At 47.3% G+C, this 139,375-nt stretch overlaps 4 protein-coding genes across 4 annotated transcripts in view; 3 read left to right on the top strand and 1 right to left on the bottom strand.

Annotated features, from left to right (window-relative positions):
- The window catches only part of DHX9 (DExH-box helicase 9), a 27,985-nt gene extending 4,373 nt beyond the window's left edge, over positions 1-23,612 (top strand). Inside the window, exons 6-27 of the mRNA XM_068416842.1 lie at positions 2,868-2,914; positions 3,579-3,712; positions 4,332-4,421; positions 4,653-4,814; positions 6,178-6,255; positions 6,582-6,773; positions 7,280-7,421; positions 7,942-8,024; positions 9,293-9,449; positions 9,822-9,922; positions 10,770-10,983; positions 11,179-11,273; positions 11,441-11,514; positions 12,147-12,299; positions 13,987-14,147; positions 16,096-16,207; positions 17,063-17,224; positions 17,377-17,504; positions 18,663-18,892; positions 21,133-21,248; positions 22,123-22,323; positions 23,175-23,612. Coding sequence (XP_068272943.1) covers positions 2,868-2,914; positions 3,579-3,712; positions 4,332-4,421; positions 4,653-4,814; positions 6,178-6,255; positions 6,582-6,773; positions 7,280-7,421; positions 7,942-8,024; positions 9,293-9,449; positions 9,822-9,922; positions 10,770-10,983; positions 11,179-11,273; positions 11,441-11,514; positions 12,147-12,299; positions 13,987-14,147; positions 16,096-16,207; positions 17,063-17,224; positions 17,377-17,504; positions 18,663-18,892; positions 21,133-21,248; positions 22,123-22,323; positions 23,175-23,415 — 3,073 coding nt within the window. The 3' untranslated portion in view covers positions 23,416-23,612. The remainder of the gene's footprint in view (positions 1-2,867; positions 2,915-3,578; positions 3,713-4,331; positions 4,422-4,652; positions 4,815-6,177; positions 6,256-6,581; positions 6,774-7,279; positions 7,422-7,941; positions 8,025-9,292; positions 9,450-9,821; positions 9,923-10,769; positions 10,984-11,178; positions 11,274-11,440; positions 11,515-12,146; positions 12,300-13,986; positions 14,148-16,095; positions 16,208-17,062; positions 17,225-17,376; positions 17,505-18,662; positions 18,893-21,132; positions 21,249-22,122; positions 22,324-23,174) is intronic.
- Positions 23,613-24,447: 835 nt separating this feature from the next.
- SHCBP1L (SHC binding and spindle associated 1 like) lies at positions 24,448-36,053 on the bottom strand. Its single transcript, XM_068416742.1, is given in 9 exon segments — positions 24,448-24,555; positions 26,282-26,404; positions 27,192-27,207; positions 27,209-27,273; positions 28,318-28,449; positions 31,199-31,244; positions 31,246-31,367; positions 34,545-34,664; positions 35,940-36,053. Coding segments are annotated over 9 exon segments (846 nt in total).
- Positions 36,054-46,855: 10,802 nt separating this feature from the next.
- On the top strand, positions 46,856-116,209 carry LAMC1 (laminin subunit gamma 1). The gene is made up of 28 exons (XM_068417100.1): positions 46,856-47,283; positions 90,021-90,325; positions 92,191-92,321; positions 93,758-93,924; positions 95,086-95,274; positions 97,246-97,363; positions 97,464-97,562; positions 97,667-97,803; positions 98,670-98,792; positions 98,880-99,069; positions 99,332-99,444; positions 100,918-101,139; positions 101,231-101,419; positions 102,821-103,066; positions 103,377-103,530; positions 103,972-104,114; positions 105,154-105,332; positions 105,490-105,646; positions 107,983-108,188; positions 108,618-108,697; positions 109,090-109,227; positions 109,423-109,567; positions 110,148-110,297; positions 110,709-110,823; positions 111,704-111,903; positions 112,133-112,291; positions 112,817-112,916; positions 113,230-116,209. Exons 1-28 carry the CDS (start codon positions 46,881-46,883, stop codon positions 113,484-113,486), a joined length of 4,815 nt encoding a protein of 1,604 aa, XP_068273201.1. The 5' UTR covers positions 46,856-46,880; the 3' UTR covers positions 113,487-116,209.
- A 4,462-nt stretch (positions 116,210-120,671) lies between these two features.
- On the top strand, positions 120,672-137,908 carry LAMC2 (laminin subunit gamma 2). Its single transcript, XM_068417101.1, has 23 exons — positions 120,672-120,759; positions 124,933-125,121; positions 126,814-126,943; positions 128,106-128,204; positions 128,403-128,539; positions 129,344-129,466; positions 129,595-129,784; positions 130,107-130,219; positions 130,524-130,742; positions 131,361-131,540; positions 131,642-131,875; positions 132,104-132,240; positions 132,952-133,105; positions 133,209-133,414; positions 133,692-133,771; positions 134,440-134,577; positions 135,178-135,322; positions 135,569-135,718; positions 136,075-136,189; positions 136,277-136,476; positions 137,099-137,257; positions 137,346-137,445; positions 137,658-137,908. The coding sequence occupies exons 1-23, from the start codon at positions 120,678-120,680 to the stop codon at positions 137,906-137,908; spliced, it is 3,531 nt and encodes a 1,176-aa protein (XP_068273202.1). The 5' UTR covers positions 120,672-120,677.
- Positions 137,909-139,375: the final 1,467 nt, after the last annotated feature.

The raw sequence follows: 139,375 nt of genomic DNA, 5'->3' as shown, positions 1-139,375 counted from the left end.
CGAGGTGTCCATTTGAGTGGAAATAGTGCTCAGTTGCTTGTGGTAATCGTATAACTGTAGTTGCCTTTGTACTTTTTGAGTACGTCTTAAATATGGTTACACTTGCTTATGTAGAGATGTGCTTTAAGGACATTTTATTCATATTTTTATTATAATTAACTTTTTTTGGCAGTGGAATTTTTTACTGGAAAAATCAGTTTGGCAGAATCTTCCTGAAAGAGTTTTGAGGGTCTTAAATTTCAGCTGAAAACAGCTGGGTACTACTGTTTTTTGACTTTTTGCCCGTTCCATCAGAAAATTCACATGTGCTTCTCCCAAATGAACATAATGCATAACAGATTGTGCATCAAGAATTGATGGGTTTGATTTTTTTACCCCTGTTTGGAATAGTCTTTACAAATCATCAAAACTTCAAGACATTGTATTATTTCTTGTGAAATATAATTATGTTTTGTGTCAGAAACAACGGCGTGCTGCTGCTGCTGGATTCTTGTTGTTGGGTCTTGGGGGTTTTTTTGCATTATGTAAATTTGTTTTGTATGAGTTATTTTTTTTAGAAAGACAAGTGAATTTTCTTATGACAGTCTTCCATGAGAGTCTCACTTGCAGGACTTCTGGTATTCTTACAAGCATTTAAAACATCTAAAATATGTGTATTGGTGTCAGAAAGTTCTAAATTCTCATTTAAAACTTGTCTTCAAGTCACTTCATCTCCATTTATGTTTTCAAGCAAGGACATTTCTTTCCCTTAAATGAGTACCATAAAACATTGGTTTGTACAGTCGTAGGAATTTTAAATATGCTTGTTGCAGATGTGGTTCTTGAGCACAGCTTTCAGATTATTTGTGCAGCTCATTTTGTTACACCTTCTGCAGATAAAAGCATTAAACTCGAGTTATTTAAATGCATAAAACCTTGAGCAGAATGAGGTGGCCACAGATGACAGTATGTTTCTCAGCCCACTTACTGTTCTTCCGAAGAGCATTTCAGAGTTTTGTGTCTACTACATCCAGGAAAGCTTGTGTGAGTCGTCCTGGGTGGAGTGGCAGAAGGGGGAACTAACTATCTGCTGCAACGGATAGGCATGAAACAATCCTAATGTCTTCTAGTGTTTATTGGGAGAGGGCAGACTATTGGGTTTAATCCTTTTGGTATGTGTAACAGGAGAGAAGTAGTGTCAGATGTTTTTGGAGTTTTGAGGACAGTAATATAGGTTGTTTTTTGTTTTTTTTTAAGAAATACCAGTTGCCACATCTTACCAATCTGATTTTTTTAAAGTAAGAGTCTTTATAACAGAAATGTCAGCCTTGCTCTCAGAGGATTATAATGGAGAAATGTATTTTTGTTGTCAATTAATCATAGGCACATGGTGTAAGAACTTAGTAATAGCTGGACAATTTTGATTTGGAAACTTTGTTTTAATTCCGACAGGAGGGTATAAATTGTAAATATAAACATGGCTCTCCTCATACGCCAAGTACGAACTAAATACTGAGGGATGGGATGTGGCTTTTCTCTCTTGGGCTTCCACCGGTAGCGTGGGGTGCCTTTGCCTCCTCGTGTTCCTGCTGAAGACGGTAGCAGCGAGCGACACCAAAGATCTGTGCGCGTTCACACACGGGCTGCCGAGGCTGTGCTAAACAATCACGTGGGATCCTGCTGGGAACTGATGTCTGGTGTTGCTGTTCTCCCCTTAGGTGGAGGAGAATGAGATTGAATGCTGACTATAGGCCTGGCTGAGAAACATACTGTCATCGGTGCCTTAGTTGGCTGTTGTGTCCCTGAAAGCCAGTGGCCTTTGACCCATGAAGCCACTGTGCCTGAAGGTCAGTTCACTGGTAGTACAGGAAGGAGTTCTAACGTGAAATTTAAATCCCTCACTTAACCTTTTTGTTTGTTTGTTTGTTTGTTTACAGCAAGAAACAGAGGACACAGGTGCAAGGCTCTGCCTGCAGCTGTGGAAGTACCAAGGCATAGTTTTCAAAGAGGATCTCAGTCTGATAAAGCCCAGTCATACAGCTTGAATCACATTTGCCCGTTTAAATCCTGTCTTACAAGAATTTGGCTTTCATTTTTAATCTGTGCAAATACATGCTTAGGTTTGTGATTCTTAAAAACGTGGATCTTGGTTTCCATCATCCTCTGTTGACGTATGGCTTTCTCATTTTTTTAAGCCTAAATTAATATACCAGCTGACCTTTAAATGAATTGGTTACGTGCCTACTAGGCAAACTGTTACATTTGCTGTGCAGAGTTCCTTTTGACTGTGTGCTGCTCGCAGAGTATGGCAGTAAGGGCTTCATGAATGTTCAGGTGTTCTGTCTCCTTCTGTGCAGATATGTTTAATGGTCTTTGACAAAATGACCTGCTTTAGTTTTGTCTGTGCTCTGAGCTGGCCAAATGTGTGGCAAAAACCAGGGCAGCTGTATTAAGTGTTGCATCTGAGTTAATAAACCCAGGTTACTAGTGGGTTACACGAGTATAATGTGGGATACAGTTAATGGTACCACGGGATGCATGTTACCGTTACATTAACATGCTCTCCACTTTGTAATTGTTGCCTTAAACTTAGACAGCTCAGAGCATAATTCCTAATAGTGTGGGTTTAAATTTCAATGCTGAACGGTGGCATTTGCAGGACTCTTCTAAACAATTCTACTGGTTCTATTGATGGTGAATCGTTACCTACTAACTCGGGGTTAAAGGGACTAAAAGCAGTAGTATGTTACCTTGGCCATTGGTGAGTTGAGAGTCTCTGACTGAGAACACAGAGATCTTTGCCTAGAAAAATTGGAAAGAGTGGCTATTCCTGCAGTGGCAGTGTCAGCTATTGGTAATCGTACCTTTGTGTTTTCTTTCTCTCACAGGAGCTTTATTGCAGAAATGAACATTTATGTGAAGCAGCTGGGCAGAAGTAAGTGCCCTTGTTTATTTTTTACCATAGCAAGAGATGGGTGTTGGTACAGAGGAACAGGTCGTACTCGTGGGTACAGGCTTTTATAGTTATGGACTGGAGCCACTTCCAGAGGTGAAGGATCATGTTTGTTTCCTGACACGAAATCTTTGTTCTGTGCGATGTGCTTGTTGTGTTCTATTGCTTGTCCATTACGTGCTTCCACTAATCTTTTTTTCTCAGCACGAAGAAACACTTGTGAGATACGGTAGGTTCTGTTTGTCTTAATTACTTGTTCTTACATCTATGAGAAATGCAGGCGTCTAATGTTCCCAGGCAATGGGTGTGCTGTCCATACCATACCCATTTATGTAGAGCTTGGTGTGAAATTTGTACGATGTTGCTGGGTGGTATGGGGTGATCATACTTCCTTAGACACTGAATGCAGAAAAAACTTCCCAGGAGTTCCCCAGGAAGTCAGTAAGTAATTACACAGCCAGTGTAAGGCAGCTGGTGAAGGGCCCTGGTGGAATTTTATGTTGGAACTCTGGATTTATCAAGATTTGAAGCTCTTTCCCTGAAATCTGGCCCGTGTGAACAATCACAAAGCCCATTTCTGAGAAGCATCTTCTGTGGAAGCTGTTTGACATCAGCTACTACAGCTCTGAACTTTGTGTTGCTGCAGGAATTTTCGGTCGTGAGCACGGATCCAACAAAAAGCTGGCAGCACAGTCCTGTGCCCTTTCCTTGGTCAGACAGCTCTACCATCTGGGTGTCATAGAACCTTATTCTGGACAGACAAAGAAAAAAGGAGAATCGGTGAGTTTGGTAGAAGGGTCAGAAATTGTTGCTTTCATTTTAATAACACATAAGCACTCTCTTATGAAGATAAGTGAGTTAAGAGTTTGCTTTCGATATTTAACAACTTACGAGTTAATAATAATTTTGATTCTTTAGACCAGCAACTGTTTCTGGTCTGGCCAGTGATTTGGATCAGAAATAGAACTTTGTGTGTGTGTGAATGGAGCAGTAAACTAGTTTTACAGCCTATTAAATGAAATAGGATTTGTAACAAATGCTTTTTTCGGTATAAATTTTCTAGAAGCTTAAAGATTTATGTTTATGCTACCAGAGTTCTCAGCTGTTTTGTTTCATTCTCTGGCACGTTAGCATTTTTTGGTGTTTGGTTACAGATTTGGGAATGCTTTCCTCTGAAATTAAACTCAGATATTTAAAAATATTTAAAAATATTCTAGAGATTCTTGTTGGATGAAAAGTCGGCGAAATGTTTCAAGACTGAATTTTGAACTGATGGTCCTCTTTGGCCTGGTGTCACTAGGATCTGTTTGATGGTTCACTGTATGCTCTGGTGGCCTGCAGTTCTGGCTGCCGTTGTCTTTTTGTGTATATCAACATGTAGTTTTTAAACATTTAATAGGTGGAACCTTATGAGGTGTTGCTGTCTTCTGAGCTAGAAAATCGGCTGCAAAACACTGTACGGGAACTGTCTCTGGAGATTGTGCCTTTGGTGAGTGTGTGGTTCAGATCCTCCAGTATTTACAGAATCACAGAATCAATGAGGTTGGAAGAGCCCTCTGGGATCATCGAGTCCAACCATTGCCCTGACACCACCATGGCAACTAGACCGTGGCACTAGGTGCCATGTCCAGTCTTTTCTTAAACACATCAACATTTGACACCAGGCCTGCTTGTTTAATACTTTTATCTTTCTTTGCTCACTTTGCTTTTGAATTTATAGCCTGAAGATCCCAGTAATCCCGTTCTGATTAATGTGGGAAAGTTGGCCCATTTTGAACCATCGCAGAGACAAAGTCATGTGGGAGTTGTTCCATGGTCACCACCTCATTCCAACTGGAACCCTTGGACCGGCTGCAATATTGATGAGGGTCCTCTGGCAAATGTAAGATAGCTTAAATAATTGATTTGTTGTTTGTTTTCCCCATGCTTCCAGAACTTTTAAATGCTTTTCCCCCCCAGGATTTAAAGTATGAGCTATTCCAAAGGAGAAAACAGTCCACTGATAAAATTTCCTCCTTTCTTGACCCTCCTTGAAGGGAGTCTTTACATTGGTAGGAGTTCTTTGTATTTCCTGCATGTTTTATTAGGTTCTTGAGCAGCAGTGTCTTGGATGTTCCAAGTCTTTGCTTTGTTTCACTTTTTGCCTGCTCTTGTGCAGCCCATACAAAGTAGTAATTGAAATTACAAGGTAAGCACAAGGGCATGTCATTTATGATTCGCTAGCCTCTCTCTCCCATACTTCCATTCTAGGACCTTCTTTTCTGGGAGGAGAAACTGCTCCAAGCCCGTGTCAGTACACAATCCTCCTGCTTGCTTTTTTTGTCATTTCTAGTCCCATTCACCACAGAACAAATCAAAAGCAGCAACGTGACATCATAAAATGAGGAGGAAGGGGAGAAATACTGGGTTGCCAAGTTCAGAGGCATAATTTGGCTGCTGATATAACCTGGTCAGAAAAGACTCTCAGGGCAGGAACTTTAGTTTCCTACAACGGGGAACCAGAATACTTATGACTAAAATAATAATTTAATATTACTTTCGACTGCAATTTGTTTCCATAAATTACATTAATTTAACATTGATCATTATATATTGATTTAAAAAATGTGGAACTGATGTAAATTTGAGTGTTGCTGCTTAAAACACGTAATATATTTGCGGACATTGCAAATTGAGCTGGCTTCAAATCTCATTGGGATTTCTATGTGCTAGTCGTGGTGCAGCTGACTTGTTTTCACTAAAACCAATTAGCCCTTTGGGAACAAATCTGAATTTCTTTAGAATTCTTTCTTAGTTGAAATACAAGAGTTGCCTGATAAATTTCCCTCTTTGCTTACTTTTCCCTTTCCAGCTACTGTTCTGTGGGTGGTTATGTGCTTCCATGATGTCATTCTGTACATTAAAAACTCCTGTCTGAATGAAGATCTGAGTATCTCGTTGGCTTACTGCTGCACAGAGTGTGTTTCTCAAGCAGTTGAAGTGTTTAAATTTAAACAATCATTCTTTTTCAGTATGTTGGATCTTTCTGAGGAACTTCTTTGAGGATGGCCGTTCAGTTTTAACACACTGGAATGAATGAAATAGAATAGCTCACAGGCATAACTGATTGCAGGGAGTTACATAGGAAGCGATCCTTCACTGATATTTGGAATCATGATGTTGGTGTGACTGATTTTTATATTGAAGTTATGATGTAGATAAGCAGAGGGGTCAAAAAGCCTCCAAACAACATCTTGTCTTTGCAGCTCACTCCAGAGCAAATAAGCATGGATTTGCACAGTGATTTCATGTACCGTCTGGAGCAGGATCCAGAATTACAAAGGGTAAGTGCGCTTCCTGTAGCATGGCGTGCTCGTGCTAGGCGTCCTCTTTTCCAAAAGAGGTTGAACGTACCATATACAAAGTGTGTAAGACTGGATTTCAGTAGTAATATGCCCCAAGTTTTCAGAAGTGCTGGGTGTTACACTGGGGTGGATGTGGGGATGTGTTGCGCTGTGTAAGGAAATAATACAAACTATGATTTGTTCTTAGGCAGTTTTTCCTTTGTGTGAGCAAAACCTGTGTAGAAGAGTGAGATAAAGTATGGATGTGGAGCAGAATAGGTTGATTTTTGGAGATTGTTGGAAATGTGCTGGTTTTTTTATTCCAGATCCAGCAAGAGAGAGAGGCCTTACCTGTGAAGAATTTTGAAAGTGAAATTCTGGATGCAATCCACCACAATCCTGTTGTTGTAATCCGTGGCGCCACGGGTTGCGGCAAAACCACGCAAGTTCCGCAGTACATCCTGGATGAGTACATCAAGAGCAACAGAGCTGCAGAGTGCAACATAGTAGTGACACAGGTGAGGAATATGTTACAAAGGCAACCACTGAAGTTTTGTGATTGGTGCTGGAAATGACCCGTTAGGATGTGGTGAGAAATCTGATCATTGTTACAGGACATCGTTCACAAAAGTATCTCCTCAGTATTACGGGTAGGAGAAGCCTCAGCATCATGTACATATTCATTTGGAGTGTTATTCTTTCATGTATCTACAGTTGGGATAATCTGCCTTGTTCCTTGCCCAGGTGAAAACTTTTTGGCAGACTGAGAGGAAACGACTTGGCGAATGCCAGCTGGTAGTGCCTGTATGACCTTATATCCCTCCTCTGTAACTTTATGTGCAGAACTGACCATTTCAGAAGAAAAAAGACTGCTGTTATAAATATTACTGGTTAATGACTACTCTCTAAAGAAATCTCAGGACAGGACACTTATAGCTTTTATAATTTACTTCCTTGTTGTCAGTGGTGTTCTGATAAACTTAAACTTCATCATTAAGTCAGAAAAAACTTTTTCATCCCTCAGCCTCGGAGGATTAGTGCTGTTTCTGTAGCAGAGCGTGTGTCATACGAGAGGGGAGAAGAACCTGGGCAAAGCTGTGGATACAGCGTGCGGTTTGAATCTGTGCTTCCTCGGCCGCATGGCAGTGTGATGTTCTGCACTGTAGGTCTGTATTGTTTTATTTATGTTTGGAGCTTATTAATTACGGGTCTGAATTCTTTGAGTTAGCAGCAAAAGCAGAAACGTGGTTACGTTAAAATTTTTAGAAAATCTGTTTAAAAAGATTAACAACTTCTTTTTGATAGAATAAGTTTGCTGACATACTGTTGTGCAGAGAAAGATTAAGATTGTTGTTCAGAAATATGATAATACAGGCCTGATACCACATGGAAATAATCTCCTGAAGAGATAAAATTGCCATATATTGATATTCCTTAGAAGACAGAAGGGGAAGCAGTATTGGGTGGGAAAGAAGAAAGAGTTTTTCTGGTAGTGATACTTTATACCCTCCCCATCACTTGTACACATGAAAGCATGGCAGCTAGAGGTGGGGCTGTAAAAGGTGCTGGACAACCTGCACACTCCCTGATTTTTAAACCAGTGTAACTGCTCTTGATGAAGTGAAGTGGGAGGGAGAAGGCTGAGCTGTTACCTACATGAACATTTAACTACTGTGTCTGTTTAAGGTGTTCTTCTGAGAAAGGTGGAGGCTGGGATCCGTGGCATTAGTCATGTTATTGTTGATGAGATCCATGAGAGAGACATTAATGTGAGTTGGCTGGTGATGACGATCCTATTTCTCTCTGTGCTTCCGTTCTGTTTAACTTTTGCATCTGTTCTTGTGTCATAGTAAACATGTGAAAGGACACTGCATTTAACTAATTGCCATACATATGACAAGATTTTTAGAAATTCTTCTCTTAATTACTCCTTACCTGAAGAAAAGAGCAAGGACTTGTGCTTGCTTGCTGCCCTATCTCTTTGGCCTCTTAAGGATCTCCTTCTATGTCCTGGTCTTCTCTGGAAAGCACAACACCGTGGTACAAGCACTTCTTGTCCAAATGTGGGAGCATGTTGAATGTCATTTTTATTTTGGAGTGCTTTTACTCCTGACAATGTATTACTCCAACGGAACAGTGGTATTTACAGAAGCTGCCATCTTGACAGTGACGCATTTCAATTTGGTTTTGACACAAAGGAAAATGCAACAAGTCAACAATAGAATTGGAGGAGGGATTGTGTGTAATTTAAGAAAAGGGAAACATTTTCTGTCCCCTTGATTCTTCCATATAGTTTTCAGCTTTGCCACAACAAGAGTGAGAGAAATCACTAAGTTCTGACATGATGTTTAAGCTTATTTCCACAGAATTTGGTGTCCCTGCCTCTATCAGGGGGGTTGGAACTAGATGATCTTTAAGGTCCCTTCCAACCCAAACCATTCTATGATTCTATGACTCATTTAGATGGAATTGCAGATTTTTCTTATCTCTTCATCTATTAAGTTTCTATTAATGATGTAAAGTACAAGTTTTCAAATTTTGAATGAGGTTGGAATTTTATCTGTTGAACTAAGGGCCCACCTAACTGCATGGCCAAACTAAATAAATGTCACGTTTAAATAGAACTATAAAACTTCACATCCAACCACACTGAGTCATTCTTATTTATTTTATGAACTGTGGCTACTTTGTGTGTAAAGCAAGTTTAAAAAGACCTGAGGTTGTAGTGTATTGTTAGGAAGGAAGCAAACTATTTTTGAATGCTTTTCTTTAGTTTGTTTCATTCTGATAAAAGAATAACTCCTCTTTGCACTGGAAATCCTAAAATTCACTTATTCCAGGAACTGCAGTGTTTGCAAAATAAAGCACTGGCAACTGTTTCTGGTTATAGACTGCTGTGATAATTTTTACTTCTCTTGCCCAGCAAAGCTCCTGCTCCATAAATGTATGTGTCTGTGTAATTCTGTCTGGTCTCTTGGGAAGATGTTCCTTCTTACGGGTAGGAAACTAATGATGTTCTTATTCTCTTTGTGCGCAGACGGACTTTCTCTTGGTGGTGCTGAGAGATGTCGTTCAGGCATATCCTGAAATCAGGGTTATCCTCATGTCTGCCACCATCGACACTAGTATGTTTTGTGAATACTTCTTCAACTGTCCTATCGTTGAGGTCTTTGGGAGAACCTACCCTGTCCAAGGTAAATCATTGGCTGAACTTGCAGCAGCTGCTTTAGTTTTTATCAGTCATACACTTTAGGATTGTGGGTACGGCAAGATAGCCATTTCTTTTGGATTGTCGTGTCTTACAGATGTGGCTGACCCAGTATTTAAAAAAAAAAGTAAAAAATTAATGTGGAAGTATGTTGAATAACGGGATAATCACTGGAATAGTGTGGGAATAACTCTCATAGTCTAGCTGACAGCCAAGGAGTTTTCTCCAATCTTGGCTTCATGCTCTGAAACATCACGATTATATCAGGAGAATCTCGAGAGATGACACAAGAGTTGTGTTCCCTTTCACAGGCTTCTAGTGGTCAGTCTTGATAACCAGTGCTTGTCTGTCCTTGCAGATTATTTTCTGGAAGATTGCATTCAAATGACTCAGTTCATTCCTCCACCAAAGGAAAAGAAGAAGAAAGAGAAGGATGAAGAAAGTGGTGAAGATGATGATGTATGTTTGACTTTTTTAATACAAAAAGTTAAACAGGTGTCAGTTAGGGCTCTACCTCAAGCGTAATTCATTCGGCATTGTTGAACTTAAACATTTTTAGCAGCTTTCATATTTTTAATATCCAAGATTGCTGTTAACTTCAGAAATAGAATAGAATTTTCTCATTGCATTTGTAAACTGAAGAATTTATTTTTTTTTTTGTTGAAGCTAAAATTCTCATGTTTTGTCAGCCTACTTCTCTTTAAAGATAGAAATTAAATGCTTTTAAAAGTGAAAGCATTGGTGACCTTGGAAGAAGAAACAGGTACAGAAATACGAGCTTGGTGATACCTTGTCAGGGTGAAAATTTAGATTCTGTCCCTTCTTCTCTTGCAGTTGATATTGTTAGTACTTACATACGTTCTCAAGAAACTATCGCTTTCATGATACAGCTTTTAATTTGTAGGTCTGGAACTACTGTTTAGGTGAGTTATTTGAAATTTTAAGAAATGATTAGTTTTTCTTGAGGGAAGCATTTTCTTCTGCTTCTCTTGACGTTATCCCCAGTCATCTGAATGGAAGTTAAATGAGTTCGATAGCTTCCTGCTGCGGATTTATATTGAGTTATAACTCAATGCAGTGAAATTATAATCCCGTGCTTGTGTTAGAAAGCTGAGGAAGCAGGACTTAAACTGCTTATTGCGAGTCATTCTGTGAGCTGTGCCTGAGATGCCTTTCCCTATCCACACGTCTTGTTTGCTATTTGCCTGGCCAGCCAGTTCTCAACAGGTTGAGTAAATTAATTAATTTATATTATTTCTTTTGTGGTTTGTTTTTTTTGTTTGGTTTGGTTTTTTTTTTTTTGTAGGCCAATTGCAACCTTATTTGCAGCGATGAATATGGCCCAGAAACAAAGCATTCCATGGCTCAGCTGAATGAGAGAGAAACTTCTTTTGAACTCATTGAGGCCTTGCTAATTTATATCAAGACCCTGAACGTCCCGGGAGCTGTACTTATTTTCTTGCCTGGCTGGAACTTGATATATACAATGCAGAAACATCTAGAAATGAGTCCACGCTTTGGTACGAGCAACTGTGTTCTATTATATTTCATCTCCTTTTTCGAAGGAAACTACTGACTGTGTAAAGAGGAGGGTTAGTTGAGTGGGAGCGGGATTGATTCGTCGTGAGAATGAGTGGGTAGAAATGATTATGTTGTGCAAAGAAAAAATGAGACTTATATAAATAGTTACTGACCTTCTTGTGTTCACGTTGCAGGAGGCCGCCAGTATAGAATTTTACCTCTACATTCGCAAATCCCTTTGGAGGAGCAACGACGGGTGTTTGATCCTGTGCCTCCCGGGGTAACCAAAGTACGAGCGCCTTCTCTTGGTGGAGCGTAACGCGCTCCGTTCTGGTGTGCTTTTGTGGAATGTAGTGCTGACTTTTTTTTTATCAAGTTTATGTAGTTTATCTGGCAGTCCGTCCTTAACTTTTTCAAACCAAATATATTTCAATATGCGTTTCCTGTTTTTTCTAGGTTATTCTATCTACCAGCATCGCTGAGACTAGCGTTACCATCAATGATGTGGTCTATGTTATAGACTCCTGCAAGTGAGTTCATGAAATAGCTTTTTGTTTTGTAAATCCTATTCTTTGGGGTGTAAAAAAGGGTTTTCTGAACACACAGAACTGCCTTGTGTTCCCGTAGTCCCAGAGCTGAATGGGAGGACTCTCACTCGAGACACATTTGTGTTGTCTTTAACCGTTCAGCGCCGTTACGAACCCCACTGGCATTTCATGGGCTGGTTTCGGGCGCTGTTCATGGGAGGTGTCGCTGGGTCTCCACGCGTGTTTGACATAACGTCGTCTGCCAAATGAATATTACAAACCCTCAGTGTATAGCTGAGGGAATAGAGGAAGATTGTTGTAGTCTGTTACAGAGCCTGTCTTGCTCTGCGTTCTCTCTGAGCAAATTACACGTGGGGAGCTCATTAATTGCGTGGGTATTTTAAGCTTTTGAGACAATTGTGGAATCTTCATTCAGTTTATAGAGTATGATTTATAAAGAGTATGATACTTCAGCTTCCAGATGGATGCCTAACTAGCCAAAGCTTAGCTAGTCAAACAGCGGTGGTTTGCTTCTTAAAAGCAGTGTGGCTGCAAGGAATGAAGTTAAAACTTCAGGCAGGATTTAAGATGAAGAATATCTGACCTTAAATTGTTTTTTTTTTTTTCTATAACAGACAAAAAGTGAAGCTGTTCACTGCTCATAATAACATGACAAACTACGCCACAGTCTGGGCATCAAAAACTAATTTGGAGCAGCGGAAAGGAAGAGCCGGACGTGTGCGTGCTGGATTTTGTTTCCATTTGTGCAGCAGAGCTCGCTTTGAAAGGTGAGGCTGTGCTCTTTAGAAATAAAAATCACCTCAGGGACTTCTCCCAGAGCTGTTGTATGCTACTTCTGATCAAACTGGGGAAATAATTTCAGAAAGCACGGAGAGGAGATGCATGAAGGTGGTTCACACTGGGATTCTTGGAGATCTCAGTTCTTTTGCTTGATAAAAAGTACATGTGTTTATATGCCTTCACCCATTGTATGGGGTGGATAAATAGTTTGTGATTTTATTATTAAGAACTTCACTGCAACCTACGGAACCTCTCAGGAGAAAAATAATACTGCTTGGGAATTGAGGCAAGGCAGAAAAGAGCTCTGGAATGAGGATAAGGCTCTAGTCTGCCTTCAAACGTTGCGGGCCCCTGGCACCTTCACAGAACAGGCAGTTTTGTCATGCAAGTGGGTAAAAAGCAACGAAGACAGATGTTACTTTTCCCTCCATCCCCATTCCGTGGCCAGGGAGCCCCTTCATGCTGCTGAACTGCTGCTCTAGCACCTTCCCTGCTGCTGAAACCTTTGACCTCTTCTGGCTGCCAAGCTGTTTCTCGGTTACTAGCGCCACGGAAATGTTTTTGCTGGTTGCAGAAATCTACACAGCTGCTACACTCAGTGTTTGATCTCTCTCATGAAAGTTTCAGTGCCCCTTTCTCAGATAGCAATTGAAGCATAGCTGGGTTTTGATGTTCAGCTTTTTGTAACCTCTGACAGCATCAGTTGATGAAAAACTTTCCTTAAATGACTCAAATTTATTTAGATCTGCTGTCTAGTACAGTGGAGTGATTGTAATTAAGAATTTTTGACAGTGAACTGATTTTAGGCTACTGAAGTAATCATGGGACTTCATGACTCTTAAGTTTACCTTCCTTCAAAAATATAAAACCAAAATATGCTAGCTCCGTGGTGCCTAGGAAGGACAGAGTGTTTGTGGAGTTGTGCAGAGAATCTTTTGAGACCTACCATCTAAATCTGCTACCAGCTGAACCCGGAGATCTGTTCAAGGTGTTTTGAAACCTTTCCTAGCTGTCTCTTGCTCAGTGCAGTCATTCCTAGGAGTTCATATTTCAACCAGCAAGCTAAAGGATCACTAATGATACCGTGCTAAAGACTTAAAAGCTCTATCTGTTTCCATCAGGTCTTTTTCCTACCAGAAAAACACCTTTGGAAAGCATCCAGCAAAAATACTTCCTTTTCTTAGTGATCAAAGCAGAAATGCACAGGAGGGGTTGGGCAGTTGATAGAAGGACATGTAGAGAAGTGTAAAGGCAGGCTGAAAGCAGGTTGTCTGTCTCAGGAGTGGAAGTCTTTCTTTAGCAATGTGGGAGATGATTGTAAGGGGTAAGTGTGGGGCGAGGCACAGCCGTGCTGCGAATCGGGGCGCTTCAGCCATGCAGACTCTCTACGTGGTCAGCTTATGCTAGAAACCAGAGTGGGTGGTGGTGCTGTGAGGGCTACACCCTCTGCACATTTCCATTGTACATTTACCCTGAGATGAGAGTTGAGGAGAACGGAAGATAAATACTGGTAGAAGAGCCTAAGCCACAGGAGCACACTGAGAGCTGGTGGGTTGGCTGGGAGGCAACGTTTGCTTTGGAGGGCGGTAGTTAATGCTGATGGAACGACCGATGATGGTGATGAAAGTGAATGTTCAGAAAAACGTGGGCTTTTTTGTTCCCTTCTCATTCCAGACTTCAGACTCATATGACACCGGAAATGTTTCGAACGCCACTTCATGAAATTGCTTTGAGCATCAAACTGCTGCGGCTGGGAGGAATCGGTCAGTTTTTGGCCAAAGCAATAGAACCACCACCTTTGGATGCGGTGATTGAGGCAGAACGCACACTGAGAGGTATTGTCATTTGTCCATGAGATCGTATGTTAACGAAGCCGACTCCAAGTGATTTCCCACGTGTACTGATCACTTTTGAACCGCTTTAACATCTCGCTGGTTGGATTGTTTGGGTAGTCGCATGCTGTCTGAACCAGCAAGGTGTTTCCTGCGTGCATCGTGTGGGTGGCAGTATCTTCTTGCAGCTGAAGAAACAGTTGAATTCCCAAGTGGAGTGTGATTCTTTTAAGAAACTTGAGCCTTCAAACTTAAGGCTTGTTTTGTTATTTCACCAGTAATTTATGCTAGCTTCCAGCTTCCTCTTTTCCAGCTGTGGCACCGCTCTGTATGACATAGACTCAGTCCAGCGCCTGAGGCATTTACAAAACGACTGTAAAACTACTCAAAAAGAGGGGTTAGCAGTTTCTTCTATAATTACTGCTTTCTACAGTGTGCTGACCCAAGATCTCAGTATTGTGTCAAGTAATTAAATCTCCAGGTTATGAATATGCAGGCATCAGTATCCTCCTAAAACAGGAGAAACTGAGGTGGGGGTTAAGCCGTCTCCCCAGCTTCTTCAAGGAACTAGCTAGAATATGAGTAAAATGAAGCGGGGAGGAATCCTAAATTTATGCTCTGGATTTAAAGCAGTGATCTCCAGCCTCAGCATGCTTTGCAAATGTCACTAAATAAGCACTTGTTAAAATTTCTAAGAACTGAAATACCTATTTGGTTGTTGATTTTATGAACAAATTGTGTGACAAGACTCCATTGCTTGTATGCAGAAAGGAGACCAGCATGAAGAACATAGCTAGGGATAGCTGTTCAAGTTTAATGACTTCCTGATCTAAAAATTGTTAGTGCTTTTCCTACACTGCAGATAAGAAATGCAAAGCCAGGGGAAAAGGCAAATGTTTCCAACTTTCACACCAAACAGACGTTTCTGCAGGTGCCTCGGTTTCCTGGATGACCTTTTTCAGAGCGTGCACACTACTAGGATGTTTTTAGGACAGTGAGACATGCTGCTCTTCAAAATATTCTTTAGGCTTTTGAGTTCAATAAATACCAAGAAAAATGCATTTGGTAGTGGCTAAGGAGTCCTTTATTTGTCGCTTTGCCATTTAATTGCTGAGGCTACAAAGCTTTTTTTGTTTTAAATGTAAAGCTTTTCGTTATGCTGAAGTTTCCCCAAGTAGGCCGTGAATAGAGCACGTGAACTATAAGTTTGCGTTCTTCGTTTATATCTTAAAAGGGTTTTTAAAGATCACATTTGTATTGTTTTTCTTTGTTATGCAAACTGAAAAATTTGAGTGTTATGAAGCAGAGTTTAATAGTTATGGCGAAATGGATAGAAAGATAAGGAGACTCACAGGACCCTTCAATCTGTACAGCAAACAGATGCTTGTTTGACTCTGTTATTGACAGTGGTTTGATTGATAGGTTTGAGGATGAGCTCAGGTGATAATTTTCAGGTAATGGAAGGAGAGGAAAGTAGGCAAAGCCTCGTGGAAAAGAGAGTTTGTGGCATTCTCTTTTTGATGAACAGAGGGTGCTGTGATTTGGTAATTGCGACAAAGACTCTGCAGTCAGCTGGGGTAGGGCTGCTTTGATTTCCGTGAGGCAGAAATTAGGTTAGATTAGTTAGATCAAATATAGGGGCTTGAAAAAAGTTTAATAGTGTGATAGTGGTTTGTATAGAAGCACGCTAAAAAGAAATGGAAAAATATGTATGTGAATTAAATAGTAATTCTTTTTAATTGTGGAGGAGGTAGTAAAGCATCTGTAAAGCTGAAGTAAAATTTGTTTATTTGACCTCAGGCCAGTTTTGAAAATCTGGTTGGCAATATCATAAACAACATTAAATATAGGTGGGGTTCTATTTAAACAGGATTATTAAAATTCTGAATTTCTTATCTAAGGATTTCTGGGATTAGCTGACTGTCTTTGATAATAAGAGATCTTGTTTCAGAGCTGGATGCCCTCGATTCCAATGATGAGTTGACACCTCTTGGAAGAATCCTAGCCAAACTTCCCATTGAACCTCGCCTTGGCAAGATGATGATAATGGGCTGTATTTTTCAGTAAGTCTGGTAGTCTCAGTGGTCTTTTGCTTGTCTCTCTGAGTTCCTGAGCCTCTAGACATGTGCTCTACAAAAGAAAAAACATCTAGGTGAGCAATAAATACTACAACTGGGGATAAGAAACGGAATATTCATGAGAGCAGAGGGTAAATAACTTAGTGTAGGGAATAAAGTAATCATGAAATTCAGAGTTAACTGCAAGGGACCAGTAGAGGCTAAACAGAATCATAGAATCACAGACTGGTTTGGGTTGGAAGGGACTTTAAAGACCGTCTAGTTCCAACCCCCTGCCACGGGCAGGGACACCTTCCACTAGACCAGGTTGCTCCAAGCCCCATCCAACCTGGCCTTGAACACTGCCAGGGAGGGGGCAGCCACAGCTTCTCTGGGCAACCTGGGCCAGGGTCTCACCAGCCTCACAGTAAATAGTTATGAATTAAGAGTGGGACTTTAAATATTTAAGTATAGAGGTGGGGAGATGTGAAATCTGACACGTAGATAAGAAGAAAAATGAATCCACATGTTTTGCTTTAGCAGAAGTAAAGATCTGTTCTTGGTAAATGTGATGGCTGTAGGGTCCTTTTCACCAGAGGATGGTGGTGTACAGATGGGGGGCAGGGGAGGGAACATAGACAAAGGGCTCGTCAACACTTGCTGTTGTGAAAGTACTGGAATTGGAGCTAATTTAACATCCACTGCCAGGGAAGTGTTTCTGTGAAGAGCTCTGGTAGATAAGGACTGAATTCCTCAGGTCTCCAGCGGAGGAGTTTTGACTAGCATCAACAGCCTGTAGCAGCTGCTGGCAGCAATCCTGTGAATAAACCCCATCCTGAGCCCTTTTGTGGTTTCTTTCAGTGTGGGAGACGCCGTTTGTACCATCTCTGCGGCCACCTGTTTCCCCGAACCTTTCATCAGTGAAGGCAAACGCCTGGGTTACGTCCATAGGAATTTTGCTGGGACCAGGTTTTCAGACCATGTTGCATTGCTCTCCGTCTTTCAAGCCTGGGATGACGCGAGGTATGTTGTCTGAGCACAAAATCTGATGAGAAGTTACAGGTAACACGGTTTTGTGACCAGACTAGATATGCCAATGGATGCTACGACAGCTTAGACTGTCGTGCTTTTCCTTCTCTTGAACAGACTTCTAATTCACTCTGTTTGTTTTGTAGAATGGGTGGTGAAGAAGCAGAAAAACGATTTTGTGAACACAAAAGGCTCAGCATGGCTACTCTTAGAATGACTTGGGAAGCAAAAGTCCAGCTGAAAGATATACTTACTAATTCTGGCTTCCCTGAAGGTGATTCTGCTTGGACATAGTAATTGAATGATTGTCTTTTTCATTCTGAGATGAGAAATAAATAAGATAATCTATGATGAACGCACAAGGAGAGTGGCCTATAGTGGGTTTGCCATAAAGCTATTCTGCTTTTACAGCTGCGTTTGGGTGAAATTTTAGAGCTGTCTCATTCTCTCATCGTTGTCTAAACTGGAGAATTTCATAGAATCATAGAGTGGTTTGGGTTGGAAGGGACCTTAAAGGTCATCTAGTGATCATCAATGTGATGGCTGTGGTGCAACGTAGCGGGACTTTGGAGGCTGAGGTTAGGGCTGCAGGATTAAAAATCTATTAAACAATTGTCCTTAGAGAATTACCTCCCTGATTGTCTTTCTCCTTCACTTGTTGCCTCTCCAAAATGTGCTGTGCTGTGCTTTCCCCCTCCTTTTCATCAGCGTTAGAGGGGGAGTCTTTGTGACCTAACCAGTGTGGTGTGTGCCCTGCGATGGTCTGGGTTTGTGCCACGGGATGGATGTGGTAGTGTGGCATATTATTCAATTTTCTAAGGAAAAAAAAAATCTTAAAGCTGCCCAGGTTCTGAATTTGCCTGATGTTCCTGAGGAGCTTGCTCAGTAAAATGGAAGGGCTGGCTGGATTTAGCAGATGTTCATCGCCCCCTCCTTTTTTTTAAAAAAATTCCTTTAATTTTTATCTCCTCATGTTGCTAGGATCATGGCTGCATTTATCCTTAACTTTATTTCTGGGCAAGATGACCTGAAAACAAGCCACCAGAGACTCTGGGGAGGTTTGTAACAAATAAACTAATGAAAACATCCATTCTGACCTCCCCCAAAAGATCCGTGTCCAGAACAAATGATAGGAAACACACTGTGGTACAGCACATTCTGGGCAAACCCCTCTCTCCTTGTTTTTGAAGAGCTTGGGAGAGAAAAATCTCTCTTTGTAGTAGTATTTGTCAGCTTTTTATGCTCTCCACGAATAAATTGAAAATTGAATGTAGAGCTGCAATGCTTTGAGTGCAGAGATCATTTAAGAACAGATGCATATCTACCAGTTGATTGAATCAGAAAATGCATTGAGCCAGGATCCTAAACAGCTCTGCTGTGCTGTCCTACGTGGCCTGTGGATGCGAGCCAGTCTTCTCTTCTCTGTCAACAGAGTGTTTGATGACTCAACCCTTTAACAACACCGGACCAGATAATAACCTGGATGTTGTAGTCTCCCTGCTTGCTTTTGGGGTCTACCCCAATGTCTGCTACCACAAGGAGAAGAGGAAAATCCTTACCGCTGAGGGGCACAATGCACTCATCCACAAGTCATCTGTCAACTGCCCTTTCAGCAGCCAGGACATCAAGTATCCATCACCTTTTTTCGTTTTTGGAGAGAAGGTAAAGAGTTTGAATTTGTTCTTGTTTACGTGCCACCAAGTTGTCTAAGAGGCTCTTTTTGGTAAAGAAGCCATAAGAAAAAAGACACACTGGGTAGTGTTTAGCTTGGTTGGGTTGGGTTGGTTGGTTTGTTTCTCCAGAAAGTGAACCTTACGTGGTCCTGGTGTCACCCAGCTTTACAGTAACTTTCAATCAACCAATTTCAGCAGAAGTAGAGGTCTTAGCTGCATAGACAGTTCCTGTGAGGCTTGTGAAAGCAGCCAGGCCATAGGGAAAGATCTAAATTCTCTTCTTTAAGAACTTGCTTTAGGAACTCTTCCATACTAATTAGGCACTAGAGAATTTCTGCCCTTATCGCTTCTGTTACTTACGAATCCAGAGAGAAAACAGGAACACGTAATGTGGCAGCGGGGTGCTCCCTTTCTGGCCTGTAGGTAGTTTGTCGTCTCCTGAGGACAAGTCCCATTTCCCAAGCATCTCATACAAACCCTGCAGTGCCTTCCCCAGGGTCCCCATGACCTTTTCCTCCACCCCGTTAATTTGATGTACTCTGCACATACTGTACACGTACACGTAAACCCCTGGGTGCCCTCCTGTGCTCTGGTGATGGCAACCATGAATGCAGGCGCTCCTGCTCACCCTTCTCTCAAGGAGCAGATGAAGGCAACGCCTTTGTGTAGGATGTGGCCAGGAGACAGTCCTCGGGCTGCCAGCCTGCTCATGCCACGTGTGCGCGGTCACTCCAGCGCAGCGATGGGGAGGCCCTGGTGCTCTCTGCTGCCTGGTGTTGCAACCAGCTGTGCACAGCCCCGGAGTTCCTTCTGCCTGGGAAGTGCTGTGAAGGTGGTTTGGAGAATACACCTTGAGTTAGCAAGGCCTTTTGCTGGAAGGAGAGCCTCTCAAGAGCTCCTAGCTGGAGGAGTTTCTTTTTTGAAACCTTGTGTACGCTGGTTAGTTCAGAATTAGGGTTTATTTATGCTGATTTTTATATCCTCGGTCCTTTTTGCTGACATGCAGCTTACTTCAGTGATGGTAGATAAACCACTTCACTGGTAGTAAATGGAAGTTTGACTCCTTCAGGCACTGGCTGGGGACTCGTCCTGGTGCTCTGGATTTCCACATACGTAGTTCAGAGCTGCGGTGAGGCTTCGCCGCTTCTTCACCCTTTCTGACAGGATCCCAAGTGGGTCAGACCTCTGATCTGCTTCAGCCATCTTCTCTGTAAAGTGAGCTCCCCTAAAAACACCAGAAGACTTGTGAAGTCAAAAAGCAATGCTTTATTAAATCAAAATACACATGGGAAACTAAGAGTGACTAAGGCTTAAGAGTGGCTAAGACAGCACCTGGGTGAGGCTGGGGTGAAGGAAGGATTTCTCTCTCCCTACCCGTTATTTACCTGCTAAAAGAAGGTTTCTCTCGGGTCTGGTGGTCTGTTTCCTGCTGCACTTGGCAGCCTCTCCCTCACCCGCAAGTTCCATGCTCCTTGCACGGCCTGTTTTTCTGCCACAATTTCTACTCTGGAAATTTCTCTCTTTTGAATATGTGTGGTAGCTTCCAGGCAGGAGCAAATCTTCTCCCTGTGGACAAACAAGTACAACATCACGTTCCTGTGTGAAAGAAAGGAGGGAGAGAGGCAGCTGTCGGGCGGGAGGCTGACATCCTAAGTACCACTCTTTAGTTCCTCTTTAAAACGAAGGGCAGTAGCTGTGCAGTCAGTGCTGTTATCTCTGGCTTGGGTTTGTCCAAGTGCTCACTTAAAGTACAAGCTTTAGGGCTTGTTTCTATGAAATGACAAAGCGGGCAGGTTGCACGGACGTGTAGCGACTTCCAAATTCGTGTGTGTAGGACCCTACTAAAGAAGCAAGCTGAGCTTTCATCCCGGCCCCAGCGATGCCAAAGGTGGGCAGATAATTCAGCTACGCCTTGGTCATTTTTGGGTTGACAAAGCATGAGGTGGCTCCTGCAAAATCTGAGCTACAGAATTGCAGACGTGCAGCCATGGGAGAATGAATACTTTTAAACACCAGGTAGTTTGTGGTGGTTTTTTACACCAGCCAGTGCTGAATCCCTGTAAACACCCATTCAATTCTGTATGTGTGTGTGCTCTTGGAATTTCCTAACACTACACCTAGATTTTTTTGAGGTGTTTTCTTTTACAAAAGTCTCTGGTTTCAGTGCATGGAGGACTATGTAGGCATCTGTTTTCCATTTCAAGACTCATATTCCTCTTCTACCTGCAGATCCGAACCCGAGCCATCTCTGCCAAAGCGATGACCTTGGTGAGCCCGCTCCAGCTGCTTCTCTTTGCCTCCAAGAAAGTCCTGTCAGATGGAGAGCTCATTCTGGTAGATGACTGGTACGGATCTCCTTGGCGCTCATCACGTTGGGGTCTGTGAAAGAACACGGGCTGAGGGGGAGCGGCTGCTCACGCAGACAGAAGTCTCTAGAACAGGAGCCCTAGAGCGAGCCGTGCACTGCTGCGGGTTAATTGTGAGGGCATTGCCTTTGTTTCCCCTGAGGAAGGGAGGGGTTTATGTTGGCAGCGCTGTTTGGTGCAGATTACCTGCTTAAATTGAAAACGTGACACCAGGCAGTTTCCATCAAACCTGCTGCCTTTTTCCCCTTCAACTGGAACGTCAACAAGAGGGACTGTGTATTTTGGAGCTCCTCTTCAGACAGAGGCTGAGGAAACCTTGTTTTTGAGTCTTGGAAACACAGCATGAGGAGAGAAATGGTCACCTCTGGCAGCACACGTTTTATGGCCATGCCCAAATACCATCTGGATGTCTTCCCCCCACCCCTCCCCACCCTGGTCAGTAAAATGGAGGTGAAGAATTGCTTAAGCGTAATTCAGTCATATTTTTGAGGGTGGGCTGGAGCTTTCAAAATCTTGAGGAACCTCATGTTTTTAGTTTACTTTATATTTTTGTATCTTTCTGTTTTGATGCCAGGGGTTACGTATTGGTGTTATCTGAGTATATTAAATCTCAAGAGTAAATTTAAACAGAAGGGTGGTTATGTTTTAACAATGTCAAGTTTTAGGGATCTTTCAAATTTGCCTCCTGAATTTCACACCCCTTCATTGACAAACTAGAATTTCAAAGATAAGAATATAGATTTCTGGTTCAGTGTGTGCAGCACTCAATGAAAAACCACTCCACAGAACATCTTCCATAACAGGTTCTCTGCTAGAAGCTGTAATACATCCCATGTGATTCCTTCTGCTCTAGGATCAAGCTGAAGATGCCCCACAACGCGGCTGCCTGCATCACTGCTCTGCGTGCTGCCATGGAGGCTCTTGTTGTAGAAGTGACTAAAGATCCTGAGATCATTCAGCAGCTGGACCCAGCCCACGAGCGGATGCTGAATGTGATCCGTCAGATCTCCAGGCCGTCGGCCGCGGGCATCAGCCTCGTGGCCACCAGCGCCAGGTGAGTTTGGCTCCCTTGGCTTGTGCGCTCGGAGCTCTGAGGCGAGGAGCGCTCAGCACCTCTGCCCCCAAGGACACCGAGAGCCCGAACAGGGCAGGTCAGAGCCGTCAGCTCCACTGCTCCCTCCCTGCGTGGTGGCTAAAATCAGAGCTGAAGTCTCCAGGAGAGTCTTGTCCCGTGTGGTCGGGAGCTTCAGGCTTTTACTCCAGTCAATAATCTGAGCGTATGCAAAATTGTCACGTTCAGAGTCTGACGTAGACAGATCGCTGCCTGTTTCCACAGGAAGGACAAGCGGCTCTCGGGAATAAAAGCTGTCATTGCCTCTTCCAAAACACAATGAATTGTAAAGAAAAGATAATCCAGATTTTATTTTGGGCAAACCTAGTCATTTCTGTCTCTGGAAATAAATATTTGGCTGTGCTTGCGCCCCTCTGCTGTGCCTGAAGCAAAGAAAAATGAAAACACCTGTGAGCTGTTAGTAATTTAAGGGTCAAAACAAAGAACAGCTTAGATGGGCACTTCTTTGTGTTTTGCGAGGAGCAAAATAAAGATCGCTGTGCTCACATAACCAAGAACAGGGCTCCCCATGCATTCCTGAGAGCTGGAGGAGCGAGTCTGAGGGGAAAACTTCTATCCCAGGTGTCGACCTGGCTGAGATTTAGAGGAGGCGCTGCTTAGGGTGGCACATCAGGCCGTTCCTGACGTTGCAAAAGGGGAACTGTAATTCAAACATCATATTCTGTTAACAGAAAACAGAGACATCTTAACTGGGTACCTTGGCAATTGCTGTAGTATTTTAAAAAATGGAATCTGTAAGATTGCATCAAGTATCTAATGTTTCTCTTTGCCAGGCTCGGCGATGGTCCTCGCCCCCCCAAAATGCCTCGCTACGACAACGGGGGTGGCCTCAGAGGCTGGGGTTACCCGCGTGGCTCAGGCTACAGAGGTAGAGGGTTCGGTGGCTACGGCTACGCCGGCAGGCGCCCGGGAGGGAGAGGCTACCAAGGTAGCCCGGGGAGAGGCTATCGAGGAGGAGGGTATGGAGGGGGGTACAGAGGAGGCTGTGGGGATGCGGGGAGGGGCGGGTGGTAGGTAGGGGAGGGCAGGGGAGTCTTTCCACTCTGACAAAAGCACGTTTCTCTCCCGAATCCCTTTCTCGCTGTTACCAGTCTGTTGGCCACTGCAGTTCCTTAGTACAAGTACTGCTCTGTAATATATCATGCCCTTAGGGAATTTACTGCAAGTTGTATGATTTTGTTCTTAATAAAGAGTTTGATTTTGAAGACTTATACGCTATACGTTTAATTTTGGATTTGGATTTAGATTTTGAAGCCGCCTGTTGTTAGTTTTGGCTGTAGGAGGCAGAAGGCATCCTGAGGGAACCTTTTCAGTGTCTAAAACCATTCTCTACCAAACAAATTTCAAATCACAGACCTTGGGCTCAGTGGGGATTTTTCTTTGTCTACTAAACCTGTGCAAATAGGCCTTTCTGCGGTGGTTCTCTGTCTACCCAGGCAGCGCTTGGCTCCTTTGCAGCCAGCCACTGGCCTGCTCCATGCGGTGTTTCACCTCCCGGCACGGCAGCTGATGAGCTCTTTTGCTGATCCAGATAACGCGGGGACATGGAGTAACTTTTTCAAGACTGGTGTGACGCTGCTTGTCTCTGCAGAACCTGAAGCAGTCTCAGAAGCGTGGACTGTGCCCTCTGAGGCAGCGTTTACATCGTACTCTAAAATAGTCACGCCTCCTTCTTCCAAATACATGTGAAAGAGCGATTCTTTAATGAAATTCATTGAAATTGCAGCCTGTGGATTCCAGACATTCAAAGCTCAGCTGCTACCTGGTGCTGGCAGAAGCCTGTGGACACAGAGGGGACGAAAAGCCCTCTGGCGAGGCGTGGTCTCCTCCGCACCTCTCAGACTAGTGCCTGGGAAGTGACCTGGAGCAGGGAAGGTGATGCGGGTACCCGCAGGTACAGTTTACTCTCCAGGCTGTTCTCCAGTCAGGCCGTGTTGTGCAGGAACACCTGTGTGAACAGGACGAGGGAAGCGCTCCACTTGACAATAAATGTGTGCGTATGAATGGTTTGGGGGGGGTTTTTTGGCCAAAACTCCCTTACCTCTCCTACAGCGTGGCCACAAAACTGGCGGTGCTGGCCTGGCGCGGCAGCAGGCAGGGACGGCCTCTCGCACACGCGTTGTACGGCAGGGCCTCGGCGGCACGGGGGGATGTCTGTGGGCACAGCTCAGTATGAAACCTGCTACGTTACCAAGCCGGGGGAGATCAACCTCCACAGTAATCCACCTGGAACGCTTATTTGGAACTCACCATTCAGAGATGTTGGTGTCTGAGTGAAGGTTAAAGCAAGTCCAACATTTTTTGTCATTCTAATGAAGAGTTCTTGAAAACTAGGTAAGGGTGAAGCGCTGTTTCTTTAATCAAACCTGCTAAAAGCCAAATGCCACGTGAAGCTGAGATACCCAGCTATGAATTACAGAGCTCTCTCGTATCATCAAGTCTATCAGTATCCATCTCCAAACTTAAATCTGGGATTAATCTGGAGTGTGTAACTTCTTCTGATGCAGTAAACTCCACAGTCCTTTCTGCTGATTGATTCCTTTCTGTAGCATGTTCTGTAGATTGAAGAATGGTCACTCCCTGACCCCGTTGCTGAAATGCTGAATGTGAGCCAGCAGTGTGCCCAGGTGGCCAAGAAGGCCACCAGCATCCTGGCTTGTATCAGCACTAGTGTGGCCAGCAGGACTAGGGCAGGGATCGTCTCTCTGGACTTGGCACAGATGAGGCTGCATCTTGAATCCTGTGTTCAGTTTTGAGCCCCTCACTACAAGAAAGACACTGAGGTGCTGGAGCGAGTCCAGAGAAGGGCAACGGAGGTGGTGAAGGGTCTGGAGCACAAGTGTGATGAGGAGCGGCTGAGGGACCTGGGGGTGTTTAGGCTGGAGAAAAGGAGGCTGAGGGGAGACCTTCTCGCTCTCTACAACTGCCTGAAAGAAGGGTGTAGTGAGGTGGGGTCGGTCTCTTCTCCCAGGTGACAAATGACAGGACGAGAGGAAACGGCCTCAAGTTGTGCCAGGGGAGGTTTAGATTGGAGATCAAGGACAATTTCTTCACCAAAAGGGTTGTCAAGCACTGGCACAGGCTGCCCAGGGCAGTGGTGGAGTCCCCATCCCTGGAGGGATTTAAAAGCCGTGTAGATGTGGTGCTGAGGGACATGGGTTAGTGGTGGCCTTGGCAGTGCTGGGTTAACGGCTGGAGTCTATCTTAAGGGTCCTTTCCAACCAAAACAGTTCTATGATTCTATTTTTCATCTCCAGTTTGAACAGCCTGTTAGGGACTCAGGAGGGACAGGCACTGAGCGCTGTGCTGTAGCGTTAGCCACCTTCCCTTCCCACAGCTGTATTTATTGCATCCAGACAAAACTCGCTTTCCTTGGCCTGCCCCTCAAACACTGCCTTGTCCCAGTTGTGTTACTAACACGAAGATGGAAACACGAAGCAGATGTCCAATGGTTTTAAAGAGAACTATACTTAGTAATTTCAGTATCAAGCCTACAAGTCTTAAGTATGATCTAATATCTGCTAGAGCTTTCTAATTTCCTCTCTAGCTGTTTGTGGTCTTCAAAGAAGTCAGCATTTAACCAGGAGGCAGGAGGGGTGGGTGCAAGGTCATAATTACCATTAGCTTTTCCCTGCTTCATATGTGGTAAGTTTTAGGACATGGAGTAGGATACCAGGGATTATCAGGTGTATGTCCAATATTCTATGATATTAGCTAAAAATGCTTTTACTGGGGGCACTCTGATGTTAAATCCTAGCTAAAGAAATGCCCTTTTTAAAGTGAAGTTGATGTTTCTCAGGTCAATTTACAAAAATGATTCTAATTTTTAAATGTAAAGCTATTATTTATTACCACTGGAAAAAGACCAAAAAAATGTTACCTTACCATGAATGCCACCCAGGCCGTGATGTCAGGTCTCACTGGTTCTGGTACGATTGCAGTGATGAATTTTGTTCCTCTCTAAGATGGCTGTGCTTCTTGGGTACAGCTCAACACCAGTGCCCTGGTCATTAACAAAAAGCTTAAATGTCACTTCATGTTGCTTGTAAGAATGGCTAAAAAAAATAATGGGTGCTTAAGGGTGCAGCCAGGTGTAGTAACGTACAAAATGGTGTAGGACACACACCTACGTCAGGAGTTGGATACCCTGAGGACTGCTCAGGTGGCGGGTTGTGGCATGGGAAGGGTTGTCAAGCACTGGCACAGGCTGCCCAGGGCAGGGGTGGAGTCCCCGTCCCTGGAGGGATTTAAAAGCCGTGTAGATGTGGTGCTGAGGGACATGGGTTAGTGGTGGCCTTGGCAGTGCTGGGTTAGCGGTTGGACTCGATGATCTTAAAGGTCCTTCCCAACCCAAATGATTCTGTGATTCTCTGGACTATTTAGCATCTACAAATCGCAGCTGAGTTGGTTTTACCTCTGTGCCCGGTGTTTTGCATGTTAAGGCGTGTTGAGCATGAAAATACTGCTTCATGATATTCAGCCTGGTTTTTAATATCTAATCCCTCAGGACCAGTTAAGTGGGAAAGCAATAATCCTTGCCTACACTTCCCGTGCCAGAACTGAATGGCGCAGTCTAAACAAGGATTGACGTGCTAATGAGGAGCTTAAACCGCCCGGGTACAGAAAACTGAAAAGTAACCTGAAATGACACGACCGTTTTCACAGTAAAACCTGAGTTTACTGTGTCAGGAAACTGATCTGTGCTTTGTTTCAAAAAGCCAGCTTGTGAGAGCGCTCACACCTCTTGTACAACTAATTTAATTATCTGCAATTCGAGAAGAGCGAACTACCTGAGCTCCAGTAACCACCGTCTGTGATGGTCGGAGAAGCCCCAGCGAGCGCAGACGCAGCCACGACGCCGTTGCCTGTTCTCTGCGGTACCGACCTCAGGTGCGTTAGTTTTGTGTCTCGGGCTTTTGATACCACAACAGGGCTGGGAAACAATCCTGGTTTCTTCTGGTTTTATGGTTGCAAGTGGAAAAGGAGATGAGTAGGAGCAACATTGACAATAGCGTCAAAACCATAATGTGAAGGAGAACACTGGTAGCACGTCACGTAACGTACTCCAGGGTTAGAATTAAAAAATGTCTGTAGCTGTAGGGAGGTTTCCATCAACGGAGAGAAATTCAACAGAACTACTCTACGATCTTTACTTGGAGAAAGTTTAAAGGAAAGAGAAGTGGTCAGTTGTGGCATCAACGTTAATGGTATCCCACCGATCTCAAGACCACCATCTCATGGAGGATGAGTCCTTCTCGTGTAAGGAAATCTTTTCCCTTAAGCAGTTTATAGGAAGAGTCTATGGAGTTATTCAGAAATATTTGTTCTTGAGCTGTAGAAGAAGTGCTAAAAGTGTGCCCCTACTGTATTTGTTCCTAAGAAAACTGACCGAATTAGCATCGCAATTAGCTAAATGATCTCTTTTCCTGCCCCCAAATCAGAAATGGGGTGAGGAATGCCAGCCAGAGGAAAGCTAACGTCACAGGTAGAACTTTATCGAGGTGGGTGGCTTAGCATGCCAGATGCCTTACCTGGCTCTGAGAAAGAGATGCCATGCGAGTTCAAAAACAGCAAAAAAAAGATGGAGATGAACGCTTCTAATCAGAAGCTTTAGAGGTGCTATTACAGCTTAACTTTATGCTGCTTTAAAATATGTATATTTTTAATATAAATATATTTTATGAAACTGATTTTTCACTGAATTCCTGCTGTACAGCATTCCAGTTGCACAGTATTTTTTTCCCTAGGTAGGAACTAACAAATTATACTCTGCTGTGCTTTATTTTCACACTGAAATTTTTCAATCCCATTAAAAGCTCTGGGAAACATACTTTTCCCTATCATTTGCTGAGAACCATTAATCAGGACTGCTTTTGAGCTCCAGTTCGTAAAGACAGAGGTAAACTATCAGAGAACACAACAGGAAGATCCAATAATAATGTCTTCAGTTAACAGGGATAAATTTACAGCCTCGTATTCTCCTGGGAAAACAACCGCATGGTTTCCACTCTACCGAATTTCTAAAGCCACGTTCAAGTTATCACGTTGCTGAAATTGAGCAGCCATAGAAAAATCTTTCACCTGTACAGGAAAGAGTGAGCACCTCTTCCTAGATTTGAGCAAACTCAAAAAAATTCAAATTTAAGAGCAATTTAAACATCTTTTGCCCTGCTCTGTTTCCTGCAGTCAGTTGCTTTTGCAAAGAGCTTTTTAGGTGCCAAGACTGTGTGTTGGAATTCCATGTTTTCCTCCCACGCTGGTGTCTGCAAAGAGACATTCAGAAAGACTGTACTAGAAAATACATGATGAATTGCATTTTTTTTCCCTAGCTACTATTTTCATGCACATCTAAGCCCCTGACCTACAGTCAGTGTCTGGTGTGTAATTCCCCACTGTTCCTCTTACCTTCTGCTAAAGGGATTAGTTGCTCAACGTAGCCAACTTTGGTTTTGTTGGAGGGAAGGGGAGTCAGAGTTGTCTCCACTGCATCAGTGCTCTTTCCAAGGAAAGACATGGCAAGGAAAAGAAAATTCTCAGCAAGCAGAAAGAATAATAAAATGTTTGGTAACGTAGCTCTGTGCCATCTGCCACTATTAGTGTAATCTTGGTCCCAAATTCTCCTTGGGAATTTCTCCAAACCTAAGGATGAAGAACAAGAAGTTGAAGGTCCAGTCGTGCCTATGTAAAATGATACGTAGTAGGTGGTACCCAGAAGTTTAGGAAGGCTCCCAAGGAAGAAGAAAAGATACCTCAAGTGGCTGGGGTTTTTTGGATGATGTTATTCGTTGTAAAGCATCTTAAAAGGTAATTCCTCTTTCAGCTGACTGCCCTATGGATAATTCCAGTGCAACAACCACTGCAGTTGGTTGCTCCTTTTGTGCTCAGCTGCTCAGACCACCTACTTTCTACATCTAAATCCTCACAATAAACTTCAGCTTCGTGAAATGTCAAGGCTCTGGGCTTTGGCTCATGTTTGAAAACAAGCGCTGAAGTCTAAACATGGCCTTTAGCGTAGCTGCCTTTGTAACGTTTGTTTGACAAACTAGCACAGATAGGGCCAAAACTGCTTTGGTGGAGTTTAAGTGTCATAGAACTTCAATCACCATTTCATGGTGGATTTATTGTAGTTTCAATGAGTTTTAATTCTATGCTTTCATACGTAGGAACTCTGCTTCATTCCAGGCACTGATAAGGGGCATTCCTGAAGATGTTTTCTACATCTGTTTTCTACTTGGCCTCCACTTTTCACCCCTTCGCTGCGCAGGCCTGAGCAATGCTGTGATTTGGTGGCGAGAAAGAATGTGAGGATTTAGGATGATCCAAACTCTGCACGGTGGGAACTGTATAAGCGTGGCCTGCCGGATGCTCTCAGAGCAGAAAACTTCTGTGAGGAACTCCCAGTGATGTCATGTTTTCCAAGGCACCATTATATAAACTTTAATTTTTTAAAAAATCGAGTGACTCAGAAATCTGGCACTGTCTGAAGTACGAGCTTGATATGAGCATCTGTAGTGGGAGGAAGGGTAGACTTCGACGTTAGGAATTCTTCTAATCCAACTGAAGGTGAATTTAAGGAACCGAGGTGGAAGAAAGAATCCATAGATACCAGGTGCTGATCGGAGCTCAAAAGTCTTAGAATAACCAAAGACCATGGATATAAGAGTTAGAATTAAAACACAGTGCGTTATCTAATACAGGGATACAGTGTGATAAAAAGCAAAAAAATCTTTATTCTTTGTTATACTGTGCCAGCTACCACATAGACATTTTGTCCAATCTACCTCGGCCCCACTACCCCTCTTAAAATATAAAATATTTCTGGTTGTGAGTACTTCTGGTACATAATCACTCAAGTCATAATTAAGGAATTGATACGCTCATTTAATTAGTTTTCATACTCAACCAACATACTTTCACTTGAAGACTATTAAGAGATCACGCTGGAAATGTTAAATATACATAGTATTAGATTGAATGTAAATATTTATTTATAGTAAAATGGATTAAATGAGGATGGTAATAAATCAGTTGTGTCTTCAGTGGGTACCACGCAAGCCCTGCATTAAACAAACCAGACCATTAAAAAATGCAGCTCTCTTATGGACCCCAGAACTGGTGAAACATGGTTTGCTATGGGACTGACTTTAAAGTATGCAAGTTCACGGTGTGCAGTTGTCTGCCTACATGCACTATTCAAACTCCTCGACAATTACCTGTGCAGCTCAGCCCTTGAGCTAGCTTTACCAAGGCTGATGTGAGTTTTGGAGGAAAGTGATGGGCAATCTCGGGAGCTGCTGCCTTAGGAGGAGGCTCAAAAGTAGTGTGTGGTCATGCCTGATTCGTGCAGTGTGTTAGGGCAGCTGCACAGGCACCTGTTTTTAGTTTCTAAATGCTTTTCAAATCTTAAACTCATTTAATGTCGCCTATGTAGAGTGAATCTCCACATGCTCTCAAGATGCAGTGTAGTCCTGCAGCTGCTAAGCCCTTAGCACAGCCCAGTCCTTCACCAAACCCTAACCAAGGCAGGACTGCTCGAGGTTTACGCTTTACCCATTTAGTAGCCCTACAGCAAAGGGCAACATCAGGTGGTGTATTTTTTTGTCATAATGCCATTGCAAGTGTTACAAGCAACAGGAACAAAACATACAGATTTTCTAATTTACAACCACGGCACTTGTTAGCAAACAGTAAATTTTGAAAGGCAACGAGCATCAAACGTACCTTGGAATAGTTCTTTTTTTTTTTTCTTTTCTTTCTATTTTCAGGCACCTAATGACCCAGAAGGGTGACCGGAGACGTAGGCCCTCCATATCTTCAGCAGTTCAGCTAGCCTTACCAGTTCACTTTTTCCAGTGTTCATCAGCTTCTCCAGCTGCCGCTTCTTCTTTAACATTACTTTGATAATGAATCCATTCCAAACACAAGATTTTATACGTTTCCAGATGTTTTTTTAAAAGGGTGACCCGCTGCAGCATGAATAGTTCCTCAACCAGAGCTGCCTATTCCTCACAACTCTCACCACCATCCCAGCCCCTCCAAATGATGTCGCTGAAGAATGTCAAGAATATCTTCATGTTACGGTATGTAAGTGGATACAGCAGCAATAGAGAGCAGGAAAAGTTGTCTTTTTTTTTTTTTTTTTAAACTGACATGGAAAAGCTTGCAAATAATTTTCCTCATATGGAAAGACTGCAAAAATATAATTAGATGAGGTAAAATTCTGGCATATCTATCATTTATGGGAGGTAAGGGGAAGGGTGGGAAGCATTCCTGGACAAGAAAACTCATCTGTGATTCTGCAGAATATAATCAGTAGCATACAAAATAAGCAAAACTTTCTTAAAGATGAGAATTTGAGATCAGCAGCATTCCTGGATGTTTCAAGGCATCTCCCGAATACATCCCTGCAGAGAGATAAGGCAGAAGGAAATGAGAACGTATAAACACACTGCAAAGACAACTGTGGAAGCAGAAGGAAAGGGCTACGGAACTCCTAATACGAAAACTAATCACAACAGTGGAAGCAGCTTGATTCTGTTCTTAGGAGAAGCCAAATTAGAAGATTTCTAGTACATCCCTGACTGTGAAAAAACGTTAAGACTTTTAGATATTTATAATGTCTTGGAATGTCCCCATGCTTATAAACAAACAAAGCCAAAAAGCCCTGGACCTTGCACAGATTTATGCAGAAAAGGCAGAATGTGGATTTTAAGACAAAGATTTTCAAGTGTTATAGGCCTTGAGACCCATCTCATTTGAATGACCAGTCTCAAAGTAGAACAAACCCAAAGTAATCAACTAAGTTCTGCTCATTCTCTAGTTTGTAACCTGAATCTCGAAGAGCCGGGAGAGAGCGATGAACCCTTTGCTCACTTGGACACCACACACACATCCAAACTACTTGGATCAGCTGGGACAACAGATGAGCAGTAGCACTGGTGTTTACTGTGTGACCTTTTCCAGCTGCCATAAAGTGGTTCCTCCTCCTCCCTTAGGGCTAACGCAGACATTTAGTTTGGCCAGCGGAGCTGGCAGGCTGCTCGCAGGACTAGCCAGAGACTCAGCAATGCTTCTGGAACGGAGTTTGGCTTCGCTTGTTGTTTGGCCAAGGCAGCAGTCTGCCACAAAAGAAGAGAAAGAGAAGAGTCGTTAAAAAAAATCCCACCTTTGTCTGTAGAGGCCTGTTGTCCTGGTGCACTCAAGCAGGAGAGATGCACTTGTATTAGCCCAACAGAAACCAGGCGGCTTTGCTATGCTGGTAAAGAAGATGACAAGCAAGGGTGATGAAATAACAGATGGGTTAAGCCACACCGACCAAAAAGAACAGACCAAATAGACACTGGTGGGTCAGCATCTGCATCCTGCACCAATACTCCCCACAGTGGAGAGAAAAGGTGCCTGTCGAAGAGCTCATTAAGGAACTTCCAGCTTTTTCAGCCCAGGAGAGGCACTGGAGAGGCCGCCAGCCTTGGGGGCATCCTTGATGCAGCAGGTATCACAGAAGTTTGCTTCCAAAGAGCTTTTCTTGTTTTTCATAGAAGCGCCTGCGTTCACGTGATTACAGTGGTGATGGATCACAAAGCAGCAATAGGAGGATGTGGATGTCAGGTAGAGTCGAAGGTGCAACACACACTGATCTTGGTTTTATGTAAATTAAGATAAATCATGCAGAAAGATGTTCCGCTGCATGTGCTAATGACTGCTAAAAAAAGGATCACCATCGTCATCAGACCGTGGGAGAATCAGAGCTAGGCTCTAGCTTTAATAGCAGTTTGTTCCCAATATTCTCAGCAAAGAGCCCGTGGAACAGCAATAACCATCTCACTGACATTAAACACATTAACTGGGCTGAAAGAGGCAACCTTGTGTTGGATGTAAAGCAAGAAGTTACTGCATTTGTTCGGAAGCAGATCCTGCGTGCTCACTCTTGGCAGTAACACGATAATCTTTTAACATCCTGAAGATGATTTACACATATGGTACTTTTAATACTATTAAGAAAGACTTCAACAGATAGGAAACTCACTGGGCAAATGAAGGTGGGCGTTCTCTGCTGGGAACCACACATTTGCTAGGTTCCTCTAATCGCACGCTCACATGGCCCGCACCTACTCTGCTGTTAAGGGTCTTTGCAATTTTTGAAGTAGGCTATAATATATAAAGGGAGAAAAAAATAAGACAAACCATTAAGAGAAAAGTCTGCTTACAAATTGCAGATTTCATAATCTTTATTCTAAGGGTGAAGCACCAAAAATGAAGCAAAACAAATCAACAGCTAAATGTGAAAGCATTTTCATGTTTGCAGACTCTCGAGAGCTTCGGATTAAGATTTCTTTATCTTCCCTCTCTCAGGACAAAGTCCAAGACTAAATTTTTCAAAACTCAGAAAGAGTTTTGTCTTTTAGTGTTCCAAATTCCATTTACTCGACAAAGTTTTAAAACAATTTAGTCTTAAATTTTTTCTAAAGAAAATTCTCTGGGATTCAAACTAATTGATTGCTTTAGAAGAGTCACTTTAAATTTATCACTGGGATCAAAGACAATGTTGCAAGAACTTAATCTCCCCAAGTGGTTCTCAATCACAAGAGGCATCAGGAGCCAGACCAACATTGCCTACTTGACATTTTTGACCAAAAAGATGTTTTAAAATGTCCTATCAGCTCTCGAGATAAATTGCTATAACCTTAAAAAGACTGAGGACAGTAAAGCAACAAGGACCAACACCTCTGGAAGGAACAAGAATAAGGTGGGAGGAGGACATGCAGCTTGAGCGAGGAGACCAAGTACCAGAGATTTCTGCAGAGCCAAGGATGGGGCAACTAGAAGCCGTTAAACATTTCTACGTGAGGTCAGCTCAGCCAGATGAGCTTCCCAGCAACGTGACGTGGATTTACTCAACACACATTTTCAGTCTTACTGCATTTTAGATTCAAGTTTTCGATGTGATTCCCCATACTGTTACCGAAACAAAGTAAGCTTTAAAATATTTCTGCTATGGATACAGCTCCTCAGTTAATGTTGTATCATCTGTGAATGGCAAAATAGTGCAAAAAGCTGAACGCCTCACAACTTCCAAAGCCTGGGCAATTCAAATCCAGCGTCACCCTGTCCCGCTCCAGGCCAGGCTTCCAGCAACGTCACGCAAAGCTCCAGAACGTTATCAGTTCTCTTGGTATGTTTTCAAAATGACAGGAAAATCCTTCAGCAAAAGATATGGAGGCTTTGAGCTGACCCGATGAACTCTGAGGTGGTTTGCAAGTAACCTGACTTAGACAAAAGGCTACGTATGTCAGTACCTCCTCACATCAGCATCCTCGTACACAAAGAACTAGAGAGACGGACGTAGCTGTACGATCTTGTCATTCAACTCACAAAGCTACTTAAATAAATGGTCTAGAACATTAAACTAAAACCCAGTATTTGTCAGAACAGCAGCTTATCTTCCCGTAATTCTTTCCAGGCAGAATATTTTTGAGTCTACGTGCAACATACATTAAACTAATGGCTACAGCAGGTAGCTATAGTAACCGACATCTACAAGCGAGCAACAAAAGCGTATTTAAGCTGTCCCAAATGCTGGTTTCTGAATGCACATTTTCAAGGATGGTTCCTTTCCTCATTGCCTGTGACTCATCTATTCAAAGTTGTCTAAACAATGCAAGTAGCTTATTTAGTTTTCTACACTATAGAACTCATTTTGAGTTGCTTCCAGCTTCGATGGAGCCTTCGTTTTCAGGCTGAAACTTTCCAGGTCCAGCCTTGGTAAAGGTGACCTTCAAACTCAGTGGAGACTCTCCAAAAGAGACCAGAGGAGGAAGAGTTACTGTACACTTAAATACAGACTCAGGTCTGGCTTGTTTTGTTCCAAGTAAATGCTCTTTGGCAGGAAAGCAAGTTTAGTAAAACCAGAGCTGCAGAGCTGACGATGTAGAAAGCGATCTCTGAGGAGGACTTAAAAAACCACTGTAAATAAGTAAGTGAACAAAAAGATGTGAACACATGGTGGCTAGAAATACATGTGTCTATAAAAAAATTTATATTATTTCTGCCTATGCTGATGGAAAGATTATTTCTAAAATGCACCCAGTTCTCACATCCAGCATTTTTACAGTGTTAAAAATTTGGAGAGAGTTCAAAGTGATCACAAAGTACCCAAGGCCAAAAATAGGTCTAACGAAAAGACTTCAGCCTAGTTAGCTTGTTCGAGAGAAGGCTGGGAACTTAGTCTTGAGCTGAAACTGTTTACATAACAGAAATCTTAAAAGAGAACATTAGTTGTCTTTCTAAGAAAAAAAAATCTCTCATCACAACACACTGTGCTTAGTAATGCTCATTTTACCCCATGGGAAGATAATTTCCTTCACTGAAAGAGACCCTTGGTGAAATTCCGTTATATTTAATACACTGTATAGGTCATTAGCCTACTGATTTTAACATGAGTTTTCACGGATAGTCAGGATACGTGTCATCATGGATAGCACCGAGGATACACGAGACAGAGAGCTAGCCAGAGAAGTTATCTCAACAAGTATTCCAACAGAAGGTATAATTAAATCTTCTGAACTGATGATGAAACGCTCTGGTTTAGTCTTGCAGATCCCAAGCCAGTTGTTTTCTTTCATCCTCAGTTTTTCCAAAAGATATTTGTCCATCGCATTGCTGGCACCCTCTGCCTACAGACTCTCTATCTTCTGCTGCTCTGCTGTTGTATTAACCAGGTGGTATCTATCTCGCTATTTTAAGATGTGTACAAAGGTGGGTTCTGCCTCTTGACGGCTCTGGGACTGCACATACCTAACAAGGGTGCTTGTTCCATGCCATCCCTGTAATCTTTCTTCAAACTAGCCATTTCCTGGAGAATTCCAACTCCACGAGCTCCAGGAGATGTGAAAAATGCAGGAAGTTATGGCGTACAGCTACAGAAACCATAACACACTTGGAAGAGTCTTGATGGCACTATACAGCACGATAGTTTGAAAAAGCATTACAGTTCAGGCTGTGTTCCGTTCACAACAGACAACTAGCTATCTGTCCTTGCTGTGAAGACTGGAAATCTTTCTGTCCGGTTCCAGACAGCACAAGGGTAGTGAGCATGGCACCGTCTTCAACACAGCTCATCTGTCAGCTCATCTCTTCTTTCCTTTTCTAAGTTGCTGTATTGTACAACACATACTGAGTGTTCATTACTCAAGGTTTTCAGCTGAACAGTATCAGCTGTTATCAGTACAGTTCATCAAGTTTCTTCTTTCTGTTACAACCCTATTAAAATTGTTTTCTCATGTCTCAGGATAAACCTGTATGTGTCTTATCTACCAAAGAACATTGAATTTGTCTGTTGTTGATCACACAAATCAATTTATAGAGAACTAGCATTGACAAGTCCCTAAAAGCCCCAAATATAGAGCAAAAAAAAATTTAATGGCATGTTAATGACCTAACAATGAGTATGAAATGTTTTTTCCAGTGCCCTTCCTGCCATGGAGGACATCATCCTTACCGAGAGCAACAGCAGGCACCTCTTGCTTTGTGCCACCAGGTCTGCTCCTCACTCCTTCCCATTTTAGCTCCCCTGAAGCAGGAATCCAAGAGAAGCCTGAAAGATTATCTCAAGTAATTCACAGTAGGATGAACAATTGCTTCATTGAGCTAACTCCTGTTTATACTCTGGAACCTGCGTAAATTGGCAATCCTGACCGCAGGATGTGAGGAGAATAACACACTGGGAGAACATCTGCCATCCCCGCTGCGACCTGGAAGGAAACTTGACCGCGAGTACTTGGGTTCGGTATGAGAAAAATGCTAACTGTCCGTTGTACGCTTCAGGGGACTGATGAAGTTATGTGTCATCTGTTTGTGCAGCGTTGTTCATTCTTTTTTTCTCCATTTGGAAAGCCAGATGTTGCTCAACTGAGACCTGGCCACGTGGCTTCCAGTGACTGAATAGTTATTGCCTCGTCCCGTGAGACGGAATTCGTTAAAACCGTGGGCACCTGTACTTGTCCACAGTTGAGCTGGAGATGAGGTGAATACACGAAAAAGCTTTCAAGCCTGACTTCTTCTACAGGTTATCAAACCAGGAAAGTCTCCTGCAGCCTGGCTGCTTTGGGACTTGCAGCCTCAGATCCAGGCAGGGCAAGAAATGGCTGGAAGACATAAACACAAGGTGAGGAAAAAAAAAAAGGAAAACAACTTTAAATATACCCAGGGACAAGTCTTAGTTTTAAATACAGGAGTGAACCAACCTGTATAAAATTTTAGATTCTATTTTAGAGCTTTGGGAGCTGCACCGAAGCAAAGATGAAAATGGTATGCTAGGTATGTATTGCTACATGAAGATGTTTATGTTCTGGAGCCTTTTTGTTTTCTTAACCTTTGAAGTTAAACAGTTCAGGTGGCAAAAAGTCGGTTGTCACAAGTTGGTGGCTGATGGGGAGGAGTGAAACGTGTTTTGAGAATGACTCAAGCCAAAAAGTGGACCAACAAAAACTATGTTCTAGGTTAAAAAAACACTGGGCAACCATAATGAGGCGCTATTTTAAAGAGCATTCTGTGATTTAAGATCGTATGAGAAATACCTTTTGAGAAGCATGTATCTAAATCTCTAATGTCAATTTAATGCTAATTAAAATACAAGAGCCTTTCACTGACAGGTATCTGAATCTTTGTGAGAAAACAGGAGCAGGAGGGATTGACATGACCATCCTGGAAAGATGTCGCCTATCCTCTGTACCCTCTCCTGGGGCTGACTGTAAGTTAATCCCATCGCAAACAATTACAATTCAGCGTTCAATAAATCAACACGCTAAATCTTGATTTTAACTTCTTCATATGATTTTAAAAATAACACGCTTATAGCTGGAGGTAAATTAACGTATCAAAAATGAATTATCAGATAAATGTTGTGGTTGATCTACTACTCGGATAAATGCTTTTAATGTAACTAAATTCTCTGATGTAATAATTTTCCTGAGCTCCAAAATGGAAGAAATGAGTAACAGTTGAAGAGACTCTAGATTTCCTATTCTTTAAAGACCTGGCACATAAAAGAACAGGATACAGGTGTTAGAATTCCCCATCCCTTCGCAGTCACTGCATTTTTCTGAACACTTAACTTTGTCTTTCTGATACTTCCATGAACTGAGCGGCAGGGATGAAAATGTGGGTAGTATGTTGAGGTTCCCAGCAAGTAAAATGCAGCTTACAGGTAGGAAAACTACGTTTTTTCTCGCCTACTGAGTTCTTATTTTAATACATTTTCAAATCTCCTCCTTAGGTAGCTTGCTACTGGTACTTCAAAAAGTGAAAGAAAGAGACATTTAGCAGGAAATAGACTATTTATAAGGCATTTTAGACATTTTTCCATTGTTTATGGTAGCCACTGTTGAGTTTAAAAATGTCGTTTCCTTCCCTAACAATCTTAATTTTTTGCTCTGCTTTGATAATCCATAAGTAGCAGTTCGAGTGTTTACATAGCTTTTTGCATGCTTCAAACTAGAAGGATAAACTCTCTTATTATTCAAAAAAATATGGACACAGAAGGAAAGGGGAATTCAGTTGCTCCCAATGAATGAGGTTCCAACACTCTGCCTCATGGATCAGGATTAATTCCTAGTCCCTGCAAAATTAGGGTATCTTCCAGTCCTGTGATACCTACAGACGACAAAACAACCAGAGAAAGGTCTTGCACTTCTACATTCTTTCCAGTTCCCCTTCTGATTGCAAGATGGTAAGGCTTAATGCTCCCAAGAAACTGTAACTTGCCTTCTGCTCTAGTTGAGGACTTGGTAGGGTGGACACAGCCCTGGCCACAACCTCTAGCCTCCGCAGACTGTATCCTTTTTCCCACAAGACCCAGCCTTCTGGGTCCTCGGAGAATCTCTTCTTGACTCAAAGAAAAGGGAAGGAAGGGTAGGATATCAGTGCGCTGGCATTTCTCCCAAGATCTAGTGCTCTTCAGAAGCTGATTAGACCCATAGCTACCTGCTGTTTATTTATTTAGTACCAACAGAAGGCTTAGCAATTGTACAAGAGACAGAGGAGTCACAAAGCCTGACAGTCTAGAGTCAAAGAAAGAAAAAGAGGAAACATCAACTAACATTAAGTCAGGAATGGGGCTGTGTTATCCCACCAAGATGGTCCATCTTCTGGCTACCTACTACTCAAACGGAGGTAAAGATGTCCTGGAAAAGTTCAGGCTCAATAGACGTGACCCCGGAGGATGACAAGTTTGATTTGATTTGCCCAAGACCACTTAGCAGGCATAGAGATGTGTTAATGGACAGGTATTAGATACTCCTATAGTCAGGAAGGAATGAGGATACAGTGTTGAAGTGCTCTGCCAAGGACCAGGAAAAAAAGTCAGCATTACAGTGGTGATGCTGGTAGGAAGGTCAAACCACTAGACCATGCCCTCTTTTCTGCCAAAACAAAATCAGCCTTCCTTATTTTACTGTAAACAAAGCTGGTAGCATTGTCAAACACGCAGCGTTGTCAACCTTGACTTTTCTGCTGTTTGTAATTTGGCAAAACTGACTCTTTTTTTTTTTTTCCACTGAAATTGCGTGTGGTACGTGTCTCATTATCCTTACGGCTGTTGAGGATTTATGTTCATTTTCAGCTAAGAGTGATCTGGATCAAACAAAAACATACTACAGCGTGCAACTTATATCAAAGCCACTGTATGTATTTCACTGTGACACTCTGTTCTTTCCGAAGGGTAGAACAAGGCATTGATGTTTGATAGGGGAATGGTCTTGATGTCTAAAACAAGCTTTTTGTGTTCTTGCAGATGTCTACCTAAAGACGGCTGAGTTACAAACCTCTGAAAATTGTAGTTCATGTGTGCCTTGTAGCTTTGCAGGGACTTTGTAGAGCTTAATAGTTTATTTCCAGAAGAATCTGTTCATTCCAAGTACTTTTTTTTTTTGCTACAGGACAGAACAGATTTTCCCTGAATTGCTGCTTTTGTCTATTTAGCCTTTGGTGGAAGGGGAGCTTTGAGTACAGAGAATGTCTCTTCTGTCCTCTCTCATCATCTGACCATCAATGGACACACAGGCAATGCAGGGGAGAACATAGTGAGCTGGGGGGGTACCGAGACTAGGGATGGGGCACGCCGACAGACGGCCAAGAACCGGCATGGGCATGTATCCCAAAGGCAGCTCTGTAGGTCAGACTCCTTGTAGCTCCTCACCGTTCACTGTATGCTCCAAGTTGTGCGATGGGGAAGCAGCTCTGCCTCAGCTCAGTTCCATGTGGGAGCAGAGACAAGTTGCTAAGGAGCTTTAGGGGGAGAAACAAGCAGTTGGGGGAGATCAGTGAATCTCCAGATCCCAAAATTATGTGCTAGTGTTGCCATCCTCCAGCTGGGCATCCAGATGTGTCTCTTCTGGTGTAACAACAAATCAAACTGCAGCTTGATAGTCAACACAAACTATTTATGGCTCTCAATGGTCATCTTGTGTGAGGAAAAGAAGGGGTTTACAAATGATAAAACAGCAACATGATTTACAATTAATAAAATAATGACCATGGCAAGACTGATTAACAGACTGTGCTATAATAAAACAGATTGTGACCATAAATGATGAAGAACTAACTGGGAAGAAAATTTCAGCCCCATTGGCACAGAGCAGAAGAAGTTATCCAACTGTCTGTTGAAAACAATCTTGGGAATTCTGCTGGAAGTTCAGGAAGCGTATTTGTTAAACAACTTCATTGTGGTCACACAGGTCAACACCCTTCATGGTGAGACACCCATGACCACCCCCAACACACGCACTGCTTTCTGGGATAGCATTTTATCAGGCTTGGAAGATAGTTCCACTGGGAATGTTTCACAGTTAGTGTAAACAGCCCCAGCTCACGCATGTGAAGGCTTTGCATAGCTATGCAAGTCGGTGAAGAACAGGACCCAGACATTATCCAAATGGATCTGGGTAAACAAGTCCTGCTCTTTACAGAGACAACTTCATCAGCACATCAGAAACCTGAATATTCCTGGAATTTTTTGGTGGCAGAGCATCCATCAGTGGACCCTGTAGTGCAAGGACGAAGGTGGCCCTAAGCCTGAGACTATTCTCACTGAATTTAGTGTCTCTGTACTATAGCTGTAACACCATACAAAAATGAATTTAATCAATTCCTCTGGCACACTTTCATCCCTGCAGTGCACTGCCGGTGTACTGCCTGAGAATGGGAGTGCTAGAAGGGAAGAAGAGGAGCGCTGAGGAACGTCCCATCTCCAAGAAGCCCACTAGATGTTTCAAGGCTGACTGCACCCATCCATGAACGTCCCTTTCCCAATGCCCTCGTCGGTGGGCTTGACAAAGGCAGCTGTTCATGGTGGTGGTGAACAGGCGAGGGGAGGTCTTGGAGAGGGGAAGAAAGTATAGTCAGGGCTGGCTCAGGTCCTTCTGGTGTTACTGCCATGGTCTAATGTAGGCTGCAAGATGTGGTTGCTTAAATTCAGCACAGGACTACACCGCAGAATAAAAAGAGGGAGTAAAGATAAAAGATACAAATCTTATCTGCTAGGAATGAAAGATTATGAATTCATTTCGTAAACACCACCAGACAACCATTAACCAAAATGGTTTTTGGTTGAAAGGATGGGCTCTGTTTGAATCCACAAAAGGAAGATGAAAAACTGCACAGTCCTTTCATGTTTTATTTTTGTTTTAGCATATTTCTTCCCAACATTACAGTCTTAAGGAGAGAAAATGAGGATACACCCCAGACCCAGGCCAGAAAAGAGATAAAATAATCAGCTTATGTCTTTCATTTCTCCTGGGTTTGCAGAAACTTGTAAGAAGCAGATTACCTCTCATGATCAGGTCCAGAGAGACTTTTTTATTCACCTACCCATAGTTGCTCTACAGGATTTATTTAGGATAATCTGCAAAAGAGCGACTAAGAAAGTCAAACTTGAATCATTTTATGAAACACCTTCTGCTTTCATGGCTAGTAGCTCTCTTTTGCAGTTCTATTTATAGGATTACAGTAACTTTCTGCTTCCATAAAATCGTGATAGGTGTGAATATGTAGTAACTGTATGGTGCTCTGATTTATTCTGTACTTCTACTGGTAGTGGATACCTCAGACATTTGCCAAACTCATTCACATCCTCTGCACACCTATCCTTGACTGCGGAAGAACTTCTCTAAACGGGATGGCTTTAAATCATATTTTCATACAGAATGCAGGATTTAATATCGAATTGCCTGGAGAAAACAAGCTTTGCCACCATTGTCGTCGATGCTGAGACTGAAGCAGCGCCCAGCTGGTAAGAAGGGAATCGAAATCCCACCTTGCATAGCACACGGGCACTTTGATCATTTCACTTTGGGCACTAGAAAGATGTGACGGAACAGTTGGTTAAATTTGCGGTTGTTTATGTGCTTCAGTGGAATCACAGAGATTATCCCAGCTGGGACTGAGTCAAAATATTTAATCCAACTTTGTAAAATAAAGTTTTCGACCAAGACAGAAAAACAAGTACGCCTAAAGCTTGGCTTTTATCTTCATAAAAAGAAAGTGTTTAGAGCAGGTTTATTTCTGTGTTCCCCAAGGCACTACTGGAGCCTGCAGTGTGGTTTCTTTTCGCATCCACCTGTGAAAGCATCTGAATTTTGTCACCCAGCCTTTCTGAATTTTGACTCTTGCACTGACTCTTTGGTGTATCCGCTGACTTGCCTGCTTTCTTTCAAGTGTTTTTGGTTATTCGGTGGCCGGGGAGTGGGTGTCTGCTGTGATTACTGTTGTTTCGATTGCGTCCACTGAGAAAAGCAGTGAGGCTTGTGGCAATCCCCTGCGTGACAGAGGGCAAGAAACTGCTGGAAACAACTTCTTACTTTGCCCAAACCAGCCAGTTTGTGACAAGTGACATTTCATAAGGTTGCTTGGGTGCCTTCTCCGGTGGCTGATAACCCTGTAATGCTGATGGCCAGCACGGGGCTTTTCTGTCCTTCATTTTTTAGCGTAAACTGACATGCCCAGAGAAGCTGTGGCTGACCCCTCCCTGGCAGTGTTCAAGGCCAGGTTGGATGGGGCTTGGAGCAACCTGGTCTGGTGGAAGGTGTCCCTGCCCATGGCAGGGGGTTGGAACTAGATGGTCTTTAAGGTCCCTTCCAACCCAAACCAGTCTGTGATTCTATGTATGTGCTGGTAATGAAATATTTGGGTGTACAGCAGTTTTCATTTGGGGATCCTCAAGCTATCTATTTATATTTATTAGGAAATGTGGGTTGTTTTTCTCCGTGGGGGTTACTTTAATCAACTTGTTTTAATAATTGACACCCACAGAGCAACGAAGCTCCTCTATCACAGTCTGAACGTTCTCAGCAGCTTTCCTTAGCGCGTGCACTCAATTTTTGTCCGTGAACAAATGCTGATGCTAAATGAGTGTGGGAAGACTGAAAATTAAAGTGCTTGCTGCCCTGTGATGCTTACTAAAAACATTCTGGACCTCGGAAGCCCCAAATGGGTGAAATGTCTTAGTGCATAGGTGTGTTAGTGCTTGGTTTGAGCTGCTGTAGAAGGACAGAGACTAACTGTGCTCTGAATTTGTTATTTCAAATTGCTTATGTGTGTACACCACATTGTTGCAATTTTTTTTTTTTATCAAAAGGAAAGAAAATACTGCTTTTCTTTTTTCTTTTTTTTCTAAAAGAATTCTATTCGAAGAGCGAGACTGCCAGCCTCGGGAAAGCTGACAGAACTTCCTGTAAGAGTTGCTTTTATAAAGGCTGTTTCCTCTCAGGTTTTTATGTTGTTTTTCCTTTTTTGCATTTCTTCTCTTTGTTCTTACTCTCTCCCCACTTGTTCTCATTCATTTAACCCGATCTGTGTCCTTCAAAAAAGAATTGAAGTAATAACGTGCCAATTTTTACTGTTAACTTTATATATTTAAGTTCTTCCCTACTACTTCTTTATTAAATAGAAATCAAATTTTCTTGAGACTTGATATCATCGTGATTAGCACAATTTGGGGCAGTAAGTGCTTGAAGACTTGCACCTGCTTTTGAAGCAGCAGCAGCCACATCATTTTTTCACTGTTGGTTCATTATGCCCACGCTGCCTAAGCCCAGCACAGCCACGAACCTTATCCACAAATATTATTCTTATTTTACAGATGATTAACTGAAAGTTTCGTCGTTGTGCCCATCTATCTATCAAACAGTCCTTCCTTCCTTTCAGGCCACTCCTGCCATGTGGGATGACTAACTCCACTTTGTGGGAGTTGCCAGTCGTAAGAATTTATGGACCAAGGTATTTTTACTGTTATTCACCCCTATAGGTATTGCGAAGTTAGAGAAGTTACCCGGGTTCTGTGCTTTTAAGACACGGTTATTTTACATGAGGAGGCTTTTTTTCCTGTGTTGGAAAGGAAACAGGTTTACGGGGAATATGCTGCGATGCTTTTATAGAGTATTTCAGCAGGTCAGACATTAAAATGAAAGCACAGGTCATGTATTTATAGGGATACGAGACTTAATTCTGGTTTTAGTTAGATGAGTGCAGGTTTACTGAACGAAGTATGACTGCATCACTTGATCTGTCCAAGTACTTTAAATATGTATGTCAAAGATGAAATTGCAGTTATGAGTATGAAGTGGATTTTGATGGCAAATAGCAGCAGATATCCCTTTCTCAGGACTTCTTTATTAGAATCAGTAGCCTGGAAATGATAGAAGGGCTTCACATAAGCTGTTGAGGATGGTCCTACACACATACTTTAAAATGTTGGAAAATGATTAGTCAAAAAACTCAAGCACGTTATTGTTTTTAGGTACTAAAACTGAGTATCTTTAAACCCATGGATTTTGCATTAAGCTGAACTTTTTTCTCATTATCCATGGGAACCTCCCACATGTGGACAGACGATCCCATCGCTCCACTGAGCGGGATTCGTGGCAATACCCTCTGATCCTGCTCAGAGTCCTTGGCCCCTTCTCACCTCTATCCTAATCCTTCGTTCCCTCACACCGATCTGCTCCACGTGGCTTCCTGCTCCCTCGTTCCTTGTTGCCTGCCCTGCCGTGTCCACTCTCAACTGCAGGCGTCAGCCAGGCTGTTCTTGAACCTGAGAAGCTCCATTTCCAGAGCTTCTGCCTTGATGGCATCAGCTCAGCATCGTTTTCACAGCAGCTGGCTTGTTTTCAGAAACAGGAAAAGCGGGGGAAGCAGCGGAAGTCAAACTTTCCACTGGAGATGTGTAATTCCAGCCTGAACAATAGCGATGCAATGACTCTATAACGCACCCGCGTCCCTTCTCCTGGTGCTGGGCGTGTCCGGGGGACTCTCAGCACAGAGCTTATCTCATCACGACCAGGTTAATACTCTGTTGGGGAGGCAAAAAGAGGAATCAATGTGTAGCACCAATGTGTAGCACCAAATGTAATAACACCGTCTAGCAGCAGCAGGATAATTTCCAGGCTTGCTTACGCGTATGTGCTGTGCGGACCTTGTGAATAGTCTGACACAGGCTCTTAATGTACGAAGCGAAGGGTTGACTTCTATATAATACACGTGTTTACTTCAAAACAAGAAAGTGCGTCTTTTTCACAGAACAGACTGTATTTTTTCTGCTCTTTCGGCCACAGGCTGCGTTCAGGCTTTCTCAGAATATAACCAAGTTTACAAAGCCTTTCCTTGACTATCAGTTTCTATCTCACCGAGTAGTTTCCTGTTTCCTGAGCAGGCTTCTGGAGGCACTTTCTCCTATAAAAGCAGTTTTGGCTTCACACAATTCCTGCATTTTACACAAATCTTTACACAGTTCCTCAACCTGAAAAGGTACAGGGAGATCTTACAGTGACAGCTGAAAATCATAACCCAGTCTTTGGCCGTGTCTGACAGAGCCAATGCCTCTGGGCAGCGCAGAGACCTGGAATTAGATATGAAAATAGCTAGAAGCTCATTAAAAAATAAAGCAGCTGAGGTGGCAACATGGGTCCCCTCAGACCCCCTTCCAGGCCTGCGCCCTCGAACAGCACAAGACCAACCCGGTTCAGAACGCTCTAGCTGGCCAAGCACACTCGATTTTCTCACTTTTCTTGAGAAACTTGGGGTTTTTTTTTTGCTACGGAAAGCCTTGAAAAGAAAGAAACGGGCGGCTTGTGGTGGGTTCCGACAGGGCGGAGGCGCCCGCCGCGGTGCGAGAGGCGGCAGCGCGGACAGGCCGAGGGCGGGAAGCAGCGCTGTCCCCTCAGGGCGGGGCCCATCGCCGCCATCGCCCCTTTAAGCTCCCGCATTCCAGGGGGAGGGGGCGGCTCCCGGCCCCGCTCCGCCGGCGGGACTCCGCTCCCGGCCTGCCCCGCGCCGGCAGCCCCGCCCCGCCTCGCCCGGGCCGGGCCCATCCCAGCCCATCCCAGCCCGCGGCCAGGCGCGGAGCGGCGGCAGCCAGCGAGCGAGCGAGCCAGCCCCTCCGCCGGCTCCGCGCCGCTCGGCCAGCCACCTCCGCCGCCGGGCCGAGCGCCATGGCGGGAGGCGGCGGTGGCGAGCGCCGGGCGCGGGCGCTGTGGCTGGCGGTGCTGTGGCTGTGGTTTCCCGGGCGGTGCGGCGGCGCCATGGACGAATGCACGGAGGAGCGGAGCGGCCGGCCGCAGCGTTGCATGCCCGAGTTCGTCAACGCCGCTTTCAACGCCACCGTGCTGGCCACCCACACGTGCGGGACGCCGGCCGAGGAGTACTGCGTGCAGACCGGCGTCACCGGCGTCACCCAGTCCTGCCACCTCTGCGACGCCGCCCAGCCCCACCTGCGCCACGGCGCCGCCTTCCTCACCGACTACAACAGCCCGGCCGACGCCACCTGGTGGCAGAGCCGCACCATGCTGGCCGGCGTGCAGCACCCCGCCGCCGTCAACCTCACCCTCCACCTGGGTAAGGGCCGCCCCCGCCTCAGCGCCCTGAGGGGAGCGGCGGGGAGGCCGCGGAGGGGGGCGAGGGGGCAGAGTGAGGGACCGCCCCGCGCCGCAGAGCTTCTGCGGGCTTAAATTAATTAAAGGCGGCTGTAAATAGGGCCCCCCGGGGGTGGTTAGTGGCCGAAGAGGGTTTTTGGGGGGTGTTAAGCAGGCTGGCCGCGCTGGGTCTCCTGGCTGGGTTCGCTTTGTGTTGAGTAACCGACAGGCGATAGGACGAGAGGAGACGGCCTCAAGTTGTGCCAGGGGAGGGTTAGACTGGAGATCAGGGACAATTTCTTCACCAAAAGGGTCGTCAAGCGCTGGCACAGGCTGCCCAGGGCAGTGGTGGAGTCCCCATCCCTGGAGGGATTTAAAAGCCGAGTAGATGTGGTGCTGAGGGACATGGGTTAGTGGTGGCCTTGGCAGCGCTGGGTTAGTGGTTGGACTCGATGATCTTAAAGGTCCTTCCCAACCAAACCGATTCTGTGATTCTGTGAAACGCTTGCTGCGAGGTCCCAGTTGTGACTGGGGTCTCCTTAGCCGAGGGTCTGTCCCTGCAGGACAGGACACAGGCTCTTCACCCCTCGGCTACTGGCGCCTTCTTTAAGGATAATCATATCTGCAAAACAATGCTTTATAAACTTGAATTTCAGCCTTCCCTACATAGGCAAGGCTAAAAATGAATATATCGGGGGTTGCTTCGCTGCAGGCTGTGTTGGTTGGTGCTGTTGATGAATGAAACAAGTGATCCCACGGTGCAGGAGGCAGAGTTTGCTCTGGTGTGGGATGTGATGAGCCTGTCTCACCCCATGCACCGGGAAGCTGGGATCCTGGAGTCTTCCAGACAGGCTGGGAGAGGTTGGTTTGGAAAGTGGAAAGCACTGCAGGAAAATGTGTGCGTGCAAGGGCATATCTGCTCTGTATCCTCTTATATCAGGGCAGCATTGTCTTTGAAATACTCAGTACCACATGGATTAGGTTTGTCGGAGAGCAGTCGTCATTACTGTAGAACCTGGAACATCGTGTCAAAAAAATGAGGAGAGTTTTCTGGTTAATTGTCATTCCCAGAAGTTCCTGTGGGAGAAAGTATTTTAGCTCTCACTTTGGTTTGTGGACAGGATTTTCTTTTCCTCTGTTCATTCAGATATTTAAGCTCTCTTGACATAGAGAAAGGGTAATTGGTTTGGAAGACAAGCCAGCCAACAGAAAGTTAAAACCACAGCTTTTATCCTCATGTCATTAAATAAAGTAAAAACTAAAAAAACACTCTCAGTGTAATCGTTCGTGGTTTCTATTCAAGAGCCTCTGTTGAACCTGAAGTTTTAGCATCAATAATGCATCTCACTTTCAGTGTAATTTGGAGGGGAAAAAAAAAAATTGTGTTAGGGCTTGGGGAGCTGGATCTTTGATTTTACAACCTGAGGACAGGTTGTGTGAAAGCTCCCACCTGTGTTCATGAGATGGAGGTGATAGCGCTGGGTCCTGTATCAGGGGTCACCTGCTGACTGCATCTGTCTGCCCCATCAGTGTTTCACCACCCTAAAGTGTCTCTCTGTGTTAGGAGCTTTGAAATAAATATACCACGTAAGCATACGTAATCCTTTGGATAAGGGGCGGTAGTTTCTAAGGCCTCTTCATCTTCTTTTTTTGTACATTGGGGATTTTTATTCGGGACACCTGGAAAAAACAGTAAGCTAAGATTTGATTTCAACTTCTTTTTTAATAGAACATCATCATAATTCTTCGTTATCAAGGTAAAACTTAGTTTATAGGCACGTCTGTGTTACTGCTGCCCTTGAGTCTGTGCAGCTATATGTATATGAGCGTTCTTTGAAAAATAATGTTTTTCTGAGATACTGGAGCAAACAGTGTGCTGTGTCCTGGGCTTTGGAGAAATGTGCACGTTTCTTTGATGAAAACAACTGCTTCTTTAAAATACTGTAGCATTGCAACGTGATCGTTGGCAATCACTTGGGTTTCGGGTTTGTTCGCAGGCTCTTGTAGCTTGGTGAATTTGTTCTGGCATATTTTTAGACTAGAGTACAACTTTTTAAGCAGAAGCTGCCTGGCTGACTTTCAGATATGTAAGTATGGTTTTTTGTTTCTTTTTTTTTTTTTTCCAGTTGGGTTTTTTGGGTGAGGTATTTGTAGCCTTTTAAGAACTGGAAGCTCGTTACGGGCATGGTGGTGGTGGCAAAAGTTAATTTTAAGACTGCTAACAGCAGAGCATTAAGCTACCTGTGCACGTGCTGTGCAAGCAGTAAATATTCCTGTATGCCTTCGTTTGCATCGCTGAGCTTGTTGCACGTTGTCGAGTACCAAAAAGTGCCATTTTAGTCTCAGATGCCCTAAACTCCTCTGCAGCGTTGCTCTGCTCTACTCCTGTGAAGATTTCAAGCCGTCTTTGGGTGCCGCATTTGGATTCTGTGTGCCACACGACACACCACGGTCTGTGGGACACTTAATTATTGATATTGGTAAGGAAGAAGAGGCAAAGGGCTTGATGAGTACATGTGTACTCAGTAGGACATGAACGCGTTGTGGGGCACAGAGCCCTTTTATGCAGTTAGTTCTGCATGATCTTCGAGGATTAGGCTGTGTTCAAACCCGTGTCCTTGTTTGATGCTGCAGTCGCCTTTATTTCGAAAAGCACTGGTGTGCTGAGTGGTTAGTGCTGCTTTATACCCGTTCAGGACCGGCAGTGTCAGTTCTGGGCTTCCAGCATGTGAATGCCACCCTGCACTGAGTTTTTGGCTGTTTGGGATGTCTTGATTAACGTCCAGTGATGTCCTGTCCGTGTAGATGAGTGTAACGTTTTGGAGGAACCTGCAAAAGGTCAATAAGAACCACGGGTCTGTTGCCAACATGGGAGAGTGGGCTGCAGGGGTTGCTTTGAATCTTCTTACAATTTACAGTTCAAAACAAGTTTAAAAACTTGTATTTTTGAGACTAGATGCTATCAAAGGGCTTGATATAGAAAAACACAGCGCTGATCGCTATTACTGAGTTAAAGCCTCTGATCCCAGGAGTGTTTGGAAAGGAGGTCTGTGCACAGAAGGTAGGGTGCTCCCTGGGGAGAGGGGGATTGGGGTAATTACCAGTCCCTGCCCAAGGAACATCTGGAGTTATAAAAGCTGTTTCTCTTTGTATGAGAGGGCATTAAGACCCCCTAAGTAGAGCCCTCCCCCAGGAGGCTTGGAGACATGAGTTTGCAGCTGTAAATCAGGAGAAGGGGGGAGTTGAACCCGTTCGCAGGGTGGTGTCTGGGTAACTAGGTTAGTGGGTGAGAGGAGGGGGGAGCTCTGCTGTGTCCTTTCTTCCACTGTTCTTAAAAGTATCCCTTCACTTCCCCCATTTTCCAGTCCCTCAGGCTGAATTATTTCCAGTTGAGACTTGACCCAACCAATCTGTTTTTTCTCAGCCCTGCCCTCCTCCCATGTTCCCGTATATTCCAGGAATAAGGGACTTTGGGGCAGCGGTGCCAGCTTTTAAATAGAAGATGGAAGCTGAGGCATTACGGTATGTAGTTAGTTGTCTGCTTTTTTTGAAGCCAGAGCGTCACGTTATTTTTACAGGCTGTGCTGTTCGCTTCTGCTGGGAGCATTGGGATAGTTCTGGCACCTCCCCAGTGCTTTGTGTGCATACGTTTTAGCACAGCTTTGCTATTTAGACCCCTAACGCACCAAAACAAAGCTGTGTGTTAAAGGTGCTCCTTTGAACACTGGAAGAAGGGGAAAAGAAGTAGCGTGGAGGTGCATGGCGTATTCTTGGTGCTGGGCAGTGGTGCTGGGCAAAGGCTTGTATTTTTTCAGATGCTGTATCTGTTTTCAGAGCAGATTCTCACTTCCTCCTTCTGCAGCTCTAATTTCCGTGTGCTTTCTGTTGTTTCTAATGTTTCTACACCTTTTTTTATCCACTTTTACGTGTACCTCCCTGTTCTCTTCCCAAGCGTCCCTGCTAGAGCCACCTCTTGTTTTTCCCCACCACTTTTGCTCTCTGCCCGGATCTGCTCGATTTCAGTTATTGTGATCCGGGTGTTTTGTTCCTCAGACAAAGAGGCAGCCTCCTCAGCACGCTGGTGGCTGTGGAGTGGCCCCGTCTCCGCTGAGAGCAGCCGTGCTTTTATCAACAAGCCTGTGAACAAGGAGCAGTCTGGTCTGGCTTTCCCTGTCCGCTGCATCTCAGCAGGGATGGTGCCCAGGAGATGTGCCTGACCGACGATGCCGGTGGCCTCAGCTCTGAGTTCAGGACTATCTGGTAGGCAGGAAAGACAGATTCCCACCTCTCCTCTCATTGCCTGGGGAGAGGAGCTGGTGTTCGGTGCTGGAAGGCAGCCCTCTGCTAGCCTGCCTTTCAAGAAGAAAAATTAGATTGCTGGTGTTGCCTTTGTTAAAAACATGTCGGCTGTGTTTGTGGGCATGGGCTGTGGTTAGAACTGAGCGTTCCTGCTGTTGAATTCTGAAATCCCTACCCCAGACCAGCCTAGAAACCTCTGTCACTAAGCCGGACGGTATCTTGTGTGTATAAAATAAAGAAAAACTTGTAAAAGCTGCTGGTTGTTAGGAGAAATGGATTGCCCATCTCTTCCACCTCCCCCCTTTCTAACTGCTCAGCCCTTTATTTGGCTCTGAGGAGAGCGATGATGCTTGGTTATATATACTTTGTCTGCAGAGCGTGGTTTGGGGTATGACTGCCATTTGAAGGCATTTACAAGGAAACCCAGGCGAGGTGCCAGTTCTGATGTTCAGCTTCAGCTTGAGTTGCCAGTTGTTTGTAGCAGACGAGATTTTTTTTTCCTTAAGTACAAAAAAGCAGCTTTTTTTTAAAGGTCAGGTTATAAAATGTGCCTTAATGAAGTACGTAGTTTATGCCACAGGGATGCCATCAGTTGCTCTGTTTTTAGTGCAGCAGAGGGATGCTGTTAGCGTGCTGGTTATCCCATTAAAACTTTACGAGGCTGCGGTTCATCGCCTTCCTCGGGGAACCACCACGAAACCGAGGGCGGGCGAGCAGGACGTACACACGTGAAGTTTTTTGCATAGCGTAGCTGCAATTTAAAAACTCTGAGAAATGGTAATTAACGTGTTGGGAGAGAGCGTTTCCGGCGCTTAGGCGGGTGTTAGGGGATGTGTTGGGAAGCCCTCGCAGACGTGTTGAGCCCGGGCTGGGAAGGGCCGGCCCTGCGCCGCAGCGGCTTCGCCGCGGTATTTGCGGAGCCCTGGGGGAACTCTATTTTAGTTGGTCTCGCAAAGGCTTGATTTACATCTTGCAGGTTTCAACAGGAGTAGTTAAGAGATCAGGGCTTTTAATGGCCAGCAGTTGTTCAGTGCAGTTATATAAAGTCTCTTTAAAGCTCTTTATCGCTTCCCACATACCCTTTAAATTCCCAGGTTTTCTCCAATTCCGCCATCCTGCATCTTTCTTGAGACGCCGGTGCCCTGCGTGACGCCTTCGGGATTATTATACATGGCAGAGCGCTTATTTTGGGGGATGGAGAGAGCTGGGATTGTGTGGTATTTTGCTGCAAAAACAGCTGCTATTTGTGGTGCTTGCCCTGAGTTGCTAGAAGGATTGATCGCTGGTTTTGACACAGTCACATAGTTGTTTTTGTGGGTTTAAACCTTGGAAACTGTTGTTTGCTGCTCAGAATTGTTGGCTGGCTGTAAAATTTCTGGCTTATTCAGTAGCATTAAGTAGCATTTCTCTTACAGCCCGAGGCTTTGGGAGGCTCTCCAGGCCTCTCTGGGTCTGCTAGTGAAAATCCCGGGCTGCCACTTCCCACGGAAATGAGAAACGGGATTGCTCTGCAAACAACACGTAGAGAAAATAATTTCCAGCTCAGATGGATGGGGAACTTGGATCTTGAGTTCACCATAGTTCTTAAAAACAGGACTGTGAGCGTTGTCCTTAATCAATACAACCAGCCCTTGTCAGACTGAGGCCTCCTGCTTGTGTCCTTGGGGCCCTAATTCATCACTTACCGTCACCGGTGACGCCGTGCTGAGCGATTTCATGCAGGCTTGCTGTCTGTCTCTCTTTTCTACCGGTGGGTTAGCTGGGATGCGAGGTCTGGCGGGTTAAACTGAACTAGTTGCATCTAATGTCACTGGTTCATAATAACCTTTGAAAGCTCAGCCTGGGGCCGTGGCCCCTTGTAAGCTCTTGCCCGAGAAGAACTGTTTCAGCCTGCTTTTGTGAATCTCTTAACCACGAGATCTTGCTTGTTGGTGCCTACACAGTGTGTTTTGATCAGAAAATAAAATGAGTTTCATAGTTTACCAATAAATTGCAGAAACCTTGCTGGGTCTGTTGTGCTCCTGCGCAAACAGGAGTATATTGGGGTTTTTTTACCCCCCAAGTACAGAATATCCCTGTGTGTGTCAAATCAAGCTTTACAGGCTTTAAGTGAGGGACAAATGCAGATGATGTGGTGAGGACTTGTGGCATCACTAGCTGTGTTTAAAACTCTTTGTAATATCGGGACAACCTCTTAACGCTGAGCTGTTTGCAAAGGATGTACTTGGGATTGCTCTTGTGGTCTGTAGCATCCCTTGAGTAACGTGGGGGTTTTAGCAGCGTGCTGGTAGAATGGTGATGTTGGCTGTCACATCAGCGTTGACGAGAGCTTCAGGACAGCTGCTAACGAAGCAACTGCGCTGTGAGATTAGAGAGCTGCTACTGCTAGATGTGTGCAGTTGTCAAACGGGACTGGGAATATTGAGCTGAGAGGCTCCCATAGCCTGCAGAGCTGCAGGTGCAAGCTGCTGTTAGCCTTTGTGGGATGTGTTAGGTACTTTTGAGGTAAGCCATAATGATTTCTCAGAATTTTTCTGATGTAGAAGCTTGGAAAATGGTGAAAACTCATCAGCTATAAAAAGGAACAGAAATGGCAATGTAATTTTTTTTAAATTTAAAAAAAATAAATCAGCATCAGTCTTTAATCTCTTTTCTACCAGTCCAGCCCTATTTGAGAGATCATTTACCATTAACCCTCTCCCCTGACCAACCCCTTATATATTATTCAGTGATCTTCAGCCTTTTGTTTTGAAACTGGGTGGCAAAGCACTTCTTGTTTCCATGCTTCTACTTGTTTTAGATATTCCAGTGTGATAGTCATCAAAGAGCTGTTTCCAGTGGTAATCACGCCTGCAGTTTTGACACAACACAGCTGTGTTCAGTAACGGAGAGTTTCAGAATTTCCTCTTTCAGAAATTGTATCCAAAAATTATTTTTTTTTTCCCCTGGTAGGTGAGCTAGTACCATCTTGTACACGGGAGGTAGACTTCCAGGTAGCTTGAGGGCTTATTTGCACAGTGGGTTTGGGGGTTAGTTGTTTTTGTGGGGGAAGGAGAAGATTTTTAAGGCATTTGTAGAGATGGTATATTGAGATCTTGCAAAGACCCAGGGTTTGTGGGTTCTGGGGTCAGCTTTCTGTGATGTTCTTGTCTCTGTTGCGGACTTTGGTGAAGGAGAGAGAGAATTGCTTATCTGACTTGGCTTTGTAGTGGGTCCTGTGTTTTACAGGAGGTCACTAGCCCCACGGCAGTGGGGTAATCCTCTAGTTCATCCTTGGGGTCTTGAGATGCTGGTCTGGGAAGATCAGGGTGCACAATTGTTAAATGGCTTCAGATGTGGCAGCTGGCCCCTATCAATGGGCTGAAGAGGAAAGGAGGAAGGCTTGGCCCTTGCATTGCTCTTAACTGTTTGTAATGGAAAGATCAGCTATGTCTGAGGAGTCTCTTAAAAAAAAAACACCCCTAAAACCTACCAAACATCAAAACCTGCTTGATAACAGGGGTTGATCTTCCCCAGCACATGTGTGTTGAAGCGGGCAGTGGCTGACTAAGCGTGGTAGCCCTTGGCTTGCCGGTGGGTTGCCCAAAACGTTCGTTTCCTCGGGTGCTCCCAGGCCGAAGGAGCACTGCGGAGTTTGGGGTTGGCACCATCCCAGCTCTAAGCACACTGCTTTCATCTTGCAAGTTATTTTTCAAGGTCTGCTTTATAGCTCAACCTGCTCAGCATCAGAGAAGACCTCATTCCCACCCCGGTGAGCTGGTGCTCGTACAGCACGTTGTGCTTGGGCTGGTTTGTTTTTTTGTGGGGGGAAAATATCAAGGATCCTGAACAGATTTTAAAAAAAAAAAAAAATTCTTTCCCTTCCTTGTATATTTTGTTTCAGAAAAATGAATCTTTGTAACCTTCTTTGAATTAAAAGATAATGTGTCTCAGAGAGTCTTGAAGCGAATGGTTGCACTGAACCTTTTCAAGAGGGATAAACGGGCAGTTTTTGTGCTACTTTCTTATGCTGTACTTACAAGGCTGTGGAGTATAAGCTCCATGCTCTGAAAGGCGCAGTCTGTGTTGGGAGTATCTCTTACTGAGATGAGTGGAATGAAAAATCAGTCCCTTCTGGAAGAACTACCATCAGATGCTTCTTGGTATCAGAGTGTTAAGTGGGACTGCTTGACCGAGTAAAAAGAAAACATTCTTGTCCCAGGAATTCTGTGGTCCGCTTCTGATTGTGGTGATTATTTATAGTCCTTTCATCTGCAGTTCTTTACATGCTCCCATCCGGTGGGATTTTGCAGTGGGATTTTCTTCCCGGCAGCTTGCGGGGCTGGTCCCTGGGGAGCAGCTGTGGCGAGGCTGCCCTGCCTGCCGCCCTTGCCTCCCAGCTTCTGAAAAAACGTGGTTTGTTTGTGGGGATCCGGCGTGTCTCCCTCCTGGCTGCGGTGGTCGGGGTGCAGGGCTTGGCCCAGCAGCTTACTTTTATTTTGTTATAGCAGCTGGTGCCTTCCTTCCAGCTACTGCTTTCTCTGCTTTTGCTAGCTGCCTTCATGGGTCTTGTGGGTCCCACTGCCCCAGCTGGAGCATCATAGGACAAGCAGTTTCTTGACAGCAAATCAGCTGCTTGATGGACTTTTTAAGAAGCTGATGCTTAGGCCATGGTTGCTCTACACTTGCAGACCTCCTGATTGCTTTACTTGTGTTTTCTGGCCCCTCTCCCCTTCTTCTCCTTTCTGAAGCTCCTTGCAGCATACCTGGGCTTCACCTCCCTCCTGCTCCTGTTTCTCTGGTACTGAGATGTTCCTGGGCTGTGCAGTCTGGGGGGGTTTCCCCCATCCCCAGGATGGAGGTGTTCTCCTGGTCCCAGCAGCAGCGTCTCAGCCTGCATGGGTAGCATCGCCATTGCCCTCCTATGCTGGCTGCTTTATACATGTCTTCAGACAAGAGGCTGGTGGTTTTCATTTTGGTCAAACTCCAGCAATGCTCAGATGAGAAGTACAATGCAAGTTCAAAATGGTTAAATGCTTAATATTATCCTGTAGTTTGTCCTCTTGCACATGTTAGGATTTGGGGGGGGGGGGAGGCCCCTCATCAAAGGACAGTTACAAGTTTTTCTGAGTCGAAGCTGTTTTTTTGGTCATAAAAGCTCATGTTTTTCACTGCTGATTCCCAGCAGGGTTATGAAGAAGATACAAAAAGCATGGAGTAAAGAGATTTGGGGCTGCAGGGATGGGGCAACTGCTGCAGGAGCCAGTGCTGCTGCCAGAGTGGAATGTGGACTCCAAGGAAAGCGAGGTCCTGCCATCACTGCGTGGTGTCTTACTTAATGAAATCTAGTTTTCTCCCTAATTCGCCTCCCAGCCTGCTCCCTCCCCTGTCCCCCAGCTTCTGGGATTGCCAGCAGAGCTAGGAGGGATGCTCGGGACTGGGATGGCTCTTCGGTCCCCTCCCTCTCTGCTCTGCAGGCATGAGTTAACTGATTAAATTACCAGCATTACACGAGTCACCGCTCTTCTGCTTTCTAAGCAGAGTGACTCTGCATACATCCCTATGTGCACGCTGCCCCTTTCTCCCACCCTCCCTCCCATCAGTGGTCCCCGGTTGCAGGGGGGCGAGTGGGGCCATCCCTGGTGCCTCCACCATCGGGGCAGCGAAACCCGAGTTCCTTATGGAACAAGTATGGATTATTTTGGAAGTAATGATACAGAGATGAGCTTTTCCAAGAGCTTCATAGCACTTTTAGGAAATAAGGGCCTTTTTAACTTTTATGGTAACTGTTATGAGAAAGTGTATTTCGTGCTGTCTGTTTCTTTTTGGCAATTTGTCTGAAAACATTGCAAGTGGTTGTTGTGGTGTTGTAGTCCCTGACCTGGTTAGGAAGGGAAGCTGGTGGTTTTTGTGAAGGATTGATATTTCAAATCATGGTAAATACCTCTAGGAAGCAACTGACTGATGGAACCATGGCTCTGAAACCATGGTTCTCTTGCAAGTGACCTCAGTTATTCTTGTCTGTCAGTATCCCTAAAAGGCAGGAATAAACAATGCCTTTTTCCTTTTCCAGAATTAGATTTCTTTAAATCACAGAGTTGAGGCTATTGGGTGAAGAAAAAGTTGCTAGAAGTCGCCAACGTAGATGACGAGTGAGCATCTGGCTGAAAGTCTGCAGGATGAGACCGTATTGCTCGTCTGTCCCTGGCGAGCGGGCAGGAATAGTGTTATGGGGTTTGGCCAACTTAAGGTGTATTTTCTCTGCCACAGATTTCCCTTGTAGCCTTATTTTTCTGTACTTCCATTCCTTGTAAGATGTAGGAGCTGCATTGGGAGAAGCCCATAACTGCTTGGAAGATGCTGGAAAGGCTGTAAATCCTAAATTGGGGCACATGGAAGTAACAGTCCTGGGTTTTTTTTGATGACAAATCATGTTTTACTCCTAATTCATGGCATCTACCCATGGTGTCCGAAAACTGCCTGGGGCAGTTGGGGTGCAGCTGCAGCACTGGCCGTTCCTGAGTACTGCAGTCATCAGCAGAGGTTGAGATCTTTGGTTACAACCCTTATAAAGCTCTTATTTGTGTCAGGGCATGAACTGGACTGGTTTTCTGGTGCACTTGAAGTAGTCTGCTCTCATCTCTTTGTACTTTCTTATTCACCAAATTAATGGTTAATTAACCAAGGATTTGGATGCGCTGTTACAATAGGGCTGTGGTCTGGGCTGCTGACACTGATCTTTGCCTGGATGGTGTCACTAGCTATTACATGGAAGAGGCTACAAGTGTTTATAGGAATATCTATTCTTCCTGTTGCAAAACCTCGTACCAGCTATGTCTCCTCGTTAATTTGTCTGTGAATTAATCACCTTTTTCACGTCATCCATTCGGTCATTTTTGCAGCTCCAGGGCTGTGGCATGTTCTTTTGTGAACTGCGTGGTCAAAAATTAACATGCTGCTCTGGCAGATGGGAGGGGCCCTGTCTGCCACCTTTCTGTCCCCCAAATCCCGCTTTTTTAGAATTATTGTATAGCTCCCACCCCTAAAAAGTCAACATTAACTTGAAAACAGTGGGAGGGAATGAAACGTGTTTCGAAAGGGTGATCCCATTGGTGGGAGTGGTATTGAGTGCTTGTAAAGGGTATAGAGAGGGGTTGTGGGGAGAGAGGGGGTTCAGCAAAAGGAATAGAGTTTGGAGTCGTTAATCTACCTCATTAGCACTGTGTACCAGAAAGTTTAAACTGCCTGGCTGAATCGCACGAGTCTTTGAAATTCACAGCAGTGCTGGCAGCCCCGCTGGCTTTTGTCCTTCCTGCAAACACACAGCTGCTTGGTCTGGGCATCCCCACGTGCTCAGCATCCCCGCTGCTTGGTCCGGGCATCCCCACGTGCTCAGCATCCCCGCTGCTTCCTCCGGTCCCGCCGCAGAAAGCTTTGGGGAAACCACAAGAGACCGGCTGGAAGAAACCTCAAGAACATGAGTTGGTGTTGCCATTGGACCTGTGGAGGATGTGAAAGTGTGGAGTGTTGGGTTCACGTTCTCCACTCTCTGTGTGTAATTAGCGTAACACGGGAAAACTTTCTTTATCCCCCCCCTCTGAGGAGTGACGCGTGTCCAGACTTGCTTAAGAAATTCGCTGGTAATAGGCCAAAATGCAAACGGAGCGTGTGCTCCTGTAGCAGTATGTGGTCTGCAAAACGCTGGCTTTGTTCCGGTGGCCGTGCTGGCCGCTCAAGGGAAGCTCATCTTAAAACATACAGTTGCTTTTCTCCTGCTGACATTTTAAAGCCAGCTTTCAGCGCAGGTAACTGAGCAGAGCAGTTAATGGATGGCAAAAGGTTTTGGCTGGAAAATAAGCATGGATGCTGTGAAAAGTGTGTTAATATGTAGTAATTACTCATCAAATTACATGATGCTTGGCTACCTCTGGGAAAGAAATGGCAGTTGCTTCAGTTTTCTGACTGTCCTGCTTCTCGTGGTAGGTGCTAAGGCCACTTCTTTACTCTTGCATCTGCCTTCTGAGATGTGAGATGAGATGGGAAAGTCAAGAACCTCCAGGACAAGTGATGATGGCTTTGCATGTTGTGGAGTGGAACATCATAGTCTTTCTGTCACTGAGTCAATGATTAATTAATTAAGTTCTGGTAGCAGAGACTTACTTTGAAGTGTAAACAAGCGTTTGTAGTTAAGAGCTGTAACTCCTAGCTCTGTGTGCTTTTTTTTGCATCCTTGAGAAAGGCATGTTTAAAGATTTTGAAAGGGAGGATTCTTACCCTGTTGGGTAAGATTACTGGTCGTTCTGAATCAGCAATTTACAAGGGATTAATAAGTAATTGGTAAGGTACTCCTGGAGCATCTTCCAGCTGCCATGCCTAAAGGGCACGTGCTCACGTGCTGCTTTGTTTCTTTGAAGAATGTTACCAAGGTAAAACAACCAAATCATCATTCAACATCTTCCTTTCAATACTTAAAGGGCTTATAGGAAAGAGAGGGACAGACTTTTTAGCAGGGCCTGTTGGGATAGGACAAGGGGTAATGGTTTTAAATGAAAAGAGGGGGGATTCAGAGCAGATACAAGGAAGAATTTTTTTATGATGAGGGTGGTGGAACACTGGCACAGGTTACCCAGAGAGGTGTTAGATGCCCCATCCCTGGAAGCATTCAAAGGCAGGTTGGACGGGGCTCTGAGCAACCTGATCTAGTGGAAGGTGTCCCTGCCCACGGCAGAGGGGTTGGACTGGATGATCTTTAAAGGTCCCTTCCAACCCAAAGCCTTCTGTGATGCTCCAAAATGAAGTGTAAGCCATAAGGATGAGCTGTAGGAAGCTCGAGCTTTCCATTCTGGGCTTAACTAACGGACAGTGGTCAGGAGGTGCTCAAATACTTGCTTTGTATCTGTATACCATTTTTATCTTGCACATCTGCTGCTTCCCCTCTTTCCTCTTCCACCAGCCCCAAGGCCTTCATGCTGACAGTGGTGTTTTGTCTTCAGTTGCTGTGACAACAGATTACAAGGCAGAAGCATTTTGTGTCCTTGCAGAATAGCTGTCCTGCGGCTCAGCGGGGCGCTTAAAATTTGAGAGGCAAGGAATGGAGGTGTGGCTTTAGGGCTCTCAAGGTACACTGGCTGCTCTCAGCCCTGCCCACTTCACTACAGCTGGGGGCAAGGAATCATGCAGCCCTTGTATCAGCTTGCTTGATTAAGTCCCAGGGGCTAATCTGATGGAAAGATAACCTTTTGGTGGCCTTGGTGATACTGGCATGTGCCTGGGGCCACCTAAGTGCTGGCTGGTGGCAAGGAGGCACTAGGGATGCACAGCCTGGGGACGGGGGCCAGGCTTACACCAGTTGGAGCCAATTTTGAAAACACCCTAAAACTTTTTTTAGAAGGACCCTTATGATAAGGCAAACTCAAAGTGAGGACTTTGGATTATGGGAAGCTGCTGTGAGCTTTGAAAGCTCAGACTTTTGTGAAAGGAAGGAAATGAGCCATCTGAAATTGCCACTTTTGTGCCTTGCACATGGATGCAGCTCATCAGTTGAAGCAAGAAACCTGAGAAAAAGATTGAGAGAGAGAGATTAGGGAGAATTTTCATAGAGAAGACACTAATGTATGTGTTTAACTTAAAACACTGAATTCTTGTAGAGTTTTACTTTATGCAGAACGCCTTTATTTGGAGATTTAGCTGTCCTAGCTTGTTTTAGCTGACTTTGAAGAAGCAGGAGTAATGAGATTTGTTTTTTTAAATTAATAACCCATTAAAATAAGTGGCAAACTGATATTTATGCAGCTGCTTGACTATCCTGGAAGGAGATTCAAGGGCAACATATTGATCTATAGTGGAAAATCACTTGATAAACAGTCCACTTATTTGTCTTTTTGAAAGCTTTTCATCACAAAGAATTATTAAAAAAAATCAGTATGAAACTAAATCTAATTTTCATAGAATGGTGCATCCCGATGAAATTAAATTTATAGGCTTACTAATTTTAGAACTAATAACACCATAATGAATTGCTTTTCTCTTTATGGGCTTGGAGTTCCCCTAATGATGGATGAGATAGAGCCCATAAAGGACTCTTGTGCCGCTGGTATTCACTGCATATCTAAGAGTTAAAACATACGGGGCCGAAGGAGAGAAGGAGGCTGAAGTGTTTCAGCTATTTGGGTTAATTACTAGAACAGCTCCTGCAGAATTATTGTTCTTTACATGTCAGATTGGCTGGGCTGATGTTGCGTCAGCATTTCTTTTGTTAAAAAGCTTCCTAAGAGATGAAAAGTTGGCACATGTGTCTCCTAGGAGGAGGTTTTCCTGCAAGTCATCTGCCACCTGTACAGAGCTTTGGAGCTGCTCTTCCAGCAAACAGAGTCAACCAATGAGTGGTGATAAATCTTTGTAGAATATAGATATAAAACCGGTTATGCGCTGTGGTTTTGGGGACAAAAAAAGTGCTCTTTGGTCCTGCAAATAAACTGTATTCCTTAGTCCTAAGGAGAGGGTGGTGTTTTTTTTTTTAATGCAACTTTCACCTACTTGCTTCATCTGTGGGTGCCTGGAGGAATGGAAAACGAGTTTAGCATACCTGAGGGCTTTTCTTACAGAGGTCTTCCTTTAGTATGTGTCCTGCCCACACAGAGATAAAGATGAGCAAGAAAACCCCTAGAGCCATGCATTTTTGCATGGGTATGCAGCAGTTCCTGCCCAGGCGACTCTTGCTGGAAGGATCCAGCCCATCTGCCAGCCTGGAGCTGCCTCTGATGTGCTGGGAAGAGGTATGGTGATCAGTGGTGGGGTGTTCAGGTTTGGGGGTGCTTGGGCAGAGCATGCACTGAGGTCATTTCTATTTTACCCCTGCAAGGGATGTGTAGGTAGTGCTGCCTGAAAGCAAATCACTGAAAGCTCCTTTGGGAGTGCAGGCACAGTTTTGTAGTGCAACTTCATCCTTCCCTCTCCCCTCCCATTTGGGGGAAAGGTGGTGGATAGTTAACTCCCTCCTCCCCAGATAATGCTTGAAAGCTGTCCAAAACGGGCTTGGTTTCAAAAGCAGCATGAAGTCACTGGGGTGTGTAAGCTGCAGAGTCCTGCTGGGGGTTTTGGAGTGCTCAGCCCTTCCTTCCTACTGGGAGAGAGACTGAAAAACCTCTGTGTCATTTTATTTTTGATGCTAAACGCATAGTTTCCTTCCAGTGCAGCTAGTTTGTGACTGGTTTGGTGCAGGGTGTCTTCAGCCTGCACACAAGCTGAATCCTGCCAGCAAGGCAAGCAAAGGCTTGTTCGCTAAAGATAGCGTGCACACGTGTACGTAGTCCAGGGGGTTTTAAGGCACTCTGTGAGTGCTCAGATTTACAGCCCGATCCAAGGCATCCTAAAGAAAATTAAAGGGATCAGATACATCTAATGAATAATGAATTATTTAAGGTCAACTTTTTATCCCTTGTAGCACCTATTCTCCACAGCAGTCGTACCAAATGACGCTTGCTCCATCACATGAGCATATTGTGCATCAACCTTTGCATCAGATTCAACTCCGTCATGTGCCGTCGTGCTCCCAGGTGATCAGGCATCAGTTTTTGGCATCTCTCCTGTCTCTGAGGCTGCTGTACGTTGGTAATTCAGTAATCCCTGCAATGCATTGGGGCTGCCTAAGGTTATAGCTTGTGCTCATGTTGATTGGGCTGGCCCTGAAAGCAGTTTTGTTCAGCTCTCTCTTTTAGTTATGCTTCCTTTAGATTTATTAAATAGTTGTCCTTTGCACGGATGGAAAATGTTAAAAATAGAAGTGCTCAAGGCAGGGCTATTATGTTGGTGTTGACAGGTTTGCTGGAAGCTCAAGCACGCCTTGTATTTTAAGAAGCACCAGGTTTTGGAAGGGGTTGCTCTCTGATGTCCTCTTGACCCCACACTGAGGAGCTGCTTTTATGAGAAGAGACCATCTTTTGGATAAATCAGGTTTTTAGTGTGCTGCCATTCACTAGGTAGTGTGATTATTGCAAATAATAGACTGAGCTTGGGATTTCTGAAGAATTGTTGCCTAAGAGGCACCAACTTCAAAGCTATTTGGTGAAAGAACCTGAAATAATATCTAATAGATCATTTGCTTTTTGGTACAACTCTTTCCTCTACTAAAAACCTTTTTTTCCTTGTCCCATCACTGTGCAGGCAAGCCCATGTATATATATAAAAAAGAGAATAAAGCACAAGTGATGATACAGAGGAAATAACGACACTGTTCTGATCTCTACCATGCAGCAAATAAGTTTCTGCAATTTCCCTCTCCCCAGTAGTTGTAACCACTGTAAAAAACAAATTCTTTTTTTTTCAGGACCCCTAACTTTGCCAAGCTTGCCCCAAACCAAAGGCAGACTTTTCAGAAGAGAAGGAAAAGCACGCAGGACCTTTATTTGGTGGGATTCTGTAACTATGGAGCTGTGTCCCCAAATATAAACCTAAAGCGTGAGCATCCCCGGCTGTCGTGGTTGCAGAGACGAGCTTCCAAATGTAAACAGTGCGTGAAATGATGGGGAGCAATTTCCTGAGCCTCCTGTCTCAAGCTGGCTTCTTTATAGTGGCAGTCAGCTGTTGGTGTCTGCGTTTTGTCATCACAGAAATCTAACGGTGACCACACAGATTTTATTGCGCCGTTGCTGATCGTGTTAGCAGATACGCAGGCTTATCTCAAGCCTGCACAAGACTTGCCGGGTATTATTCTGTAGCCAGCTGTCTCTTGTGCAGCTGTGGAAGTCATCTGTAACTTGTGCGGAACCGCAGTCCTGCGGGAAACTGGGACATAAGACGAACGTAAGGGAAAGGTAAAAAGCTGTGGGGTTTGGTGGTTTTTTATTTTTTAGCTTTTCTAAAATGGTAGGAATAAGGGAGGGTTTTGCTGAAGTTCGGGTTTTCACAGCATAGCGATTACTCCTTTCTTTCTTCCTTTGCACTGCACAGATATTTTTTTCCCCTCCTCTCTTCCTCACGTGATTAGGATTCCCTCTGATTCAGTAGGATCATCTAATCTTCAAGACCCAGCCCAGCAGGGGAATGTGTATTTTCATAAGGAGCAATTAATGGTGCTTCCTCACCCAGACTCTGGAGCAATCCCAAAATCAGGCCATACATCACTGGGAGGATGCTCGTCTCCATGCAGCTTTGCGACTTGTGCAACAGATGGTCGTAGTAATGTAAAGAGATCCTAAAAAGTGTATGTAAAAAAACCCCCAAACCTTCATAAAAATAACTGGGTTACTTCACGCCCCTTACTGGTTGTGCCTTTATTTCAAATGTGCAAAAATTTCTTGTGTTCTAGGATGTGGGAGGTATGTGGCAGTGCTGGGGCTGCAGCGTGGTGGGGAGCACCCCTCCCGGACTTCACACGGTGCATAGCTATTGTAATGAGCCATTGGCAAATTACTGTAATATTTCTGGAGGCCTTTAGTTGAAGAGTAGTAGTAGTTTTCAACTTCCTTTAAAAAAATAATGGAGACTATAGATTATTATTTTTTTTGTTTGGTGAGAAAATGCTGTTATGCTCTGAGGCTTTTTCGGAGCTCAAATGAGTAGCGTGCTTCTGTAGGCCTTTTTTTAAAGTTTCTATTTATCCTTGTGGTTGTAAGTTATGAAATATTCACTGTCATAGGTCACAATATTTCTGTGCTAAATTTGGGAATATAGCTGGCAGCTTGCTTTTTCCCTGAGAACTTTCTTGTCAGGTTGGTACAGAAAGCTTTACCTACTTGGCTTTTGGGGGAAAGAGGTTCTTAGTTTCGTTCTTTTTTTATTTTTTCTTTTTTCTTCCACTGCTTTTGTATCCTTCACTGCCTTTTCCACTGTCAAGGAAGAAATCAAGACTCAAAGTAGCTGAGCTGTCGCAGCTGCTTGGTTTTCAGTGTCATGTTTGTCTTGCCCCTCGCGTGAGGCTCCCTTTCCTCTGTGTGGTTCCGCAGTGTTTTCTGCCAAACCCCTGTATTTCAAAGCCGCTTCCTGCTTGCGGCTTTGTACCAGCTTGGGAACCTCCACACAGTTGTTCTTTGCTTTTGGTGTGCGATAGAGGCACAATTACGTAGGGTGTGAAATTGTAGAAAGTGATGAAAATCTGTCAAAGATATCCAGGGTTTTTCTGTGTTTCTTTCCAGCATTTTGCATATAATTATTTTGTGTTTTTAAAAATATCAAATCTCACTTACTTTGTTTTTATTTTTATTTTTTTTTTCCCTATGATATTGTAGCTAGTCAAACTTTTTATTTAATAAACAAAGAAAGGGGCAGGCCCAGAGATTACCCGTCTTCACCTGGCTGCTTGTGCCTGGGTCTTGACCACTGCATCAAATGATGTTCCTTCTCTTGCAAAAGCAGTAGGAAAAGCCAAGCTGATCTTCATACCTTCCTCTTTTGTTAACCAGGGTTTTTCCCCAAAATCAAATGGCGCTGACTAGAGGGAGTGCTCAGAACAGCAAAGTATGTGACCCATTATGGTGAGTTTTGACAACTGCCCTTTAGGCAGGGCTATGAAGCTTGCTCGACGGCAGGTGGTTGGCTGGGTTAGTGCTACCAGCTGGTGCATGTCAGAGGTCGCACGTGGTCCAGACTTGAGCACCCTGGGATGCTCGAGCATGAGATGTTTTCAAAGGTACTTGAGTGAATTTGTCATGTATGCAAAAAGGGTGGAAATGGTACTGGACCAGCCTGAAACCTCAAGGCAGGTCCGTGCTACGAGGGGATGATTGGAAAACCAGCATCTCTGGCTTGGTGCCCAAGTTGCATGATGTTGGAGGTTCAGGTGTGCTGCAAGAAGTTCCTTCTACGCTTTGTCTGTTCCTGGGCTTTCCCAAGGTGTCATCGTTTGGCTGCCGCCAGCACTGTGATGCACACCTGAACAAAAAGCACCCAACCCCCGCCAAACTAAGGTCACTTTATTCATAATGACATAAGAAGTGCTGGCCTGTGCTAGCTGGAGCACCTCTTCCCAAGTTCATCTCTGGAGCGGCCCTGTTTGTCTTCCTGATGCCTGTCTGTCTTGCTTATGTTGGCTGGTGGGTTACGGCACTCGGAGGCTTGCAGGGTAAGTGGTCCACGGGTCCACTCTCCAGCCTGGCTGGTCTGTGATACTCCATCATTCTGTTGGAAGCTAGTACGCTTTTCGAGAGGATTTCTTAAGCATGTAGACATTAAACTTCTCTCCAAAAGCACAGAGAAACAATTGGTGGTAAAATGCAGAGAAGGAACGTGGCTAACCCTATTGTTTCTGGGGACTGTGGCTTTCCTGTTTACTCAGCTTGGCTTTCAAATATTTGTCCTGCTCCTTAGGAGTAAAGTGCTTTTGCACTCAGCTGCAGGGTTCTTGCCTGTCCCTCTCCATGCAGTTTTTGATTTGTCTCCTGTTTTTAAGAATATTCATATCAATTTGGAAGCATCAGGGGGAAAGCTTTCCTCTCCTATCTTTGAGCGACAACCTATTAAAAAAAAAAACCACAACCAGAAATGGTATTTAGTTCCTGTTCCTGTTTTTTTCCCCCCTAATATTTTATATCCAAAGTGCAGTACAGCCCCTTGAAATGAGGGTTTGCAGAGGGAGAAGTTGTCAGGGGCTGATTGTCAGTGTGCCTTTCTGATGGGGGCTTGCTGCCTTGGAAATGAAATGCTTCAAAACTCTATGCTGGGTTATAAAACTGTGATATTAATTAGTAATTGATAATTGAGGTAATTCCACCTGCTGTTTTAATGTGACACAACTGAAGGTGCATGAGAGGGAACAGAATATAAGCAGTAGTCTGTAAACCCCTCTTTGAAGGTAATTATACAAGTATCATGTGTATGTATGTATTACATTGACCTACAGATTCATTGCCTGTCCCTGCTCTGAAGAAGTTTAATGGCTGGATGGAGAAGTAGAAAATTAAATGGACAGATGTGTTGGTGCTAACGTGGAGGTGTGAATCCAACCCATTTGTGAATGTCGTGGTTTGTCCTGTGACCTGAGGAGCCAGGAATCCCACCGGGATTTGAGGAAGGCCAAGGCGGTGGTGATTCCTGACTGGTCCTTTCTGCCCTCCCTGGGTCCACCTGAGACCTGGCGATGTTCTTGTGCAAGTGTGAGCCTTTGGGGGAAAAAAAAAATCTTTCCATTGATACAGGTTGCTCTAGGTTTGGGTTTTGGCTCCTAGCAGAAGCTGGAGTGAGGGATGCATTTAGGACTGTCTAGTAACTCGACATCAAAATGGCCTTTGACCCTCTGACAGGCTTGGTCTGTGTTGGCGAGGAGAAGTTAGTGATGTCTTGGTGGAGCTGGAAGTTGTGGGCAGCTCTGTCTTAGGAAAGAAAAGCCCAAGTCCTTCTGTTGGGGCACTCCGCCGTGAAGCTGCCGCAGAGCGATGTGCTCGTGCTGCTCCGCGCGGGCTTGTGCCAGGAGGAGCTGCCTCAGGGAGGGCTTTTGGCGTGCATGCCTGCTGTGGTGGCATGGGCTTGGAGTGAAGGCTTCTTTATGCCAGTGAAGGTGATGCGTGCAGCTTCATTTGCAGCACTGTTTGCTCTGAAACTAGATTTTTTTTTTCGGAGAGCAGAGAGAGCTGGGAGCTCTCGGCTAGATGCTTCCTTCCTAACCTCTTGAGAAGAGCGGAGTACTCTCAGCTAAATGAAGTTTTGCCAAAATAAACATTCTTGCTTAAAGCAGTATATCACCAGGAACGCCTCTGGCTTTACAGCTTTATGAAGAAAAGTTGGTCTGGACACTGTAGCTCAATAATATTTTTCTTGTTTTAATTAATTTTTTTTAAAGCACAGGCCTGGATTGCAGAAACAGGGTTTCAAGTTCTTGATCCCAAGTGACCTGGTAGGGAAGCTGCCAAATTATTTTTCTTGAGCGTGAAATGTTTTGCATCTCTACCCAGCCTACTCATGGGGTGATGCCCCTGGAAGGGCACTAGCCAGTCTCCTGTGGGCAAGGTGGTGATCTTCAACTCTGATAACTCGTTACAGTTTTGTTCCTGAAAAATGTCAGGGACATTTTGTTTCTGTCCCAAAAAAAGAACAGAAACAAAACTACAGAACCTTGGAGGTTGCTATGAAACAGAACTGTCTTCTCCTTGGCTCTATTAATAAAGCCTTTAAATAGGGTCCTTGCTGCATTCCCTTGCTACTGCTGGTGGGGTGTGGTGGCATGTATGTCTAGGAGGTATGTCTCTTCTCTTGTAACCAAACATTTCCTTGGCTGTGGATTCATTGAGCTGTTTCAGGCAGAATTAGGGTGCTGCATGGCATAGACTGTCATGGAAGGTCAGTCATTTATATTTAGGTGTCTGGGTTTATTTGTCTACAGCCTGGACCTTAATCCCATTCTGCTTCTGTTCATAGAAGAAGTGAGGTTGGAAGGGACCTTAGGAGGTTCTCTAGTCCAGGCTCCTGCTTGAAGCAGGATCAATGTTGAATTCAGACCAGGTTACTCGGGGCTTTGTCCAATCTGGTTTCAAAAACTTCCAAGTCCTTTTCATGCTGTTTCTTCATGCAGTGATACAGTAACTCTCTGCATTTGTGTTTATGTTGAGGGCTACTCCCTGTGTGGTTGTGCTTCTCAGGATTTGCATGGTTTCTTGCTCATGACAATCTTGATTTTCCAGGTAGTGGTGACAAAGCAGAGTGCTGAGCCCCTGATTATTAAGCATCAGTTCTAAGGTAACTTCTCAGAATACACCGTTTTGGGTGCTTACATCCATTTAACATGGAGATACTGCCTTAAGAAAAAACAATAAGTGACTGGAAAGAAGACAAAGGAGAAACTGAATTGGAAAGCTCTTTGCTAGCTCACTTATTTTCTGTAGCTGGCAACTTGGGAACGTCTCACTCAGCAGTTGTGCAAAGAGCGCGCTGGGTAGGATCAAGGGATGTCTTGTTGCCCCTGCTGTTCCTCTTGGTGGGACGTGCTTGCATTGAAGGTCTGTGGACTCGATGCTTCTCTACCTGTGGGCTTTCTTGTTAATTTGTATTTTCCGCAGAAATTTATACTTTCTTCCAAGGAGACCTTTCAAACCTAACTGATGAGATTACAAAGCCACGTTAAGAAATGAAAAGCATCCCTCTCTTTGGGTGCTCTGGAAACCTCAGTTGCAGTAGCAATAACTGAAAGGTGTGAATTGGCCTGTTCTCAACGGGTTGTTAAAACTGAAATCTGAAAGATGCCAGTGGTGGCTGCGCCCTAGAGCAAGGGGCTGCTTCTGACATGGAGAGACTAATGTGCAAGATGAGTTTAAGAACATATGAAGCTGACCCCTCTCATGGGAACAGCTATTGCATCCTGCTACAAGAGCTCAGAAAGGTCCTGAGCTGTCCTGTGGTGCCTAAAAAGCTTTACTTCTGAGTCTTTCTTTAGAGCTTTGAAGTTTTAAAATGGTTGAAAGTAAAAGGAGGTAAGTAGGAAAAAAATCTCAAATGAGATTTCCCCAGCAGACAATCGTGAAGCCCTTTCCCCACCAAGTCTTCCCTGGGTTGGTTTTCACTACAGTCAGTGGCAAGCTCATCTCTGAATTTGGGGTCTTCTGTTTTGTAAAGCAGAAGTTATAGAAGAAATATATCTCCAGAAGAGCAGGCTGGAGGGGTTACATGTGTGCGCCAGGTGCCTGTGGATTTGTACGTAAATTGAATGTCTTTTTGTTTTATCTTGTTCCCTACTGATCTAACAGCTACAGTTTCTGGTTTATTCAAAATCTGAAGACTGGTAGATTTATTTGTTTTAATCTTTCATATTTTGGGATGTCAATGTACTGAAAACCAAGAACAGGTCTAACGTGCAGCTGCGGTTTCTGTGGCTGATTTTTGGGTATAGGAGTGTTTCCCATGGAGTTCTTGCGGTTCTGCATCAGTTCAAGCGATCGAAAAAGCTGAAATCCCTCCAGCTGTGTGACAAGGGACCACCATCGGCACACACAAGAACTGCGCAGAGGTCGCAACTTTTCAGGCTCACAAATGAGGTGTATTTGGGGCTGGAAATCTGACAGCTGCGTGCGTGTACCCATTTTGTCCATTTACCTCTGCAGACGGGATGTGTATGGCGCTTTCATTCCCAGCGCTTCACACATGGATTATTGGCCAAAAAAGCTGCTGTTTTGTGTGTGTGTGAAGGTGAGGGTGATGCAGAAGGCAGCTCTTCTCCACTCTGCATCGCCGAAGCCTGGGTCAAAGAGCTCATCTGAGCTGGAAGGGTGGGCAGGAGCAGTCAGGAGGAACAGATGGGGCTCATTTCTGAATTTAGAGTGTTTTCTCCCCTGCTCCCACCTCCTGCAGACAAATGAAATGGTTTATCTTATTAATTCCAGAGACTTCTGTAAACAGAATGCGTAAATACATATAAACATATGCTTGATCTGCTCTGGTTTGCATGTCTGGAAGCAGTGGTTTACAAAACTTGCTCCTAGCCTCTGAGCAGAGGAGGAGTGGGAGAAGGAGCTCAGGCGTGTGTCACTTCTTAGCTTTGCTAAGTCCACATCTTCCAGAGCAGGACCCTGAACTGGTATGGCAGCCCTGGCTCTCCAGGGCAGGGTCACATCAGCTGGGCTGGAAGGCTTAAAGCTCATTTGCCTTTTTGAAGCTTGGAACAAAATGGGCTGTTGTGTTGGGGTGGGGATGAACCCTGGTCATGGGTTCATCTGCCTTCCTAGATCCTTGGAGGGGCTCACCATGTGCTAATCTCCCTTTCCAGGGCAGCATCCTTGGTTTTGCTGATATTTTGTTTATAGCTGGAGATGTTGAACTCATGAAGGGTTGATGTTATATCAGTTAAGTGGGTTTCTGCTACTCTACACTGGAAGCGTTGTGGGGGGGGTGGACCACCAGGTACAAAGTTGGGTCGCTCTGATGACTGTCTAGTTGGAGGTTTGAACTTGGTAGAGCAAGTGACACAAAAGCCATTTTCTGCTCTTTGTTGCTGAGCTTCAGGTGGTGAATTCTGCCAAGTGCCAACATCACCAAGTCCAGCGCTCACTCTCCTAATAAGTTTAACAGGGTCTGGGTAGAGTTGCTCATCCCAGGACAGCTGTGGTTTAGAGAGAACAGCAGCATCGCCTCAAAGTGAGGGCAAGGCATTAGCACCAGAGCTTAGCTGTGAGGTGACTGAGCTACTAATAAATGCTTCAGGCTCTGAAGTTGTTGTTCTAGAGGTCTTAAGGTCTTTTAAAATGAAGGAAAAAAAATCCAAACTGTTTGTATTCCTCGTCTGTAGCCAAGAGGGTATTTTGGTGATTGGTAGGTTTTCTGGGAGAGGGAGGGAAGAGGCTCATGGCCGTGTTGGACTGGGAGTAGGGTATAGAGCAGGTCGGTGCGGTGATGCTCGTAAACTCAACTCACCCATTTTCAGTGAAAGAAAATATGAAGTTGACTAAGGTGCATTCCTAGTATTAAAAAAAAATAATGAGAGAACTTTCTAGAGTATGGGGTAGGCTTAGAAAGCTTTTACACTGCAGAATTTGCTTGTGGTGAGGAGGGAGAAACAAGTGCAGTCACTTTTCATCAGAGGTTAGAAATAGGGTTTCTCAAGAAGCTCTGTTGGCATCTGTGGTTTTTAATCTCTTTAAAAAGCGAAGAGGTAATAGTTTCAGATGACACGGCTACTGAAGGTAGCGCTAATGAAGTTGGTTAGGTGGTTTCAGAGGAATTTCAAAAGGCTGCAGCAAGATGAGGTTGTTCAGTAGCACTGCAGCACATGAAATCCCCCGTGGATGTGTTTAGTGTTGCACAATGAAGGGTAAATGTTTGAGCTGTTAATTTCTATTGATGAGATCTGAATTAACTCTGGGAAAAACACTTAGGCATGTGTTCCTGGGCACGCCTCCACTGGCAGGTGGGATTAGTTGCATCTTGGCTCTTGTTTTAGTAATGGAAGATACGACCCAAGTGAGAACAGGAATGTCCAATAGCTACGAAATCGTTATTGCTGTGACTCTGCAAACCTTGTGTGAACTCAGTGACTCTGGAGACCTCTCTGCTGGTTGGAGTTGGTGACGGAATTTAAGAAGTTGCTAGAGAAACAAGGGGGCTGACAGCGTGGATTAAACTTCAGGAAGCTGGAGAAGGGGAGGAAAAATATTAGAGATGGAAAGACTTGAGATGGAAAAGTTGGTGTAGGAAACGGCATCCTTTGCTGTAGTGTAGACAACGCCACTGCAGAATGGTTTTGGGAATACCATGGTCAAGTCGGATATCACTGCAGCCCTACCACTGAGGTCACTGGGCTCTCATAGCATTTAGCAGGAGCACCTGGTGCAAAATAATCTCATTCAGCATGAACCACTGCTGTGGATCATTTAAGCTCTTCTGACTTTATGCTGAATAACAGTTAAAGCTCTTTGGATTGACTTTTTGAGAGTGTGTCTATACAGCCTCAAAACCCCTCCCTACCCATTTCTGAAATTGGGATGGAGTGAGTGGTAACCTCAATACTTACTAAAAGGAGCAAAATATTTTAAAACACTGGAGAACTCTAACTATTAAGCCAGCAACACAATGCTTTAGTTTACTGTTGGATAATGCCCTAATAAATTTTAAATATTAAGTGCTCAAATGAATAAGAAAAATCTTCCATTTATGGGTTTTTTTTTGTGGGTGGAGGGTGAAGGTCAACATCTCCACCCCATACAAACCCTTATCCATCAAAGGAGTTGGTCATTAATCATCAAGGGCAAGGACAGAAATTTCTCTCTGCTGTCCTGCCACCGATCTCAGCGATGTGCAAGCCTGGAGCATACTTTGTCTACTGCACTACTCATTTTCCTTCCCTCACTCCACAGCCTGAAATGGCTGCAGCTCCTTGTGCATTTGGTGAGGACCTGCAGGCCAGAGCAAGAGAGAAGAAGCAGGTGCTTCTCTGGGCTGGAGAGGGATGGGGCATCTCCTTTGTGCTGACATCTGTTTCATTTAATCCCTGAACAGGCTCTTTTGAAGCACAGGTGATTTATCTGTTGCGGTTTGCACTTGACAGTTGGCCTGTGAAATGTGGTTCCCTGCTGCCAGGATAAGTCCTGGACCCTTGTGTGGGAAGCTTTGGACTTTGATGGGATGGGGTGAGCCGTTGATTTGGGGCTCCTCCGTGTGGGCGTCCGACGCGTGGGGGCGGAGGAGCTGGACTTGCTCTACGTGCTGTTCCGCAACTCGTGGCCCAGTGGGGCTTCTGTGATGAGGAGGAGAGGCTTCCCACTGCAGCTGCAAGCTTGAAGGGGTAAACAGGAGGAAAAACAAAAATATTAGTACAGTTTGTGCTCGATTGGGCTGTCCAGCCTCTGAGCGATCAAAAGGGAGCAGATGTGGTGTATCTGCTTGGTGTGGATCTGGCAGTCCTCCTCGCAGAGCACAACCCTTCCCCAGGCTCGCGCGCTCAGCTGGGTGCAGGACACTATATGCCTCTGCCTTTAGACCACACCGTAGGCCTGAATTTTATTAGTTTCTTCTTCCTTTCTTAATGCTTTCCCTTTGGGAGAGAGAGAATGGTGACTGTCTTGAGCAATGGTGGTGATTTATCTGAGCAGTTTTCATAAGGATAAACATTTGCATGTAACAAAAAACCCGTAACCCAGCACCCCCAAAGCTGTGCAGGTGCTGGTGTGAGATGATCGCCTCTCCTCCAGCCTACGGTAGCACCAGAGAGCTTCAGACGTAGTGCAAGTATTAATGCTTTTCTCTTTTTTTTGAGTATTTGGACAGTTACTGAGAATAATGCTGATGCTGAGGATGTTCATATTATGCAGCTTGGGAGAGGAAAGAAGTCTTAAAAACATGTTGTAAAGGGTGTGCTGGTGTCTCGTTTCGGAAAACAGATTTAGAGTTTAATTTTGAGTTGGAGTTGAAGCATGAAGTAGTATCCATGCTGTTGAAGATGTACAGAATCACTAAAGAAAAGAGGGATTCCTTGAAAAATCTTTTAATACCTTGACTTTAGATGGGAGATGTTTAATTCCCCCTCACCCCCTTCCTCCCCCGTTGAGACAAAGAAGATTAGACCAAGGATTAAACCAGCTCTTTGCCTACGAATTTGTTACCAAGCTTTCACTATTTCATCATTTCCTTTTGCATAGATTTGAAGGTGTTTTCTTTTTTTTTTTTTTTTTCTGAATGATGGTTTGTTTTGAGTACACTTCTAAGATTTGCAGTTAATGGTGGGTATTAGGATTGAGAGATTATCCCGGGAGCTGTTGTAGCACTTCATTGTTAGACTCGGAAGTGGGAACTGGGTGAATTAGTTGCTTTTAAAGGGGCTTAAAAGTAGTGTGGGCAAAGGCAGAGCTGTAAGTTTTCTGCGTGCTGGCGCTGAGTATCCACCCAGGCCTGGAGTACAAGCTCAAAGATCTCATAACCAGGATTTACTGTTATTTTTTTTAGTTCAGTGCTCATTTAAACACTATGTGGAGACTATTCTGTACAAATAGACTTGGCACAGCTTCATGCTTGTTTGCTATAGAGTTAGAAATAGTTAGGGAAACTTTGCTTAGCAAATACATGAGTAAATCCACCTTTTTCAGCTGTAAAAAATGTTTGTGTCAGAGGGACCTTGAGATATTTGAGCTCTGTATTTGGAGGGAAGGATTTGAATCTTGAAAAGAATCAAGATACTTTCTGAATTGCAATACAGCTAAACAGCACAATGATTTTCTTCTCTGCATCTTTGTGCTCACAGCTTTACGCACTGAAGTTCATCTTATTTCCAGAGCTTATTGGTATGTCCATGAAAAGGCTGGGAACAGCCTGGCTTTGTTTTCCCAGGAGCTGGGGGAAAATAGATTACTCTTCAACCAGTGAGGCTGGGGGAGGATACGCTCATGTTAGGCAATGTGGTTTAAATTTGAAGGCCATTACTATCTGGTCACTTGGTTAATGAAGCGGTGAATAATTTGGGTACTTAATGTTCCTGGGAGATTGAAATGCCCTTAAAAAGCCAATCTGTCCAACTACCCTGTCTTTCTACAACATAAATTAAAAAGTAACCAGACCTGGTTGAGTGATCAAATCAGTAGTACTTGGGAAAATGAAGCCGTGTCTGATCTGTATAGTGGCTGTTTCTTTAGCAGTGACCTTTGTGTGGGTAAAAAATACTGTGTACAAATTTTTAGCTGCACTCTCTCCAACTTTGGTGGTTTTTTTTTCCCTGCTCACGTTTACTTACCTTCAGTACTTACGGGTCTAGATAACGGAACATTGGGAGGAGGAAATTGCACTCTTGCAGCTGAAGTGAGAGGTGGGAGGCTAGGCATGAATGCATCCTAAAACTCCCCGAAGGTCTTTTCCCAGGTCTCAGCCAAAGTAAGCTCTGCTTACCCTAGCAGTGTTTTACCAGAGTAGTACTGCCCTTTGAAATATAGGGAAAGCTGCTCCCTTACCCTCAGCAAAATCAGCTATTCTAGGAAAATCCTCCCCTCTGAGTTGTCAGCCCTGTCAGCTTCTTCTCCAGAATTGTACCGCTTCCCCACCATCATCACTGTGTCAGAAATCAGCAGCACAGATCTGGATTTCTTTATACACTTGTTAAAAGAAATACACATTGCTGGTTTTTAATCAACTGAAAATTAATGTTTTTTACTGCTATCCTCAGCTTTGCAAAAAGTAATTGAGATTCAAAGTTCAAATAACTTCTTGCAGAAGTATCCCAGTGTGATCTGGAAGTGATTATGCTATTGTCAGTATTGATTTAATCTAGTGCATCTAATCATAGGCTGAGAGCTTTTTTATAGCAGCGCTTTTCTTTGTGTCAGCTTGTATAAGGAGACCAGAAATTAAACTATACTGTGTGTACTTGAGCATTTTTTCTTGTGTTAGGAAAATTCAGCAAGTTTCTGAGTTAGCGTGCTGGTAGTGGAAATGTTGAATGAGCTTAAAAATTACTTTTTTTTATTCTGATTTTGAAGGAGATAGAATATATATTTCATAAAAGGGCTTTTTCAGATAAAATAAGATTTTTTTATAGTAATGCAAATAATCTACAGCAAAATATAAGGTCATCAGACCTTGGTGAAAGGAAACCTGAGTGTCTGTGCGACTTATCCATGCATTTGAAGTACCTCAAGTGGTGTTCTTTTTGGGGAGTAGGAACTGCTAATGAAACCACTTACTAAAAGTGCTCTCCAGGTCTTTGGAGGAGTGAGACATCCGAGAAGGTTGTCACCGTCCATGTGCTCATCCAGGGGGAGGCAGTTATATCTGATATTGCTCCATTCACTTTGTAGGTTAAAGCTTTTTTTCCTGAGTGTCACGGGAGGCTCATGGAATTTTTTGCCATGACTCAGGAAGGCACGGCTGTTAATTTCCTCTTTGCAAACAAGAGGCAGTTACGTTTCTCTTGCTGGAATGCATTGCCCTGTGGAAGTAAAACTCACCAAAGAATTTGGTCTGTGCCCCGTCATGTCCCACATAGTTTCTGAACCCTTTGCTCTTCTGCTTGGATGGGTAGAAGGAAGAAGCTCTCCACAATAATGACAGTTCTTGTTAGTGTTATGGAAAAGGTCAGCCAAAGAGGGAACCAGGATTCAAACACACATCTTCATCTCTCATCATTTCTGGCTTCTGCAGTCAGATGTGACTCGGAAGATATCCCTGTCATGGAGCTGAGAAGATGCAAGACTTCCCTTCTAAAACTCAACCAAAAGGCTCACATATAGGAAGCCGTATGTTATTAATTCCTCTGCTCAGAGAGTTCCTTCTGTCCCACCCCTCCTGTTTTAGCAATCAGGAGTTGTATATCATTTTGGGTGAAGTGGCTTCAAATGTCTCACTTTACCTGAGCAGATCTTGACAGCCGTTAGTTGTCCTTCTGCTTGTCTTGTGTTCATCTGCTGCTCTATGGTAACAAAATGCCTTGTGTTTAAGACCAGCGATGAAGTCCTTGGTAAGCCTTTAATCTCTAGCAACACTTATTTTCAAACTAAAACCACTATAGAGCAAGGCTTTTCACTTTTAATTTAGTGTGAAGTTCTATAAGGAAAAGCTTGAGTGGGGTTGAAGATAGAAGGCAGTGTTGGTGTTGCATGTGTTTGTGATGAATGACGATCCTTCTCACACTGCTCCAGTGCATTTGCATTTCTTAACATGGGTAGATCCTGGGTTTCACTTATTTTCTCCTTTCCAGAGGCTCATGCGACTGCTGAATCTCCTTTGGTAAAATGGTTTGGCTCTAAATGAATGTATTTGAAGTCGAGACCCAGCAGGATGTGCATTGTGCCAGAAGAAGACAGCTGCTGTCTGCTATGGCTGATGTGTGCCGCTATTGAGGGTTTAAAATTAGGGGTGTTTTTTTGCCCAACTGGCCCTATTAATTGCTTTAAGGATAAGGACTGTTCTTCATTTGATATCAGAAGTTTACTTTTAAAAATAATTATCTGATCAGGCCACCAAGGAAGCAAGCCTCAACGGTTTGTACCATTTGGTATCTTTTGTTTCTTCATTCTATTGCACTGAGTTATACAAATCTTTCTTGGAGTGATAAAGGTATTGATTGCTTTAGCTGGGTCCTTGTTCAGGAGGGAGTGATGACAGTTTTTAAGAGGGCAGAGATAAGAAGCGTGTCCTCTTGGATGAGGTTGAGCAGAGTTCAAGGGCTTTATCATGCTTTGATGAAGGTGGGCTGCATACCTCCTGTGGAAAATGAAATCTTAGGTAGGCTTTGTGGGTTTCTCAAATAATTGAATTTTCCAACTGAAGTAGCTTTGGTTTTCCTTGAGCTGTCCATGCTTTGTCCAAATTTTGATCTTTTACAGGCACCGTGTCATTTTAATAATGGTCATATCTGTGAAGATTAACATTTGGGGTTGTGCGGTGGTAGCTTCGCTTGACCTCTGAATGAGGTACCCATCAAGGAGACATGGGGATACTATGGGGTCTTGAAAGTCTGAGCTTTTGGAGAAGCAAAGCTCTCATTGCTGTAACTTAATGGTAGATTGCAGAGCGTGGCGTGCTTCAGCTCTCTTGGGGTGTCTGTAGATTGAAGGAGCAGCAGGTAGGTTGGTTTGGGTTTGACCTATCACTAAACGTAAGGATTTAGCGAAAAGAAAGGCTTGAGAGCGCTGTATTGTTTGAGACTTCACTTTACAAAGGCAGCAGCTTTATAGATGGGTTTAAGGGGCTGTTTTTATCCTTTCCCCCAAAAAACAGTCAGAAGAGTCAGTGTACATACTAAACACCCTGAAAAGGGAGGAAGAAACGTCTTGACCCTTACTTCATGGGCTGCAACTGATGGTCAACAAATGACTTGAAAGTTTTAATGTGTGGTAATTCACGTTACTACTTGAGTTACGAGAGCTACAACAAGGCTTTTTCATCAAGTAGGTATTTAACATTTTTAAAGGAATGTCACTGTCTTAGCAGTACTAATCAGAAAATTAATTTTTAATAGCCTCTCTCCTGAGAAAAATACCTTCTGGTAGAGTTCATCTGGGCTTCACAGCAGTGTAGTGTGCCTGGAAAAAATCTCATTGTTTGGCATTCAGTGCAAATAATTCCTTTTCTGTGCAACCACCCTTTTTTAGGCAGTGCTGTTACCTGAGGAAATCTTATGCTGCCGAAGAAACTGTGTACACCTGGGGAGGATGTGGGGTGGGCTCACAAGTTGTAGCATTTGCCTCTCAACATGGAGCTTGGGGACGGGAGATGTGTCTTCTGATGTGCAAGATGTTTCTTAGAGGCTTGCTAGAAGGCTGCTTGCAGGGGTCCTCTTCCGCAGTGACCTCACTGGAAATGTCCTCTACAACAACCCAGGGGCTGAGGAACCTACTTTTTGTGGAGTGAGTGGGTTTTTTGTTCCCTTGTCTGGACTTTGTTCTCTAAGTGTTTCTGCAGCTGTTCCTAATCCACACTTTTTTTTTTTTACTTAAATACTGAGTTCTTGAGCACCATGACCTCTGACCATCTGGGAAGAAAATGTATTTCTTTGCATAATTTTTTTTTTTTCTCTTTTCCACCAGACTACTCCAGCAGTTCTTCGCAACACAGCTGCCTCACTGCTCTGCTGCTAACAAGGCAAATTAATTGCACACCCAGAATTATGAGGGTTCAGTTGCATTCCTGCCCCTGGAAACCAGCCACTGCATGGCCTGTGTTTCAAGATCGGTAGATAAGCTCAACAAATTAGAAGACCCTGTGGAAAGTCTTTTAAACATGTTAACATTTGATTTTTTTGTTTCTGCTGGGACTCTTGTAGGAAAACATGCTTTGCAGGAAACTCGGTTTATGTTCTACTCTCTCAGCAGTCTCCCAGGTGGTGTTCGGTCCTACTTCAGCAACTATGTCGGTAGCTTCTTTTGAATCCTTCCTTTACAAAGGAGCAGCAAAGTAATGCTGTCCCAGTCTGGAAATCTCCCTCTCATACAAAATGGTAAGGAAAGACTGTGCACATATCTATTTTTCTTTCTTTTTCAGAGTTTGGTCTGTTCCTGGATGAACAGCCTTTAGCCTGGGTGGAAGGAGTTTTGATCTACAGATAACTTTCCAAATCTAGGTTTGGTGTGGATACATTGAGGTGTTTTGCAGCCTGATGTAAAGCAGATTTGGCCCCGTTCTAGTCTGTGAATTAAACAAAGGGCTTCAAATTTTGCAGCTGCAAGTATTGAGAAGCCTGGAGTTAGTATTCTCTTTGAAAGGCCAGCAGAGAGCATCCAGTTTCATTTTCTTTGCTCGTGCTCTTCCAAAATAATCTTTTGGAGTCACTTCTGTGGGAAACTGGTCGTGCTAAGCCATGCTACCTTCTCAAGTACATGTGATTTTTCTGCTAAACTCTTCCCTTAGAAATAGTCACTGCATTTAGTAGTTCCTTGTCCTTCATGTGTCTCCAGACAGAACATGTGGATGAACACAAACTTGCAGGACTGTGTGTTTAATACACCTTTGCAACTTCCATGAGCGCTTGCAGTTGGTGCGGTTTGTTCTCCAGGGACAGAGTTGAAGGCACATGGTGGCTGTTACTTGTGAGTCGAGAACTGAGGGATCTGGGGTTGTTTAGCCTGGAGAAGAGGAGGCTCAGAGGTGACCTTAGTGCAGTCTACAACTACCTGAAGGGAGGTTGTAGTGGAGTGCGAGTTGGCCTCTTCTCCCAGGCAACTAGCGATAGGACAAGAGGACACAGCCGCAAGCTTCACCAGGGGAGGTTCGGGTTGGACATTAGGAAGCATTTCTTCTCAGCAAGGGTCATTAGCCATTGGAAGGGGCTGCCCAGGGAGGTGGTGGAGTCACCATCTCTGGAGGTGTTGACTCAAGAAAAGACTGGCCATGGCAGTTAGTGCCATGGTCTAGTTGCCATGGTGGTGCCAGGGCAACGGTTGGACTCGATGATCCCAGAGGGCTCTTCCAACCTGGTTGATTCTGTGATTCTGTGAACTGGAGTGCAATTCCTTCTCTGCTTCAAGAAAAATTTGGAAGAGCTTTGCTTCTGACTTTCCAAAACATATTTGAAACATAACTCAGTGGCAAGCTTTGTTTTGGAAATGGCCTTGCTCCAGTAATGGTTTTGTCGACTCTGTTTATCCCAATTCCTTCCCTGGCTTAATAGGCTGAGAAAGTAAAACTGTTGTGTGTGTGGGTGGTTGAACATGGTCCGTATGGATATTGCTGTGATTTGTGTTTCATAAATAATGGTAGCTTGCGCATAAGCCTGTAATTGACTGAAAATGCATTAAAAGATAGCATGAAGGCACATAAACCGCTACTTAAAACCCATAGCAGGAGTCTGTTGGGAGGAGGAGGGGGAGATTGCTCAGTGGAGATGGGGAGGCAGGAGGCGTGCAAACTCTGTGCAACATGAAACAGTGCGATTCAGATGTGCTAAAAGTTAGTTTTCTTAAATGGTTATTGAAGAATGCAAAACTCCTTAAATACTGGAGAAGAGCAAGCTGTCTTGTCCGTGTCGGCACCAGGTGATGGATGCTAATAGCAAGGGTATTGTTTCCAAATAGCTGTGGTGTTAATTATGGCCTGTATCTGAAAAAAATCTGTGGCTGGTGAGTGGGAGGTGGAAGGGCAGGGGCGGGAGGGAGATTAAACCATCAAAATTCCAGAGAATTTAGTGTTTTGTGTAAGGAACATTTCTGGCCTCTCCAGGGCTGTACAGCCAGCAGTGTGGGAGCTAGTCTGGAAGGTCGTCTTGCTCCCAGAGCTGCTGAACTTGCTGCTGCTCAGAGCGCTCCTATATAGTCGTATCACTTAATTTGTTCTTAATTAGGCTCAACAACGCGAGCTGTGTGTTTTTGATATCTAATTCAGATAGGAGCAAAGCCAGGCGTTAGAGCTGTTGCGGGCTATGAGCACATGGAGGAGGCGGCGGGTGAGTGGGGAAAGCGTTGCCTTTCGACAAGCAGGGGAAAAGGCTTCAAAATATTATTTAATAGAAACTAGTGACTGATTATCATGGGCGATGGAGCCATTGAACTGGGTTCAGAGGCAGCGCTCTGGTGGGAGCTGGTGTACCTCCCCTCCAGGAGTGCTGGGCTGGAGCGAGGGGCGTCTGGCATCTCACCCGCACATGCGGACACCATCCAAAATAACCTTTGTGCTGCCTTTCGCCAGGACGTTTTCGACTCCGGTCATTTGGGTTTGCTGAACTTCTTAACCCCTAAAGTCCTTCAGTTTGCTAGATGAAAGCGTGCAAGGGAAGGGCACGGAGCTGCTGAGGGCGAGGCTCCTGGGAGGGCATGCAGAAGGAAAACAGACCTCAGGAAAGCCTGTTAACATTCCTGCACTAACGATCCCACTTGCAAAATGCTTTTTATTTGAATTTTTTTTCTTGGTCACAAGTCAGTAAAATCTAGTTGTCCTTTAAATAAATGGTTTTGTAATTCTCACCAGATTATCTGATATTTAAATTTGTTTGCAAGGTACTGCACTACAATCCAATAAACTATTTTCTTATTACAAGAAGTCACGTGCTTGCCAGTTGGCCAAATACCATATTTAAAGAAGCTGCAACTTCATTTTTTGTTTTGTGATTTAAACTTTTGCTTTGGAGTTTGAAAGTAATTTGTAGTCTTTTTTTTTTTCCCCAGTCGTTTTTCCATCCCCACATCTTCACCACCGAAAAGATACAGCTGGAACTGAACATCAGGAATATTCCCTCCTACACCTCCTACTGTCAAATTAAAATATCTGAGGGAAAATTTAAATGTAATGTGATTTGCTCTTTGTTTTGTCCCTTTGACTTGAAGGTGGGTAAGATTTGTTGCCTTGTTGTGATTCCTTTGGAGATGTTTCTTACTCAAGAAACATCCATAAGAGATGCCTTGCTGTGTTGCCAAGGATGAGAAGTATCACATTCTACAATTCAACTGAAAGCTTTTTGGTGAATCTCCTCTAGCCTGCTGCTGCCACCAGCTCTGATCTTCTGGGGGCTGTGGTGGTTGCTTCGGTTTTTACTGTGTGATAGTTGTATCTCCAGCATGAGGAAAACTCTTGGGAAAATGTAATGTTGCTGGGGCACTGAGGTCCCACAGTGAGTTGGAACAGGTAGAAATTGCCACTTCTATTTCTGAAGCTGCTGTTGGTGGTGTCGTTACGGACTATCGGTGATAAAATGATGGTTTCTTGGTAACTGCCGTGCGTTCTCCTGCTGGGAATAAAGGGCAAAAGACAGCTTTTTTTTGTCTTTTCTGGATAAGTAATTTTTCAGAGCGATATATTTTTGTTTCTTGGGTAGACTGCTATTTCGGAGGGAGGAAGGGAGGAGTAACCCCCCCACTTTCTGTGCTCCTACAGTTGGGAGGGTGACTCAGTTTCACCCATACATGTTGTGTGCGGGCCGTGGAGCAGCTTCTGGACGTTTGGTACAAGATGAACTTCCCAAGGATCCTGACCCACCATAAACCAGATCCTGCTCGTCTTGGTGCTGACAGTGGTGGCAGGAGGTAGCTTTGCAATCCGGATGTATGAGATGGAGCCCTCCCCAAAACGGCCCATGGCGTCCTTGATCGTCTGTGATCTGGCTGCGCTTGCCAAGTGTAAAGTGCCTTTTTAAAAACGAGCTTTTATCCTTTTTGCTGAAAAAGGGCTTTGAGGCTTCCTGTGCAGATAGGACTTTTGTGTTGTACACGGGATCTTTCCAGTCCCTAGTGAATAAACACAGCTGGCTGTTTTGGGAAACGGACTTAACATCTTTGCATCAAAGCTGTACAAATAAGGCAGCAAGCTGTACTGAATTATTAGACAACATTTTCTGACTTTTACAGTGACTTAGGAGTGTTCAAACGAAAAAAATGCATTTCTTAGGAGGCTGCCTTCAGCCCACGAAGGGGAAAATAAATTTCCCCTCCTCCCTGCTTTGGAAACATGACTAGAACAAGCAGCCTCGATGACTTATCAATGTTGGATTATCATGCAATAATTTACTGGGCAGCCTTTAGCTGTCCGGAGCCGCCCACGCGTACAAGTCAATGGTGCCTTTGTTCAGGAGTGCTGGAAGAATGCATGATCTAATGGGGTGGTGGGAGTTCGCCTTCGTTCCAGCGCGCTCAAGGCTGTGCTCATTCCCCCAGTGTCCCAAACCTGTTTCCTTCCTCCATCCCTGGCCTAGTACGGGCACCCAGAGAAAGCAACCTGTGTTTATATCGCCGTCAGGCTTTCTTAAAATCCAGGTGCCCACCTCTGGCGGAACTCTGCATGCCAAAGTCTTTGGTTTGGTGGAGTGTGGCTTATGATGAGATTGCATTAAAATCCTTCAGACATTTCTTGTTCATGACGTACGTCTCTAAATCTCTAGGCTCTTTAGGTGAGGACAAGAAAATAAACCTAATGTTTATTATTACCAGCTTGTGTTCCCATAAGGGCCACCACTCAGCATTTGAGAGCTATCATCTGTGCTCCTGCGTGGAGTTCTTCCAGATCATCAGAAAATCCTGCATTTTCTTTTTTCAGACCCTGGATGTTCCATCTGCTTGCGCAATACCAGTGCTCTCATCTTCCTCCTCCTCCTCCTCCACAAATTTTCCCAGAAAAGCGAGGGTGTAGTTGTAAGGGACATTTGCTCTAGAACTATAATAACTTCTTGCTTTCTGTCATAACTTTGGCTTTTTCACACGCATGTGGTGCAAGCAACATAACTTCCCACTTATGTGTTTTGCAGGTGTTGGGCTATTGTTTAATAAAACTTCTTTATTCCAAAAGAGCAAGTTGCTCAGGATGTTTCTCACTCTCCTCCCCTCCTTATAAACGCTGTCCTGCTCTTGTTGCCCATCTGCATGCTTGAAAATCCTGTCCCATTCCACGGGATGGGGTGACTCATTGTCCTTAAATATTCCCCTCTCATCGGCAGCCCCTCTGCTCCAGGGAGGAAACCCCCAGGAGGGTTTCTAGCATGGGAGGCTGAACAAAATACTGCAGTAGCTGAAAGCTTGGGGTGGTTGGTTGACTCAAGAAGCAGTGATCAGTCTTGAAACGATCTTGCAAACTTGCTGGCCTCTGTGAACTGACATCAACGTTTCTGTTCCTTGCAATTCACTGCTCGTGTGAGGTTCTGGTATCTGTGCTACCCCTTGCACGTCGGGGTAGCATAAGAGTGGAAGATGCTGCCTCCTGCTATGGCTGGTAGCTCTTTATTTGTCGGAGAGGAGCAGGTGAGTGTTTATGTCTTGAAGCAGCAGAGTCTGTCTGCTTATAGCTGGTCCAGCACTGGGCTTGGTGGTGGGGAGAGTTGAAGGTTCAAGAAGGGCAGTAAGGACAAGATGAATGAACGGCCTGGGGCACGTTCCAGTGTAGTAAACTGGGAAAGCTGGCCTTTCTTCCTGGGAACGATGGAGAAACAGGTCAGAGGAGAGCAAACTGAAATGCCTGTGGTGGTTGCTTGCTCTCTGTCTTGTCACTGCAAAAATGGAAACGAAATCCAATCAAAAAGGGATAAGTATGCTGGTCTTTTTTACTGGTTTGTTTTCAATTCTTTTAACCTTTAGTTAGGAATAGGTTGTCAGCAGGTGCCTGGGTGAGAAAAGCTGCCTTGAAACAGGAGCTAACCAAAAGAGAAACAGCGCAAAGTTTAACTGTTTCATTACTGCTCAGCAAATTTTGCTGTAAATAAATCTGCAAAGGCTTAGTTCTTTGCCCACTACAATCTTCTTGGGTGGATTTTTTTTCTTTTTTCCTGGGCAACAAAGCTCAGCGGCTGTATTTTAAAGCTCACTACTGGGAAGATGCACCAAGGGGTGGCAGAGAGTGCAGAAGAGGTAGCGTGGTTTCTTCCCACATGCAGGGGATGCGGGTGGACCGATAATGAAGGAGGCGAGTAGTGTCGTCTGGGCTTATCTCAGCCAGGCATCTGCTCACAATTCAGCGCTTGTAGTCGGCGTGCCAGCTGGCGGGACGTTTTCCTGATGTAAATTATCCATCCGTTCTGAGGGGTCTGAATACAAGGAGGCCTTTTGTGTGTAGGGACGAATTCCTAACTTGGGGGGAAAGGGAGGAGTTTCTAAAGATCTAAATAGCATTTGCTTACATTTTTCCGGCCTGTCTTCATGGTTTTCAGCATGGCGCAGTTCCTGGTGGACCTTGGGATACAGAAGTGGGCGATAACCCTGCTGAGGAAGGGCTTTAATTGCTGGTAACATCTGGAGCTGTGGTCAGCCTCACAATGTGAGCAGGTTGTTGGGGGAAGCATCCCCTGCGTTGAACAGCGCTGAATGTTTCCAGCGCCACTGCTGCCACCTCTGCAGGCACACAGACTTGCTTGCTTCAATCTGCAATTGCAATACTGTCTTGAAGGCTTATATGTGTGCTTATTTTCTTTAGAGAATATAAAATGATTTTCTACATCACCTTGAAGTATCAAAAGGGGGTGGTTATTTTGTAACCTTGTCACTTGCTGATGAACAGCTTCATGCTTCAGAAAATACACACTTTTAAAAAGTGAGGCTTACTATTTTGAGCTGGGAACGCTTTAAAGGCATGTCGGGTTACACTGGTCACTAATTACAGTCGTCTTTCTACTAATGAACTTTTATAACAAACATCTGGAGTTCTTCCTGCAAAATAGATCTGCCACTTCAGTACACAGAGGGAAATATTAGTTGATACTTGACACTATCAGACACTTCTAAGCCAAACTGAGATCAAAGTAATTACCAGCTTCTAGGAACAGGAGAACAATGACTTTTTTGTCTTCCAGATGAATCGTTTAAAACTGCCTGTCACCTGGTTATTGCCGTCACCCGTTTCTCAGTGTAACAGCAGTATATATTTATTTAGCCCTGCAAGACTTGAAAGCAGCCTAGGCACCTTATCTTTGCCAGGAAAAGGCTCTGCAACCTTGAAGAGCCCTGCTAGCTGCCAGGCTGCTAAGCCCAGCTTTTACGTTCGGTATGAACAGGGGGGAAACGCATTTCAACACTGTGTCAGCTGGTCTTGGGTAAACTCCGTTGTTCCAGTAGTATTTACCCACGGCAAGCTGATACTGCGCTAGCGCACAGCCGCTCCGGGTGCATTAACTGCATTCCTGGTTAATGCCATTAACAGGGTTTCTCAAGTAGTTACACCGCCAGCTGAAATAAATGGCTTTTTCACCTGGGTTGCTTGGTGTAAAACTTGGCCCGTGGTGTAAAACTGAAAAAAGGAGGGTCCTTTCCATTTAGCACAAGGGATTTCTGTGGAAAATGTTCTGGCGCTGCCCGGAGTGCAGTTTGCACATGTTGAGCCTTTAGCTGGGCTGCAGTTTTTGCAAGGAGCTGTAGGAGACCTTGTCAGGGAACAGGGACCATAATCCAGTTATAGTGGAGAGAAAAAAAAAATAGTTCCTTTTCGGGACGTGCGGGCTGTGACCTGGCCTGAGTGCTAGAGCAGAATGTTGCGTGCGTGTGTGGAGTGAGAGCACACACCCGGCCCCCTCTCCATTCCCAGGATTCTTCCGAAGCATTTCCTCCCCAAAATCATCTTGACGAAGCCTGAACGCAGGGTTTTTGCTTCGCGCTAGAGGAGTGCAGTACTAGTAGAAGAGAACTAACCCAAGTCAAAGTAGCAGGGTATTCCTGACAATTCAGTCGACACAATTTAATTGAATGATCTTCATGCTGTTGGCTCTGACTTTTTTTCCCCTCTTGACTCATGGAATAGCTGCTCTTGCCTGATGCCTTCACTGGTTTTGCTGGTGCTGAAAATTACCCAAAGAAATCTCACCAGGGCAGTGACTTTCAGCCTCATATTTTGTTTTACTTCAGTGTATGAGCTCAAAGAAAACTCTCTTGTGAAGCTGATGATGGACAGTTGTATTAGTGATAAAACCATGATAGTAGGTCTGTTAGTTGCTGCCCATCCAAGGTGTTGGTGAAGTTCTTGGACTGGCAAGTTGCAGGTCAACACATATACTAGGGTCTTCCTGCAGAAGAATGAGGAGGCGTTTGCTTCTGGGGCTCCTAGCCTTTATCTGGAAAAGATGGGGAGTATATCCTGGACTTGTTTACCATGGGCCTGGAAAAGATTTGTGCATGCCTGGCCTATTGTCTTGTGTCTGGTGTGCTCACCTTGAGTTTCTGCGTGTGCATGCTCTTCACCTCGGAAGCATACTTAGCCTTCTGTGAGGAGCTCTCTTCTTGAGAAGAGACCAAGTAGAAGGAGAAATGGGAAACCTGGTAGGGACTGATGCATACACCTGATGTCTGCTTCCTTGACCCCAAACCAGCAGTGGGCTAGTATTGAGCAAGAGCCACAGATTGTGAACGTCTGGCTTCCACTCTTGTGCTTAGGTCATCTGTAACCTCACACATGATATAAATAGGAAAGGGTGTTTTGTGGGAAGTATTGGGGGTTTGTATCTGTACAACGCCCCAGCTGTCTTGCATGTCATGTGCAGATAGTACTTTTTGGTAGGTTGGGGTATTGGCAGATTTCTTTGGCTTTAATCACAAACTGGTCTTTTTTTTTTTTATCCTTGGGACGTGTGGTGTAAGTTTCTTGGGTGCTGTATGTCTTGATTTTTTACTTTCCTTTTTTCTGGTGTTTTGATTTCTGGACCCTTTGACATGCTTCTCCTGCTACTTCAGTGTTTCCAGCAGCCAGAAGGGACAAAGGTTCCTCCCTCTCGCCAGCTGGGCTCTGGGTGAGACGTGCCTAATGCAGGCTGCTCCTGATCTAACCAGTGGGTGGGCAGCGAGTGAGGACGGTGGTTTGTGACTCACCTGACTCATTGCAATCGGGTTTTGCGTGTGTGCTTTGAGAGGCACACTGTTCTTGTTGCCTGGTGCCCTCTGGTCTGCTTTAACTGGTGAAGTGAGCCACTCTTCAGCAGGTGCAAAGCCTCACATTAAAATTTAACATGGTGGACTTAATTCATTTGACAAACTGAGATTAAATGTGTGACTCCTACAAGGGGAGAAAGCCTGTTTCTCAATCAGTTGAAACTCTTCTAGTAGCTTTTTTTTTTGTGTGTCAACGAAGGAACCGGTGATGGCTGCAACCTCTGCTTAGAGCAGTGTTTTTCTTGGAGGTGGTGAGAGTGTAAAAGAGCGTGGCAGGGACTAAATGCCAGATGTTTTGTTCCAGGCAAACCTCACGTTTTAGCAAGTTCTCTACGTGCACCCGGGTGTCCTGATCGTACACAGTCTGCTTGCTGAGGTGTGGAGCAAGAACAGGCGGCACGCAGCTGTACACCTCCTCCTGGGAACGTGGGGGTGGTGGAGGAAGGTGGCTGAAGCATGCTGTGGTCCTTTTCCCCTAATGTCTTGTCTTGGGCATGTGAATCCTCTGGGCAGTTGGTTTATGTGCACAGGGTGGATGATCGAGTCACTGGAGAAGAATCCATGACAGAGGGCAGGGAGGTGGGTTTACATTTATCTTTCTAGGAGAGGGAGAACATGGCTAGCTTGTAAATTGTTGCACTTTGGTCTGAAAAGTGTCCTGGTGACTTTAATCGTATGGTCTGGGAAACTTAAACCTTGTTTTGTCTTTCCCAGTGAATGAGTAGGAGAGGGTGTACTCAGTGGTTCACTGCTGGAGGAAAGGCTCTGGGAGTAGTAGAAAGAGTTTGGGATATTTGTTTAGGGAGGAAGCAGAGGTACAAAACAGGCTCTACAGTGTGACTCTTACCTCTCTGGTTTCTCCCATACATGTATTTGGAAGAAATATTATCAAATGGCAGGGTTAACTTGGGCCTGTCCTTCAGATACACACAAATTGTGGCTCTGATGTAATATATCATCCGTGGGGGTGAGGATGGTGTTGGTCATGTCTGCAGAAGAGAATTGCGGCTTGTGAGATGTGTGTTTGGTGGCACAGAAGTCTCGGTCTGTTGATTTATCTACTGAGCCTGCCCTTGACTTCTGCCTTCAGTTCCTTCCCCTTGTCTTTGCCAGGAGATGCAGTACATAGGACTGGAGGAGATGTTTCTGGGGCTGCTGGCCACTGCTCATCCTGCTGGATGGCACTAGAGGAGATGTTTCCTCTAAAGAGAGAACTGCAGTGCAGCTCTTCCCGTTCTTTTTGGTTTAAGTTGTTTGAGTCTTTCTCATATCTGTCTTCTCCCATCTGCAGGAAAGGCCTTTGACATCACGTACGTGCGTCTGAAGTTTCACACCAGTCGGCCGGAGAGCTTTGCGATCTACAAACGCACCAGGGAAGATGGCCCGTGGGTGCCCTACCAGTATTACAGCGGCTCCTGTGAGAGCACGTATCACAAAGTCAATCGGGGCTTTATCCGGACTGGGGAGGATGAGCAGCAGGCACTCTGCACGGATGAGTTCAGTGACATCTCCCCTCTCACTGGGGGCAACGTGGCCTTCTCGACGCTGGAGGGGCGGCCCAGTGCCTATAACTTTGACAACAGCCCTGTGCTCCAGGTATGTGAGCAGGACTCAGTCGGGCAGTCCCAGTTGAGTCTGTTTAGTTGTGGGTGGTGGCTTTGTGCCCACCGTGGGCTGCGCTGCAGCCCTTACTCATACTGAAAGGCCCTTGCACAGGTAAGATGGGATGGACAATCCAAAGAGGCGCTTCTGAAGGAACAGCTGAACTCGTGACTCTGTTGTTAGTAAGTTTATGGTACCAAAAGCAAAATCGGTGGCGTTAAGGATGATTTGTCATTAGGCATCCTTAGAGGAGGGATGCAAATCTCTGCCTGCTTAGAAAGCAGCTGTTACAGATATAAGGGCGTAGGAAGGTAAAGCCTAAGTCAAATGAGTATTTGAGGCATCTCCATTTATGTTTTGAGCACAAAAAATTAAGAACTGTGAGATTTTTCTAAACAAATAAAGGGTTATTGGAAACCCTAACCTGTTCTTCTGCATGTGTGTTGGGGTGGGGGAGCTTGCTGTTATCCACACTATTTGGTTTCTCTTACAAGCAGCTTGGGGAGGGAGTTCAGTCACGGTTTTTCTTTGTCATTACCATTCACAGTGCCGGTTGGGCAGTGGTCAGGAGCATACTGGGAGCACCAGTTTATCCAGTTTACTTGCCACTTTCCTTATGCTGCTTGATGACTTCTCCAGCTTATATTGCCCCAAGGAGCTAAAGCTGTGGAGTTCGCCCCATCTGGGCTCGTCTCCTTCCTTTCAGAGCTGTGATCACCACTTCTTCCCTTTCCCCTTAGAGCAGCAGGAGCAGACTGAGACGTGATCCCCAGCCAGTGGCAGGAAAGCAGGATCTGGTGGGGCCACTTCTGCAAACAAAAATAAAGATTAATGAGAGAGAAACTCCTGAAATGGAAAAGAGCCAGTTTGGGCACCTTGCTGGTGTAGCTGGCCCTTGCAGAGAACAGGGTCTAATCGTTAAGGTGAATGGAGAGATTGCAAGTGAGCGATACGGCGTATAATTTTCTGATAAACTTCTCTATGTAAGGAATAGAGATCTGACTGCCTGTTTGCTAAAATACCTACAAACCTCTGGTGCTGCTTTATGGAACTGAAGTAGGTGTGTGTTTTGTGCTCAGCACTTCCATGTGTTTATGCCAGTGTTTGTAATTCAGCGAATCTTATTGTACTGGCGAAGCAGCAACACAGCTGCAGTGCAGTTGCACCTACAAGGATGTTTTTCCTGTTTTTATGGTGTTGGAAGGAAAATGGCATTGCAAAAACTGTGGTAAAAACAAGGAGGTACTGACGCCAGTCGCTGGCTCAAGGTGATGTGGAATTTGGGGCCAGGCTATGTTTGCTGGCAGTTGCCGGAGTAGGGTAGTGTGGTGGAGATGCTGTGTAAATATTATGAAAAGCTCTTGTGTTGTAAGTCAGATCTGCCTGTCTGTTTTTCTTCTCGGCCTCCCCCAGCCTCATTCATCTGTCTGTCTGTGTCTTTTCATCTGGTGGGATATGTCTGCAGACAAGCGTACCCTAAAGCTTTTCCGGTCGGTGCTGTATAGCTTTGCAGGAAAACTGCGGTCAGATAGATAGTACAATTAGCAAGCTCGCGTAATTGCCTGCACGGCACTTTGTGCTGGAGAGATTACCCACAGCTTCCCAGCTGAGAGCAGTGAAGAAGCGAAGCAGCAATGGAAAGGGTGCCCAGAGAGGAGCAGGGTCTGGAAAATGCATTCGATCCAAGAGGATGTGGTGTAAGGCCTCTCGGGCAGGGACGTGTGAGCTTCCGAGGTGCAGAGGGGAGAATGATGAGGAAGGAACTTGCTTTGTAAACACAACTGCTAATGACACACCGCTGGTATGCTCTCGAGGGGGATATTTGATGTTTAATCTGATGGGATTTCTGTCTGCTCCAGGAATGGGTGACGGCTACAGATATTAGAGTGACCCTCAATCGTCTGAACACGTTTGGAGATGAAGTTTTCAATGACCCAAAAGTTCTCAAGTCTTATTACTATGCAATTTCTGATTTTGCTGTGGGTGGTAGGTGAGTAGACAATAAACCTCTGTACTTATTTAAAGCTTCTAGTCGGGATTACTCTGGAGTGCTTTAAAGATTTTGATCATACTCGCATGGTACTATTAGGTTCTGGTCTTTATTGACTGTCCTAAACCAAAAATACAGTAGAAGAATCTTATGAAGCTCGCAGATACTGTGTATAACCTCTTGTGGCTATAATTTCAGGGCAGACAGAGACTGAATATTTTTTTTCCCTTGATTAGGTCAAATGTTAAGCGATTTGGGAGGGTGGAGGGTGAAAAGAGTGACAAAAATGTAAAACAAAAGGCAAAACCCCAACTTTTTCCTACCCTGCGCTTTGTGTTTTAACATGTTATTAATTGTTCTCTGCCTATATCTGTAGCCTAGAATAACAGTAAGTAGAAAATCTCAACGTCTGTGCTTCACATACATTTTGGTAGCTATCTCCTGTGAAGGTCTGAAGCATTGTACAGTACCGTGGTTGTTCGTTCCTTTTGCCAAAGCATGTTGCAGAATGCTTAAATCTTCAGTTGTTGATGATAAAATGTTTACAGAAACAGAGCTGAGACCAGCACAGTGTTTTGGACTGTTTGCAGAAAGCAGCCCTGAGACCGGGATTTGACAACATGGGGATTAGCATGGCCACACCACCAGGCTGTGGAGGTCCCTGGGCTTCTGTATTAGTCACCTTTGTGCTATTTAATGTCTTGCTGATATAAGCACGTGGCCAGCATGGGTGCCTTTTCCTGGACTCTCGTGAGAGAGAAGCTATGGAGAATATACTAACCTAAAGCAAACAGAATCTTTCCTTCTCCTACTCAGCTTATTCTGTTTTAGTGGCAGACTGTGAAGGAGTTGGTTAACGTTCTTGCATTTCTAAATGCCTACCTCAAGCGTGCTACACCTATTTGTTTCATATAACGTTTTGGGTTGGAAGGGACCTTCAAAGATCATCCAGTCCACTCCCCCTGGCCCTGTCGTAGACAGGGACATCTTTCACTACACCAGGTTGCTCAAAGCCCCATCCAACCTGACCCTGAACGCTTCCAATGATGGGGCATCCACAACTTCTCTGGGCAACCTGTTCCAGTGTCTCACCACTCTCATCTTAAAACATTCCTTCCTTATGTCCAATCTAAACCTACCATCTTTCAGTTTAAAATCATTGCCCCCTGTCCTGTCCCTCCAGGCCCTGGTAAAAAGTCTTTGTCTTTCCTGTAAACCCCCTTTAGAAATTGAAAGACCTCAGTAAGGTCTCCCTGGAGCCTCCTCTTCTCCAGGCTGAAGAACAGCAGTTGTGTTCTCCATTTTCTTGTGACCATCTACCTTTTGAATTTGTCTTCTCTCAGATTTTCAGATCTGGGCTTTGTTTTTGGGATGGCTCTGTGAGTGACCTGGATCCCTGGAGTTTAAATACCTGTTCCTTGTCTCTCGTTAACCAGATGCAAATGTAACGGGCACGCGAGCGAGTGCGTGAAGAACGAGCTTGGGAAGCTGGTCTGCAACTGCAAACACAACACCTTTGGGGTCGACTGTGAAAAATGTCTTCCTTTCTTCAATGACCGTCCGTGGAGGAGAGCGACAGCAGAGAGTGCCAATGAATGTTTGCGTACGTGTAGCCACGCTTGCGGGGAAAACTTCTCAGGGGTTGGGTCCCCTGCCTCTGTTGGCATCCAGAACCTGGCCCTGAATGGTTTTAAGTTGTCTCAGTTGCAGTTACTCAGCATTAAGCACAGTTCTGGTGTTTTTCAGCAGAGATTTTGTGGGACTGCTGGTCATTCCACTTCTATCCCGTAGGAGCTTTCTGGTAGATGCTTAGAAAGGGGCGTCTCCTTTCTGGAGAAGGATGGGAGTGACCTTTAGGAAAGAGGTGTGCTCTAAAAATATCCAGTCTTGTACCTTATGGGACCCATAGAAGAAAAATCTGTATTAAGTATGATGGAATATAATTGCCCTTTGGAAAGCTCCTCATTTAGCATCCGCTGACTTCCTCTTGTATTTGGATTATTGGTTTTTACAGCTACTTGTCGGCTATTCCATCCAATTTTGAGGCTGTTGCAACAGTTCTGGACCACAAATGTGGCTCTCTCTGACCGAACACCGATTTATTTTGCTTGGTTTTGTATTGCAGGCCACAGCTCCTGGTAGTTTACTTTATGGGGAAGCTTTTTCAGACAGCAAAGCTTTCTTCCTGTCTGACCTCTGCGTGTGTTGATCGGTCCCAGCTGTCTGGTCAAGACCTATGATTTCCTTTGACAGGCCGGTGAAACCCGGGTCTCCTGCTCTCTAGACAGAGAGGGGATTTGTAAATCTGTCTACATCCAGGGGAGAAACTCTCCTTCCAGCAGGGAGTCAACCCTTGCCGTTATCTTCTCGTGCTTGTTTGCATGGCCAAGCTCGGTGTTGCTGTGTGGGAGGGTGGCATTTTGGCTGCAAAGGGCTGCCCGACATGGAAGGGAGTGGGGTAGAAAATGCTGGTTTTCTTCTGGATGTAGATGAGAGTGGTCTCAAGGAGCCTGTTTCATAGTTACAGCCTTGCTTCCCTCTCCTCACATTCAACCACCACAAAAACATCCTTCCCCCTTTTTCTTCTTGTTGAGGCACAGATGCCTTGGGGGGTCTGTGCGTGGTTCTTGGGATGGTTAAAGGCTCCTACTCCAGCTCCTCTATAACTTAATATCGAGCTTTGTGTAGTGGGTTTTGTGACTGTCGGGGTCGGATGGCTGCATGTGCTGCTCACACACATGGTGACGTCCCCTTGTCTTTGCAGCGTGTGACTGCAACGGGAGGTCGCAGGAGTGCTACTTCGACCCCGAGCTGTACCGCTCCACGGGCCACGGGGGCCACTGCGCGGGCTGCTCAGACAACACCGACGGCGCGCACTGCGAGAGGTGCAGGGACAGCTTCTATCGCCTGGGGAGCGAGGAGGGCTGTCTGCCCTGCAGCTGCAACCCAGTCGGTGAGTAGTGGCAGCAAATGTTTCTGCTTGCAGACTTCCACGCGCAAAAGCTCGCTCTTCTCTCGGTTGTGCAGCTAATTGCAAACTACAAGGTGAAAAGAGGGGGGTTTTGGCCCCTCCCCCCCGTAGGAAATATTTATTGGGTTGTATTTTGATTTAAATTATCCTTGGATCTAATTGGGGTTGGGGTGGCAGATGTTTCACCACGGCAGCATTTACTCCTTCAAATGTGTTCTGAAATAGATTTTATTTTGGGTTTTTTTTTATTATTTTTTTTTTTCCCCGCTGCGTATGTGTTACCCTGGACACTCCCAGTACTAAAGAGCTCATTTAAATTCTTAATAAACAAGATGATGCGAGCGGATATTTCTGGAAGTCGCTCATACTGAAGAATTGTCGTGAACTTTAGCTGCATCAGTTTCTCCTACTGAGTATCCAAGCACTATAAATACAAACCAGTGAAACCTTAAACACAAAAGGGGGTGGGGGTGAGAAAAAACAAAGTAAACTCAAAATATGTAGTTAAACTCCTTTAAAAAAAAAAAGAAAGGAAAAAAAAAAAAAGAAAAAATTCTGGCAGGAGAACAAATCTTTTGTCGTCAAGGGAACCACTTGGCCTGTATGGAGTGATCCCATAACTACACCAGCCCGCAGCAAACAAGGGGGAAGGAGACAAAAGGGTAACAGATAGTAAGATATGATGTGAGGTTCCAAAATAGAGTAGCTGGAATAAGTAATTGCTTGCAGCATGCCCTAAAAGCAGCCAGCGAGAGGTCTGCCAGGGTACGTCTCCTGTCTAATTTGGTCGGAGAGCTGTACAGTTGTGAAATTTTTGACCAAGAAAGGCCTCTTTCTTCCTCTCTGCTCTCCCAGGTCCTCGTGTCGGACCTTATTTTAAGAGGGGTGAGGGTTGGTGTCAGCTGAGACGGTCGAGAAGAGGCAGGGAGGTGACTTCTCAGGTCTTTAAGGACAAATGTCAAAGGGCTTTGTAACTTAGCCATCAGCTCGTATCCCGTGGCACCCAGGGCGTGTTTGAAGCCCCTGGATTGGTTTAGATTGCTATTTTTTGTCCGAGTACTGTTTTTTCCTAAATAATCCTAAGTGGGACTGACTGGGCATTTGAGCTTTGGCTGTATATGGTAAAGGTTTTGTGAGTTCTTCTGTCCTGTCCAGCCTAATCATCTTATAACTCTTCACTTTGCTGTAATCTTCTGGTGTGGAGTGAAGTGGAAAGAAGCAACTACTTCTGTGTATTAAAATATTTTTCTCCTGGTAGTTAACTCTTACAGTGCTGACAAAGCTAGGCTGCTGGCTACCCTGGTGCTTGGGAGAAAGAAACCTGCTGCTCCTTTTTTGTGCAAGTCTGCTTGAACAGAGCAGTACTGAGGAAGATGTCCTGCCAAAAATGAGAGTTTTGCTGAAGAGTTTGTTAGGGTTAATAGTGGCACATGCAGCCTCGCTCCAAGGAGGCAATTTAGTCTTTAAATACAACTTGGGAATCAAGGGAGGAAATCGGAGCATGAAAGGGAGAGGTCAGGATATCCCCTGGCAAAGGGGGGATGGTGATTAGGGAGAACACAAGGGATTCAGGGAATAAAATCTTGGAAATGGTGCATTGTAGAGTAAAACAGGCGTGGAATTAGAGGCATGCAAAGGTAACGCTGAGGACGAAACAGGAATAAGGACGAGAATGTAATTTGAAGTTAAAATTTTATGAATATATAAAAATATTGGTTGGTAGGAATACTTAAAAGCTGAATATAGTTTGGCAGGCTAGGTAACAATTCACCTTTCGAGCTGCTAGGGGAAGAATCCCTGGGAGCTAGAGGCAGTCTTTAGGTGAGCTGTCACTCATCGGCTTGAAACTATGCTTCCCACTTTCTTTTCCCTTATTTCTTGTCCATTTTGTAAAGTTGAAAAAATTGCAGCTGGGTGAGTCTGCTGAGGTGCCTGTCCCTGCTCTCCCCACAGGCTCCCTCAGCACTCAGTGTGACAGCTACGGCCAGTGCAGCTGCAAACCCGGCGTGATGGGTGAGAAGTGTGACCGGTGCCAGCCAGGTTTCCACTCCCTCTCCGAAGCTGGGTGCAGGTAAGGAGGACTGCTGCTCTCTAAAATAAAAGCTAGGTGCCTTTTTAAAGCTTTCTCTGTGTGGCTCTTAATGGATTCTCCTCTCTCCTGGCTCTTTCAGGCCCTGTTCTTGCGATCTGGCTGGCAGCACCGGGGAATGCAATGTCGAAACAGGACGGTGTACGTGCAAGGACAATGTTGAAGGCTTCCACTGCGAGAGGTGAGTTTCTCTTCCCGTGGCTTTGTTTCAAGAATGAGAAACATTCGAGCCATGTCCTGAGGTAAGCATCAGGGAAATAAATTCTCTTTCCTTCACATCTGCAGATGCAAACCTGGATTTTTCCATCTGGATTCCTCCAATCCAAGGGGCTGTACCCCCTGCTTCTGTTTTGGACATTCTTCAGTCTGCACCAATGCCGTCGGCTACAGTATCTACAGCATCACCTCCAACTTCCAGTTTGGTAAAATTGAGCCTTCCTTTGTATCTTGGATTGGGCTGTAGACTCAAGTCAGAAGCAATTAAAAAAAAAAAAAACCAACAAACCCTGCACCTTCCTTCCGGTGCAAGACCGCAAACCTTGGCCAGGCAGGTCCAGGATCCCTCTTCTGGAAGTGCTGAGTTACTGCTAAAGTTACTGGGAGCTTCCCAGTCAGCAGCTCGTTTGTGCAGCTAGGGAGGAATGAATTCACAGCTCTGGCCCAGTGCTGACGTACACCTACACCTACACCATGCAGGTGCAAGCAGGAAGTGTAAATGTAACCCTTTTTATAGCTTGAGAAGGGTGCTGGCAAGGGAGCATTTTCTTAATTTTAGAACCACATCAGGAGTTTCTGATTGAGAGGACTATAATCACTTTGGATTTGGAGTTTACATGGCTCGGAATAAAACACGGTTGTGTTTCCAGTGGGTGTGTAAGCTCAGGAGAAATCTTGTTTTACACAGTTCCCTGTGTATGCATGTTTTCATGCAGCATAGTCTGAAAATAACATCTTTTTAATTAAAATTCCACTGGAGAACAGTTCATGTGAAGGCTGAAACTCGCATCAAGTCGTAGGGGACTGCAGGTTTTCCCATCCCTGCTTAAGCTCTTTAGAAAAGAAGATTTTGAACAAGTAGGGTTCAAAGTCAGAGAGTCAGCACTCGAGTTAGGGGCTTAAACTGGAGAAATGTTTGTATCTACATTCTCCTGCACAGCTACTTTCTAAAGTCTGTTAGTGCCAGTGTGCAGGCTATAAATTGTATGTGAGCAGTGTGCAGTATGACACGAGAGGTCTGTGCAAAGCTGCATCTTCAAAGGGTGTTAATTCTTGCACATTTGATTTTCAGGAGAGGACGAGTGGCGTGCTGAGCAGCGTGACGGCTCGGAAGTCTTACTCCAGTGGAGTGCAGAGACCCAGGATATCTCTGTTATCTCAGACAGCTACTTCCCCATGTATTTTGTTGCACCACGTAGGTTATTCCAGAAGTGAGACTTTCTGTGCTGCTCGTGCCCTTTCTGTTCTGTCCCCTAACCGTAAGGATTTCTTCCCCTACCAGGCAAGTTCTTGGGCAACCAAGTTTTGAGTTACGGGCAAAACCTGACCTTCTCCTTCCGCGTGGACAGACGGGACACACGCCTCTCCGCGGAGGATCTGGTGCTGGAAGGGGCTGGGCTGAGAGTGTCGGTGCCGCTCATTGCCCAGGGCAACCCCTATCCCAGCGAGAACGCAGTGACCTACACCTTCAGGTGAGAGGGTTCTCCAGGCGTGGTGGGAGCAGCTGGGACCTGGCCTGTGGTGCCTCTGAGCTCTTGAGAAAACAAACAGCATTAATTTTAGCTCGGAAGAGCTGTCTTATCAGGTTAATGTGAGGCTCGCTGTCTAGCGGCGTTGCGTAAGCGTGTGTGAATTATGTGGCAATAGCATACTGCTGTTGGAAAGGGTGCTCTGAAAGGGAACAGCTGTTAGCATCTGAAAGCTTGGCTGATGATGCAGGGCTCTTCTCCACAGGCTGCACGAGGCTACAGATTACCCCTGGAGGCCTGCTCTTACGGCATTTGACTTCCAGAAGCTTCTCCACAACTTGACTTCCATCAAGATCCGTGGGACGTACAGCGAGAGAAGTAAGTTGCTGAGCAGAGCGTTGCAGCAGAGAGGGGCAGACCCATTTGTCTAGTGCTTGGGTTGCTTTGTAGTAGGACCCAGTCGTAAATAACTGTGTCAGGTTAAGTGGCAAAGCCTGTGCTGGTTGCTTTTCACCTGGTCTTCCTGTGTAGCAGCTTCTCCTGGGCCTCCTGGAGAGCAGTTGGGGGAGAAGGGTGCTGCCTTTGAGAGTCTGGAAGCTGAGCACCCATCACCTCCTGATTCTTTTCTTTTAAACGTGGGGGTTTTGCTGTGTTGCCCAGCCAGTGTCTTCCAGATTGGTGGAAATACATAGCACGGAGTCCTGAAGGACATGGCAGGAGAGATACAGGGAGTTTACAATGTTTGGCCTCAGTTTCTGCTACCCTAGGAATGGTTACAACCCCCCCGTTTCCTGGTCTTGCCTTGGCATGACGGATGGGAAGGATGAGGTCTCGAAAGCGCTACCTGTGCTTGACTTGAGTCAATGAGGGGTTATAAAAATTGGGCATGGATTAGGAGCAGAAATAGCTGGGTCCTTGGGTATTGTCGTGTGAAGAAGAGTTTTTGCAGAAAGATGCAAAGAATGAATTTGCATTTGGGGAAGGTGGGAAAGCTGCAAGTGTTTTCAGTGGAGGTTGCTCATAAAGGGGAATGTAGGGTTGTGAAATGGAGGGGAGGAAGGGTGTGGAGCCAGCCATCCCCTGAGCGCTGTACCCGCTGCTAATATGTAGGAGCTGAGGCTCTGCTTGGCGCTCTGGAGCTGCTGCTGTGGTACAAACACACTGCTATAAGTGAAAAACCAACTATGTCGTGTCTGGGCTCTGTTCTGCTCCAGGGAAGGGGTAGGGGGGAGTGCTCAAATGCAAGATGAAGGAATGGCTTGAGAGGAACAGCTGAGAAGTTTGCCCCGAGGCGTGCTTTGCAGACGCCGTGTTAGAGACGGTGTATTAAAATTGCCGGAGAGATGGTCTGTCCTCCCTAGAAAGACAGGAATTGGTTTTGGTATTTGATTTGGAAATGGAAACCATATGTGTGCAAAATGTAACTTACTTTAACTGACCATGCTTGCTCACGTGCTGCTCTCGGCATCCTCCTCTGTATTGTTATTCTCATTTGGTGGATGCCCCTCCCTGGCAGTGTTCAAGGCCAGGCTGGATGGGGCTCTGAGCAACCTGGTCTAGTGGAAGGTGTCCCTGCCCGTGGCAGGGGGGTTGGAACTAGGTGGCCTTTAAGGTCCCTTCCAACCCAAACCAGTCTATGATTCGACTTTCCTGCCCTGCACGTGCTCTTCGTGAGCTATGTTGCATCTTTCTCATCTGTCTAACCTTCCTGGAGGATTTTGCTTCTTGGTTGACCTTACCAACTGCGAGCACCCACTTATCTATCTCTTGTACCATTCAGATGTGTGCTTGGTGAAGCAGCAATGAGAGCCTATGTGGTTACAAAGCATTTCCCCTCTTGGTGCTTTCTAGGTGCCGGCCACCTGGATGATGTTACCATCACCAGTGCTCGCCCTGGACCCGGTGTGCCCGTGAGCTGGGTGGAGAGCTGCTCCTGTCCGGCGGGATACGAGGGGCAGTTTTGTGAGCGCTGCTCCCCTGGATACCGGCGAGAGACGCCGAGCCTCGGGCCCTACAGCCCTTGCGTGCCTTGCGCTTGCAATGGGCACAGCGAGACATGCGAGCCTGAGACGGGTAAGAGGGGCCGATAAGACAGGGAGCAGTGAGAGGGTGGTTCTTTCTGGGTTGGATGATGAGGCAAAAACCATGTTCCTCTCTGTTCCAGGCGTGTGCAGTTGCAGGGATAACACTGCAGGGTCTCACTGTGAGAAGTGCAGCGATGGGTATTACGGCGATGCGACAGCAGGCACGGCCTCAGACTGCCAGCCCTGCCCGTGCCCAGGCAGCTCGAGCTGTGCCATCGTGCCCCGCACGAAGGAGGTTGTGTGCACCAGCTGCCAGACTGGCACTACAGGTGTGTTCCTACACGAAAAGTCTTTTTTTCTACACCCCACATGCCTGTGGAAACGTGTCTCCTGCCAGTTCTGGGGCTCTGACGCACCGTGAGCAGCACTGGAAGCTGCTGTGTCTTCTGGTTCAAATGCTTCTCCCTTCTTCAGCCCTATTTTCTGTCCTGTGCGAGACTCGGGCCTACCCATGTTCTTTGTGCCTGGCTTTTGAGACAGAAAAAGAAACAAAGGCTTAATCTGTGTAAAGTCTGAGCGTTTCTGTGCCGTGTAGGTGAGCCATGCTAGCTTCTTACAGAGCTCTGTTAATTGCACAGTGTTGGGCAGAAAATAGGATAGATTTCAAAGAGCCAGGAAGGTGGGTCAGGCTGAAATAAAATTAGAAGATGTCGTTTGCCAGCCAGAGAGGCTCTGTGGGACACTTGCAGGGGAGGGCCAGTGCCTAGGAAAAGCAGGAAGGCTGCAGTGACTCACAAACACTGCCCCAAAAATACAAGGCCAAATTTATGCTCAGCAGTTTTAAAGAGAAATAGATGAACAGGTACAGATCGTTTCTTCTTGGCGATAAAGTGTGAAGTCCGAGCAGGTACCTGAGTTTTTAAGCAGAGCCACGTTCTGCTTGCAAGCAGCGAGGAAGCCTTAGGATGGTTGGCAGCCTCTGTGCTTCTCTGCTGATTTTAAGCTTGGCACAACAGAGTCCGAAGTACAGAATACCTGTAACTGCTTGAAATGCTTAGAAAAGCCCCTGACCCAGCACAGAGGCAGCTCGGGGGGGTTCCCATGGGTGCCATTGCTTCATGAACCAAAGTGGAGTCCAGGGGTCCAGGTTACCCGCAGCTCAGGTGTGTGTACGAGCTCATCTTTACTTGTAGCTACGTGATCACACAGGAGTTCCTCCGGCCTCCTGCTGCCTTCTTGGGATGTGAGGGAAAAGAGGGTTTGTGTGTGCAAGAACTGCTTAAGAAATGGAGCTTGTAGCTGGCTGGGGAGCTCAAATCTGCTGTAAGCGTAGGGAGCTGCTGAGTTGGATGCTTCAGTGGCTGCCCATGGAGGTTTGACAGATCATGTTGGCAGTGGGGCTTCCTGGAGCAGTGGTGCCCCACAGAGCTCTGCCTGCTTGGACTCTTAAATTAACAACAAATTACAACAAACAGGTTTGGCTCAAAGGGATAGGAGGGAAAAGAGGAGCTGAAATAATTCATAATGCAAAATTGCAGTGAAAAAGCAGCTTAAATTGAGAGATGGGAGGGATTCCTGTGTGGGTTTGTGCACCTTTCTGGCCCCAACAGAAGGATGACAGGGGAGGAAGCTGCAGAGTTTACTTTTCAGAAGGGGCTGCAACGGGGGTCCAGGTGGGACAGCAGCAAAGGGCTTTCTGCTGCGACACGCGTGTTCCTGTCACGTCCCAGGCAAGAGGTGCGAGCTGTGTGACGACGCCTATTTCGGAGACCCGCTGGGCGAAAACGGCGCTGTGAGGCCTTGCCGCCTCTGCCAGTGCAACGACAACATCGATCCCAACGCCGTGGGCAACTGCGACCGCCAGACGGGCGAGTGCCTCAAGTGCATCTACAACACCGCCGGCTTCTACTGCGACCGCTGCAAAGACGGCTTCTTCGGGAACCCCTTGGCCCCCGACCCTGCCGACAAGTGCAGAGGTGAGAGCTGGTTCCTCCTGCGTTTAAAAATGGTTTTGTCCCCGAGAGCCGCAGTTTCCTGATGTGTTGTTAGGACACGTCAGGCTGTTTGCGGCCGTCAGCAGCGATGTGTGGCTTTATCCTGGTTGTAGCTTGCTAAAGTGCTTGTGTTTGTGGGCGCTTACTGCCATCGAAGCAAAAACATTGTGCGCTGCAGGGGCTGGGCTGCCACGTGTTTTGGATCCAGGCTTGTTCAGGGACCGGCTAGCAGAGTACCAACGCCACAAGGTCTAACTTTCTGCGTATTTCCCCACCCCTTTTATTTCTGCAGCTTGTCACTGCAATCCCTACGGCACTGTGAATCAGCAGACGAGTTGCAATCAAGTGACCGGGCAGTGCGAGTGCCTGTCTCATGTCACCGGGAGGGACTGCAGTGCCTGTGAGCCTGGCTTCTTCAACCTCCAGAGCGGACGCGGCTGTGAGAGGTGATGTTCACCTTGACTGAGGGCAGAGAGCCTGGTTTTGGGGGCGGTCTGTGCTTACCTTGTGCAGGAATGTGATGTTTGTCACAAGTAACTGGTGTGCCTCGATGGGTGGGGAAGGGCAGCAGTCAAGGAACAGCTATGAGGGCTGTACAAAAAACCTGACTTATAAATAGCTTTAAATCAGGGTTTTAAATAGAAAAGTGCCATGTGACTGTGTGATTGTTGGTAGCAGGGGCTCCTGGGTTCCTTTTTTAGTGCAGGCACCAAGTGACCTTGCACAGTTCAAAGGCTCGGTGCCTTGCCTCCTGCATCTGCACGGCAAGAAAAGTGACTTTTGACAAATGGGAACCTTGAGCTGTGCTTGTCAGGGCTCCTTCAGAGAGGTGCTTCACCCACACCTCCCTTCTGCATCACTGCCTGACGTGTGGCTGCCTCCCCCAGGTGCAACTGCCACGCGCTGGGCTCCACCAACGGCCAGTGCGACATCCGAACGGGGCAGTGCGAGTGCCAGCCTGGCGTCGCCGGCCAGCGTTGCGACAGATGCGAGGCCAACCACTTTGGCTTTGGCTCCGAAGGCTGTAAACGTAAGTGTGAGAGGCTGGGGCGAGGCAGCGGGGGGGCTGTTGCACCCCTAGCCTTGCCTTTGCTTTCCTCCTCTCTCTGGGAAGGTTCTTTCTCACCTTGCTCTTCATCACAGCAGAAGTTGGCGCTTTTATGTCCACACCCTGCGTGGTGAAATTTGATCTCTGTACAATAGTTTTATCCCCTTTTTCTTTTGTTATTTTTTTTTAATTGAGGGTAGGAAGAACTCCAGCTTATTAGATACCCACTTCTCTTTGGTGTAAATACATTCTCTGAACCTTGTCCTGCAACGGTCCTGTTTCCTAATGTTAAATCTCTGCACAGCTACTCTGCAAATGGCCTGAATACACAGATTCTGTCTTGAGGAGCAACAGATCTTGTAAACATGGCTGAAAAACAGGATGATCCAGACTTTTCCTCCTCGATATCCCTGCCTGCAAAGAGCAGAAAAGTTAACTGCAGTTGGTTACAATGAAACAGGGTAGAAAATTATAATGCTTTGTGGGAGAAGTAATAGCAGCACTGTGAACAAGTGCAATAAAGCAGAGTCACAGAATCACAGAATGTCAGGGATTGGAAGGGACCTCGAAAGATCATCCAGTCCAGTCCCCCTGCTGCAGCACAATTATCTGGATCATGTCACACAGGAACGTGTCCAGGCGGGTTTTGAATGTCTCCAGAGAAGGAGACTCTACACCCTCTCTGGGCAGCCTGTGCCAGTGTTCAGTTACCCTCACTGTAAAGAAGTTTTTCCTCATATTTATGTGGAACCTCCTGTGTTCCAGCTTGCACCCATTGCCCCTTGTCCTGTCAATGGATGTCACTGAGAAGAGCCTGGCTCCATCCTCATGACACTTGCCCTTTACATATTTATAAACATTAATGAGTGTCCTGCTGTGCGTAGAAGCTCCCCGATCGAGAGCAGGGCTCCAGCTGTTGCTCTTGCAGATGTTTTAGGGTATTGGGGGTATGCTCTCGCCCTGGGGTTTTAGGGTATTTCTTCCTCTCCTCCAGTCTGACTGAGGTTTAACTTCCCCGCAGCCTGTGACTGCGATCCCGAGGGTTCGCGCTCCCTGCAGTGCCGGGAGAACGGTCGCTGCGATTGCAAGGAAGGCTTCGTGGGGAGCCGCTGCGACCAGTGTGAAGAGAACTATTTCTACAACCGCTCGTGGCCAGGCTGCCAAGAGTGTCCGGCCTGTTACAGACTAGTGAAAGATAAGGTAAGGCCACAAACGCCACTGTTGGTACCGCCGGAGACGGTGGCATGTGCCCGCTTGCGCAGCAGCTGTTACACCTGCAGTGGGCTGTTGCTTGCTGAAAGAGAGGTTCCAGGTGCTTTGCTCTGTGTCGTAGCTGTGCTCTGTCCCTCTCGCCTAGGTGGCGGAGCAGCGAGAGAGATTGCAGGAGCTGGAAAATCTCATCGCAAATCTGGGTACGGGAGAGGAAACTGTGACCGATCAGGCCTTTGAGGAGAGGTTGAAGCAGGCAGAAAGAGATGTTATGGAGCTGCTTCAGGAGGCACAAAACAGCAAAGGTGAGTTGACCTGATCAGACATGGACCAACGTGAAGTGAGCTCTTTGCGTGATGTCCCTGTTCCCTTTGGACACAGTGTGCTTTGTTTCAAGCCTGTGCTGTACATCAGAGCAGACAGCGCTGAGGCAGTGTACGTTGTTATCAAAACATCGGGGGCTGTGCTTTTATCCCTGCTGTTCTCCCAGTGGTCTCTGTTGTACATGCAAAGCAAAGATCTGCCTCTAGCTCTGTACAGATGCAAGTGTTTTATGTGTTACCCCCTTCTCCAGATGCAAAGGAGGTTTTTACTTGTCAAGCAAGCAGAAGACTTTCCAATATACTTATTTATTATGCTTAAAATTTGCTCAGACATCTTGGGATAAAGCAGTTCTTGGTGGGATATTGTCAGCCTCAGACATCTTGGGATAAAGCAGTTCTTGTTGGGATATCATCAGCTATCAGAATGAAGGCTTCAAAATCCTGCTGGCAAGCTTAATTATCCCACCATAAAATGTACAACATTCTGAAAAGTGCTGTTGTGGTGGCCTGTAGCTATTTTTCGTGTTAAACTCTTGTTTCAAATTCATTCGTGAACTGTCACCTCTACCATAGGATGTCCGTGAGCAGGACATTGAGCAATGTGACAGTGATTTGTCCTTAGGGTCTTTTTAACGTGTAAGCTGATGAGTTTTGGAGAAGAGCAACTTGAAGAAGACTATTGACTTTGCAGTAAAAGGTGTTCCCCTGGGAGCTGGTTCAGTGATTTCAGACCACTTTGGAAAAACCTGTCCCCTTTGCATGGAGCTGGGAAAAAGCTGACACGCATCTAACGCTTAGTTTGCTTGGGAAGATTCCTGCCAGTGGGAATGATCAGTGAAGCTCTTCTCAGTTATAGCTGAGGTAGCTTTATGCTGCCTGCTTGGCATCTGTGCCTAGATAATAGTCCCATGTAGGAGGGTGGGGATTGGAGAAAGGTGAGGGAATGCATTGGGTTTTGTGGTGGTGGTGTTCATCTTTCTTTCCACCTCTTAGAACCGTAGGATCATTGAAGTTGGAAAAGACCCTTAAGATCAAGTCCAACTGTTAACCCAGCACTGCCAAGCCCACCACTAACCCATGTCCCTCAGCACCACATCTACACGGCTTTTAAATCCCTCCAGGGATGGGGACTCCACCACTGCCCTGGGCAGCCTGTGCCAATGCTTGATAACCCTTTTGGGGAAGAAATTGTTCCTGATCTCCAATCTAAACCTCCCCTGGCACAACTTGAGGCCATTTCCTCTCATCCTATCGCTTGTTACCTGGGAGAAGAGACCGACCCCACCTCGCTACACCCTCCTTTCAGGTGGTTGTAGAGAGTGAGAAGGTCTCCCCTCAGCCTCCTTTTCTCCAGGCTGAACACCCCCAGGTCCCTCAGCCCCTCCTAATAACTAAGAGGCAAGTTAAAATGCAATGAAAATTATCCTTGCAAAAATATGTGCACACTTGTAGCACTTATTTGTATTTTTCTACTTGATATGTTTTTGAAATGTGTCAAAACATTCATGTTCAGTACTTAAGATGTGCTGCAAGGTTAAGGCAACATCTTTGGGAAGAATCTTAATTTTGGAGGCCTGCAGGCTTCTGCTTGTACTTTACCTCTTAATAATGCTCTCACCTTTTCAAAAGTAATTGCCCCTGGTCATGAGGCATATATCTGTGCTTTTATGGCTCCATTATTAAGGTGCTGTTGTGGGGAGTTACCTGGTGGTCCAAAAATTTGGGGAAGTTTGGGGAGCTCGTAGGTCCTCCAGACTGGAGAACCAAGGCTCTATCCTGCCAGCTTTTGTCATCCCTTTGGTGTGCGGGGGAGTCTGGCGTGGGTTTGCTGTTTTGCATCTTCTAGCTGCTCTGTATGGAGACTGTGTCTGGCTCGGGAGTCGCCACCGCTGCCCAAAGCGGGCAATAACGTACAGCCCCACTATTCCTCCATCTCTGCTTACCTTCTAGGAGTTAAGCTAAAGCAAACTCACAAAGCAGATGTTTCATATCTCTTGAGGAGCAGCTCTGTTGTCATTTTTAAGTCAATGATAGAGGTGGCACGTGATTCTGAGCACAAAATCCACCATCAGAATCTGTTCCAACACCCAGCAGGATTGTCTTATTAGTAGTTAATGACTTTTCATTTCTGATATTTGGTGCATATTCTGATGGTGACTTTGATCTTGAGCTGGTTGACTTATGAAAAGGCCTTGCTGGTCCCCTTTCAATAGGGGATTAACCTCCCAATGTGTTGCCTACAGTCGTAAGCTGCTGCTCCAGCTTCTCTTTCTTCTGTAATTAATTTTGCTTCCTCTCTTTTACATCCTTTGTTTCAGACGTAGATCAGGGCCTCATGGATCGTCTCAAAGACATCAACAGCACACTAGCGAGTCAGCTCAATAGGCTGAGGAACATCCAGGGCACGGTGCGGGAGACGGAGAACCTGGCAGAGCAGGCCCGGGTGCGGGTGGAGGACACCGAGGACCTGATCAGCTTAGCTTCCAATATGCTTGAGAAGGCAAAGATGGCAGCTGACAACGTGGTGAGTGTGCTGCCAAGATCCCACACGGCTGGGAGAGGAGAGGGCTTTTCCTTTCTATGCCCTCTGGTGCGTTTCTCTGCTTGTTCTCTCTCTCATATAGCAAATTTGCTGTGGAAATATCTTCTCCCCTACCCAAGATCATGGGAAATAAATAAAGGGAGATCACCAGTGTCTGTCATAGATTGAATCTTAGCCCCTGCTCAAAGAAACCAGCTGTAAGAACCCCTAAATAAATACCAGCACCTTTGTTTTTAAGGGATAACCAGTGGTGGAAACTGCATGGGCTTAAGAAAAAAAAAATGTAGAGAAGTCAGAAGTAGGTTAAACACATCTCTAAGTATTTAGATCACAACAATAAATAATTAAAGTGTAGATGAATAAAAGATGAAAAAAGAGCTTTAAGATTTTTTTCCTTTCTTTTGTTTCCAGTCCATTACACCTCCGGAGTCAAGCGGGGACCCTAACAATATGACTCTGTTGGCAGAAGAGGCCCGTAAGCTGGCTGAAAGGTAGGCTGTGGCAAAACGTGCTCCTCACCGCCCGCATCAGGGCCCTACTCTTCCCTACACGGGGAACCCAAAATTTAATTTGCTTTACATGAAACACACGCCCTTAGCTGAGCAAGAGACTGGCACTGGGGGTGTGTGCTTGTGTATCCCTGGGGGCAAACACTAGAGATGTGAACAAGGGACATGTACAACGATAGTGGTGCCTTTCAGCTGATCTTGTGGGCACTGCTGGAGTGATGCCTTGGTTGCAGAGATGGTCTCAAACAGCATCTTCCATATGCAAATCTGGGTGAAGGAAGGAAAAGTAAGAGAGAATAAAATCTGGAATTGAGGATAGAAACCACTAGCTGACAGTTCTAATGGCATTATATTTCTTCTGTAATCCTGTCCAGACACAAAAAAGAAGCTGATGAGATTGTTCGCATAGCCAAGGCAGCGAATGAGACTTCCACAGAAGCATATCAGCTGCTGCTGAAGACCCTGGCTGGAGAAAACCAAACTGCTAATGACATTGATGAGCTCAACCAGAAGTGAGTCAGTAACAGCAAATTGGTTTTATTTGCTGGCTTTAGAGCAGTGCTTAAAACAGTGATGCCTTCTGTAGCGTTGTGTGCTTTGGGTTTTATGGGAGATGCCTTTCAATGTCTTACCTTCTCTACTCTCTTAGTAAGTTCAGTTCTACAAAAAAAAAATTGTAGTGTAACTGGATCCTTGGGGTTTTTTAGGTATAATCAAACAAGGAACATTTCTCGAGACCTAGAGAAACAAGCCAACAAGGTGCTTGCGGAGGCAGAGGAAGCTGGGAACAAGGCCCTGCAGATCTACGCTAACCTCACCAGCCTGCCTACCGTGGATTCCACGGGGCTCGAGGTGCGTGCGGGAGGCATCATGTACAGTGTTTTCTAAAGATCAGTGAGGACAAGCATTTCAGCGGTGTGCTGGGTTGCTGACATACCTTGCATGTGCCCTGCTAATGTTTCTCTGCGTAAGGAAGTCTGTGGAATTTTTGTCCACCTAGGCATAACCCAGACTCGTGCGTTTCAGCTTTTATGCAGGAGGCTTGCATGCAGGAAACTCCATACATAACCCCCCACCTCCCCCAGTCTGTGAAGGACAAAAAACTGAGTGGAATGTTGTTTGCCAGACAACTTGGCTTGAACGGAGAAGTGCAAAAATGTCAGTTCCCTCCGAAGCCTGCAGAACTACTCCCTCCTCTGTGCTCACTGTAGTGCAGCAGGTTTTCTTGCATGCAAAACTTTCCAACCTCTGTCCTTCATTGCACTGACCCTCATGGTATTCAGAGCTTTGAAGGTGAAGTTACAACTGTAGTTGTAAGAGATGGGAACCCACCATAGCTTCTACCAGTTAGAAACTATACCGTGTTTTGCCACCTGTTGAGAAATTCTTTAACGTTCGTGAATCTGCCTGTGTTTCTGATTGCCACCTGCAGAATGAAGCAAATAAGATCAAGAAGGAAGCGGAGGAGTTAGATCAGCTAATTGCCAGGAAGCTGAAAGATTATGAAGACTTGAGAGAAGACATGAAAGGAAAGGAGCTAGAAGTAAAGAACCTCTTGGAGAAAGGGAAGACAGAGCAGCAGGTCGGTTCTGTTTTGTGAAGGCTTTTGTTCCCTGGAAAAAAAAAACCAAAGGAAAACAAGTAACTGGCCAGATATGAAAGAAATGGTCTTACTGAGTCTTACATTAGTGCTGCTTGTTACTTGTAAGAATACTGAAGAATGGTCCTGGAAAGGAGGTGCAAAAAGCTGGTAAAAGCAATGGCATTGAGGCTATATGGGAGAACAGGGGATGTTCGCCAGGTGCCGTGTCATCTTTGTATCCAGAACAGTATTCCAAAAGTACCTAAATTCACCTGGTTGCAGAGGAAGCATTGCCACTCTGGGATGTTCTGTGTGGTGTTGGTGTTTCAGGCGGAGCGATGCTTTTTGATACACCTAGGTGATTGTCCTTCAAAGGGTAAGAAAATGTTTATACATGTCCTGTCTCCTTAGACTGCAGACCAGCTCTTGGCTCGAGCAGATGCAGCGAAAGCCCTGGCTGAAGAAGCTGCTCGGAAGGGCAATGGCACACTACAGGAGGCTAATACCATTCTCAGCAACCTGAAAGGTAAAGAGAAAGCACTTGCAGTGAATCCTTCACCTCCTGTGTGACAAGTCACTTGGCAGTAGGCTATGTTGGTTAGATGGGCCATGCTGTTGCCAGTACCTGGCTGTTGGGTGTGTTCTTTTGGCTTTTTTTTTTCTTTAAAGAAAAAAATCTAAATATTTTCAGTGACTAGAAATCTCCTTTTTGTTTAAGTTCCTTATTTAGCATCAGAAGGTGTGTAATAGGGAGAGCTGCAAGCATACACCCCCCCACACCCCAATTTGCTTTTCATCCCTGTAACGTGAATCACAGAATCAACCAGGTTGGAAGAGACCTCTGGGATCATTGAGTCCAACCATTGCCCTGACACCACCATGTCAACTAGACCATGGCACTAAGTGCCATGTCCAGTCTTTTCTTAAACCCCTCCAGAGATGGTGACTCCACCACCTCCCTGGGCAGCCCCTTCCAATGGCTAATGACCCTTGCTGAGAAGAAATGCTTCCTAATGTCCAACCTGAACCTCCCCTGGCAAAGCTTGAGGCTGTGTCCTTTTGTCCTGTCGCTAGTTGCCTGGGAGAAGAGGCCAGCTCCCACTCCACTACAACCTCCCTTCAGGTAGTTGTAGACTGCACTAAGGTCACCTCTGAGCCTCCTCTTCTCCAGGCTAAACAACCCCAGCTCCCTCAGCCGTTCCTCATAGGTCAGACCCTCCAGACCCTTCCCCAGCTTGGTCGCCCTCCTCTGGACTCACTCCAACACCTCAACATCTTTCTTGAAGTGCAGGGCCCAGAACTGGACACCTGACAGTGAAGGTGGCAAAGCCTGGGTAGCTTGGTCGAAGAAGCATCCCAAGGCTCTTGGGGAGCAAGTGATAAGAACCTGTTTTGCCCTTTCTTAGATTTTGATAAGCGGGTGAATGATAACAAGACAGCAGCGGAGGAGGCGCTGAAAAAGATCCCTGCCATTACCCAGACCATTGCTGAAGCCAACAATAAGACACGCCAGGCGGAGCTGGCCCTTGGCAACGCTGCTGCTGATGCTCGCGAAGCCAAGAGTAAAGCAGATGATGCTGAGAAAATCGCCGGTTCTGTTCAGAAGGTGAGTCCTTGGTGGTCCTGGAGCCACCCCACGTGATATTGGTGTGTGTCTGTGTAACCTCCTCTGCTCTGGTGTTTCCTGGTGAGCCCTGTGTGCTTTCTGCTGTATTCCCCACTAGTGAATGCCCAGTGTGGCATGATAGGAAATGGGTGTGTTCTGATGAAAAGGATTGAAGGAAGTTCTGCACCTTCACCACCTTTTTCCATCCTGTTCCCCTCGTTGGCTGTAGAGTGCTGCTGCTACCAAAGCCGAAGCTGACAAGGCTTTCGCTGACGTGACGGGGCTGGCCAGAGAAGTGGATGACATGATGAAGCAACTACAAGATGCAGAAAAAGAGCTGAAGCGGAAGCAGGATGACGCTGAGCAGGACATGATGATGGCAGGCATGGTAAGTAGTACTGGCAGGTGGCAGCAGTGGCAGGAAGCTGCCTTCTCCCTGCTGTCCTGGCGAGGCAAGCTTTTCTCCTGCTGTCCTCTTGCAAAGCCAGCACTGGGTCCAGCCACTATTCAATCTCTTCCAAGTTTTAAGTGGGATTGAAAACATGAGACGAGCAAAGGAGCTGCTCTGGTGGCATTAGCATAGGTTCCCTGGTGGAATTTGACAGCCAATTTTCTTAAAATAAAAGGAAAGTGTTGCATTAACCCAAACCTGACTGTAGCCCTGTTGACTTTGTTCTGACTTCTGCAAAATCCTGCTCGGTTATCAGGGATCCCCTCCTGAAATTAATCAGAAAACTGTTTGAAGGTTGTCAGTCTTCACCAGCACGGTGATAAAGATCTCAGCGCAGGGCTGTTATCCTGGAGACAGGAGCCAGGGATGTGCGTGACTAACTGGGCAGACTCGTGAAAAGGAGAGGCAAGGGTTTCATAACCCCTACAGCCTTTTTGTGCTCTCATTTTTTATACCCTGCAGGCCTCACAGGCTGCCCAGGAGGCAGAAGACAACGCAAGAAAAGCAAAGAACTCTGTGAACAGCTTGCTCGCCGTCATTAATGACCTGCTGGATCAATTAGGTAAGGCTGTCCTTCCTGTGCATTACGCCTTTGCATGCTTTCCTGCTGCCTGGCGTTGCCGGGCTAGCAGCTGGTGTGGTGTGCTGGCTTCGCTGCTCCTGCTGTGCCATGAGTCACTTGGGGCCGTTCACATCTAGAAATGGGGTTTGCGTGTTTGCAGCGAGGGTTTTGGTTGGTTTTTTTCCCCCCTGGGGTGGCCTTGAAGCTTTGTGTGCAGTGTTCGGTACCGCTAGCACCCAAAGCACCCAAACCCAGTGCATCAAAGGTGTGTGTTTTTTTTTTAATGGACTTCACTGTTTGTTTCTGTCTTCAGGGCAACTGGAGACGGTGGACTTGAACAAACTGAACGAGATTGAGGGTACCCTGAACAGTGCCAAAGACCAGATGAAAGAGAGCGACCTGGACCAGAAAGTGTCTTTCCTTGAGAGAGAAGCCAGGAAGCAAGATGACGCGATACAGGCCTACAACAGGGACATTGAAGAGATCCTGAAGGACATTACCAACCTGGAAGACATCAAGAAGACCTTGCCATCTGGCTGTTTTAACACCCCGTCCATTGAGAAACCCTAAGGGTGCGCTGGGGGTGGGGGGCATTCCCCCGGTGAGCGGCGGAGCGGTGGTTTGGCTCTGGAGTGCCTTAACACACACAGTACCTTCTTCAAATCCCCAACTCTTCGCTGCTCGCAGCCACTGTTTTCTTTGCAAATCAGGATAAGTTGAAAGTTTTTTTTTTTAAGAGAAGCAAATTAAATATCCGTCTTTGGGCATCAAAGGGGTTTTTTATATAAATTGTCTTCCCGAGCACTCCGCCTTTGCCCCTTTCTCAGACACAGTTTCCCTTTGATTAGCGCAAGGATGAGAGATGCTCTGGACTCTTTATACTGTGGTTCAGAAATAACCATGTGAGCTGTACACAGCAAGGCAAAACTAACCCCACTTTTCTCTCCTCTCTTCTCCCCTCGACTGTAAAATCCTCTGTCTCGGAGCTCTCTGTCCCTATGAAGGAAGGGGATGGCTACCAAAGTATTACTGTAATGGCCAGTATAGCTGCACTCGTTCAGATCCCTCTTCCCAACTTCTAACCCTGTGAATTCATTATTTTTTTTTATTGTTAACTAGTGGCCAATCGACAGCGTTGGTAGCCTTTGCCAAAAGAGCCGGAGCCTCTTTCTGAAGCGCTTTCTGTGATGATGCATCGCTCTGAGAAGGAGCTCTTTGGGAAGACGGGGTACTGGGGGAGTGGTAGGGCTTTTACTTGGGGAGTGGTAGGTCTTGCCAGCCCCACTCCTGGTCTGTGGAGAAGTTTTGGGTCCGGTCTGTAAGCAGCTCCCTGCTGGGTGGTCCAGGCTGCGGAGCGTGAAGGCCATGAGCTGCGTTCCCCTCTGGAGGTGTTGCTGTCGAATTGCTGGAGGATCTTATTTTTTTTAGGCTACGAGTGTCTGATTGACAGGTTAGTTTGTTCAAGCAGGACAAGTCTTGCTGAAGAGGAGAGCTGCCATCCAGAGGGCTCCGACAGCCATGCTGGCCTTCGTGCTGAATGTCTTTGGGTGGGGAAGGAAGAGGATGTGCGGGTGGAAATGGAAAGGTCTTTCTCCTCATCCTCTTCTGGGGGAGGACGGTGGCATTTTTACATCTCCTGGCATTGCTCTCGCCTTTTGCCTGTTTGCAACCTGGCGCAAGGAGCTGGAGCTTACCAGTGCCCTCCTTTTTTAGCCTACTGATCTGGGCAGCCAGCACAGCACAGGGACTTCAGGCCAGGCTCGGGTGGCAATTCTGCCTTTCCCACCCCTACCGCTCCCTCCCCAGGTAGTGCCTCCCAGCTGCTTACTGGTGCTGGCCGGGAGCCCCTCGCTCCTCCTCTGGCCCTCCTCTGAGACGAGAGCATCCTCTGCGGCTTCCTCCTTGCCTCCAGCCTGGCACCCCCCCTCCGCCCCCTCCTTCAGATCCAGTATATATCTATCCTTAAACACTATGCAACTTCGTACGTTTGCGTAGCGGGGAAGAAATTATTATCTGACACACACTGGTGCTATTAATTATTTCAAATTTATATTTTTTGTGTGAATGTGATTTTTTTTTTTGGTTTTTTTTTTGTTTTTTTTTTTTTTAAATCATGATTATAGTGTGAGGAAGTCTCTCGTGTGTGCGTATGTGTGTGTAAATATACTCAGCCATATTTCCAGAGTGGCACAGCCTGGCCTCCTCTATGTGCTTTCCCCTACAGCCATCGGGGCGTGCGCACCGTGTATCGCTTCTCTCCGTGTTACTCCCCTCGAGCTCAGCGTTTCTCCCATCTGGGCTCCCTCTTTCTTCCCTCTCCCGCATCCTCAGCACCCGTCTGGGCATCAGCAATAACCACTTTGCCCCTTGGGTGGATGCTTTCTAGCCCTCCCTCCAAAGCCAGCCCTGATGGGTGGTGCTCACAGCACCCCAGTTTGTGTCCCCCATGCCGGGAGGAGAGCAGGGGCCGTGGCTTTGCAGCTGGGCTGTGAGGAGCTGTAGCACTGTCGGGAGACCGGACCCAGCGTTGAGGTGGTCTGAGAGCTGGATTTGGGGACATCTTGGTACCACTGTGTGAGGCAGGAGGCTTGGGGCACCCTGGGGACCGGCGCTGCTGGGCTGGGGGGGTGTTCCCAGCAACCCTCATCGCTCTTGTACCCCTTCTCTTGGAGATTGCCACAATTTCCCGGCTTGGGATGTCCCCCTGCCTGCAAACACACCTGATCCCCGGAGGAGAGCTTACCTGTGCTTGCCCACGTGCGGGGGAGGCTGAGGTGGGCGTCTTGGCTGGCTGCTCTGGGCAGATGGCTGGCTGTAACCGTGTCACCTCTCTGCCAAGGCTGTGAGAAGAGCAGATGCCAAGATGCGCGCACGCCCTGGCTGACCTCAGGCCTAAGGTTTCCTGCTTTTCTTCTCTTTTTTTTTTTTTTTAATTCCTAAGCTGTTTTTAACAGAAATTTATTTTTAAATAAAAAAAAATCTTTATAAGCGATCTCTTAATCACTACTGCATTACACCATTATTCATTGTATAAGTCCAGTTATTTCTTTACGTAATGTGATGACGCGACAGCTGCTGGTGGAGTGCTGGATGTCACGGGTGACGCGTGACACTCCCTTCATCACCCGATTCCCGACTGTGGCCCCCTCAGTACGTGCCTTCACTCCAGCTTTTTTTGCCTTAATCTGTGGTCTTGCTGTCTGGGGCGGTGAACAAAATGCAACACTTGCAGTTTTTATGTATAAAACAGTATTTCTTATTTATAATAAAGTCTGAATATTTGTAACCCCTTATACCTTGGCATTCTTTGGAGTGTTGCTTTTTTTTTGGGGGGGTGGTGTTGATGGGGATGTGTCTCGGTTGTAAGATTTGCCTCTTGCTTAATTAATCAGATGAGCTGGAATCGGGGTGGGAAAAGTAATTTGGAAATTCAAGTTTTTACTGTCAGAGCAGGTGACTGCAGTAACGGACCGGGCAGTTCTGCGATCACACCCACCCTACAGCCACAGACTGGATTTCTTCTCCTCAGCAGAGGAAAACACATGTCTCATTAATTCACATCAGAGCTAATTCCTCCTCAGTTGGTAAGTTCATTATTTTTTCTAATTTCAGTTTGTCTACCTTCAGCTTTTTGTTCTTCAGCTCTAATTGCCACTAACGCGTTTGTTTTCTAAAATAGCTTTTTTTTTTTTTGGCCAACGTTGCTGTTCAGCAAATCCTGGCTGGTAAAATCGGATGTTCCAGCTGGACCTCGGGGAGCAAAGAATCGGGCGGTGGGACGGTGCTGACCTTGCGTGGGCTGTAGCTTGACATGGAGCCTTGTACTGTTTGGGGGCTAAAATATTCAGCTTGGGAAGCAAGTCTGTGCTCTTTGTTGTATCTTCAGGTCACACAGCATCGGTGTGCTGTGCAACCTCAGATGTTCTCTGCTCAGCAAGGGCTGAGCTTGACCTCAGGTTGGAAGGGCTGAGCTTGACCTCAGGTTGGAAGGGCTGAGCTTGACCTCAAGTTGGAAGAGAAGGGACCTTGCTGAGCAGTGCCCGAGCCATGCTCTGGTGGCTTTTTTTCTCCTCTAGTTCCCTGTGGTTTTTCTCACCGTCCAAGTTCAAGCTCCATCACCTCTCATGTGCGCTCTGGAAAAGCGAGAGGCTGGCAGCAGGCAGGTGGCAATGAGAAGGACTTGGCCAGAGTGGCACTGGTTGTCAGCCAGGGTCTTTGCAGCTGGGTAAACGTTGTTGGGGTGCTTCTCCCAGCAGAGTGGGAGAGAGCTGCTGGAGGAGGGGGGCTTGGGGCTTTGTGGAGGTTGGGGGGCTTCATGGGCTGCTCTGGGAGGCTGAAGGTCAGAGGACCTGACCTCGTGGGGCTGCTGAGCCAGGTTCTCACTCCTCGGGAGGACGAGATATCGTCAGGAGTTAACGAGTGCTGGGAGCCACTGCCTGGAGGAGGCAGCTCTAGCGTGTCCCTGTGGATCTGAGGAAGGAGAGGAGGGCATACAGCTGTCACACCAAGCTGGTGGTGTCCTGTGCCCCCATCTACAGCCGTGACATCTTGGACCACATTCTGGTCAGTTACTTTTTCTAGTTAGCTGCTGGACCGTATCTTCAGTGTGCCCCCATCTGAGAAACATCAGGAACGCCCTGTAAAGCCAATCGCACCGAGGTCCCCAGCGGGGCCCAGCAGCCACCGCTGCGGGGCACAGAGGTGGAGAGGGGCACACGGTGGGACGGCCCTGCCTTCTCCCCTCACCTCCGTCTGTCTGTCTGTCTGGTACAGGCAGGGCACAGGCGAGGCAAGGCCAGACACGACGGCACTTCCTTGCTGTGCCAGCCCTGCCCTGCTTGCTCACCACCGCTGCTGTGACCCGGGCAGTGCAGCGCTCCCCCATGAGCCCCGGTGTCCCGCTGCCTGCCTGCTCCTCTGCCTGCCTCTGCCCGTCCCCACAGAGCCTCTGCCTGAAGCAGGAGGACGTTGCAGCTCAGAAGGTTCCTTGCAGAGGGAGGCTTGGGGGTGCCGGGCACGAGCTGGGCTGCAAGGATGTGTGCAACCTCCTGGTGTCATTTAGCTGTCACGACCCACCAAAATGAGTTCTTTTCCTTGGTTACGTCAATAAAACTACCACTTCAGGGCTTTCATCCATCCATCACTTGCCACCAGCAACCATCAGCAAAATTCAGATCATTATGTGGATTCAGATTATCTTTGGGAGAGGTTAATTCTGCCATGGCCACGTCCTCAAGGACTGATAAACTTGCCAGCTGCTGTGGTGGTCTCCCTGCAGCAGCAGCAGCTTTAACTTTGTTATGAGGAATAAGCACAGGACATCTTCAGAAGGACTCTTCTGTTGCAGATTGAAAGACCTGGGTTCTCCAGTGAAGAAATACTGTTTCATTACAATGTCTGATGAGCACCACTACTCTTCATGCCACCCATCGCTTACACTTCTGCTCACTCTAGAAGGTAACATTTATGCTAACCATGGTTATAGGAGACCTTTCCTAAACGGTGCTGCTGTGGTGATGGGCCACGATGGGCAACGTTTGCTCTGTGGAGGGTGGTGGGCATCGGTGAGGGTGGTGGGCATCTGTTTGTTCCACATCTGGTGTGTTTAGAAAATCAAGGCCCCAGAAAACATATATTTTGGGTAGCCTCATGCAGGCATTCATGTGGTTTTCAGAGGTGATCTTGAAGGATGGTGGAGGATGATGAGGTGAGAGTAACCTGAGTAAACACACAGAAATGACTGGAGAGAGCTGTGTCAGTGCCGTGTTTGCAGAAGGGGAGGAAGAGGTGGGGTGATAATGGTGAGATAGAAGCTTCCTGGTGGTGAGAGCTGGTCTTCCAAGAGAGACACCAGCCAAGGACTCAGGCTGGGCAAGGTCCAAGGGAAGCGCTATACTGAGAGCACTGCTGGAAGAGAGGTGTTTCCCGAGCACAGGAGTGTCAGCGAGTAGGAAGGACACAGCAGAGGTGTTTGGGGCAAGTGATGTACTTTAGAGCAGAAAGGATTAAGGGTGTGTTGTTAGAGGAATAAGCAGACCCCTAAGAACTGCCAGGTCGGTGGGAACACCAATTGTTTTTGTCTCGCTTCTTAAAAAAATAATTCAAAAAAAAAAAAAATCAGATCAGACAACCTTGGGTGCCAAAACCCAACGTGCCACCAGCGCGTTCGTGAAGCTTTGTTCCTTCTTGTGATCTTATATTAAGATCCAGTGTGTGAAATTAAAAGGAAACAGCCTGTTTATAAAGGATGGTTGACTCAATCAGCAGAGGCAGGTAAGCTTGGCAAAGGGAGGTGCAGAGATGTGGTGAGTTCGGGCTGGTTGCGCCCATGAGATCACCAGGAGCCGTGGAGGAAAGCCCTCTGAGTCAGCTCCAGGTGCGTGAGCGTCTGGAGGCTGTTGGGCTGTGTACGAGGCTCGGATGAGGACCTAAACGTTAATCACCCCGGGTTTGTTAGCTCTGAAATGAGCAGCACGTCACCACCGTTGTTTGTTGGGTTGAGTTGCAGTCCCAAATGCAGAAGGTGACCTGAAAGGCCACTTGTGTCTTAGATTGGGGGCAAATTCGTTAGGTGTCTTCATTCCATCTAAAGGTGCTCACGGACCACTTGTGGTCACTTGTGACAGTAGTTGTCCCCTGGCAGTAAGCAGGGGAAGACGCTGGGATGCAGCGCAAGATCCATCCTTCCTTGTGATCCTCTGGTGGGCTGCTTTTCCAGGTGTCACTCGTCCTCACGTGTGCAGGACTAGGAGAACCCGTGCCTCCAGGTTTCTCTCTTCCCCTGTAGAAGTGGTCATGTCCTCCTGCAAGGCAAAGGCGAGGAGCGATGTGGAATTGGCCTTCATGTCTTGTGTGGCTCGTTGGCTACCCTTGAGACCAGAACGCTGATGGACCTGGGGCTGTGGCGCCTGGGATCTTCATCCCAGCTCCATCAGCGACCTCAGGCAAAGCCTTTTCCCCCTCTCTGTCTCCGTTCCTCATCATCTTCCTAGCATAACAGTGATTGTGCTAGGCCAGGCCAAGGCCCCATCTGACCTCATTTTCTATCTCAGGAGCCAAAGCAGACAAACGTGTGTGATGATTCCCGGCCTCCGCCCCATTTCTAGGTCTGGGGACTTCCTGAACCTGACGCTTGTCTCGTAAATCCTGGTAGATCTGCTTTCCGAGTACGTGCCCAAGCTGTCCTCGGGGTCTTTTTGCCCCCCCTCCCCCAGCAGCCTCGGCTGTGAGTCCTGCTAGGCACCTCGTCCGGCTGGTTTTGAGCCCTGCTCTTGCGGGTTGGTTGGCTGGACGTGGCTTGTGAGCAGGCAGCCCCCATCCACCCCCTCCCCAAGGCTTCCCGTGAGCTCATCGTGTTTCACTGAGCTCCCTGCGTGCCCGGGCAGCCCCGCTCTCCCCAGCCAGGCAGTGACAGCGGGTGGGATGGAGCTGGGCGAGCGGGACAGGCAGGAGGGGTGTCTGCAGGCGCTGCAGCTACGTGTTATTTTTTCCCCATGAGCCAGCACCCCTGGGAGGGTGCAGGCAGGAGGTCCTGGGGGTGCTGCGCCCCGTCGATGCCTCTCTCGATGGGGCGGGCGCCTGGGCTGGGCTCTCCTCGCTCGGGGTGAGTCAGCCCACGGCACACGCGCTCTTCCTGTTGGGAGGGACTCAGGTGGAGCAGCCGATAAAAACCACCCGCAAAAGAAACACCCAAGAAGCAGCAGGCAGGCGGGTCGCGGGTCGCCGGCCCCAGCGGGTGCCTCGTGCTCCCCGGCACGAGCGATGGCGGGGGGCTGGCTCCTGCCCCTCTGCTGCCTCGCGGCGTCTCTCCTGCCCGCAGCCCGGGGCACCCACAGAGGAGAAGGTGAGGCTCCGGGAAGGCCGGCTGTTCCTGCTTCGCTCGCAGCCCTGCCCCAGTGCCGGGGAGCTCCGGGAACTGGGAGCCAACTGGGTGCTGCAGCACCCTGCCAGGGCTCTCTCCCCTTCCGCCCTTGGGATTAAAATTGGACATGTGGGTGCTTCTCCTTACACTTCCCTTGGGGTTAAATACCCCCTGAGCATTTAGACTTTGCTTTTTTATCGGTATCCTCTTTAAATAACTTATTTATGCGCGATTACCTTATTGCTTTCTGTATAAACCCTCGCTGCTCGGGTGGGAGTTGGGCGCGAGCATCGCCGCAGGAGCGGGCGACTGATCTGCCCCGCCGCTGCCGTACCCCAAACGCTCCCGAAGCCCCAGGAAGAGCTGGAAGCCCCCAGGATCCAGTTTGCCGCAGCAACACGTGCGGCGTTTGCATTTTGCGCGAGTCCGTGGGGTTCCCGAGGTGCCCGAGGCCCCGCCACACCTCGGGGGGGGTACATAGACCGGCGGCGAGCTTTGAAAATCCAGAGGATCCCCCTTGTAGTGGAGAGGGCGACGCGGGGATGGTCAAGGGCGTTCAGCCCAGTGGTAATCCCATATCAGAGCTTCAGTCGTATCGGTTTATAGCCTGGAGATGGGAATGTTTGGCCGTCTGATTTGCTTTACTTGCTACTTGGATAATTACTACAGCAGCCTTAATTGCACGCAAGTTTTAAAACACTGATGTAGATTTCCCCCCCCCTCCTCTTCCTGGCAGCGTGTAGGCAACTGCTGCTTTTCCGTGGACTCTTGAACCTCTTTCTGCGCGTGTGTAGAAGCGATGGTCACCAACCCACGGTGCCTTGATGCCGCAGGTGGCTTTCTGAGCTGGTTCGGTGGTGTAAATTAGTCTCTTGTGCTGTTACTCCTCCGGTCCCGGCGCTAGATGTGTGCTTGTAATGAGCACACATAATCCCGTTGTGCTTGGGTCAAGTTGGGTTCACGTCTGATCTGGTCGAGCGGCAGGGGTTGGGGCACTTGTACTCTGAACCGTGCCCGAGCGAGCGTGTGTGTGCCTTGGAGGTGAGTGCCTGCACGTGGTGGCTGAAGGGATCTCCCAGGGTTCGGGGAAGGGTTAGGGCGTGGAGGTCAGAGCTCCGCCGTGCCAATGAGGTGTCTAACTTGGTGGGTTGGAAAGGGGAAGACACCAAATGGCAGGTTTTGCCTGCCAGTGTGTGGTCTCTCCATGCTGATGGAGCCCCAGGAGACACAGGCAGGTCTTCCTGCAGTGAGCGAGCTGTGGAGTTGGGCAATGGGGAAACCCAGGACTTGGGGTAGCAGATGGGACAGTCTTCTGGGTCACTGTCCCAAGGGCACGGAGCGGGGAATGGCTTGTGTTGTTGTGGAGGCTTTGTTGCATGCGAAGCTCTGTTGATCCCTTAACGAAAGGAGCAGTCTTTGGAGACTGGCTCGTACGTACAGGTCTGTTGGATCTGCTCCTCGCAGACCCAGGGCCAACCTCCCTTTCTGGTTTTGTGAATTTAAGACAATAAGAGGTCTCAAGCTGCCCGTCTCCTTCTCCAAGTCTTTCCAATGTGGGCATTTGTCTCAGCACAGCAAAGAAGCATTTTTGACACTTTATTCTGCTGGGCGGGAGCTGGGGGAATGATGTCCTGCTGGATGTGTGCCATGGACCTCCTTCATCCCGATGGAGCACTGAAGCAATCCAGCTGCAAAGCTTCTCCTCCGTGGAGCCTGTTCTTCTCCACAGCTGTGTGAGAACTGGATGATCTCAGGACAGAGCCTCAGGGCACCTGGATACAAAAACAATCCTGTCCTCATTTGGTCCTCATCCTCCAGCAGCTCCTGCGTGCTCCATCTCGTAAGCAGCTCCAGTGCCTCACTCTTGGTAAAGATTAACCTGCCTGAGCTCTTAGGTTTCCAGGAGAAGACCAGCAACAGGAACAGCTACACTGATGAGGTGGTGGCACTAATCTACAGCAGCATCTTAAATGGCTTTGGATTAGCAAGACCTGAATCTGTGCCAGAGCTGGCTCTTAAGGTGCTGCAGGCTTAGAGCGAGACCTGACAAAAGATTTTCGTTCCCTGGGGGAACGGTGCTCATGCCTGTAATTTAGCAATGCAGTAAATCCTCCGGATTGCGTAGACGTAGGGTTATGCGTGGGTGGAGTTTAACTCGATGATCCTTATGGATCCCTTCCAAGTTGAGATATTCTAGCTTTAGCGTGGAGGGATTTGGGGTGGGATCGACCCCAAGCAGTCCCGCTGCGAAGGTGTCCTCAAATACCTTGAGAAGGTCCCACTCTGCTGCGTTCGGTGGGTTGTTTGTACTGTCCCTGCCCTTTGGTCACTGGTGATGTCCACTGAGGCTCCAGGTGCTTTCTCATACATACCATAAGAGGTGGGACTTCTGCACCCACAGGTCCCTTCCCAGCAGGCTGGGGTGGCAGAAGACCTTCTGCAGCTGGGTCTTGGTCTGCTGGCAGCCACGCTGCAAGGGAAGAACCGCGTTTGCTGGAGCTGGAAAAATCTCTCTCCCTGTTTGCTGGCAGATGAGGTCACCTCTCTTCTTGGCAGCAGGCTTGGCTGCCGCTCGCTGAGTGCCTCCGTCTGGTATGCGGGTGTTCACGGGCGTGTGCGAGGGTGCCGGGCGGTGCCCAGGTGTGAGTGCTGGGCCCTGCGTGCTTGGGCAGTGAGCGCAGGAGGCTTCTGGTCCTGGGAATCACAGATGTGGAGGACAGGGACCTTGTATCCTCCAGCTAAGCTGTACCAGAAGGGTGCTGGGAAGGAGGAACCTCCACGCCTATCAAGTACAACTTGCTGTCTCCGTCCACGCTGCAGGTTTCTGCTTGATCTTGGATTTCCTCCACCTCCCCATGCTGTCAGAGGTGACCTGAACTGGGGGTGGGCAACTGGGGACCGCTCTTCATGTCCCGAGGAGGTCAGCAGCGAGCAGAGCTTCTTGGAGGGAGGTTGAGGAACCCATGGCAGCATCGGGGTGGTTTGGAGCAGCTCTGCACCCCTGCAGATCCTGATTTTTCCCTCAGGAAAAACGTTTCTTTCTCCTGCCATCTTCGCCAATCGTTCTCTCAACTGCATCTGCTCTCCTCGGTGGCACTGAGGGACTTGTCTGAGATAAATGTCCTCAGGCTTAAACGCTCCAGTACTGGCCACTGAGGGCTTGAGAAATAGATGAGAGGTAGAGCTGAGAGAGCACCTGGGCAAAGCAATGAAGAAGAGTGCTGGAGCAGGGAAGTCTGGGCAGATATCTGCCAGACTCCAGAGGTCCCATCTGTCCTGGCTGTAGTGGGATGCACAATCTCATGCCTGTCCTTACTGGCATCTGTCATGTGGTGATGGGGGCAGCTACAGCTTTTCTTCCTGGGGAGGGTGGGGTGAGATGACCTCTGTAATCCTATCAAAACCTTTTTTTGGTTTTTTAATCTACCTCTTGGCTGGCATGCTTCCACCGAGCTCCTCTGACCACAAACCACTCATCATCCCTGCGCTTGGCTGGGAGGACACTTGCATCACAGCCCTACATGGAGGGACCTGGTGGAAGGTGGTTGAGCTTTTCCTTCTGGGCTCACTCCTGGTCAGAGGCTGGGTGAAACCAAGCGTAACCTCAGGGATCTTTCCCTTTTCCCTGAAGTCACCAAGAAAGTTCCTCATGCTTTTATCAGGACAAGGTTTGGGGTTTTGTTTGCCAGCTCTGCTTACTCAAAGCCTTCACTGTGTTGGAAGGCCTCTGACAGGATGGAGAACATGCCTGGCCATGCTGCGCTGTGGAGCGGGGCTGCTTGGCTCGGGGGGTTTGCTTAGGGACATGGGTTAGTGGTGGACTTGGCAGTGCTGGGTTAATGGTTGGACTCGATCTTAAAGGTCCTTTCCAACCAAAATAATTCTGTGATTCTGTCCATCCTGAGCTGTGTTGGCACCACTCCAAAGTGTGGGGATGTGGAGCATGGTGTGGTCATTGGTGGCACGTGGGTGGCTGATGGGTGCAGCCACCTGAGGACGAGCGCAGAGATGTGGAGATGGGGCTCATTGTTAGAGCAAGAAGGGGAGGTTTGCATCACCTGGGCTTGTTCCTGGGGCATCAGGGTGGGTTTACGGCTTTGTAGCTGGTGCCCTTATCTCTAGATGTCATTTGTGATGTCCCTCTCCTCTCCCCAGGCTGCGACTGCAACGGGATGTCCAGGCAGTGCATCTTCGACCCGCAACTCCTGAGGGAGACGGGCAACGGGTACCGCTGCCTTGGCTGCGTGGGCAACACGGAGGGCGCCCACTGCGAGCGCTGCAGGGTGTCCTTCTACCGCCGGCGGGACGGGGACTTCTGCCTGCCTTGCCGCTGCCACCCCCAGGGTAGGTGGGCGCCCGCTTGGGTCAGGGGTGTCGGGGGGCTTAAAGCTGCCCTGTGTCCCTCAGCCCTGCTGAGCACGTGGGCTAGGGCAGGCTCTGGGTCCCTACACACCAGAGCAGAGCGGGGCCAGCTTGGCCCCAGGTGGGATTATCTGGGGAGGTGCCAGAACCCAGCGCTGTGTTGCTGCATGGTAAGTTGTAGCAGCTCCTCTTCCTGGGTGCTTCACCACTTGGTGCTGAGCGTTTTGAACCCCAAAGCAGCTCCAGGCTGCAGCCAGGCTTCAAAACCTACCTGCCCCCCAAAATAATCACAGACTCACAGAATGGTTTGGGAGGGACCTTTAACAGTCATCTAGTCCAACGCCCCTGCCACGGGCAGGGACACCTTCCACTACACCAGGTTGCTCCAAGCCCCATCCAATCTGATCTTGAACACTTTCAATGATGGGGCATCCACAACTTCTCTGGGCAACCTATTCCAGTGTCCCACCACCCTCATCATAAAACATTTCTTCCTTATGTCCAATCTAAACCTCCTCTCTTTCAGTTTAAAACCTTTGCCCCTTGTTCTGTCACTACAGGCCCTGGTAAAAAACCTCTGTCCTTGCACCACCTCCCTCTCAGCTTTTCTCCATAGGAGAAGCGCTCCAGCCCTCTGACCACTTTCATGGCCTCCTCTGGACCCGCTCTAACAGGTCCATGTCTTGTGCTGGCTTTGTGAGTCAGGCTGCCGCTTCCCGAGTGTTGCAATGTTTGGCCGACTCCACAAAGGCTTTTAATTGCATCGTAAAAGCAAAAGGATAATTCCCAAGGTCACGGCATTACACCCCGGGAGGGGAGGTGGTGCAAAGTGCTGTGGTGCTTGGGGACGGACAGGAGGCTTCAGTCTCTCCAGCTCCTCTGGTGGCTTTCCGCAGGTTGCAGCGCTGTGAGATGGGATTTCTAGCTCTGGAGTGTTTTCTTGTGGTGGTTACGCAGTAGATGTAATGGCTCCTTCGTGCTCATCAGGTTTTGGCTTGCTCTGCAGTTGTACCTCTTGCATCGAGGTCCTGTAGATATTGAGATGCCTGGTGGTCTCTGTCCATGCAGGAAGATCACTAGAAGCACCAACAGATGACAAGAGGACAGAGCAATAGGCTTTGAGGTGGTGGGAGGGTGAATATCCCCATAGGTGCCCACTGAGCAGGGAGGGCCCAGCGGCAGGACGGCTGCCCATGGCTCTGGCATCCTCTCCCCTCGGTGCCTGCACGTGCACAGTGGTAGGTCAGAAATGAAAGAGCCCATCACGGCCCTTGGCCCTTGTGGTGGCACCGAAATCAAGTTGCACAGATGTCTACTAGCAGAGGGTCTGGCAAAGAACTAATTCTCTGCTTGGTTTGTGTGCCCTGGAGCCCATCTTGTCCTTCACAATGATGTTTTTAGTAGGGAAGATGATCCTTGACCTGGGCATCTGGTCAGTGCCTGCTGGGATTTACCTCCTCCAAGTCTCCTGCATCAGTCAGGGAGGCTGGAGCAGCTTCAACAGCCAGACCTGGTGTCTTAGCCCTGTGCTGGGACCTCACGGGGGGACCTTCGCTGAGGTTGGGTTGCTGCTGCAATGCTGGTGTGGTGCTTTGGGCCCCCGTCCCACAGGCAGCATGGCCACGAGGGCACGAGGAGGTGCCTGTCCAAACCTCTCCTTCCCTCTTCCCACAGGCTCCCTCAGTGCACAGTGCGACAACGACGGCTGGTGCCGCTGCAAACCCGGCGTGATGGGCCAGAAGTGTGACCGGTGCCAGCCGGGCTTCGAGTCCCTCTCCGAGGCCGGGTGCCGGAGGATCGAGCAGTAAGTGCTGGCGGCCGTCGATGGCATGGGGACAACTGGAGGGCCAGCCCCCAGAGCTCTGCTGGGAAGAACCTGTGCTGGCTGAAAACACCTCGTGCAGGGGCAGAGGCACTTTGTTCCGTGCCAGCACTCCGAGAGGCCTGAGCTAACCTCATTGCTGCTCTGGGAGAGAGTGGGGCTGGACCTCTGGCCCACAGAGCTTGCTGTCACGCAATAGTGTCAAAAACACAGGATCACAGACTGGTTTGGGTTGGAAGGGATCTTAAAGCTCATCTAGTTCCAACCCCCCTGCCATGGGCAAGGACACCTTCCACCAGAACAGGTTGCTCCAAGCCCCATCCAACCTGGCCTTGAACACTGCCAGGGAGGGGGCAGCCACAGCTTCTCTGGGCAGCCTGGGCCAGGGTCTCACCACCCTCACAGCAAAGAATTTCTTCCTCATATCTCATCTCAATCTCCCCTCTTCCAGTTTAAAACCGTTCCCCCTCGTCCTGTCACTACTTGCCCTTGTAAAAAGCCCCTCTCCAGCTTTCCTGTAGCCCCTGTCAGGCACTGGAAGGTGCTAGAAGGTCTCCCTGGAGCCTTCTCTTCTCCAGGCTGAACAGCCCCAACTCTCTCAGAATCAACCCCTTCTTTTGCACGAAGCCCCATTTAAACACCTTTTGAAGTATTTCTGGTTCAGCTTCCTCAGCACTGTGTCCTCTTCTTCCTCACCTCACCCCACTGTTGCTCCTTCAGGCCCCCCAGCAGGCAAAGGGTGGGAGCGAGGGCTGGCTGCCTGCAACGTGCCCCTGTGCCTGGCCTCCTGCCCGAGCCTCCCTGGGGTGTTGCTGCCTGTTGGAGCTCAGCCAGGGTCTATTAAGCTCAGCAGAGCTTCGCTTTGCTCTTGTAGGGGGGTCTTGCTAAAGAGAGGCACCTGGGCTGGTTGCAAGCTGGTGCTCTGGGGTGTCCTGGGGCAGTAGCATTGGGCACTGCCTCAGCCTGGCATCCGTCCTGCTGCAGCTGGGTTCCTTGGAGAGATGGCTCTGCTGGTTGTTTTTCCCCCTCTAGCACGGCACTGGTAGCTGGGGGGTTCTCCGCTGTCTGGTGTAGCACCTGGGGGCACTGAGCTCCCAGCCCAAGCTGGAAATCCAGGTGGAGGTTCCCGCTGTCCCTGTTGCAGGAGCCTGCAGTGCGAGTGTGACCCGGCTGGCAGCGCGGGGGGCTGCCTCTCCGGCCGCTGCGTCTGCAAGGAGGGTGCCACCGGCGAGCGGTGTGAGAGGTGGGTGTTGGGAGGACTTGCCAGACCACTTCACGGCATGTTCTCCATCTCCCTGGCAGTGCCCAGATGCCCCTCTCGCCATCCCAGCCTTGAGCCGTGGCAATGGCTGTGTTGTGCAGCTGTTAAGAGGGCTGGTTGCGTTGGCCAGGAACAGGAGAAAACAGACTTGAACGTTGTCACCTTCTTGCGTTTTCCCAGGTGCAAGCAGAACTTCTATAACTTGGATGCCAGAAACCCGGCGGGATGCTCCCCTTGCTTTTGCTACGGGCACTCAGCTGAGTGTGTCAGTGCAGACAACCACAGCGTCTACAACATCACCTCCACCTTCCAGCAAGGTGAAGCCTGAGCAGGACGTCCCTGTGGCTGCTGGGGGTGTTTGCCAGCCCTTCTGGTGAAGGGTCTGGAGGGTCTGACCTACGAGGAATGGCTGAGGGAGCTGGGGTTGTGTAGCCTGCAGAAGAGGAGGCTCAGAGGTGACCTTAGTGCAGTCTACAACTACCTGAAGGGAGGTTGTAGTGGAGTGGGAGTCGGCCTCTTCTCCCAGGCAACTAGCGATAGGACAAGAGGACACAGCCTCAAGCTTCACCAGGGGAGGTTCAGGTTGGACATTAGGAAGCATTTCTTCTCAGCAAGGGTCATTAGCCATTGGAAGGGGCTGCCCAGGGAGGTGGTGGAGTCACCATCTCTGGAGGGGTTTAAGAAAAGCCTGGACATGGCACTTAGTGCCATGGTCTAGTTGCCATGGTGGTGTCAGGGCAATGGTTGGACTCGATGATCCCAGAGGGCTCTTCCAACCTGATTGATTCTGTGATTCTCTTTGACATGCTGGAGGAGCCGCCTGGTTCACAGCCTTGCTGGGAGTCCCTGTGCTTTGATGGGTGGGATGGCTTGATTGTAGGTAGAAGTTGGGTGCAAGGGAGAGTAGGATTGCTTCATCATGTCTTTCCTGCCACTTGGGAGGAAAGCTCCATGCCCAGCCTGGCTTATTTTCAGATGTAACACCACAAGGATATCTGTGCTGCCCCCTTGGAGGTCAAGGGGTAGGAAGCCAGAGGTTTTGATAAGACACAGCTCCAGAAAGGTGCTGGAGTCCTGGGAACACCTTCGCTGTCCCCGCTGACACCTTGTTGGTGTTCCAGGTGCTGAAGGCTGGCAAGGTGTCCATGAAAGCGGCTCCCCAGCCCAGCTCCAGTGGTCCCCGCGCCATCAGGATGCCTTCATAGCAGCAAGGACATCGGAGCCGATATACTTCGTGGCACCTGGTAGGCGTGGGATCGGTGAGGGGGGAGGTGACAGTGTCCCCTTGGCTTGGTCTGACCCCGTGAACCAAGCCTTGAGGAGGAAGGCAAGATTTTAAGGCTTTAATTTTCTCCCTTCGTTCCCTTCGCAGCGAAATTCCTCGGGAACCAGCAGCTGAGCTACGGCCAGACGCTCTCCTTCGATTACCGCCTGGACCGAGCGGGACTCCAGCCATCTCCACACGACGTGGTCCTGGAAGGAGATGGCCTGAGAGTCACTGCCCCCTTCTTGCCCCAGGGGGAGGTCCTGCCCTGCGGCGTCAGCCACACCTACGCGTTCAGGTAAAGGGGGATGCTGGGGCGCTTGGGGCAGGGTGAGCAAGAGAAGCTGGAGCTCCTGGATTCAGCTGGGATCCCTTGGAGGTGGCAAATGGTTGCCTGGTTTGGGCTGGATGCATCTCAGGTGCTTCTCTCCTGGATGAGAAGGTTATTTTTGTGAGAGGGGCAGTACAAAATCTGGCTTGAGGTTGGGCTGGGTACTTTGCTCCTCGGGGTCAGTCGCATGTGTGGAGGTTGTTCCCCAAAGCCTTGAGCTCAGGAGGGAGATGGACAAGGGCTGCCACATTTTCTTGATGAGGCATTTCGTTTTCCCTCCCATGGGCAGGTTGGACGAGCACCCGAGCAGCAAGTGGAGCCCGAGGCTGAATCACTTTGAGTATCGCAGGCTGCTGGGCAACCTGACAGCTCTCTGGATCCGAGCCACCTTCGGGGAGTACAGTGAGTAGTGGGGAGAGCTTGCAAGCACGTAGTTGGCTTCTCCTCGTTGCTGGAGATGCCAAGTCTCCAGATGGAGACACCTTTGCTAAAAGGTATTAAAAAATAATAATGATAATTAAAAAAAATGCCCTAAAATGGGCAAAATTAAATTATGAAGAGATTGAGCAGGATGGCAACAGGGAGGACAGCAACACCTTGGCTATGGGCCATCTGCCAGCGCTGTAATGAAACACGGGACCTGTGCAGGCCCCGGGTGCGGGGGACGCGCAGGTGGAGCTGTGTCACCGGCTGTATCTCCCTCCAGGTACCGGCTACATCGACAACGTCACCCTGGTGTCAGCGCAGCCCGTCGCCGGTGTCCCCGCTCCCTGGGTGGAGCGTTGCGAGTGCCCCGTGGGGTACCAGGGGCAGTTCTGCGAGAGGTGTGCCCCTGGCTACCGCAGAGATGCCCCCAGCCTGGGGCCCTTCGGCATCTGCGTGCCCTGCAATTGCCAGGGGGGAGGAGTTTGTGATCCCGACACCGGTAAGAGAAGCCACCACCACGTTGTGCTTGTAGGGTGTGTGGGGTCATAGGGTGGCTGCCTGCGCCCCGAGAATTGAGATATGGAGGGATGTGGGGGGGCACTGAGAGGGTTGAGATCCTTGGCTTGGGGGTCTGGAGTGCGGGGAAGAGCACGGGGAAAAAGCTCCCCAAAGGCTAGAAGTGCTGTGGCCAAAAATACAGGAGAGATGTGTTGGTATCAAATTGGGCTTAGATGATCTTCATTGGAGAGAGAAAAACCATCTCCTACTGCTTGTAGAGCATTAAAAATCTTTTCTCGGCATTGATCAGGAGGCACAAAAGGCAACGTGTGGCTCCTTGGGAGCTGTGAGAAAGGAGATCCAGCCACCTTTGGGTGGTGATGGCCAGCCTCCATGCCATGGGGTGGGCTCCTCCGTGGGGTCTGTCTGGGCTCCCGTTGCAGGAGCAGGGCATGGTCCTTCCCGTGGGGTGACGGACTGATGGGCAGAGGAATGAAGCGCCTGTGGGCAGGCGTGGGGATGGCAAGGGCTCTGGTGGAGGATGGCGTGGCCAGGAGGCGGAGGGTGTCCCACCGCGGGTGAGAGCAAACTGCCCTAAGTCCTCTCCTTCCTCCTTCAGGCGAATGCTACTCGGGAGATGAAAACATGGCCAATAGTGTCAGCTGCCCCTTCGGCTTCTACCGAGACCCCCGGCAGCCGCACGGCTGCAGGCCATGCCCCTGCGGCCATGGCCAAGGCTGCTCGGTGGTGCCGGGCAGCGAAGAGGTCACCTGTGACCAGTGCCCTCCTGGAGCTGCTGGTAATGCCCTCGTCCAGGTCACTTCTGCTCTGCCTTTCCCTGGAGTTTCAACCCGCTTTCGGGCAAGAGCGTGAGCTTTGCCCCGTCCCTCTCTTGCCCAGGGGCCAGCTGTGAGTACTGTGCCGATGGCTATTTCGGAGACCCAGCGGCTTCCCGGCCCTGCCAGCCGTGCCAGTGCAACGGCAACGTGGAGCCCAATGCCGTGGGCAACTGCGACCGCCGGACGGGCGAGTGCCTCAAGTGCATCTACAACACCGCCGGCTTCTACTGCGACCGCTGCAAAGACGGCTTCTTCGGGAACCCCTTGGCCCCCGACCCTGCCGACAAGTGCAGAGGTGAGAGCTGGGCGCTGTCTGAGCTGGGGGTGAGTAAGGAAATCCGTGACGGAGCGCAGAGTGGCTTGATGGGAAGGGGGATGCTGCAAACACCGAGGCTGGAAAGCAGGAGAGCAGCAACTGGAGCACGGGGCTGAACGGTGGGAGGAAAGCAGGGGGAGAGGGTGGATGTGCTGAGACTTGAGGTGGGGACAGGCTCCTTTGAACCTGTGCTGCTCCGACCTGCAGCCTGTGCCTGCGACTCGGCTGGTGCTGAGCCCTTGAAGTGCGGGAGCGATGGGAGCTGCATCTGCAAGCCTGGCTTTGAAGGTCCCAGCTGTGAGGAGAGCGAGTGCCCAGCTTGCTACGGCCAAGTGAAAGCCCAGGTGAGCATCTGTGCCAGCCCCAGGGCCACTGAGCGGCAAGGGGTGCAGCGATACGCTTATCCCCAAGCATGTCCTCCTCCAGCTTCTCTCCTGGAGCGAGTGAGAAGTGATTTTGCAGGCTGTGCCTGAACTTTGAGTTTGTACTCAATTCAACCAATGTACCCAAAAACACAATGACCTAGAGCTGCTGGCCCACTGTGGCCCCTCCATCCTCTGGCCAGACTGTGGAGGGTCTGACCTATGAGGAACGGCTGAGGGAGCTGGGGGTGTTTAGCCTGGAGAAGAGGAGGCTCAGAGGTGACCTTATTGTAGTCTACAACTGCCTGAAGGGAGGGTGTAGCGCAGTGGGAGTAGGCCTCTTCTCCCAGGCAACTAGCGATAGGACAAGAGGGCACAGCCTCAAGCTTGGCCAGGGGAGGTTCAGGTTGGACATTAGGAAGCATTTCTTCTCAGCAAGGGTCATTAGCCATTGGAAGGGGCTGCCCAGGGAGGTGGTGGAGTCACCATCTCTGGAGGGGTTTAAGAAAAGCCTGGACATGGCACTTAGTGCCATGGTCTAGTTGCCATGGTGGTGTGAGGGCAATGGTTGGACTCGATGATCCCAGAGGTTTCTTCCAACCTGATTGATTCTGTGATTCTGTTCCCACCCGGGTCTTTCCACCATGGGATTGGTGTCCCACTGGCTGATGGCCTGGTCTGCTGTGGTTGCAGGTGGACCTGTACCTGCAGCAGCTGGCAGAGCTGCAGCTGCTGTTCTCAGAGGTGCAAGCTGGTGGTGGGGCCGAGAGCCAGGATCTGGAGGGGAGGATGCAGCTGGCTGAGGAGATGCTGCGGACCATCCTCAGGGAAGCCCTGAGCCTGCAAGGTACCACCTGCCTGCTGCCCTCGGATGGGGCCACCTGTGCCGTATCAGGGGAGGGTTTTGCTCAGCGATGAGTTTCTCTTCATCCTTCTTTCCTTCTCACCAGCCTCTGACAGGTCTCTGGAAAGCCGCGTGGCCAGGATGAAGGGGCAAGGGTCCAGCTCCCAGAGCTGCTTGGATGAAACCAAGGCAACAGTGGAGAGGCTGAGGTCTCTTGGTAGCCAGTACGAGAGGCAGGTGCAGGACACACGGCGGCTGCTGGAGAGAGCCAGGCTGGACCTGGATCGCAGCGGAACTGCTCTGCGTCGGGTGGTAAGAGCATCCTCGTGCAACGTGCTCCTAGTCTAGACCAGGGCTGGAAAAAATTCCATGGAGAGAGCAAGATTTCAACATATTCCAGTCATTATATTAATTTTGTGAGTGCAGAAGATATTCTGGTGGCCCTTTCTGTAGGGATGGGACCTGGAGAGGTGCTGGTGGGGGTCTTTGGGGGGCTGTGGAGGTTTAACTTGCTGCAGTTGCCTCTTTCACTGCTGAATTGGATGGAGGGCAGGGAAGGGCACTCACACCTCTCTTCTTCCCTCGTCAGACCATTCCCGTTTCAAACTTTCCTGGGGGCTCGAATCAGTTCTTGATGCTGGCCCAGGAGGCTCTGAGACTGGCCAACAGGTGAGTTGCTCCCACTGTCAGCTGAGAGAGAGGGGAGGGGGACTGAGATCCTGCTGGGTGCCCAGAAGGTCCCTTTTTGGGGGTCATTGCTTTGCCCCCAGGCTGCAGCTGCCATGACCTCTGTGCTGGTCCTGGAGTAGGGGAAGATGTGTCTGCTGGGCTGGCTTTGCTGCCCTCCAGAGCCATCCTTGGTTGCCTTTGAGGGTGGTGTTGGGTATATTTTGAAAGTGTCTTTGGGGTCAGAACTTGCCCCGAGGCTGTCACAGAATCACAGAATCAACCAGGTTGGAAGAGACCTCTGGGATCATCGAGTCCAACCATTGCCCTGACACCACCATGGCAACTAGACCATGGCACTAAGTGCCATGTCCAGTCTTTTCTTAAACCCCTCCAGAGATGGTGACTCCACCACCTCCCTGGGCAGCCCCTTCCAATGGCTAATGACCCTTTGTCCAGTTGGAACAAGCAGCATCTGCCCTCCCCCCTGGTGCTCCTCTACCCTTGGGAGATGCAGGAGAGACAAGCAATGTCTGTGTCCCCTTCCCAAACACATTGTGTTTCCTGGGAGGGTCTGATCCAGCATTGCTGAATACAGCAGTTGGTGTGGAAGTTGGTGGAGGAAACTTGGGTGGGAAGCCTTTCTCACGAGCCCCCCCTGTGCTTTGCAGCCACCTGCAAGCTGCCAACACCATCGAGCAAGCCGCGCAGGCGGCGCGGGAGGACGCACGGCAGGCGCTGGAGCTGGTGCGTGCGGCCGCTGGTGGAGAGGCGTCCGCCTCCGGCTCCCTGCGAGGGCTGCTCGGGAAGTGAGTGGCGGCTGCGCCCGCGGGGGGACGTGGGAGGGAGGAGGAGAGTGGCCAAGCGTCCGTGCCCCCTTCCCTGCTTCCCCAGACACATGTGGGTGGAGGCAGGGCAGGCAGGGACTTGCTTGGACTTGGGTCGCTGGCACACCTGAGTGGTGGAGATGGAGGGTTGGTGGCCTCTCTTGGTTGGGCTGGTGCCTCTCCAGAGCCCACCGTGCTGTGGGACTTTGCACACCACTGGTGGGGTGCGAGCAACGGCCCCGAATGAAGTTAAGGAGCTGAATGGGGATGTGGAGGAGGAGGAAACGTCCAGTGGTAGGGTGGGGATTAGCAGAGCCACCGTGGAGCCTGTGAGGGTTCAGCTGGCATGAAACACCTTTGGTTTCTGGAGCGGGCGCAAGGAGCCAGCGGGCGTCCCGCTTGGCAGAAGGGCTGGGATTCAAGGGGGGTTTGCAGCTGGCTTTCCCTGCGAGGTAGATCTGCACAGAGTGTTGGAGAGGGCTTGGGGAGTGTGAACAAGTTCGTGCAGGAGGCAGCATGAGTGCTGCGGTGGGGGTTGGCAGCTTGGCTGGTACGGTGCTGTTCAACGTCGCATCTGTGCAGGTACGAGGAGCTGAAGTCTCTGGCTGGAGGCCTGAAGGCTGAGGCTGATGGGATGGCTTCTGAGGTGGACAAGGCTTATCAGGGCAGCCTGGTGCTCCTCAGCTCCATGTCCCGCCTGACGAAGACTGACATCGGGTCCTTTGAGGTGAGGGCTTTGTGACTGTGTGACTAGGAGATCCCCTTTTGCTCTCCCCCGTGTTCTCCCTGCCAGCAGCTCAGCCCTTCCCAGGGCTCTGTCTCTGTTGGGGAGCCATCAGATGTGCATCTTCCCACCCTTTTGCCCCTGTAGCTGGCCATGGCACAAGGAGCAAGAGACAAGCATCTGTGGTTCCCAGCGAGCACCGGGGAGATGGTGGGACCCCCAGGCAGTCATCACATCTCTGTGTTTCAGGGGGAGGCAACGCGGCTGAAGCAGGACGCCAGCGCTCTCCTGAGCCTGGTGGACACCTACATGGCGCAGTACAGGCAGCTGCAGAGCCGCACGGGGCGCTGGGAGGAAGAAATCAAGCAGCTGCTGCGGAGGGGAGAGGGCGAGAGAGCGGTAAGAGGTTGGCTGAGGGGCTGTGGCTTGAGTTGTCTTCAGCGTGAGCTGGCGCCTTGGTGGGGTGCCCATGGCACCACCGCTGGTACGTGCTGTCCGAGCCTGTTCACCTTCCTCTGAAATGCGGCCACTGGGGGTTGGTCTTCTGGAGCCGGTGGGAGACCTCACTGTGTGCATGGAGCTGCTGGTGCAGGGTCTCACCAGCACGCCTCCTCCTCGTGAGGCAGGTTGAATACCTGCTTCTGGGATGATTAGAGCTCAGATGACTCGTGATGGCTGGAGCTGGTTGAGGGACTGTCTGATGCTCCCATACTGTGTCCTTCACCTGCCTGTTGTGTCCCTTTGGCCTGTCACAGACGCTGACGCAGCTGCTGTCCCGAGCCAGCCTCGCCAGGAGCACCGCCCTGCAAGCCGTGAGCGCTGGCAACGCCACCTTCTACGAGGTGGAACAGATCCTGAAGAGCCTCCGGGGTAACGTCCTAGAAAGCCTGCCTTTCCCCTCCCTTGTGGGATCTCCCAAAGGTAGCGCAGCTTCATTTCCACATGCGTTTCTTTCAGAGTTTAACCTGCAAGCAGATGACAAGAGAAGGGAAGCCGAAGATGCCATGAGGAGGCTACCGATTATCAGCAGCATGGTCACAAGTGCCAGGGAGAAGACAGACCGAGCTGAAGCAATCCTGGGCAGCGCTGCTTCCGAATCCAAGGCGGCCAACAGCGCGGCAGGGGAAGCGAAGGAGATCACCATGGGGATCCAGCAGGTGAGGGCAAGCCCAGGTGCTATCGCTGGCAGAAAAGAGTTTGGAAGGGAAAACCATGGAAGAAGAGGAGATGGTTGGCAATTCGAGTGGGTCTTCATGGTGGACCGGACGCGTTGACTTTTGGACCGGACGCGTTGACTTTTGGACCGGACGCGTTGACTTTTGGGCTGACGTTTGTCTGTAGCGGATCCTGCAGAGATAACAGAGTTGGCTGTAGGATGGGTGCGTGCATGTGGGGGATCTTTGCAGGCATGTTTGTCCTATGAGGATCTCTGTGGCATCTCTCCGTAGCCACCTTTTGGTGACCAAGGGGATTTTTCACTTCCACAGTCTGAGTTGCTGGCAGGCTTGTGAGCTCCCAGACTTGGTGTTGGTGGGTTCGACTCCTAGACTGTATGTTGTAATTCCCAAGGGGTTCACTGATGTCTGCAGGAGGGGTTGAGCCGTAATCATAGAAACAGCTCTGGAGCAACTGGTGGGACCTCATGAAGGATGCAGGAAAGCCTGCAATAATTTTGGGTCCCTGTGGAAGACACCAGTTTCCACCAGCTCTGTGCCCTGGTGCACCCAGACTGATTTCGGCCGTGCTCTGCCGCTCTGAAAGTCCCTTTGCCTTCCCTAGGAGATCACACGGCTGAAGGTGGAAGCCAACAAGACAGCTGATGGCGTCCTCGCCCTAGAGAAGGCAGTGGCCACCCTGCAGCGTGAGGCCAAGGAAGTGGATGGTGAATTTGAGAGGAAGCTCTTGGAGGTTGAGGCAGATGCCGCTGTGATACAGGAGGTGGGTTCCCATCTCCCTCACCTTGCCCCCTTCCCTGTTGATGTTTGGGCGAGACTTCGCCTTACAGCTGCCGCCTTCCCTTCTTCAGACAGCTCAGGAAGCTCAGAGGGTCCATGCCAAGGCTGGCCGGGCAGGGGTGGTCGTGCAGGAGACGTTGAGCGCCCTGGAAGAGCTGCTGCGTCTGATGAGTAGGTTTTGTGGTGCTGCTGTAGGGTGTGGATGGAGCCGGGTCCCCACTGGGGTCTAGGCAGGGGTGGTGGGAGTTGTGCGGGAAGCTGCTTCAGATGATGCCTGTCAACGGGCTGGGCAGCAGGATGGAGATGAAGTATCTAGGAAGATCTATCTAGTCCTCAGCCTCCATAAATCGTTCCCTCTTCCTTGTTTTCTTCCTGTGCAACAGACCAACCTGGTGCTGTGGACGAGGATGGCCTGAAGCAGCTCGAGATGAATTTTAGCAAAGCCAAAACCAGAAGCAACCAGCTGAAGGATGAGATGTTGGAGCTGGAGCAGACAGCCGCGCTGCAGAAGGCCCGGGTGCGGACGCTGGAGAGCAGCATTGACGAGATCCTGGCAGATATTAGGAACCTGGAGGATATCCAGAAGAGTCTTCCTCCAGGCTGTTACAATACAAAAGCCATCGAACTGCCGTGAGTGAACTCTGGAAAGGCTGCAGCGCCTGCCAGGCTGTGAAGGCAGGAGAGCCTGGCCCAGCTGCCCTCCCCAAACCCGGCAGGACCGCCTGGGTTTGTGTTGACCTGATCCTTACCCTCAAGTTCAGCGTGGAGGCTGAAGTTCATGTCATCATGCTGGCCCTGGAGAGTCCCTGATTTTTCAAAGTGGTCCGTCCCTTGGTCCCAGGAGGAGGGAGACACCTGGTTGCGTGAAGGTGCTACTGACTGCACAACATCCCATTCGTGCAACATTTCTGAGGTGCAGATGGGGGTTGCTTGGTGTCAACCTCAGGAGTTTGCACGGTTCAGAGCCTGAAGTTCATGGCTGAGAGGTTCTCCCTTCCCTGTGGATCCCCTCTCCTGGTCTGGCACACACAGAAGGACTAGAGTCTCTGTCCTTACTTTTGACACTGCCACCACCACCATCACCTCCTCATGTTCTCCACAAGGCCTTCCTCACCTTCAGTAGATCAGGAGGCAGGGAGTGAGCAGTGTGAAGTGGCAACTGGGGGAGATAAGTTTTTATCTGTGACACTGGTGATGCTTCACAGGGCTTTCTCCACCCAGCCTGTCCAGTCCTCACCTTGCTGGGAGTGGTGCTGGTGTGGCTTTTGCTGTGGCGTGGAGATTCAGCATCAGACGCTGCTGCTGACCCTTCTCATAAAGCTGTAGGTCTTCCATGGTGCTTCTCAGTGAGGTGGTTACTGTTTTGCTAAAGGGAACAATGAAGGTGCCAGCTGGTTTTGAGCTCAGGGTGATGTGCTGGATGGAGGAAGAAGGGGATCCCAGGCTAGCAGGTCAGCAGAGGAGGAGAGAACTGCTGGGGCTCCTCAAGTGGAAAGTCTTTCCTGTTCTACCTGCTCCCTTCAGCCGGGAGGAGAGGGCCCCCTTTCTTTCTCTCACACTTCCTTTTGAGTCCCAAACCCCTGAGGGATGGCTTTCTTGTCAACGCTCCTCCTGGGCAAGCACAGGTCTCCCTACCATCCCCTTACACACCCAAGCACAACCTTTCCTTCCAAGATGGGTCAGTTCGGTACCAGGTAGCTTCCTGGGTGTCCCAGAGCCCAGAAAAGCAAGGTGCTGTCCCCTCTGCACGAGCAGCCAGGACCCTGCAGCACTTGTCACAGGAATGGAGGCTTTCTCCAGGGGTCTGCAGCCACAAGCTCCCACATCTGAGAGCCCGGGCCCCATCCTGCTGAAGTGCCAGCAGCCTCATTTCATCCATTTGAAAATATTAGTGATGTCTTGAATGTGTCTCGTGCCTCTGGTTTGGTGCTGCCCGTTCTCCCCTCCCTCCCTCCTGCGTGGTGCTGGATGTATCTCAGAGGCTCAAATAATTGTCTGCAGCGTTTCCCACCGTACATCTGAGCAGAGCTTGGAGGACCTGAAGACCACAGTGCTCCCTTCACCCACCCAGCTCCATTCTGTGGAGTCCAGCTCCATTCTG

The sequence above is a fragment of the Nyctibius grandis genome, chromosome 21, assembly GCF_013368605.1.
Source record: "Nyctibius grandis isolate bNycGra1 chromosome 21, bNycGra1.pri, whole genome shotgun sequence".
NCBI lineage: Eukaryota > Metazoa > Chordata > Aves > Nyctibiiformes > Nyctibiidae > Nyctibius > Nyctibius grandis.
Note: the sequence above shows the minus strand (reverse complement) of the source record. Positions and strands in the feature narration are given on the sequence as shown.

Excerpts from the sequence above, each read along its gene's own strand:
- LAMC1 (XM_068417100.1), top strand. The coding sequence starts at position 46,881 with ATGGCGGGAGGCGGCGGTGGCGAGCGCCGGGCGCGGGCGCTGTGGCTG. Across the intron at positions 90,326-92,190 it reads ACAACAGCCCTGTGCTCCAG|GAATGGGTGACGGCTACAGA; the intron begins GTATGTGAGCAG and ends TGTCTGCTCCAG. Across the intron at positions 97,804-98,669 it reads CACCTCCAACTTCCAGTTTG|GAGAGGACGAGTGGCGTGCT; the intron begins GTAAAATTGAGC and ends TTTGATTTTCAG.
- LAMC2 (XM_068417101.1), top strand. The coding sequence starts at position 120,678 with ATGGCGGGGGGCTGGCTCCTGCCCCTCTGCTGCCTCGCGGCGTCTCTC. Across the intron at positions 129,785-130,106 it reads AGCCACACCTACGCGTTCAG|GTTGGACGAGCACCCGAGCA; the intron begins GTAAAGGGGGAT and ends TCCCATGGGCAG. Across the intron at positions 131,541-131,641 it reads GTGCCCTCCTGGAGCTGCTG|GGGCCAGCTGTGAGTACTGT; the intron begins GTAATGCCCTCG and ends TCTCTTGCCCAG.